Source organism: Ptychodera flava, chromosome 12, assembly GCF_041260155.1.
Source record: "Ptychodera flava strain L36383 chromosome 12, AS_Pfla_20210202, whole genome shotgun sequence".
NCBI classification, from domain to species: Eukaryota; Metazoa; Hemichordata; class Enteropneusta; family Ptychoderidae; genus Ptychodera; species Ptychodera flava.
The window spans coordinates 14,737,481-14,859,376 of NC_091939.1; the positions used below are offsets into that span (position 1 = coordinate 14,737,481).

Sequence of the window (121,896 nt, forward strand, 5' to 3'; positions counted from 1 at the left end):
GACCCTTTTCAAAATAAGTGACAATATTTCATTAAATCTATTGCATTGAACCGGAACAGGTAGTTTAACGTATTGGCGTTAATAAACTTTTCGCGAATTAGAGACATTGCTATATTCCAAGAAATGTTGAACGATACGCGAATTAGCGTCGACTGTTATGTCAACGACGTTATTTGGACACAGCTATTATTTACACAAAGAAATGCAGATTCTTAGATTTCATTTTATTTCAAAACTGAATATGTTTTTATTTTATGTCGAGAACAATATCACTGTCGCACTTAATTTTCACAGCTTTATTCTAAATATGTAAACCTGAAATTCTTCTTTTCTCTGCTTTGTCGTGATTGTGCTACTTTTAGTATAGGCTATACATGGACGGCGTTCGTTAATCAAATTGCTTCCACACACTACTTTATTAAGTGACTGTACAATTTTACGATTACTGTCACTGTGTTTCAAAATCTGTCAGGTGAAGAACTTGACACAAAAGTAACATTAGATCATTCTATTTTACAGTAGAGATATCCATTCCGAAAATTTTCCGAATACGTGTAGTTCAAACACGGCAGACAATCGACCTCCCCTTATTCTGAGACAGTTTTTTTTGTGTTAATCACGGTCAATCCATGAAGCGAAACTACTTTGAATATTTCTGTTCTTTGTAGGAACAAGAAAGTGAGTTGGATATACCTAGGTATGACGGCGAAACCATTCGAGTATGGGTGAGGGCATCCGACGTCATGGGTAACAAAGCAGTCGACAATGTCACCGTTCACGTGGACTCTTCTCCTCCCGTCATTGAAGATGTACATCTTACAAAGGATGGAGTACCTTACCTGGCTGTTCACCATTCTACAGACTTATATGACATGAGGTGAGAACTCGAAAATGGTTCAGTTTAATTAATTTGTATGATTAATATAGCCATGTTCTATTAGGAAAAGAGAACTTTGACAGTTCATAAAGATCTAGACAATGCCCCTGCGAAGTTCTTTCTATGTCGACGGAGTCTATTTCCAGCACCCATGATCTGCATTTTTGTAATATAGGTTTGAATTACGATAGCAGTTGAAATCTTTTTTATCATTCAGATTGGTGTTTGAAGCCTATGATGATCACAGTGGTCTGCACACCATTCACTGGACCCTGCATGACATGGAAGACAGCAGCCAAATCAATGGGAATGGAACAGTAGCTGTCGGAAAGCCTTCGGTATGATCTTGAGATCGGAAAGGGTAGATAATGTTAAATAGCAATGATAGTAGTTTCACTCTGAACTAACTGAGGATAGTATCATCTGTATATTTCGCGATAAGACTGGAAAATTGGATTATCTGAAGAAATCCTCCTCTGTACTGTTTTGATTGTATTAAGAAGGTATTAAGGGGTGCAGGATTTAGCATGTACGGTCATATGTATGTTTCGTTTGGTCGTAAAGTAAATGAAAGCGAAGTAAATAGCAACTTCTTACTTATGTTTCGCCACTTTAAAGGCACGGCTAAGGGTCGGTTCCATGCCCAGTTTTATAATGCATATTTACTTTTGTTTCGGAAAAGAAGCAATAATATTATAGTTTCTTTGGAAAGCTCATGGAGAAAAAAACTGCCCTATCAAGCATTGCCCACTCGATAAATTAATTTGAAAAGTGTCATGCTAAAATCACGGAACAAGGTTATGTTCATGGACACGGAAAAAAGAGTATCAAAAAAGTAATAGATATGTCATGGAACACAAGTCCGAAACTAATATCGATGTACAACCTTTAGTGTCACTCGTGCCTGAGGCCACAAGACTGGCGTAAATTGGCGTAAACGCCAAAGCTTAACAATCTCATCGAAATAATAACTTATTATCATCAAACGAAATTAGATTTATCTCGTTTTCAATGTGACAAAGTAAATGCAAAATCAGTCGGTAGGGAGTTCAACAAGATTTTCTAATTATTATTACATCTCGAAAATAAGAAACAGGTAGATGAGCGATTGAGTGAGTGACTAGTAGGCCTTGTCTTGCTACTTGACGTGTTTCTTATTTTATAGGAAAAACACCCGGAATGTGATCCGCCATTTTGTACCTGCATACCAAAGGGGACTGTTACTTCAGAAACTATGAGATTGAGCTGGACGCTAGTAAAATGAACATACCTGAGGGAAGACATGATTACGATTACGTGTTCACAATTACAGCCACCAACAACGCCATGTTACAAACAACGACTGAATTCCAGGTACAAACATGTTCATTAAGAGAATAATAGAATCTCACACCCAAAGGACCTGGGATCAGATTTCTCACGCGAGTTGGGGATATTTTGTCTCACACGAGCTGCAGGCGAGTGTGAGACAAAATATCCCCAACTCGTGTGAGAAATCTGATCCATCTCACATGACCACAAAATGTGTTAAATCATGCTGGAAACATAGAACGTTTCACTGTACATGCTGTATAAGCGCCGGACTGTCCTACTTCGTGGCCAACTACAGTATTCCGTGGCGAGTTCCGCTGCCGTTACTTCAACTTCTGCTATGGATGAGATGTCCAACAGAAAAAAAATTAGCTACATGTTCCAAGTAGCCTATGTTCACCAATTATTTGGAAAATTCGTCCGTGTTTTTTGTGAATCTGTCACCATCCCAGGGTCACAAACAACGTGCAACGTTATCCAAAATCATGACAATCCTGTCGTCTGCCCCCGAACTCTGACCTGCTTACTTCTTGGTTCTTGTCCACGTGTTACTCATCGTGCCATTGGATAATATTTTGCGAGTCAAATGAAGGCTATTTATAACCCTATCAGAGCTCGTGTATTATATACTGCAGAGTGCGGGACGGTTTTTGAGAGTGTGAGATCGATTTTCTCCACACCGTCGATCCCACACTCCCAGTGGCAAGGAATATGAGAACAGAGTTCCTCAAATGTGACATCGATTTTGCTGTACAAGTAGAATATAGATACTATGATATGGAAATGAACACCCTCCCAGCTGTCACAATGTATCTTCTTTAAACATTAACATCAAGATCATAATGAACTTTTATGTTATCTAATAAAGACAGAAGAATTGTTTTTGTGGATTAGCTATTTATCTCATGAAGAACAGGCAATTGTGATGGAGTGCTGGCCCATGATGAAGTATTTTGTCAAATAAAGTAGGCTACATTCATCGGCATTCTGTTATTCTAGGTGACAGTCGATACAAGTCCGCCACATGAGGGCCACGTTCATGATAGTCGGCCAGGCGAGATGGATGTGGACTTCCAACAAGATTTTGAGATCTTGCCTCATGGGATGGTTTCTTTGATAGGGAAAGTGGTATTTTGATGTATGTTCTCTATTTTGGGGAAACGTGTTGGGAAGTTGACGGAAATGTTACATTCCCACATATATCTCCGGTAAGTCACAGAATTTACTTTCAACTACGTTAATACCTACAAAGTTCAGTGCAAGATCAATGTATACTTAGCAAGCCGTATTTGATATATCATGATTCGTTAACCATGCAACATGTCACTGATTGCTTCAAAGCTACGGAACACCACGTCAACATATGCACAGTGGACGGCTCCAGTGCCAGGTAAATACTACTGCACTGTCATTGCCTACAACAAAGCCATGTCACCGTCAAAGCCAGTATGCTCTGACGGCGTGGTAATCGACACAACTGAACCAGTCATTCGTGAAGTCCACATAGATGATGTGTACGTCAGACCTACACTGATGAAAGACTCCAACTCGGCAGTCTGGTACATTGACAATCAAAAAAACCGGCAACCCATTGGAAATATCTCGCAAATGTGCAGGTAAGCAATGGTACTTTCATAAAATTGCATGAAAAATTGAATTTCATGGAAGTGTTAAGACAACCCTACAATTACGGAAGAGGTACGAGAGAACAACTTTAAAATGTCAATTATGGTGTCATCATCTTATCTCATTTATTTAGAGACACTGTTTCTACGGAAATGGATATTGATCTGTATCCTATCTTGGTTCTCAATACAAATGATACTAGTCTGGCTGTGACAGATGAGGAGTGCATTTCACTAAGTAACGCTCCGAGAGGCGGTTTTATCAGGAAAGAAAATCATGTAAGTATTACTTGAAGTAACCAAAGCTGCTGTTAGTAGGAGATTCGAGTTACTGCTACAACAGCCAGAGCATGTATCAAAAATGATATGACAGAACAAATAACATGCGCTAATACAAGCCATGATACACCAATGTTCACATTGTTTTCACATTGTATAAGTTTTTCGTCTCTTTCAATTAAAGTTATCGCTACGATGGATCGGAGAAGACACGGAAAGCGGCGTCTTTGATTACGAAGTTGGGTTGAGTAGCGTGTCATCTGGTCTTGACCCTGATATACTGCCCTTTACTTCGACTAAGGCTCACACAGAGTATTTAAATTATCATCCAAACCTAGGTGAAGGGTTGAATTTTATGTCGTCATCAAGGCTACAAACCGTGCCCGATCGGAAACAATCAAGGTATGTTTTGTCTAAATAAAATGTATGATTTAAACCCGTCTTTAATTCGAACTGATAGATGCAAAAGACACCGCTTCATTAAGTTGGGAAAATTTTCACTGCGTGCAGAGATTTTCGTTTATATTCTGCCAACCTTGTTTTCCGTTCACGTTATTTTCATTGTTTATTTTGCCGTAAATTAGGTAATTATCGTTATTTAAATGACTGAGCAGAAATTTGTAAAAGTTTCATGCACTTTTAAAGACAACAGAAGAGATTGTACAAAAAATATGACTACTTTTGACTATCTCTTGGTAATGCCAAATGATTAACGGGTATGATTTGATAGAGAAATAATATGGTATGTCCTTGCAGACAACGATTTTCCCGTGTTGGGCATTACTAGCTTGAAAGCATGTCATTGTTTAAAATCGTGTAAGACCCAACATTATATTCCATTTTGAGATTAATTTAGGACTGTCATAGCTCGCTGTTCATTCTGATTTTTAGCCTGTAAAGTGAAATACTTAGCCTTTTGCTCAAACTTTGCCCAATCAGATTTTCAACCATTTTCGTACAAATTGCAGAATATGAATCACGGGTCTGTACAAAGTTCGGTACCAAAGAAACAAATTACCCAACATATACCGATATTGCGATTCACAATGGCCGCCGTCCCGATGTCAGCTCTGTTGGGAAAGTAAAATTGTCGACGATTTTTCGAAAAACTAAGAAAGTAAATTTCCTGGGGGAGGTACTCCTGATATTTTAGGTGCCACCTTAGTCGAATCTACCCGTGGACGCATATTCCAAAAAATTGACCATTGTTAGAGATTTGTTTTACAAATTTGGGGAATTTCACCTTTATTTTGTTGTTTGTGCAGGTTTTCCTAAAGCATTTGACATTTGTTTTGTTATCGACCCATACTTAAGGCTTTTTGGAAGAAAATCTACCCATGCTTAAGGATGTTTTAGTGAAAAAGTGACCCATTTGGGCAGCACATACCCGTACACCTTCTATAGGAGTACCCTTTCTCCCGGGCTGATATTTGTTCTGACTCCAAGAGCTTTCTGAACCCCAACGGTACACCAGAAACGTATTGGAAAAACTATGATAGTCTGAATGTCCTTCCCCCAGGCGCATTCGTCTTGAGATGGACTGCATATTAATTATTACAGTTGAAGTGGTTTTGCAAGTTATTTGTTTCCTTTGAGTAAGGTTTACCGATATTAATTATCGTTTACATGTAGGTTATCGGACCACTTTTCGTTGATGTCACTCCTCCAGTGTTCAATGGTGATATTCTAGTCTCCTTTGAAAATAATGACGTAGGAGAGGAATTTCTCGTGGCAATGTGGAACGAGAATGCATTCTTAGACAACGATGACTCGGAACCGCTTACCAACTACGCCATTGCTGTCGGTGAGTAGTCAATTCCTACATACGTACAAATAGATATACGCTAAAGCTTGAAAAAGAGAAGTGGCATTAAATTTAATGTCTTTATCTTGTTTCAGGCGATACAGAGGGAGGATCTAATGTTATGTCTTTTGCACCGATTGACACTTTAAGCTCTGACCTGTGTCAGGCAACAACACCGCCATCTTGTGCTGCCATAGCAACAACTCTACTTAACTGGCATCTCCACGGTCAACATGTGTACTACGTTTCAGTTAAAGTAGAAAACGTAGCTGGCCTGGGCGTCATCGGAACATCACTACCCTACAGACATGATGTGCTCCCACCAGCAGCTGGAGTCGTCTATGAAATATCCCATCCAGCTGACAATGTGCAATTGGGGGTATGTGGACATTGGACGCCCGTTTTATATTCTTAATACTTATTTTCGTGTATTATAAACCTCATTATAAGATAACGTATTTGAAGCTCGTATTATATTATTATATTATTATTATTATTATTATTATTATTATTATTATTATTAATTTTTAGTATTCGTATAACATATTTTCATTTGGTGGTCAGCAGTAAAATTTCTGTTTGTCATGGTTAGATACCAGAAGATATCGATGTTCAGGCACACACGTCTGAGATCTTATGTCAGTGGTTTGGTTTCTCACATCCATACCAAGATATAGCCTACAGCATTGCACTTGGTACATCATCTGGACTAGATGACATTGTCCCATTTCAAGTTGTTGGTTCATCGCTATCAACATATATATTTAGCGGGATAACACTCCTCACCTATCAGGTATAGAACAATTTTTTATTTGTTGTCATTTGGTCTCCATGAGCAGACTGATAACTCTTTCCTTAATATAATAATTATTTTTTCGTAAAAATTGGACATCCGCTCTGTTTTGAACTGAATATACAAAAATACAGATATTATGATTATGATTACAGAAGTATTACGTGACTCTGATAGCGTCTACTGAAGTCGGCAATGTGACTGTCAGTTCTGACGGTGTTGTTGTTATTGAAGAAGAATCAATATTAACAGATGTAGATGTCTATGACGGGAGAGCGTGTGAAACGACGGATGGTAAGTATTCTTCGTAGAATATTATATATGCGCATGCCCATCCTGATCAGTCAATACAGGCTCCGTAGGGAATGTCCACTTCACCTTCAATTGACCTGGATTTTACAGTTAATAACTTTTAATTATCATATTACAAAACTGTTTCTATTCCACAACAGGTGAAAGAATAAATGCAACGCACCACGACTTTGTTCCTCCGACTGAGTGTCAATCTGACATTAGTTTCAAAGCATCCTTAAACACAGTGTCTGCTCACTGGAGGTTACCAGATCAGTTGAAAGAATTCATCACATACGGACAATGGGCTTTACAGAAGGAAAGTGAAATTAATAGGTAAGTTAGAAATATTGACGCCATTTAAGGTAATATTTTTTTGTTTCAAAGAAATTTATTCCTGATGAACTATTTAACTGTCAGTGATACAGCCGTAAAACTTCATGTTTTTTATTATTTTCCTTTTTGCAGCTCTTTTTCAGTATGGAACCAAGTCTCAGACTTCCAACCCACCAGAGTACTGAATTCTTTCCACGCTACAGATCTGTCTTTAATGCCCGGGCATCACTATCGATCAATCGTGAAGTTCTGTCACAGTGCCGGGTGTTTTAAGTCAGTCTCCAGCAATGGATTTTGGGTGATTCCGATGCCACCTGTACCCATGGGAATTAATGAAATCGTATATGACAAGTGAGTATGGATAAAAGCAACAACCATATCCGTTTAAAATTTACAATCGTGGTCACACAATGGATGTGACCATTACTTTTGAGTAAGCATTAGATAAGATATTTTCACATATCCAAAACACAGACATCATGTATTGATTAATCGATCTCGGCATGTAAGGGTTTCACACTTTGATAATTTGTTATCTTATTTTTAATAGTCAAACGGAAGAATTGACATTCGAATGGCAGGGATTTGTACAACAAGAAATGTTGGCCGAATACAGAGAATTTCAAGAACCTATCGATTATTATGAATGGACATTAAGTGTCAAGAATTCAGAGGGAACCACAAGACATGGAGACATCTTGTTTCCTTGGAAACAATTAAATTTAATGTCCGGACAAAGCAATACGGTATGACGCAGAAAATAACTTAAAGTTGTTTGCTTGAATTTTAAGAACATATTCTGTGATATGGGCAAAATCCTTGATATACGTTCAAGTAAATTTACGTTTACCGCAAAGAAACGACACGGAGACAGGGCTTGGCCGAAATCCAGGGGCGATGGAACATCCGGGCGTCGCGCGGCCTTTCCGTGAAGCCAGTCGCAGATTTGCAAGACCACAAGGGAGGGCAACGCGTTACCCAGGATGCACCTACTGCCAAAGCGGGGATGCATAGCGTCGTGGCGGCTGGGAAGATTGCACGGACCCCTTGCTGGATCATACCATGTATTGGGCAACATGGTACCATGGTCCCTCCGGGTCTGCGACAGCAGCTCAAGAAACTTTATTGAAATTTTATCATCCAAATAACATCTAAACAGAAATATGACTAACTGTAATATATGTCTGTATGTGAACTGCTAACGCCACAGCTTTATATATATATATATATATATATATATATATATATATAATATATATATATATATATATATATATATATATATATATATATAAATATATATATATATATATTGTGGGTGGGAGGGGATTTATGATGTGTACGTTAGCGTTGCAGGCATGCAGGGCTTTCATATTGATAGTGAGGGTGAACAAGAAGCAGCTGTGGTTCGAGAGGCAGGGGTTTATTGTGTGTTGAGCAAAGTGAGGGCGTGGTTGTCAGGCAAAGGTAGAATGGCCTGTGTCCCGTGCCCTTCCCCGCGTTAACCATTATTATAGCAAAGCCATAATCATCCAATATTGACGTATACGGAACACAACATTAAGTGGTATACGTAACGTTTATCTTTGTAAATGGAACATATCAATACGTTTATGTATATACTTAGCGTATATTTATGCAGAATATACATAGTGCAGATCTTTGCACACCAAGTGTACATTGTACTTGTGCATTTATTAGTATACGTAAGAGTATACTTAACGTATTTTATAAATGTAAAGAATCAGTATATGTGTATATATCGTTGTATATCAAGCAATTTGCCCATCGATCTGTTTTATTTCCTTACGTATTGAAATGTTCCATATACAAGATATACGTTACATATACCATTAATTTTGTGTTCCATATACGTCAATATTCGTAAATATACTGAACGTATACCAAGTATTTTGCCCAGCATTTCAATAAAATCGCAAAACAAATTACCTGTAAACAATGTTATTGTTACAGTACCGAACCTCTGTCAAACTACCAAGCGCACTTACATTTACTAAGTGCCTTCAGCTCGGTCTACGAGGGTACAACAAAGCGGGATTATCGTCTACTATTTACAGGAACATCATCGACTGTGAAGCGGTTAATCCCAGACTAATATTACCAAACATAGTTATTGACGCAGTTGGCGACTATGATGGTTTCAATGTAAGGTACGTACGCAGAAGGCTGATGAGACTGTATGTCAGCTTTCTGCATAAAGCGTAGGTACATTAGTCAGATTCGAAATATTCCCAGACAAGAAGGTATTGCTGCAAAAAGGAGTCGATATGTTGCATATTTTATATACTGATTACATCATTGATCAGACAAATTGTATGGCGATATACGGTGTGTTGCCGTTTGAAGTCACTTCTATAATAGCACTTCTCCTAAACACTGAAACATTGGTCTTTCACCAGTAGTAAGAAACGATTTTAATTTTGTTTTAAAGTATGTGTAACAACTTGTTCCTATTCCACCTGTATCGGACACACAGTCCTTCTATCACTGGTCTGGAAATGCGGCTGGTTTCTTTGTGATCGAGCTTGATATGAATAACCAATAATTAATACCTTAAGCAATGTTTAGCATCGTATTTACAAAGAACTGTGCATTTTCACATTTCTTATACTATTGGCATAAAATATTGCAAAACTGGTCGTTCTACTTTCAAAAGACTTCAAACTTTAATTTTGTCAAGTACGAGGGGTGACAAAATTGTTACATTTTGATCGCTACGAAGAATGTTGAATCAAACGGGAAATGAAAGTGTTCAAAGCTTCCTCAATTTAAAATTGACATTTCTGACATAGCGCATTAAAGAATGGTTCATTTCCATTCTCAAACTATGACTCATCAATTTATCCAAGCTAGGTGACAGATTCTAAGACCAATCCATATTACGTCCTCTCCTTGCTGTAGGGGTTATAAACACTTTAAAGTAGCTGCTCTTAACTAACGCACTTTTTTCAAAGCAATATTTCTTATCAAAGAAATATTATATATTTCAATTAATTTTAGTAATGGTAGATAGCTTACTCGAAGGATAAAGAGGGTACATATTTAGGGTACAAAGCTTAAATTTTTGTATTACTGATAAAAATATTTAAGTCGAAAACTTAAAAACAAGTTTTTGAAATTAAATACCTCATTTGAAACCATTGTATATTAGAATAACAGGCAACTTTGTTTTGCATGACTTATTGCCATTCTTAAAAAAAACATAGGTTGAAAGACTGACACTCAAAAATGATCAGTGTCATGATAAGGAAAATTGAAAAGACTCATTAAAATGGAAGACTTTCACTGCTAAAATAAATTTTGTCATATAATATTTAAAAACATAATGTGGGATTTCACAGCCAGAGTATAGTTACGTTTTTTTGAAGTATTGAAAAAAAAAGACAGAAAATCGGGTGATTGGCACAAAATGTGCATAAACTTACACTTCTTTCTCGTCGAACTTACGACTCAGGCTTGTCATGCTTAAAGGTGAGCTCAACCAATATTTAATCTCGCGTTGACAAATTAATGAAAATTGAATGAAGCTTTGCAAGAGGGTGACTTTTAGCAAAATACGGCATCTAATGTACACGCCATCTTTGACAAGTATGGTTTCCAGACTGGTAGTGGAGGGACAGTGTCTCACACCACAAAATGCGACCCATGGCTTCACTTAACCTTTCAGTATTAATATCAATTTTGAGACCAACCATCAACACATTTATAGACGCATATATAAGCAGATGAACCAGCAAATCCATAAAACTAACGCTTAGGAAATAATAAGTGACAAAATGTAAACATTTTGCAATAATTATTTCAGAAATGTCGAGCTAGCAGAGAATGCTCATTGGAAACACTCAGATGCTGAATACACAAGATCGGCAGACAAATTGTCAGCAGTTTGGCCAACACTGCGACATGGCCGCTATGAGTGGAAAATTGTGAAACACGACCCAATCGGACACAATCAAGAAATACAGCAGAGTCTATTGGACTACAATTACTACAATTCATATGATTGTGGAGAATCTGAGGTACTTGCTTGCGGGGAGACACAGGTAACCTTTAAAGGATAATTCATTTTTTACGATAAAACTTGATTAGATAAGGAATTAAAATTCGAAACATCCGTCATAAATAACTGATCAGGAATGTACAGTACAATCATCAAGAAAGACTGACAAAAAGCTATTGATCTTTCCTCGGTTATGAACCAGAGAAAAGGATCACTTCTTTACTTTGAATAGACAAACCGATATGTGCAAATTAGAAGAGGGCTATTCTTCATGTTAGATGTTGTAAACGAATATACTTACCATTTCAAAGGACGTGGGATGGTAGGAACCATATTTTCTATACATTTTAAGACAGATCCGACCAAGCTGCAGCCTAGCAAGAAATTTTAGAAGGTTTATATTTTGGATATCATTCTGCAAGAGTGTTCTGTATTTAATAGTTTTATTTAAACAAGGGTGAGTTGTACCTGGTGAAAAGAAGAAATTATAATTAGCAAATATATGCGTTTTCCATGCCATGGAGTCAACCTTTAAATTCATTTAGATCCAACACTTCGATACCTATGACAGGATGATTTAGTATGTCCTAATGCCCAAATAATATTACGCCATTTTTATATATATTTTCTTCTGTGCAGGCTAACTTTATCAACGTAGAAAATCTTCAACTACATCACGGTTACAGATATTACGTCTGTGTACATGCAGAGGCAACCCGAAAAGAGTACGAAAAAACAGAGCTGTTACTTCCTGAAACAAGTGCATGTTCCGATGGAATCGTAGTCGACCAAACACCACCTACACATGGGAATGTTTGGATAGGCTCAGTGAAACAAAGGTTTCAGGTAACTTCTGTAATGCCCCCTACAGTCACGTCGTGGAATTTAGCATGTCTTGAAAATCTTTGGTCAAAATTTGCAAAATTCTGTCTTCAGTCAAACTGACATGCCTTGAACATCGATTCATAAGAGTGTATTCATCTGTACATGTACATCCCATATTAGTAAAATAGGATCCAGAGGGTCACCTGGTTTTGTCTCGTTCCCTGTGCCACCCTAAAGGAGTTTTTGGCTAGCGCACAGTAAACGAAACCAGATGCCCTTATATTCTTCTTAAACTTTAAAACCTGTTACATGTACGTGTATTTCTCACTTTTGCAGATAACAACATCTGAATTAGTGCTAAACTGGGATGATTTCTACGACGTTGAAGAACACGGCAGAACTAAGCACAGTTCGGGAATTAGAAAGTATGATGTGGCAATAGGTTAGTATTTAGTATTCATGTTTGTAGCCATGGTTAAGCCTATCAAGGCAACACAACGTATATTATGTTGATAACATTTTTAATATATTTTCAATTTGAAGGAACGTCTCCAGGAGGGGTCGATGTGCTCGACTTTGACGATGTTGGCATCACCAACTGGGCGGTGGTACATGATCTCCAACTCCAAGGTGGACAAACATACTATGCGACAGTTAGAGGTAATCTTGAAAGTGACAGCCTTGTCCTGAATTCAAAGGAAATATCCTAATTACCTTGTGATGGATAAGTTCTTGTAAGAAATTCTACATGTGAGCCATCAACTACCAAACAATACGTTAAAGAATACTTCAGATAACATCCAATCGATACAAATGATTATCCTTCTTACTTTATATTACGTGACATGTAAAACCTATGTTGATTTTTGACAGCAACGGATTTTGTGGGCCTGTCTTCCGATGTTGTGTCTGATGGCGTCACTGTTGATGTCACTCCACCAATGAAAACAGACAAAACGATCGACGTTGGTGGTGCATACTTGACGTCTGTATCGGCAATATCTGCAAAATGGAATGGCGTCTTTGAAGATCAGGAAAGTGGTATGTGTACCCATAATCGTGTTTCAAAGTATAAGTCATAGATTCTATACTTGCGCTTGAGTGATAGCAAGTATATATCTCTATTTGTCATGGTACTTACATATCACATATTAACATGTATCGTTCCATTATGCTATGTCTATGCATTCTTTAGGCCTAACTGGTGCAAAGGAAGCAGAAATTAACTTTCTCACTTTCTCGGTAGTTTGGTTGCATACCTGTACATTACACGTTTTCTTCCGGTATACTTTCAGGTATTGACCACTATGAGTGGTGCATTGGCTCAAGACCCGGATTTGCTGATGTCTTTCCTTGCATTGTGACAATGGAGCCTGAAATCAACGATGCTAACTTCGATGACCTAACATTAAAACAAGGACACACATACTATGTCACTGTGACTGTAAGTAACATATAGATGAAAGCAGATCAACAAATTATCCAAATTTATGAATGAGTTCTTCTCACATACGTAACATATTTTAGTTCTGAGTGAAATGGTTATTTTTAATAAGCATTAATTCCTACGTGAACAAACCTATTCAGGAAATATTCACCATTGAAGCAAAGGAGAAAATGAATTAAACCGACTCAATCCGTCAAATCAAGTAAGATATACATATACACAAAATACGTGTGTGTGTGTGTGTATGTGTGTGTGTGTGTGAGAGAGAGAGAGAGAGAGAGAGAGAGAGAGAGAGAGAGAGAGAGAGAGGGGGGGAAAGGAGAGAGAGAGGGAGATGCTAATCAATCTATCCATTAATCCTTTCTTGCCGTAAACCTGATTATTTCAAGGCATACAATGGTGCAGGACTTTCTACAACAGCGTCGTCCGGGGGCGTTGTCGTCGACAGTAGCCCACCTGAACACGGAATGGTCTATGATGGTCAGTCGGTTGAGGATGACAAGGACCTTGATTACCAGGTACGTTATAGTCGAGCTTTATGGCATCATACCTATCTCTTTAAAGCTAGGTAATATCGATCGTATATGTACTATTGTAACCTAATGTACACTCGTTATTCATGCAGACTCGTTTGGATTCTCTCACTGCACGCTGGAAAGGATTTCATGAACCCCACACAGATATTGTGGGATATTCATGGAAAATTGGTACTTCTCCGGGATACGATGACATCTTGGAAGAGGAGTTCGTGGGTCTTGTTACAGGTATCGATTTTCATCAATCATAAGTGGTTCCTTATGTATTGATATTCAAGACGTGATACCCTGATCCGTTCGAAGTAATGTGATTAGTAATGTTATGGCAAAAAATTGAATTCTTTCAGTGTACAGATACATTATGGTATGAAACTCTACCATCTATGATTAGGCTACAATAAAAAAATGCATTGTGTATATGATTGAACATATGGCCATTTTGTATTCTCACTGATAGAGATGAGTGCCAGTGACCTGAATCTGCAGCCAGGAGTTAGATACTACACGACGGTGACAGCATGTAACGCTGCAGAGCTGTGTACAACAGTGTCATCTGATGGTATCATAGCGGACAACTCACCGCCTGTAGCAGGCATTGTTTATGATGGCATTAGTGATGGAGATCATGCATATCAGGCATCAAGGTATGTCATTTACCTTCTTAAGGTAGTATGCACCTCGAAAGTGAAAGACTTAAACTTTTGTTTAAACTTTCCTCAAAGAATAGTTCAAACATTCTCTTTCACAATCAAGAACAAAAATCGGGGGTCACCGTGCAAATTTCGGAACTAGAGAAACAAATTACTCGAGATTTACCGATATTTGAAATTCAAAATTGCCGCAATTCCTGTGTTAACTCTATGGAGTAAAAAAAAAAGAAATTTCGATTTTCAAAAAACTAAGCCGGTGAAAAGTTTTCTAACGCCAAGAGCTTTAAAACTAACCCCCACAAGTGGTAGATCAGAAAAGAATTGAAAAAGTTTGAGAGTCCGAATATCTGTCCCCAAGGCGTGTTCTACCTTAATGAGGTATTTCTATAGGTTTACAGAGAAGAAATCATTTTACACTGATAATATGGGTGCAAATATTACCTGGAGTGTCGAAGTGTTGCAGTGTTACCTCCTCGGTTACGAAGAACATTTCCAATAACGGTCTGACTTAATCTTGCAGGACAGCAATATCCGCTCACTGGTTCAACTTTCATGACCCGCATACTCAACTTTCCCACTACGAATGGCTTGCTGGAACTATCCCAGGTGGTGATAACGTCATGGCATCGACAAGACTACATCTGACGGAAAGGGCGTTCACTTCGCAGTTGCAACAGCCATTACCCCTTAATGTGCCAATTTACGTCACTGTCAGGGCGTATAACAAAGCAGGTGAGACGTAAACGTCTAATCAATTGCATGGTTTTCAATGAGAAGTGAAACTATGCTGTTTCTTAAATAAAGTTTACGCTTCCTCTCTATCTGTTAACTTTGAGCATTTTCAATTATTTTCTGCAGGCTTGTTTACTGAAGCAGCGTCTAATGGCATAATTGTTGACAACTCTCCTCCCGAGACTGTGACAGCCGCTAGGCTTGATGTGAATGAAGGCTCAATAACGCCGGAGACCCAGGTTAGATTGTGTAATGCCCTTGTATAAACTTTAACAAGAGTAAAATGGGTTCTATTTTGTCAGTCTTATGGTCAATTATGATCAACTCTTTTTGCTTTGGTATAACCGTATCTTTACGAAGTAAGCGTTTACAATCATATATTTATTGGAATGTTACTGCTGACTGAACTGCTAACTTTCAGGAAGAACTGTGCAATAACATCTTTCTTACGCCCTGACAAGTAACCTTTTTTGTATCTAGATTTGGCGATCAATGCTCCGTGTATCTTGGGCATTCAGTGATCCTGACAGTCAAATAGAGCACCACCGACTTTCAGTATTCACCCATCATCAGTCCGATATGTCTGTACTACCCGTAAAGGTAAGTTTGGTTGAATTGTGATACATGTACCCAATGAATGTTTCGCTGTAGAAATGCAAACAGCAACAGTGTCGGTCCACTGCTTAGATACTGGACTTCGAAAGGTCGTAGTCTCAGTCCAAGGAGAGACCACAAAAACACTATGGCATTCCACAAATACCAATACGACCCATTTAGCAGATAGATCTGTGTTATTCTGATAACTGAACGTCGTTTTTTTCTGACAGACTACAGGAGGTGTACATCACCATGTATTCACTAACTTGACACTACATGATGGTGATACGTATTCAGTCAAAGTCATCGCTTGCAATGGCGCCAAACTGTGTTCAATGAGTGAATCACCAGGAATACTGGTAGGTGGTGTAAAATAACTAAAAGACACAGGGATCTGTAAAAATATTTATCAAACAAAAAGAAACATCGAGAATAGATATCGAAGGTCTAGAGTTATTGTTGTATAAATGCTTCAGAATACGCACTTATCTTAGGCACGCTAGATATTATATGTCAACCTCTGAGTTAAAAGTCAGATAAAATAACTTTAAATTGTATTATTGTACACCGTGTTTACGACCGCCAACAAAAAAAGGCAGTAACTTACTTCTGAAATGTATTTAGGAAAATATGCCATAAAAAAGAAAACATTAGCTTATTCGTGATCATCCAACCATTATGGAATTGTTATTTGTTATATACTATTATAGTTACCATTAATCATCATCGAGACATATATATTATTGCGCTTACACTAATTTGTGCTTGGTATATTTCCAACAAGGTTGATTCAAGTCCGCCAAGTGTTGGGACATTTGCTGTGGCAACAGACCATGCAGCAGGCTTGAGTCGTCACAGACAGAGCTGGATGACGTACTTGCAAGGTCAAGGAAGTGAAACAGCAAAAGTCAACTTGGCCTGGCTTGGTTTTGTGGATATCCATTCGGGAATAAGACACTATTTTGTGACCCTAGGAACCAGCTTTGCAGCACGAGATCTGACAGATGTGAGTAATATCAAGTTTCTAAAGTGTCAGCACTTTCATATTGAAATGAATAAAATTCCTGTCCTCTTCTTATACTGATCTGGAACAGGCAACGTAATGGAGGATATTCTGTTTCCTTTTAGGACCAAGCTGTCAGAATCCAATATGTTCATGGAAGCTCACACTTAGATGAAGGTGTGGTGCAAACTGCTTCCATTCCAGTGACAAGAGATCTTCATCCTGGGGAACACATCTACTGTGCACTATGGGCCATCAATGGAGTAAGATTGTTTTACATTTTCACAATTAAAATGGCATTTCTTCGACAGGAACTTTTTTCATTGAGAAACTGTGGGTACCTTGCGAGCTAAAATTATTTTTGTATCTATGTCCATTATGATAAATCGTAGAGTTCTAAAGTGAGAACTCAAAATATGCTTTCCTTCTGACATATAACACAAATCATTTAAGACATAGTTACAAAAATAGAATATCTTATACAGACTTTCAACTTTAGGTTGCCCTTATTTAGCCAGGAATCACTCTTTATTTTTGTAAATGAATTATACCAGCTCTATACTTATTATCTTAGAAAGGCCATGAAACACCATGTTCGTTATTCCATAGTGTGTCCAAGAAAACTAACAATGCCTTGCAAATTTCAACGTTTTTAGGTCGGTTTGCGCAGTTACGAAGCACATGAAACATTCGTGGTAGTGAAGTCCAATAACTTAAGTGGGGTTCTATCACTTCTGCGTCGATGTGATTCACAAACATGTGAAGGAGACTGCACATGCGCACCACAAAACCAGTTATGCCACGATTCAACGGTCGAATGCAACGATGTTACCGGTCAGTGTCAACAATGCTTGACAGTAATTATATACATGAGAAAAGTGGCCTATAATTTTTTATAAAAAACACATTGCATTACAATGCCAAGAATTTGTTGTGTACAGTTTATCTCAGAAAGTAAGACAGGTTGTTTGAGGGGAGCCATGCCATGTGCTCATGGGCATGCAATATTTACATGATGGTATACTAATGAATAGCTCAAAATAAACTTGAGTGTGTTAGGCCGTGCAAAATATACAGGCATTGTTTAGCATGTGGCAGAGGTGATGATCATCACCGATATCATCATTACCATAGTCATCATTATCACCATCCTCAATATCATGAATAGCATTAGGCAAACTTCCCACAAACCTATTCATGATGGATTTTTGTATGCTCATTTGATGAAGGCGGAAATTCGGCTTGTACAACGACAAAACTGACCCTGCAGAGGGTCTGTTTAAATCCACTCAATATAGGTAGCATCATACATACGTGGGTTCCATGCAGACAATAATTTGAGCTTTGAAATCAGCTCAACTTTACGCTGTTATAAGAAGAGTTTTAACTTTTTATAGACTAAAGTCTGCAAGTGAAAATCACGTCTTTTCCCTTTTTACAGTTTAATACGCAGAAGTTTTGAATATAGGGCAAATAACTTATGTTGACAGGGCAGTTGTACAAAGACCAGTATAAAGTCGGAACTGTATGATACAGTTATTTCGATCTCGAACGGGTGTCAAAATAAACTGTCATTTAAATAATATTGGCGGTATCGGTTCTGTCTCTGTACAAGCAGAATTTGTGACTTCATCACATAGGCTCAATAATATATAGCAAGTATATAGCAATGTCTAGATTAGTTGATAGATAAATGTGATATGTACTTTTGTGACACCTTGAGAATACCTTGTGATCAAAATGTGCTAAAAATTCTTTAATACGTTCCATCTCAGGGGATGGTCAGTATGAACAGGTTGATGTGGTCGATGTCTTGGACTATCATGACAATGAGGCTGATTTGCAGGACCAGGATGTAGATTACACCCCTTCAGCGTGTACAATAGCAGCTAAATGGAAGAACACAGATAGGGGTATGTTATTGATTTCTCTATTACATAACATAGTTAGTATGCTTCATGCACATAACGAATCAGTTTCCCCTCATCTGCATTTCTTACAAGAAAAGATATGAAAATACCATTGCAGTGAGGCTGAAAGTTGTTTAAAAAATGGGGCGATAGCCACCTTTTGATAGATACATGATTGTGCCTTGATAAGATTCCATGTCTCAAACCCATGCGTGTTCAAAGAAAATGCGACATTGTCCGGCAGTCAAAAATTGACGTCTTTGTAGGATTATATACATAGAAGTTCAAATATTACGCAAAAACACAAACTTTTGAGAGTGATTGATATGCTATATGAACATAGATTTTGTTACAATGATGCATTCCAATAACTATGCCATGGTATGACTTATCTTTAGACATACCCATTCAGAGATATGAATGGACGGTCGGCAGCAAAGGAGGAATACCAGGTTCAGGTTTACTGAATCCGGCAAAAGACAGAATATGGCATGATGCCGGCATGAGAAGCTTTGCAGTCTTCTCTCTGAGATCGGGTGAGTCATTGCAAGACATATGCTTCTAATTTTTTCTTCAATGAAAGAACACACCAACTCCATTGGAACTGCTAAATGGTTAGCGCTATTTTGTTACTTATCACATGAAATAATCATTTTCTCTTATAATCTAGGAAATCTCCATCCTGACGTTGAGTACGTGTTCTACGTCAGGGCATGGTACGACGACCGAACTTTTGCTGTTTTCCAGTCAGACGGAGTAATACCCGATTTCACAGTGCCATCTATTTCAACTTCAAGAAAGGTAAAGGAAAACGTCATCAAATATCGATACGTACAATATTACCAGTCTTGTTACATTAAAACCTCTGTGTCAACACAATCCGTACTGTTCATTGTAATTCAAGTTCTACTGGCTGTGTTTATATTATGATACGAGCAGATCATTTCAGAAATATGAAAACAAATACGTTGATGCATTGGTGTTTTAATTGTTCATCCTCTGTTGTCATTTAGGTAAAGGACCTAGCCGATCTAACCAATCTAGTAGACATTGATTACTCAAATGACCTGGGTACATTGAGAGTTTCATGGAAAAATGTGTTTCCAAGTACCTCTGGTTTGAGTCATTTTATGGTTTCAATAAGCACAGTTCCCCAAGGTATGTATTGCATTGGTGGCACAAACTATTTCATTAGTCTAATTGAGCTTATAATTTATTTTGCAATATTAAATATGAATTTTTACCCCCGTAGTTCTTACTAAAAGTGATTAAAACTGTGTTTGTCAGTAGCGGTCACATACACTGAAGTTTCTTCAAAGTTTTAAAGCAAGTGTAAAGTTAAAGTTTTAAGTCAACATTAATCATAGTGAGGAACTATCACGTCCTTTCACATCCAAGTCATTTTTACACGCAACGAACAACTTAATTGTCATCTGATGTTTAGGAATTATTGAAATAGAAACACATCTTTACAATTGTCTAGATCTTAGCCAAAAGTATTGACCTTTACCATTTTTTCAGAAGTTATCTTAATTCATGATTCCGTATTTCTCTCTGAATTATAAAATTTCAGGTGAAGATATAACACCATACAACTCTACAGTGTTCAGCGTCAGTGAATACAAAGGAATGATAACAAATCTATCTCTTCGAAATAATCACAAATATTACATGAACGTGATGGCTGTCAGTCTTGCAGGACTTCATTCCATAGCCTCATCCGATGGAATTCTGGTGAGTTAACCGCTCATTTAATGATATCTGCAAGATCTGATTTTGTTGCGTTCTCTATTGTATAAGTTTGTCAGCTTATAATGTATGCTATAATCAAAAAGGGCCTTTGTTGTGAATGACTTCGTAATTGTTTCCAAAAAGGAATGAATGAACGTCTATCCTTCGCTTCAGAAGTAAACAAAGATGATGAAGAACCACATACCAGTATTAGGAAGTATGATCATATATGTTTCCTTAAAATGGCCAATGACCCTATCGCTAGGCTGATATATTATTATCACACTTCTTTCATTCATTGATAATATGTCATAAAGTATGCACCTCTTCGCAAGTATCGAAAGCAGCCCATCGCAAGAAAACTGAAAGAATATATTTTGCCATCTAAGTGCTTTATAAAAGGTTAGATTGAAAACTGCAGTGAGACTGCTAAACAAAGAGATTTATATTTGCTTTATCTAGTCCTCTCCACTTGATAAATGTAATGTATTCCTGTTTATGTTTCTAGATTGATACCACTGAACCCGCTTCCGGTAGAGTGGATGATGGACTTGGCGTTCATGACGCTGATCATCAAAATTCCAGCACATTAGTTTCGGCGTCGTGGTATGGGTTTTCTGACCTACAATCTTCTATTCATCATTATAAATGGTGTGTTGGTAGTCAGCCGGGTCTTGAAGACATTTTTCCATGCAGGGATGTTGGCTTACATCTGTCAATGTCAGTGGAACTTGATGTGCCCATGACTTCAGGTAAATATAAAAGAAACGAAACAATATCAATAATGTTACCAGAAATAGTAACTTCAGAAAAAAAAAAACAGCACAAACTTACCTTAAGTTCTTTATGTGTATAACATTAGGAAACTCTCAGACAGCACTGATAAAATATTTCTTCAGTGATAGGTTAGAAACATACATTTATGTGTGTAAAAATGATATCCATAAATAAAGTTTGTTATATACCAACATCTTATTCATGCATAGAGGATGCCAGTTTGCCGTAGAACCTAAATCGAGGTTTGCCGTAGTTTATCAATTAGGATACATTTGGGTAAATTTGTTATCTTAAATTGTTTAGAATGGTCGTTGGTATACTTATTTATTCATCCATTCATTCCCGATATTATACCTTTCCAGGTACACATTATTATTCCAAAGTATCTGCCATGGACGCAGTTGGTTTGGAATCCCAGGCTGCAGTGTCGAACGGCGTTCTTGTTGACACAACGCCACCACAGAACATTTTGAAGTTTGTTGCAGAAGGTAACCTCCTTCGAAATCCCTCGTTCGAAGAAGCTTTGGGACAAGACGAAAATACAGTCAAAAGAAACTGCACTATCAACGCTTCCAGCACTCTGTGCCTGCCAAAGGACTGGCAGGTAAATGGTACGGGTTATGTGGTCATTTCGGCCGGGTCGGAGGCGCAGTTAGAGGACTCGTACTTGATTGTCCATGGCACTGTATCACAGACAATTGAAACTACAGCGGGAGACAAATACAAGTTCTCTATTTACATCAACCATCTACGGCAGTTTACTGTGCCACTGCTATCACAAGAAGGTTTTATTCAGATCCCCGGTATTCACCGAGTCTTCAAGCTGTACCAGAGGAATGGTAACCATGGTAACAACGGACTTGAATGGTATGAGCATATCTACTATTTCACAGCCGAGTCAGATTCAACCACCGTGACAATAGGCTCTCTTGGAAGAAGAAATGGTGGGTTTATTGCTCCTAGATGTCAAGTTTACAGAAATGTGCTCAGTTTGTGCATAATGTATAGACCTCTGATTAAAACTATTACCTAAATAATACATTAACATAATGTTAAAGAAATCAAATCATATGAATGTTAGACAATGTGTAGATGTTAAGGTATATAAGAATGGAAACTGTAGCAATCACCACTTTAACAGCTAGTTTGTAAAAATTGTCCAAGTACAGTCCATATGTTATTAATTTTGTCACTGACACTTACCATTTGATATTACATCGAGATTTTGAAGTTTTAAATTTATATACCTTGCAGACTTCATCTCTTCAGGCGAAAGAGCTATATTTGATCCAGAATTGGCTTAGGAAGATATCCAATTAAAGTAACCGAATCCGGGACCGTTTACCGGGGATTTCAACAGAAACGCCCGCGTTGAACGAGCAACTTGAAATTGAACTCTTCCCTTGTTCTACGTGCTTAAAACATTGCTTATCACTCTCTCTTCATACGTTTTATGTGTAACTATTTATTTTATGTGCATGTTTCTGCTCTATTACAGGCATAGCGGTAGACAATGCACGAATCCAACACCTTGCAGTCCATGTCGATGGCGAAGTTTACGATGGAAATGAACAACCAAGTTGTATCAGTCTACATTCCAGAACAAATGGACGGACACACTCTGTGTCCGCCAGTTGGAATATCTTGGATACAGAAAGTCCCATTGTTGAATATCTGTGGGCAATAGGCACTGTCAAAGGTGACGTAATCATTAAGACATCCCTGCCACCATGTTATTCTAGCAAATGTTAAAACTAACAATTTCATTCCGAATTGTTAAAGCTGAGTTTAAGGATTCCCTAAAACTTTAGAACAGTGAACGTGACTTTGACATCTAAGACATTCCACAATCGAAAAAATAAAATATACTTTTGTTAAATAAAAATACTTTTCGATAATCATTTCAACAACATTTTTTGAAATAATCTCTTTCATTCCATCGATATCAGTGTCATTTAACAGAAGAGAAGATGATATTTGATATAATGAGCATCCGCAATTAACTTTGTAATGTGGCATCTTCTTTCTGTTCATCTTTCCTAGGCGGTACGCAAGTGCAGTCATTCAAGTCTGTCGGTCGTTCGTCCCATGCCTTCGCGGACGATTTGCTACTCAGTCATGGAATACCAATACATGTAACGGTCACAGCACGAAATGCCGCCGATCTTCGTTCAGTGTTCTATTCACAGCCGATGATAGTAGATGTGACAGCACCAAATATTTGTTGTATAAAGGTACACTTCATTTATCCTCTTGCTGTATTATAATTCATTGAAGTAACATAGGCGATCACCGGTACCATTAAATTCAATTATCTTTGTAATCGTTCAAGTGAAATAGAACCATTCTTATGTTAAACTTTAAACTGGTATGACATCGTTTAACATATTATCACGCTATGATTAATTACGTAGATGTTTTTTGTAAAACTTTTCCCTTAGGCGCGCTGTTGTGGGATATTTTACAAATTTTACACCTCGCTCTACCTGTCGGTCGAAGCAGACCAAATCACATTCCCTCTAACCACACCGTGACAAATCCTTCCTTGATGCACATTCGTTTTCACATTCTCGTTGATGTGTGACAAAGATAAAATACCTTCTACTGGAAAGTGTACATAGAGCATTTGCCATGGCGAAGTGCACCGTGTAATTGTTGCGAGATTTTGATCGACCGGGATGGACCAAAATTGCGGCATTATTTTGTTGTCAAGGTATTCAAATACGTCTACAATTTTTTCGTTTTCTTTTAGGATGGCGCACACATTGGAAAGGATTTGACTCATCAGACTTCATCAGTCATTTCTGTACAGTGGAATGTTTCAGATCCTGAAAGTAAAGTTGAATTTTGTGAATGGGCCCTGGGTAGGTAGTGGTCCGATGATTTCTATGATTTGTCTTTGTATTTGTTGAAGTTGATTGATACAACAAGGAAGGTCTGACATTTTCTGTGTAGTTACAGTGATTACAGGGAGATGTTGCACAATTGATAATTAACATCGAGCACCCTTTTTTTATTTCAGGATTTAGCCCGGGTTCGGGAACATTGAAACCGTTTACTGTGACCGATGATCTAGCGTTTGTGGAGGAAAGCTTCGCTGGATTACTCAACCACGGACAGACTATATATGCCACAGTTCGTTGTAAGAACTTTGCTGGGTTGTACAACCAAATTACATCGAACGGCGTGACAATCGTGCAAGAAGGTCCTCGATCAGAAGAGGCTACTGTCCGAGTGGTTTCAAGTTCACCGTCGATGTTTGAGACACGAGGAAACCACCAAGCATCCACTGACAACATCAACGTTATTTGGAATGGGTTCTCTGATCTATCAGGCATATCCCACTACGAGGTAAAATTTTCTTATGCTTGATGGGTTTATATCGCTTTGCAAAAGACCATCAAGTTGTCCCATGAATAAGGCTGTTTGTAACAATTTCAAGGTAAAACACCACTAAGAGACCAAATGACTGACAGTTCAGGTTGACTTAATGCGAGGTCTTTGCCAGTCTTAAAGAAAAAGGAACATTAGGCTATGAAAATTATGTTGCAAGGTAATTCGTACAACTATATCCTTGCCAATGATTCAAAGCTGGTAACGATGCTTGCTAAAATAATAAACCTCTTTATCATATACCAGTGCTCATATCTCTCCATCCTGGTGACGTTTATAGTAAAATATTATCTGCCGTAATAATGTACGGTAAACGTCGAGATATGCACGATAAAAGTCGTCAATTTTGGAGAGTTCCTGAACTACATTTGAAAGAAAAAAGAAAACAAAAATAGCTGCCCCGTAGCCTACAATATGACTTCGAAGACATAAAAATTTGAAGGGCTCTGGGAAACAAGGATATTTAGGGTAGCCAAAATTAGGGCTTTATAAGTTGCTTGTACTTTTATCCTGTGGCTATTCCATCATAGTTCTTGTAATTTTATATAACGTCTAGCAAACATTCTACCGTTCGCACGGTCTACCTCCGAACATGAAGTGAATGCGTAGCGTGGCAGCTATGTCACGCACGCGACACCTGCTGACTTGTCAACTCTCTGTATAAGCAAACGTATTGGTCACCTTACTCCGATCTATACGACTATCATGGCGACCGAAACCGTAAGAGATTTAAAGACGAGCAACGATTGTAATAACATATAGCAGCATACGTTTGAGTTATGGAACTTTTCTTATGGCGTTTGTTCATGGAGATATAGAGGAATTGTCGCTCGTTGTTGACTTATGAATGAAACATATTCACAAAAATTTTCCATATTTGCTGATAATATGTGGAAGGCACATAATACAGATTCAATATTGTTAGTGATTTGCTCATTAATTCAGATTTTACCTTTTATATCACGTAAATTTTACAAATTATTCTTAAAATTAAAGTGCAGGGTATTGGGAGATGGCAGTTCCAACATGGGCAACGATTGGAGAGGTATCGGCGAGGACGGACAGATGGCAGCAATGCTTTCCGGTATCAACCTTGAATCTTACAAGACTTACCAAGTGCAGATCCGAGCTGTCAATCATGTGGGGTTGAAGAGTGATGTTATGTCATCTAATGTTACCATAGAAACTAACGCTCCTGTGTTAACAGGTAAAGTGCAAAAATATACAAATGCAGAAGATCATTTTCACCACTGCAAAACATTTTACAATATCCTGCATGCTGTTAAGTTTGCTATAGATGTTAATAACAACACATGTCGACAGATCAGCAGTCTTAAGAGCAGAACAAAAGTATCTACAATCATGTAAAATTTAAGATTACAGTCACTATCCTATCTTATAGAATTTAAGGATTGTTTTCCGTTGCTGGTGACCGACTGATACATCATATACATACAGCCAAGTCTCGCTATATCTTGCGATATGCCTAAAGGCGTGGCCGTGGAATAATAATTAGGCAAAAATAATAACAGTGTACTGAAATGTATCTCTGGCTATATATCTTTTCTATTTACGGCAATCATGTTTCGTACAGGCGTGGTGTGAAGTCAGTGTTTTGAACGTGTATTATTGATGGAATCGCTGAAAGTGAATTTGTATTCATTCAACCTTGTGAGTAACAATAGTCATTTTGATATATTTTGTAACTTTCCATAATTTCAATGTAGGCGAGAACATACAGTATACGTGGTCAGCTTCAGATGTCGTTACCATTCGCTGGAACAACGTATTTAAAAATAACTCGACGTTGATATACCACCTCACTATCAGCACGCTTCAGGGCGGAAGTGACATCATCAAGTGGTTCGAAACACGCGTCACAAGCTACGATTTCCTTGCCGCCGACAAGTCCCGCTCATACTTCGTCAGCATTATGGCTGTGAACGAGGCTGGTCTTTATGACACTCTCAGTGGTATACTGTCCTACGTGTAAGCGCTATGAGCAGATTATAATGAATCGGAACATATTATCATCTTTTATCACATTATCGTCAAACTTTTTCATTTGAGATCGTTGATATTGAACGCGCATAAATATTTCAATAGCTTTTTGGAGATGTATTAACCGAGCGTTTTTGCACTTACTTGAGTTGTAATTATGAAAATTTAACAGTAAAATGTATGTACTAAATGCGTCATTTTTCTATAGTCCTAAATTTCAATGATAATTCTATTGCTTACCTCTATGAACAGTAAGAGAGTAGTACGCATTTCCACAGATATTATTCAGAAGGCGATTTGTCATGTTGTATTCTCTGATAATTTTAGCAACCAATTTTAATGAAACCCAGAGTCGACGTATTCGAAATAGGAAATAGATAATGAAGAAGCATCAATGATAGGATGGTGAATTCCATTATGTGAAAATATGTTTAAGATAGTAAGACCAATGTGCTGTGTATAACCAACATTAACATGGACTAAAATTTTTGTTTAAATAAATTGCATGAGATCAGCTGCTGTACCTACGCTATACTGTCTTCATTTGAGTATGACCGCTATCAATATCACAAACAATGATAACGTCGTTACCAAATATGACACTCGTAAGCCTCGCAACTATGGCCATGCTTCTGGCAACCGGAAAATTAGCAGTTTTTGAAGAAAGTGTTTGAAGAAAGTAATGATGGTGCTTATAATTTGGGTAATTAAATTGGCCGCAGAAATTACAATCGTGCCTTTGGTAACATAGAAAACGACAATTGTTTTGGCAAAAGTAAAAATGATGATGATGAATAATTTGGTCACCAACAAATAAAACAGGCTTAATCAATACGTAAACAAACATAGCAGCCACGTCCTTGACGAGAAACGAGGTAAGGGATATATGGGTAATGACTACTAGGGTTACGTAAAAAATGAAACTAAAAGATTAACTGTCAGCAGAATTGAATTTCATCATAAAAAGGAATTCAATTTGCCAGCAAGCACGACCGACATGTATCGGCCTCCCATATGTACGACCAAGATAATTGTTTGCCACTGCAATCCCCCAAATGAACAATGTTGTAAATTTTCACTTCTGAGAACCTCTGTAAATGCCAAACCCTAATAAATTCCATATGCTCAAACCATGCACGTTCGAAATATTTTATTTTTGTCTAGTAACCTACCATTCTTGAGATATCGACACAGCATCTTCGGTACGACATGCCATTCCAGTGATTGGATATGGGATGAAACGGCAAGAAGGCATTTATTTTTTATACTATCAATTGGCGGGGAAGATGATATCTCTTTTATATCAAGAGACGGAGAATTTGCTCTTTTATTTACCTTTAAGCACACTTTAATTCGAAGGACAAAATCGTGTGTTGATGTCACTGAGAGGACAGAGTGAAGCTTTTGTTATTTTGAGAGGGCACTTTTGAGTTCATGTGGTGGAGAGAGGCACTGGGGACGTTTGATAGGTGGGAGGGGAAAGAGGAGAAATTATTGTGCAGGGAGGGGAAGCTTTTCAAACCGTAATGGGACGGTAGTTTCAAACAGTTTTTGTATTTCCCTCTAACCGCGCAAATCCCGTAACTTTATTCAACAAATCCGTCGCCAGTAGGAGACATATGAATGTAAATGGAGGTAATATGGCTTAATGGGAGTGATTTAAAATATATAATTAGAAGATTTAGAACAATATGCCAGGCAAAAATTAATGCTAAAGTTCCCGCTTTAACGGCTTTAACCCGAAATTCTTCGACATGCAATTTTTTCACTAGACTGAAACATCCGTCGCTCGAAGACACTAGAGAGGGCCCTCAATTGACGGATCTTTCAGTCTATATTTTCACTTTAAAACACTGAAACTGAATTTTTTTTATTACAATTTCTTGAAATAGGTTGGTTGACTTCCCTTGTTTTATCGTGGACACGATCTCCGTCCACGATTCGGTCACTCTCCGCTAATATGACCTTCTTCTAATGCCTATCTCTTAATTGAGAGTTGAACAATGGAAAACCCTAGTGAAAAGTGTACGCTCAAGACCTTCATTATAAAAACGCCCTCCAGCGGAGATTACTGCAATGCTTCGCATTTGATAAGTTGATCTTCGTCATCCAAAGTTTGTTGAGCGTATGTTGTCGATTCGGCACTTGCTGGCTAGCTAACGCTTTCCCTGTAAGCTGTAGATTAAATTAGTCTTCCGTAAATCTCGTAAATTTGGCCTGGTTTAATCGTGTTTCCGGAGACCCTTGCGCTGACATACTAATTAGAAGAAGGTAAAAAGTTCTGACCTTTGAGACGATCAGTGTTTTGCCACTAGGGACCCGAGGTGTAACCTCTGGAACACTGATCGTGAGTATGTTCTTTAGTTATGCATTGCGAATCGACACAATTAGAGCAGGATGGGGTGTTTCTGCTCAATAAATCTAATCGGGCATTCATCTCCATGCCACACTAGAACCGCACACTTGGTTTTTAAAGGACACCCCGTCGACATTTAAACAGAGATCACGTCACATAATAGCTCTGTGTTATAGTATTTGCGTACACATTTGGACGCTACTAACAGTCACAATTTCTCACCAAAGTGAGACAAACGTCTGAACGGAAATTATAACACAAGAGATGGACCAGGATATAGACTTTTATTTGACGTTGATATAGGCGAGTCAAAGTATAAAAGAAACTTCGAGCATCGTCCTACCAACGCAGCATAATAAAAACCCTAATAAAGTGTTCTACTCCTGGTGTATGATGCACTTGTGTTAGCAGCCAAGTCACAATGCTTGGCATGGCATTCTCACAATGCAAACCGCCTTTTGTGTGTTGAAAGAGCGCCAGGTTGACTCGTGATTCCCTGTTACGGAAAATAAAGTATACAATTGGGTCAGACTCTATTGTCACGGTATTAAGGACTTTGAACCAGGAAAGGGTTTTTCTGAAAAACACATGCAGCTTCGTGATCTGTATCGCGCATTTTCTATGAGAATGGTACTTCCTTGACAATAGTGCATTCGGCGGCGCGTTTTATGTTTGCTGAAAGCTGACAAAGTTTTGCCTTCTCTATAGTCTTCATAGTAAAATGACATATATATCATGTTGGCGAGCTAAACAAACGAAAACCGCTGTGTCATGGGTAACGTTATATGTGTTCTCCTTGTCGCTGGTTATGAGTATATTCGTCTGAAATTGTAGTATCGCCACGACTACTGAAATACAACTTTTCTTAGGGATATCACATTGGGGCACTTTTATAATATCAGGTGTGACAAGACATTGTGTCATTCAGAAAATTACCATGGCGACACTCTGAAGCAGTCAGTCCGCACCTGGAATACGATAGCTCTTTGCTTATTAGGTATGGCTAACATTTGAAAACTTTGTCTGCCAAAAGCCACCAAAATTGTGTTTAAATATCTCAAATCGTTCCCGTTTCGAGATATTGCAAAATAATCAAGGAAAAGTCGGTGGCAGGTCCATGTCTTTAACCATTACCTTTCTGAAAGTTGGTCGTCCTTGTATAGTGTTCATGTAGATTCTTTCTTAAATTGATGATTTTCACCTTTTTATAATTTTTGCATTTTAAGAAATACTCTGTTTCACTTGATGACGTTATATGGAATTTAACGTCCACTTAGTACGTCGTCTGGCTGTACGTCGACATTTAACGACAGCACCGAAATCTCTATTGAACACTCAAAGTGACTGAAGATGCACGTGGAACTTAAGCAGACATAAATATTGGGCGAAAGGTATGGTTGATATGTTTGGCGTTGAGTGATGAGATGCTACCTGCTACTGTCATGTATTCGTCACAAATAAATAGGACTACGCGATGTTACAAGCTGCCCACCTGTTACAGCGAATGAAAGGTTTTACAGATTTCAAAAGCTTCAATATTAACTAATAATACTGCATTTACCTGAATATTGCAACAGAAAGTGCATTTTCAAACAAGACAATGTAGGACGCGCAGAGTTAATTCAAGTCGTTCAGACTGAGTATGAATATCGATATAGTTGCTGTAATAAGAGAGGAAATTTCAACATGAGTTTGAGCAATAGTTATGACTCAAATTTTGTAGCATTTGAAGTGCTTCAAGAGCAGGTTATGATCAAAATCAATATTGAGTCTCGTGAAACCAGACCCTGTCTCTCTATCCGTCTGTCTGTCTCCTCTCTCTCTCTCTCTCTCTCTCTCTCTCTCTCTCTCTCTCTCTCTCTCTCTCTCTCAAAATTACGTTTGGAAGATAATTAAAGATAATTAGCTTAATAGGAAGTATTGCAAAGGTCCTGTCACTTTCTCTGCATCTGCATGCCTATGCCTCGGAAGCCGTGGCTCTTTCTGACTCTATCGCCTTGATCTCCTGACAAAAGGAAAACGACTGTGTACATCGGGTGTAGACTTAAAATGTTTGTCAGATTTACAGTAGTCATTCTCTAACTGCTATTGTGCCTGCAGAGTCCGACGGCTGTTGAGACCTCTTGTGGGTGCCAAATGTACGATCTGCAGAACAATGATAAAGATATGGTGATAGCCTGAAAGTACAAAGACATAAACATTCTAGGCGTTAACTTCGATTCGCTACAACTACATCGTAAGTCTTCCGGGTACAAGACATTCATGCAAACCAAAATACCGTAATCAAAAGACCTACAGGAGTGCCGTCAATATTTTACAAACATACGCTGACACAATACAATACCTTTAAAATCGCAAGACGAGTAAATACTTGCCCAAATTGAAGAGGTACATGTAGTTTGACTTTTGCATTTTGGAGAACCACGACAACGAAAAAGAGGACGGCCTTGTAAAAGGAGCGAGCTCATTGGTCACTCGACACCTCTTCAATGAAGGAACTCTCTGTCTGTCTGTTTGTCCTTCCGCCCGTCTGTCTATCTGTATATCTGTCTGTCTCTCTGTCTATGTCTCCTCTTCTCTCTCACACACTCAGACACACATACTCAATATTATTCTATGGTAAGTTGCTCGTCGGTGGCTCTCTTCTATAGCTGACAGAACTGTACAACAGAAAATGGGATATAATGTAAAAGAAAGCACCGCTTTCACTTCACCGAGTCTGAATCTTTTTTTCAATATTTCATCGAGTCGTCATTTGATAAAGTGTTTTTCCCCTTGTCTGTGCGTTCGAAACGCTAAAATTTTCAGGTTAACTGATCGTGTTGTCATCTACAACGAAATCGAACGGCTCTTTGCACCTGAGTTGTGCCCTAAACCAAAGATAGAAGAGAGGGAAGATCCACTGTCTATACCTAAACTAATCATGACCAAATTTCAAACAGTCAAGCACGTCTAGTGCATCAGGAGTTTGTTCTTTCATTGTTAGTCCACCTGGTATAATCGCCTTTGTATTTTGTGTTTCGGGTGTGAAATGTGCAACAAACGAAATGGAGCTTAATGAAAGGGTATCGGGTCATGCATCAAGAAACAGTACACCTCAGTACGCATGATCTGATGCCCTGTAGTTTTATATACAACTAGCAATAAAAGCTTTAGTTAATTCAAAACACCTGTCAGCTATTGGTATCTAAGCTAACTTGTGTCTTTGTGTCTGGTGTCTTTGCTCTAGGCGATCAGTAACTATTTAAAGCTCAGCCACAAGGGGTGTTTATTTGTTTATGATCAGCGCTGTTGGGTCTCACGACATCATCTGATATTTTATAGACCAACATGATAACTATTTGCCTAGAGCAGCTGCCAACTCGCCCGAAATCAGAAGGCATGTTGTCTCCTGAATAAACCACATTCACGGCACTGTCGTCTCTTCTAGGCCTCATTAAAGGTGAACTCCTCCGATAGTGCTCGCACATGCAACAACAACACAGACTTCGTGAAATGGGTCAACTTTTTCACACGAAACCTCTACAACGAGATTGTAAAACAGAAAAATCTCGTATCAAACAAATAATTTGACCTAACAAAGCGTCAGCCATACCTACCGATAAAGATAAGAGGAATGACGTCACAAAAAAACTGGTCCAGGTATACACAACGACTTTGAGTCAGTTCTTTCATCCAAACCAGCTTAATCAAATAATGCTAAATAGAGGCCGATCAAACACTGGCCAAATTTTTTCCAGGAAACCTATCATAGCATATTAAAGGAATAAAACATAAAAGACGTCCTCGTTCAAGCAAATACCAACACGGGGATACAAATGAACGGTCTACCCAACAAGCAAATCATATTTCAGATCACAACATAACCATACTAGCATATCTCTTTGATTAACAATCAATACCATGAAAACAACATATCGGAAAAAAAAAAAATTCGAGCGACTGATGAAGGAACCGCACCTTGGTTCTGAAACACCTTTAAGACGGATCGCTCTAACGTATAACCAGTTTTCCCAGGGACCCAAATCACATGACCAGGGTCAAAGCACTATCGATTCATCGGTGTCTCACCATGTTTCTCCTTATCGTAAAGCCAAATTGATCGATTCAATATACCGCATCATTAGCAAATGTAGAAAAGGATGTGTGAAGTGTGATGTGTTACTATATATATATATATATTATATATATATATATATATATATATATATATATATATATATATATATATATATATACAACTGAGTTGATTAGGATAATCTAAATTACATTTCCACTACAAATTTGTTTCGTATAGACAGCAGAGCCGCCTACACTCATCGGGTGGCTGTGTTCGACTGAAACGTTTGGGCTGCTGATTGCATATGTTGTTAGGCGGGGAACAATTTCTTTTGTTTTTGTTGTTGGCACCTGTTTGTTTGGTGCGAAAAGTTGCATATATTAGTGACTGCACAGGAGAAACTCCTGTGTCTGCAGGTCGATACTAATTCGTTTCTATTGTTGAGGGAGCACATTTCTTGATATCCAAGTTTGCGCGTTCTTGTTGGTTGAAGAATAAAAAAATTGAGAAGAAAAAAGAAACCCGCGTCACCCCATCATTTTTGCAATATGTCTAGGATGAGAAACAAATGTTTTATTTTTCTTGGCCTAATAGACGGTTGACACACAGTATGGCCTGGACCAAACCTGTAGTAATTAATCACATTAGAATACTTTGAGGCAACAGTGTATTAAGGTATAGTAAAAACGTCCTTGACAAGTAACAAAAAACGACGTAAGGCGCGTATGGATAATGACCAGGGTTACGTAAAGTATTTAAACAAAATTGTACTGTCGGCAGGATTGAACTTTAGCATAAAAAGGAATTGCTTGCAAGCCCGACAGATATATCGGATTTCCTTATAATACGATGAACAACATTGTTTGCCATAGAAATCCCCCAATATTGTAAAATTTTCTCTTCTGAGAAACCCTTATTTTTGTAAGATGAAAGATCTCTAATAACTTCTAGCTGCCCTGAGCATGCATGTTCGACATATTTCGTATATGTTTAGTGCATGTTTAGAGATATCGACATACCCTCATGCACAGAGATACATTGCTACGACATGGCATTTCCGGTGAGTAGATGCAGGATGAAAAAGACAAACATTACTTTCATCGGAGGCAGGGAATGGAGCTGCTCGTGTAAACAGTTGTGGTACAATGGCGGGAGGGCATTTATTTATTCTATCACTGGACGGGGGAAGAGGACATGTCTTTTATGTCAAGAGACGGGGAATTAATGTGTTTATTTATATTTTTTAAATACTTTATTAGGAAGGACAAGCTCAACTGTTGATGAGAGGACGGGGAATATTTTTTGTTGTTGGGAGAGGGCGCTGAGGAGCAAAAGTTCATTTGGTGGAGAGAGGAGCACCTGCGTAGATTGATAGTGGGGTGAGAAGAAGGAAAAATTGGGTGAGAGGGGATACTTTTGAAACGGTGATGAGAGGGCAGTTGCAAACAGCTTTTATTTTTCCGTCAATTTTATTTTCCCCGAAATTCTTCGACATTCTAAATTTACACTTTTAAACATTGAAAACACTTTTGTTACAATCTCTTGAAATTGGCTAGTTGATTGTCCCTGCTTGATCGCGGTCATCACCTCCGCATTTTATATGTCATCATATTTTCTGCGAGGTGTAAATTCCGGAATACTCATCTGCGAGTTTTTTAATTGGTTATGCTTTGCGAGTCGATAACAATTTGCTGCAGTAGGAGGTGTTTCTGCTATACGAAATTCAATAAGACTTTCATCTTCATGGTTCAGCGGTACTGTACAGTTGGTTTTAAAAACGACATTTCCTAAATGGCGTATAATCCATTTGTGTCAGCAACCAAGTCACACTCTAAATTGTCTTGCTTACAAAGCACGCCGCCTTCTTTGTGTTCGAAAGAGCACCACATAGATTAGTGATCCCCGTAACGAAACTTAAAAATAAAGTACACAATTGGGTCAAACTCGAATGTCATGGTATAAAGACATTTGAACCAGGATACGGTTTTTCTGAAAAACACATGCAGCTTCGTGATCTATATCGTGCCTTTTCTGTGACAATTGTGGTACTTCCTTGACAATAGTGCATTCAGGGGCCGCGTATTGTTTCCCTGAAAGCTCAGCTCTCTCTCTCTCTCTCTCTCTCTCTCTCTCTCTCTCTCTCTCTCTCTCTCTCTCTCTCTGGAATATATATTAGTTAATTGTTTAATAGGTACTCTTCCCACCCTGTCTCTTCCTCTATCTACATGCCTCTGAGGCCCTATGTAGACTCCCTAGGTCTTTAAAGTATCTATGTCACCTTGTTCTCTTCACGAAAGGAAACGGCTCTATGTAAACCAAGTGTAGACTTAGAGTGTTTGCCAAATTTACAATGGTCATTCCCTATCTGCTATTGTGTCTCCTACGTCAGACGGTTGTTCATACCTCTTCCGGGGCAAAACGTAAAGTCATAACAGCTCTTGGCGTTAATTTCGAATCTCTACACCAATATTGTAAATCTCTCGGGCACAAGATATGCAAACAAACATACATACGATCAAAAGATCTAGGGGCGCAGTCAATATTTTATTAACGTTTGCTCAAAGGTACTTGTAGTAAGACTTTTGTATTTTCGAGTACCCTTAAGAAAGAAAAGAAGGACCTAGTCTCGTAAAACGAACGAGCTAAGTGAGAACTCGACAATTCTATTTGCCTGTCTGTCTCTTTCGTCCGCCCGCCCATCGACCTCTCTCTCTCTCTCTACCTCTCTCTCTCTCTCTCTCTCTCTCTCTCTCTCTCTCTCTCTCTCTCTCTCTCTCTCTCTCTCTCTCACACACACACACACACGTACACACACACACATTATATATTATCATGACTATCGTAAGTTGCTTGTTAGTACTTAACTTATACCTCACAAAAGTATACAGCAAACAAAGGGGATGTAATGTAGAAGAAAGCACTGCTTTTACTTTGCCTTTGAACGTTATTTTAATATTTCATCCAGTCGTCATTGACAAAGCCTCTCTGCTCATGTCTGTATGTCTGTGCCTTCGATGTCATGATTCTACAGATCAACTGATCGTGCTGTCATCTGAACGAAATTGATTGGCTTTTTCCACTTTGGTGAAAGCCTAGACCATTCATTTCCAAATTCTAATAGCCACGCAGTTTGCTATTGTAATGCATCAGGAGTTAGTTCTTTGTTGATTCAACCTGCCATCACAGCTTTTAAAAATGTGCTCGGGGTATGAAATGTGAGACAAAAAATCGAGACTGGCGAAAGCGTATCGGATCATGCATCAAGAAATAATACACAACACTACACACGATCGATGCCCCTCCGGTAATTACTTTTTTATACCTTTGCAATAAACATTTCGTTTATTCGTCACACTTGCCAAGTATTGGCCTGTAGGTAATGAATAACCATCTAAGAATGTGCCTTTTAGTGTGTATTGTGTCTTTGCTCTTGGCGATCGGCGGCTCCTTCAGGTTCAGCCGCATTCGGTGTTTATTTGTTTAAGCGCTGTTGGGTCTCCCTACATTAGTTGATATATCATAGACTAACAGTGGAATTATTCGCCGAGGACAGTTGCCAACTCACCCGACTTCAGGAAAGCTCGTTGTCCCCGATTGTTAATACATCCACGGCACTGTCGTCCCTGCTAACTCTCGACGACACAATCCCCATTTGTTGTTACATTACACTAAAATATTGTCCCAGTTTGCGACAGTGACAAAAAACACCAACAAATGAGACCACAGAACAAGATACAACCACACAAACGTGACAAATTAAAAGCACTTTCAAAATTTTAGCATGCGCAAATAAAAGCAAATTGGCGTAAAAATAAAATTCCCAAAAGATTGTCAAGTAAAATACTGGAAATAGTGAAGTTGCGATACATATTTGTCCTTCGTATTCCTTAAAGTTCAGAATTAAATCTTATTTATTTACAAGAAGGTGTGATTTAATATTTATTTATAAATGTACAGGGAATTGCTAATGCGGGTTATGTCGTGGGCATTTGTTGGTTTTACTACTGTACATCATCAAATATTCCTTAGGAAACAGATAAATGCTTGACGCACGATTTACGTAGCATTGCCATGAATATTCTCGCTCACAATATCTGTCGTTAGCAGTGAAGTTAAGCTGAATCTTAATTATCATGTTTAAACTTGACCACTAAATACAGCCAAGAAAATAAACATGGGTAAACCAAACTTGTTCCCTTGACAGCTTTATTTACCATTGTTGTGATACATGATGCATTACGACTCAGAAAGGGGACAAAATATGGCACTTGATACAAAATGTATGCAAAATTGTCACATTGCAAGATTGTCATTATCATCTACCTCGTGTTACTCACACTCGGAACGCTATGGAGAATGTGCTATCATCACACCTGTGCAGTAATTTTATTTATTTATCACGCGCGGCAACCCATTTTGGGTGAACGCGTCCATTTTTGGAGTCGGAACAGCACACCAATATTCAAACATTGTCGTCTGCACTTTAAAAACATGCCAACATTCGCATTGGATAACAGAAAATTGTTGGCATGAATATTTTGTTATGAATATACGACTTCATTGAAACATAGTTTACAATGTGTAAACCAATATTTGTTGTCCATGTGTACATACGTATGAAAGTTCATAGAGACGAAAGGGTGAAGAAGTGACGTGCTGATCGCTTTATGAGCCGAGCGACTTTCTCCATATTGTCCTCATCAATGAAACGGCTCCAAAACCATAAATACTCGTCTGATACGGTAAATTCGCGCTTACAATATCCTCTTTCAACCCAACAGAAATAATTATAGGGCAAGTGAAAGTTTTTCAGTTTTATTGGCTATATATTAAAACTTTTGGGGTCCTTACGGCTTTTGAGCAATCGTTACTACGTTAATCGTTACACTGTCGCTATCAGTTCTAAAATAATTGGTGTATCACAAAGAAATTTGTATTGGGTTCGGTTAGGTTGGTATTTGGACCGTATGTATTTGAGAATCGCCATTTGAATTGCCCAGTTTGAGTACAATTTTAACAAACACTGACTTGAATCGAATAGTCGTGTTTGCGCTTGTACTATGAGTTCGCTTGTATTCATTTAAAGGAAGAATGCGCCTGGAGAACAGATATTCGAACACGCAAAGTTTTACAATACGGTTTTGGTCTACTACTAATATTAAGCTCATTTTGAAGCTCATGGAGTGATTAAGTTTTCACCGGCTTAGTTTTTTGAAAATGGATAATTTAATTGTTCCCGTAGTGTGAACATAGAGATGACGCCATTTTGAATTTCTAATATTAATATTTTTAAGTGCCAAAAATTGAATGGCGACCACCTTCTTTTTAATCTTGATTTTGAAAAAAATCTGATTTCTGGAGGAAAGTTTGAGTAAAAGTTTAAGCCTTTTAAACCTTTGAGCCTTTGATTACTCTATGAAGATATTGCGTTTATATTGACATTAAGAGGAAATTTTGAAAATATATATATGTACACTTTTCAGTAACTAGAATCTCTGAATCTAAAATAGAAGAAGGCACTTCATAGTAAGTGTGACACCGGGTAGTTTCCACAGATGATCATGCAAAATAATGTGCGTATGTACAAATATGATCGTCAAGCATGGGTGCTGACAGCAAATTGACCTCTTCCATGAAAAGCGACTTTCTGCCATTAAATATAGAAAGAATTTCAATCACGATTGTATTAAATACAAACATTTCAAGTCAACAAGTCACGATCCAGGTTCGTCTTGAGAACGTTGCATTCACTTAATTTTTTAAGTGCTGCAGCCAAGCTTCTAAAGTAAACATTTCACACAATGCAAGCTTTCAAATCCCTTTATTTATTCAAGGTTCCAGACTGGACTAAGTACCGGAACGAAAATCCGCCTCTGTCAGAAACTCAACAATCGCCAAACGCAGAGCGTTACATGCGTCACAGCTATTCGTTTTGGCTATTCCTTTCACTCGCGTGATTTCTACTCAGACGACTTGTTTGGCATATTAGGGGTCAGACAACTTGTGAGTATTATGCCATGTTGGCAAGAGTAACGGGTGAGACACAGCATGGCCTGGCCCACACCTCTTATACAGTTAAAAACAAGAATACAATGAGGGAACGGTGTATTGTTTTGAAGTGTCAACAACAAGGCAGTGTCCAAAAGCTATGGACTCGGACATTTTAGGTGACACATGACGTTGATGGTAAAATTCGGCGACCGATTTTTTGCAATAATGAACTTCAGGGTAAAAAAGTTGACATATCTCTGAAACAGCATTGATTACTTTACAAGAGATACATATATTATATATTTTGTCGTCATGAAAATTCTTCTTATCGAATAAATCCCATATGAAATTGACGTAAACAAAGCATTAATCAATTCTTTAATTCAGTTTGCGAGCATCGAATCGGTGCTGCCATCTTTCTATATCTCATTGCCATGGCATATCATGGACAGGCGACGGATAATATTTTAAAAGGAAAAGTATGCGGCTCCAGCCATTCAATTGATTGTCCCACCATCTTTCGAGGCATCTGTACCATCTTACCGGCACCGGTAGGTTTAGCTTTAACCCTATATCGAACTGAGTTAAGTTTGGTGTCCACAACAAGGGATAATGAAAGAGACGACTGCTGATCATGAAGAAAAGTTTGTTTTCGAGATTTCTTTTCACTTTCTTATTGTTCTCCAGAAATGTTAGACGGAAATCTTAATGTACAAAACCAGCTAATTTGAGGTCGTTGAAAAGTCATCGTGAAAAAAGCAGCAACTAGAAACATGGTACATTTGCGATTTACTTTATACGCAAACTGTAATTTACTTTCATAGGCATGCATGTCTTTTCAACTCCGCAGGTTTATCGTATTGTGTCACGCTTGAAGCTCAGTTGGTCTAATATCGTCGTGTCCTTGTACAATTGTTTTCCCTTAAAAAAGGAATCTAAATTTTCACTTCAGACATGTTGAGCCATTGTCCCAACCCCAATAAAGTGGCAAATACTCTATTGGTTTGATATACCAGACAGGGCACCAATCAGAAAAATCATGCTCGTTTCCTTGTAAGAATTGTTTAAAAGGCAAATCCAGGTCAGGCATCGGCCTAAACCATCGCGTAGGTCCGGACATAAAGGTAAGTTACATAAATGCCATGTACTTTTATGGAGAATGCCGTTTTGATAAAAAAAGACAAACCGTGTATCCAAATGAAGGATAAACAAGCCTGTACACATACATTTGTCTGATTTGTTTAATATTAATTCCACGTTTGAGATATCGTCCAGAGCGAAATTCTGTGACCCTTTACTCAGCAATTCAACTGTTTTGCTCATATCAAAAGCAAACCTACAGTATTGTATTCTTTGTCTCACAGTGTTCTAAATTCAACTATTTTGAAACAACAGTTCAAATAATTGAATTTTGATATAAATATATTTGCTTTTGCTTTGAACGTACTGGATATTTGTCAGTTTACTGTATACAAGCTCACTTCGCTTGTCCTCGCTTGTTACTCAGTTGTTAGTATATCGTTGCTAAGCACTTGACCAGGGTGGTTGAATTTCTTTAAATGCTTAGGGAGCCTTCAGTTATTATGAGGGGGTAGGCTAAAGGAATTGAGGAAGGGTCACATTTTACAATTTTAGCAGGGGGAGGGTAACATTTTACACTGCTAAGTGTAGGGTGCATGCAAAGTCATCATTTTCGGTGAAATTTCAACATCAAGTTTCTTGTACACAGATGCACTTGTAACCACCTATTTTAATCAAAGACATTGATATCAGTTATCCAACGTCTATCAGTGTTTTCTCTGCATGTTGATTCGAAGGGGCACTTTGTACTCCATTCCTCATCATTAAGAGAAGATTTGACATTTTAGGGGCAGTTTTGATGTTGATACGGAAGCGCTTCCCAAATATCATAATACGATCGATCGTCACTGAATTGCGTCGTCTATGTCGCATGCATATGCATATGCATCGACATATAATGTTTGACAGCTTGTGATGAGCTCGGCTGCTGCCCATCTTCTTTCGATTTGTCACCCTCGGGTTTCTTCCAACTCAGAATGTGACGTATTTGTACCCTTGGACACGATTTGGTCAGAATTTGGGGGTTTAAATCCATTGAAATATGCGGTGATCAAACGATTGCGGTCAATTACGATCGAGATCGACCGTCACAATGACTGTAGCATTCCTTCAAAATGTTTTAGAATGCCGTCATTGATACAGTGTTTCACGTTCTGCTTTCGAATTTCCTGCTATGCAGGAATATAAAATTGCACTAGTATCCATGGAGACTGAACCGCAACTACTTCTTGACTGTTCTTTTCAATGTGTACACTCCACATCTTTGACATCACAAGAGGTGAATGGCTGGCAGGTGATATTTTGTCTTTTCCGAGACAATAATATGACTAGAAACAACGGCAGATTCGCAGATCTCTACACTATGCGCTTGGATCGCCATCATGTTAGACAATCATCTTTGCTTTCTGTGTTTCCTGCGCGATTTTCGCGCTGTCAGTAACCTTTTCAGGATTATTCAACATCTGTACATGCACAGATATTGCTAGTTTTATATTGGAAAAATTATGCATAGTTTTCTCATAGACCATCATGTATATATATTTAGTGAAGTAACATGGGTACTAATGGGCTACACACTAAGCTGTATGACAAAAAGGATAATTTCGATTTTGAAATCATAAATTATCCCCACTTGTCAAGTAATATTCCGTCTGCACCTGCTTATGGTCTGTATGTGTCTCAACGTCTCAGGTATTGTAGGGCTTGTGATTCCTACGCTGACTTTCAACTGAGACACAGCTCATTGGCATCAAAATTTGTGAGACAGGGATACACAACAAAAAGACTCGTTAGGACTTTCAAACGTTCTACGGTCGATATGACGACATTGTGGCCAAATATGACACCTCGGTCACTCAAATGATTAGCGACAGCATTCCCGGCTTTGACTTATTACAGTGATTCATATCCTGTATCATTTCATACAATATTTAGACAATTTTGGGACCAATCCTGACTGGTGTAGCATGCTAGCAGGGTACGCTTACCCATTCCGGACACCTGGTACCACCACTAACTATCAGTGGTTCAGGATGGTCCTACTTAAATTTGTAAATCACAAATGTCCCATGGACCTGGTAATGTATTACCTTGAATGGAAATGATTATTGGACCAGTTTAATGTCATATTACTTCCCATTTCAAGCAAAGAACATTTACATAAATTATAAACTGTGTCAAATTTTACATAATTGACAACCCTCATTTTTTCCGGCACACCCCTTAGTAATAACTGAAGGCTCCCTTAGAAGCATTTGTTTTATCCATCTGAATCTCACTACCATGTATGCACAGTTCAGTATTTAATCGAACTTAACAGACGTCTCTATCATGATACTGGTGCTCAGCAAATGAGAATAATGTTCATGTTCAGCAAGAGACTACTATTTTAGCACGACACTGTTTTCGATCAGTACGAAGCTCCGCCTGAAATCATATTTCAAAATTTCATGATCACATTCTACAATGCTGGCCTTACAACTCGATTTGGTGAGGAAAAAATACAAAAAAGCAACTATATGTTTCCTACGTGAGAAAACAATATACAATGTTTATACTGCTCTTGAAAAAGAAATGTATTCGCTACGAGTGGACAGAACACTGAAATAAATAATCAAGACTTACATGCTCATGCTACTCGGTAACAGGGGTATGTTTCATGCAGCAGTTATCTATAATTATGTATAGCGTATACATATCTAATCCAGACTACAGAGGAGGGGTACTAATGGTTTTAGTTATGTCTGTGTCACCGTCAGATCGCACGTCCCTCCATCTGCAAACTTTTCAAGGGAAAGCCTGGACTGAGTTGTTTCAAAGGTGGTACATGGACATAACTTACATGTTTGTCACACATACACACATCGAGTTTTTACTATCCAATATTGACGCCAGTTCTGGGACAACTGCCCCTGGACAACTGCTTCTGAGAACAATTGTCCCCCGGACAATTGCCCCGTATCTTGTCGATCATGAAAAAGACATTTGAAACAAGTTCAATGTTTAGAAAACAAATATTGTTCCCCAGAACAGTATGATTATACATATAAAATGAAAAGGTAAAGGTATACGAGTTAGATTAAAAGAGAGAAAGAAAAGTAGCTGCCTATGTCATGAGGCACACTCGAAAATATTGATGAGAATAACCTCATAATCATTGGCTTCTTCTAGAACTGCACTTTCGTCGGCAGGGTTCCGAATAAACTTGACCTGATACTGCCACATTTACATTTTATTCTTCCCTGACATCTACTTCATGAAGTAAGAAAGACGTATGCCAGTATACTTTTCTATTAATAAAATATCTTTTTATCAAAGAGTAAAATTGTCGATGTTCTTCTTTCTTAAGGCAATAATGAAGACAATAATATGTAAACAATAGCTTTATCTAATCTTGTAACCTCTATTATATTTTATTGGAAGCTAGGATCATTAACGATCAACGATATTTTCGACATCACCAACACCTACAGAACTGGCACTCGTAACTTAAAGAAAATAATAGTACAATTCGATTCGTTCGGAAAATTCAGAACAGAATATATAATAACGATTGTCGGCGGCAGTTGTTTTGGAGGAAATTGTCCTACAGGGGAGGAGGCAGTTTCTCGGGATGCATTTGTCCAGGGCAGGTGTCCTGAAACGGACTGCCAGGCGGCCATTTCAGTTCAGATTTATTCAAAATTGACACAAGGACATCGACCTACGTTGTACATATGCAAATTGATTTGTTTTACGGTATGATCCAATATGACTGCCAGGGGCAATATGCTATGATTTTTTCACTTCAAGAGCAATAACCAAGATATGCCTTAAGTCGTTGCATTCAGGCTCGCTGAAAGGACAGTGAATAGGAAAAACATATGCACATCAATTGCGGCGTGGTATCATCAAGTATGACTACCAGATAGGTCTTTTCTGCGTCCAGAGCAATTCCCTAGATATACCTTATCCGATTACATTTCAAACTTGGTACAAGAACAATGTGCTATGGCACAGATATGCACCTCATTGTTTCTGTAATGCAATCCGATGAGGATGCCATGTGGCCATTTTGCTACATTTTTGTCACATCGATAGCAATGACTTAGACTTGTCGGAATTTATTCCATTCAACTTTAATTCAAGGTCATTGTACTATGATTTTTATATGTACGTCAATTTGCGCCCCTTCAAAAATTGCACTAAAATACCAAAAATAATTGTTGCCATAAAAACAGATTAACAACTCCCAAAACAGTTGATCCAGTGGGGACTATGTCATCAACGGTGATTTGTTTTGTGTATTTTATATCAGGCACAACGAAAGACTCTGTTTTCCATTGAATTCAAAATTCATCGAAGCATAGACTCTCTAGTAAATGAGAGTTGTTTTCCATTGAATTTAAAACGCGTCGAAGCATGCACAGCCTCGAGGCAAAAGTGGGGGTCTTTGGTCAAAGCAATTTTGCCCGCAGTGTATGGGAGCTCTTCAGGAGTAATCTCTTCATAATTGCCATCTATAATATAACTCGTCGTAAGGTATGGCATTTCATGAGAATAAGATCAAATTTTATCTTTCATTTTTAAGTAATTAGCTGACCATGATATTTTCAACGTGTCGTGTATTTTGGTTGAGCTATTAAACTCCTTTTTGAGTGTTCGATTGAAGTTCTCTGAGGGCCTCAGTCTAAGTTTTTTTCTCGACATTTTAATTTAACCAGACATGAACTGAAAATACTCCCGTGTGTCAGTATATGTTACACTTGTTTGTAATTGACACTTTATAATCACGCTAATATTATTGCCACGATTTGCATGGCTAGCATTTCTCGAATGGTCAAAGCCTAGAAATCTCTTGCAAAATATCCTATACAAACTTGCAAATGTTATATATTCTATATTATAACACGCAAAATGCTCATTCCGTGTCGCGATTAGCCAAAATACGTCACGTGACTATAATATAGATACGTCTAGTCCTATGGGATCGACAACAGTGACGTCAGAGGGTATTTTTTTGAAAAGCTATTTCCCTAGGGAAATAGTTTTGACCAAATTTGGAAAAGTGGCCGATTACGTGACCGTACTGTTGTCTCTAGCTTTGCAACAAGGGCGGGTGACTAGAACGTGATGTGCGTCCAGGATAAAACAGATTTTTCAACATTTTCCAACATTCCAACATTGTAGGAACTTGAACAGCTCATCGACAGAAAAGATTAAAGTGCAACTAAGGATGTTGCTAGGTATGCTTAGAATATATTTTTGAAAGAAAGTTGTACCACGTACAACTGAAACCGCTGTGGAAGCATCGCCTAGTAAACTTGTCACAATGGATTGTTGCGGTGCAAAATATCAAAACACATTAAAAACTATATCACATAATACAACATGAGCGTGTGATGTGTTATGAAACACCTATAACCTAGTCTTTATTTATTTACCCGGAACAAATCGCTATACAACTCGGCCTACGGCCTCGGGGAATAGCAATGTTTCTGGTAACACATGGCCCCTCAGGGTAATAGACGGGCGCTATAGCCCTCATGACCAGGTAATAGGTGTTTACAAGTGAATCAAGTTGTAACACTTGATAACTGCAGACGCGACATTTCATTAGACATTGTGAGAACGCTGAATAATGTATCGTCTTAATAACCACTAACGTAAGCAGCACAGCTCTGCCTTTTTTAGAACAGCTAATTGCTGTCTTGACAATCTTTTTGTTTCGGCATAGTCCCTATGACTTTTGACACCTTTTACAATCTTCCAGTACTTATATATTAAAGTAGCAAGTCTTAAGCATTCATTACAATATGTAGATTTGGAAACGATTTAAGTTGTAGACTTACTGGAAAAAGAGAAGAACAGAGCTGGTACAGACATTGTAGAGTTTACTTTGGAGTCGTCTCCGTGTCTGTTCAGCAATAAAGATTTAAAGTGGTGCATATAACACCACAACTTTGTGTCAGCTTCAGTAACTAAATGCGTTACGATTATCAGTGAATCAGCAATCGTGACACATCTATGAAAGTACATTTTAGTATCCCTCTTCAAGTTTATAAACACTACACAAACACACAAACGGCTGACTTTCATTCATCTGCAGTTGATCATGGTAAACATACACTGCATACAGCGTAGCAGTGAACAAGATATTGGCAATTACATTTATTTCATTGCGCGTTACTAGCTTCATAGAAATCTTAAAATATTTAAACGAGAAAAATTCAGAAAGTATTTTGTCTACAGCACTGCACAGATAAATAACAGAACGTATGTATCGTACGCAAGTACACTGACATAAAGCGTACTGAGTGTTGGGCCTTCGTGTTCAATCGAAAAAAGTCACATAAAAATATTCGCACGCATTCCCTTCGTCGATCAGAGTCAATAATAGCATCAACAACAAAATTTACCTGAGGAGATCTGTTCAGATAAACGAGTAGGATGCAGAAGGTACCACCTAAGTGCAGAACTTCATCGTCAGCAGAATAGCAACAAAGTGGCTTATCGAGTAAAAGTCACACGCACCAAACTTTTGCCTCGTTTTCAGCACACTCTTCGTGCCATTAGGCCTACTACGGACATCTGACCATTTCCTCAGCACCAAAAGCATGTCTGCTGGTGACAGTGAAGTCACCTGTACTCTGAGTTACCAATATCGGCGCGGCCTCTCTAGATCATACTTTATCAATCGATTGAAGTGTCCACTCTTTCTGATTGGCATTGAGTACTGCAGCTTCAAACATAAAAACTATTTTACAGGTCTTATCGTGTGAGGGCGATGGAACATTTTACAAAATTCTTGCTTGTTTCCGCTACCAACGCAGATACCGTTGGGAGTCGTGCACAACAATGTATTGACTGATACCTACGTTTTTGCTAAGAAGTACACAATTTTAGCATCACCATAATTGACCGCCAAATATACTCATGAAAGGACGGAAAAATCACGATGTACAGGTGAAATACCACTTTCACAGTAAAATTTATTCTGCTTGTCGCTATTTCTGAAACCGATATTTATAATAACAGGAAAATATAAAATATAGATGCAGTGTAGCTCCTGTGTGCGTGTGTGTATGTGTGTGTGTACAGTCATAACATGTATGTACGTACACATGTATGTATGTATGTATGTATGTATGTATGTATGTATGTATGTATGTATGTATATAATGTATGTATGTATGTATGTATGTATGTATGTATGTATGTGTGTATGTATGTGTGTATGTATGTATGTATGTATGTATGTATGTATGTATGTATGTATGTATGTATGTATATAATACATGATTATAGCTCTGCTGTATAATGGTTAACGCAGGAAAAGGCATGGAGATTCAGGCCAAGTCGAATAGTTCGAGCACACCATTTCACTGTACAGTCATATCATCACCCTGTCTATCACATGGTTGCGGAACATGATGTCAATCATGGTCACACCACCCTCTTACTCTTTGTCCCATATGCATCAAGAACACGTGCCACGCCTGCGAGGCATGACACAAATTTAATAACACTGTTACGTAACTTCCTATTACACTATCACATATTCTTCAAGTAAAATATAAGCCATATCTCAGCCATTCCAGCCCTCAATTGCCACACTGATGGTCAGTTCACAAAATTCACGCATGGCTAAGACAAAGTGAAGGACGAGGAAGGCGAGAATGATCCGCAGATCTACTTCGAATTTGATCAACGCCAATACCGAAACATCTTAACCCGCACCCTTCAGTCAGCCCATCGGCACACTATAGCCATCAGAGCAATAGCCAAAACCGGCGACATGCGGTTCAAAATTGGACCGCACACGAAAAATACTTTTCTGCATACTTTGGCCGAAATCAACTCGATTCCGACCTATGCCTACCCGAATCACTCAATCGCTCACAGACTGCCAAAAATTGCTCTCGTGACGTCCCAAACCATAAGTTTGGAGGCGATGCACGGTCAAGGGCTCAATAGCCGGCCATATCTCGCATGAACTTACATATAATGTCTATGGACCTTATCAGGGCTGTGGTGGTTTAGTGGCTATGGGAGGTACGGAGGAATACTGGGCATCGATTATTGCCGAAATACGGCAGTAGGTAATTTATTGCAGAGATCAGAGTAACGGATTGACATTTTGAAGGGATTTCCGACCGATTGATGTAATTTGTTTGAGGATACGTAGTATTCTTTTAGTTTTGTTCTTTTAATCGACTTTTCATGTCATGCCTTCTTCTGTCTCCTTACCACTTGTATGCATGACCATGGGAGGAGCTCTTACTTTGCAATACTGACAATACTGGCAATACTCGACACAATCAGCACAAGATCACTAATTCATTTTTTATACGCAACACTGGTAGCATTTGGCAAACTTTCCTACTCAAGAACATTCATCGACCCAAATCCCATTGCCTGGTCTACAGGGCTAGCTTGTGCACAATCAAAATTTGGTGTTGCATGGTGGCAAGTCCTCGAAAATCTTGAGCTCGGGCGCCTTCAGTGGTGATCTTACAAAATTGTTGTTGAAATTCGACAAATAATATTTGTTTTGTGGCTACACGTTGAAACAAAGTCAGAGCGTTTGTTTGACAGTGTAGATTTGCAGTATTGATAATGTGTTGCTTAGAGACAATGTAAGACAATATTTACATTGCTTGTGCTAGAGTAACTCGATGCTCTAGCAATAATGGACCATATGATACGTCAATGACCAGCCCTATCGAACGGCAAGCGACATTTGATAACGCATAACGTATAGATAATCTAGACGTTTTCTCTTTCTTTCAAACACGCTGCTTAAGTGTCATGTAAAAAGGAAGTTGCCAGCATCTTTGAAATGTACATTAGCTATTTCATGTTAATAAACACGTACTGCAAATTCCTAGTTTAAACTTTTGGTTAGTGTTGAATCATTCTGCGAATTATTGTTTTTGCGTTATTTTGAATATTGAAGCCTCACCAGCGATATCTTGGATACGATGAAATATGTATCACGACGTTTTATTTATTTCAAGGCCAAACACCTGTCCGTATCGTGAAGTAAAAACAAGGGCGACAACTTATTCCGTTTCACGCAGATCAACGACCAGATATTTGAAATCCTGCTTTATCGCATTTCAATGCTCGGAATACAGGTAAGAATTTGAAAAGGGCATTCATTTATAGTGATTAAGAAAAATCTTGAATTCTTCCACATTGATAAACCATACGATCGGAAGGCCCATTCATATGGAATCTATGAAACTGAAATCGTTAAAAAAACAGGTGGACGTAATGAAACAGGCAGACAGAGAATTTCCGATTAGTTTCAGTTTTACTGCTATATCAATTCAACCTTTTGTATTATGTCATCAAATAATTATGACAAAGAAATCAATATATCAGCCGAAATTTTGTTTTAGCTAAAGTTTTGTTCTATTGCATTGGATTGGCAAAAAAGCAATCAACATTCGTCAACTTATTTAGTATTTCTAGCTAGTATTAAAAGTATTTCAAAGCTAGTTTACAGGGTTTAAATGTCACTCTGCAAGACTATATCTGTGTAATTAATGTCAAAATGTTCTACCAGGATAATACACAAGTTCAACCTTACCTTATAAAATTTCGTGAAAACGTTAAATGCTTCGAAAAAATGTTAAGACTGATCTTTTTTTTCATCCTTCTGCAGGAGAGTAACAGTCTACTCAACACAATACCAACCGACATATTATTACATGTATTCTAGCATATCATGCGAGGGATACTGTCAGAGTTACCAATGTCAAGGTAATAAAAAGACATAAAAGGGAAACAGAAGAAATGCACAAAGTAATAAAATTATCCATTCCAACGTGATCCATATCAAGCTATAAGTGTGTACACATTTTCTCACTTTTCACGCACATGAAGCAGCTACTAGGGTTCACAAGTACATGACGTTTGTGAACTAATCAAAAGAAAGGGATGTGCTAATTTTACCTAAACGCTTTAAACAAGAACACTATTCGTACAAGTCTCTGTTTCTTGACCATCATCATTGCAGAAAAGACTGTGGTAGAGCTCTCATACCAACTTAGACTTGATTTACCTAAGTACATTTCTCTTACAACTTGACGTACCACCGAAGAAACTACGGTCAGAAGACTTTGTTTTCATAGGCTTTTTATCGTACATCTCAACCTCACTTTCTTTTTAAGTCCCTTAAAGCATCTTGAGACCCCAAGTAATTTATTCTTAAATACTTAAGCATGGGCTTTGTTAAATTTACCTGCAAACCATTACGGTACACGCTACTGATATTCATGAAACATCAAGTAGAGACTGGACATTTTCATGTTTTTGACAGTCACCAACAAATCTATAAATAGAATAATAAGAAAGCTACACATATCATGTAAGGCTATTTTGGATTATTACCCTTTGCTATAACAGTTTCTGTGAAGAAATCATAAAAAGTACAAGGGAATAGCCAGCTTTCTGTTCTATCGTAATTGCAGACACAGGACCTTTATTACATGCACATTTTGACTTCCTACCTAGTTGTATAACATATCCTCCACAGCATGCAATACAATTGCCAACTGCAAATCCGGCAGAGTTCGTTGTACCACATCGTCAAATCAGTATTGCGACGAATGTCAAACAGGATACGCACCTGTGTTTCGAGGCAGCATCGCAAATGGGAAATGTCAGCGTAAGTACCAAAAGAAACGTTGTAATATCATTACTAATTGAAGACCACATACTAGTCATCAGATTTTTATGGAACTAGCACAGTCCAAATGTTTTGTCATTGTTGATTAACCGTGTGTGCTCAATATTTCAAAATGCAAAATAAAGCCGAAGGTTCACGGTAACGAAACTTTTATTTTCGTTATAGTTGGCTCTCTGTCATGATCAGCTAAGTAATTGCAACACAGAGAACATTAATTTGAGAAATTACTTCAACGTTATCCTTTCAGCGCTCTTATGATTATACATATCCGAGTCTAACCGGAACTGCCAAAGCCTCGCCAAATTATTCCAGTACATTAAACGTAGTCAACATTATACCGACATGAAGAAAGTGGATCTATATCCTATCTTATGTAATTGAAGGCTCTTGGTCAAAGCTTTACAAGAATGTGAGTTGGAAAATGTTCAGGACATTATTATTTTAAAACCCTTCTTATCTCGTCCTTCCATTACAGAACAATGTTCCTGGCAATATGACAGTAAATTCTGCTATCCTGGAAGCTGTTCCCCAAATGGACCACCAAGCTCATGTTCCTGCACCAGCGGCTATTCTGGTCCTAACTGCCTTACGAGTAAGTAGCTATTGTTTTCAGTCCCTAAGCTTTCTCAGGCTTTCATTTTATTTGCACTACATCTGAAAAAAGTATCTTGATAGCGTTTTTTAATTTTAAAATATCCCCGTTACTCTGTTAGGCTGCTGTTAGGTACTGCACAAATATTCAGACAGTTCAACACCACGTGTTCATTAATAATTTGGATATAAAATTATGTTTCATAGTGAGACCATGGTTTACTGTTCATTTATAATCAGAATTGATGGGGTATATTCAGTTAAAGCTATCATAGTTCTAACTAATTTTCAAATTTTCAAATTACAAGTTTTCCTTAATAGTGTTAAGAATATCCAAATATATATATATATGACGGTATAATCCCTAGATTGCACTTTTGTGCTGAAAGGAAATGAATGAATGATTGTACAATAGTATATTTTGATTGTCATGCGAACCTTTGCCTTGTTCGTATTTATGCAGTCGATACATATAATACGGTGGCATTAAGTGGAACGGTGACATTGAGTCGTGATCGTGACGCTACTGCCTCGTTGACCCCAGTGACCAGCAAGGCTTACATCAAAGAAGAGGGAAATGTCTTTCTCAACATGACGTGGACAGCGGCATTCAAAGCATCGTCTAGTTTGCCACAAGCACCTTCATATGTCAATCAATTTGTAGTAGGCGTTATCGAGTCTGTTGCTAAATATACGATCAACTCTGGCCGTAAGTTAGCATGGTTTCTTTATATTTCCTAGAAACCTACTTCATGCCTACATTTTTTCAAATTTTCACAATTGGTTCTGCAGGGTAAGAAAAGGAGAGTACTATACCCTTCAGCATTTTCTGGACACTTTTTTGTCGACGGCGCTCTGTCACAAATATTTAAGGCATTAAGGTAGCAGTAAAGGCTATTTTTGCACCAATTCTTTTCTCAGAGTTAATGTCAAGTTTCAAGTGTTAGAATCAAGATATTTAGTTCAAATTTTCAGGATAACTCCCTTAGTTAATACTTTCTCCAAAGAATATAATAATTGTATATTTGTAGCCATGATTTTGAAATATGACACCAATCAATATTAAAATTTAATTTTTCATATTTTTTTACATCTTTGAATTTAATAATAAATTAATATTACCAAATTAGTTATAAATATGTTGACACTATTAATTGTAAGATTTGTACGGCAGGATTTGTAAATAAAATTTGTTTTTATGATTTTACATGGGTTTACATATCAAAAAATTATTAAAAATTCTTTCAACTATCAAAATGTGATTTTTCAAAAAGTACTTCAAATACAGGAAAAATGTGCCGTACAAATCTTATCTGTAACCTTGTTAATAGGCTGTAAAAATTCCATGTCCATATCTCATTTCAAAGGTTGGATTAAATTGGTATAAAATTATGTAGGAAAACTGTTATTCTCTCAAAAATGTTGAAAACAAGCCATATTTGCACCCCTCTTTTGAAGTCACAGAGCAGTCTTTTTGGTTAATCTCAGTTTTGACACCTCTTTGACACTCAAAGAATCAAAAAATGCTTCTATAATAGCAGTCACGCATTCTGAATGCAATCACTGCCTTGTCAAACTTTCCTAAAAACAGTAAAAAATGACTTTCCCTTTTCAAACATTTTTTAAAAGCTAGGGGACCTCTACCATAGTTAATACACTAAGTACTCCCCAACTTCCTCTTATTTGGTCAGTTTTTCAGAAGTTTCAACGGGCTATAACTCTGCAATGCCTTTGTGCCCAAATGTGTAGTTTTTTTTATTCCACAGAGAATGTTGACTACTTTTATGTTTTAATAGTTTTATTGAAGTTTATAACTGACGCTCTAGCCTTTACCGCTACCTTAAAGTATACATTTGACGAAGAATTCGTCTGTGGTTCACCAAACCAATAGTAAATTGGCATTGAAGGACGTCATAACTTTCTCTTTCCGCGCAATAGCTTCCCCGTTTGAACTTCTATGCAAGTGAATATTTAACTAAAAACAGTTCTTCGATTGAAGTGAATGCAAAGGTTTTTCAGGTGCTTAAATCTGTACCTTTTTCAAATTATACATAATGCAGGTTCTATAGTTGAAAATAGAAACATAGAGAGTCCAACATTGACACGTTACCCGCCATTGAGTGAAGACAATCCCTCGGAACAGGAAACATTTGTTGTGACAATGTATATTGACATTGGCAACAATCGCATACATGGGGACAGGTATGTAAACACATTACAAAACTATCAAGTGTACTCCAAGTAACATGTAAGAACAAAAGGAACCCTGAATAAACAATGTCATATTATAAAGTGGTAGAAACATTGCTTCTTGCCGAATGGAGGGCTGTCGTCGTGGTGTTTTTGATTATCAAAACCGTTTCCCTCGGTTTTTGTTTATCAACCCTTTATTCTAGTTCTCGTTAAGTCACGTTTTAGGGTTCATTGTAAGATTCAAGTCCTAGGTAATAAAATTTACATGTAATATGACATTAAACTGGTCCAATAATCATTTCCATTCAAGGTAATATATTACCAGGTCCATGGGACAATTGTGATTTACAAATTTAAGTAGGACCATCCTGAACCACTGATAATTAGTGGTGGTACCAGGTGTCCGGAATGGGTAAGCGTACCCTGCTAGCATGCTACACCCGTCAGGATTGGTCCCAAAATTGTTTAAATATTGTATGAAAAGATACAGGATATGAATCACTGTAATAAGTCAAAGCCGGGAATACTGTCGTTAATCATTTGAGTGACCGAGGTGTCATATTTGGCCACAATGTCGTCATATCGACCGTAGAACTTTTTGAAAGTCCTAACGAGTCTTTTTGTTGTGTATCCTTGTCTCAGTAATTTTGATGCCAATGAGCTGTGTCTCAGTTGAAAATCAGTGTAGGAATCACAAGCCCTACAATACCTGAGAAGTTGAGACACGTACACACCATAAGCAGGTGCAGATGGAATATTACTTGACAAGTGAGGATAATTTATGATTTCAAAATCGAAATCATCCCTTTTGTCATACAGCTTAGTGTGTAGCCCATTAGTACCCACTTGTAGAACAGATCAAGATATTAAGCAGAGTTCCTACCCTCTGTTGTTTCTTTGATATCCAACTCATCAGGGTAAATATGATGTAAGTACTTTGATATGTCTGGATTGTCTAGACTAATCAGATCATCGATATATCTGTGCGTGTTGTTAAAACGCCTTGCAAGTTTTTTAGATCCTGCTTTGTAGAGAGACTGTAGGAACTCTGCTTCATATGAATACAGAAATAAGTCTGCAAGAAGGGGTGCACAATTTGTACCCATTGGTATGCCGATAGATTGTTGAAATGTCATACCGCCAAACTTAACAAATATGTTGTCGATTAAGAAATTAAGCATTTCAATAATTTCTTCATCTGTGTATTTGTGCTGGGCATCCATGTTGTTACTGAAATAACCTGTCCTATGTTTGATGATAATGTATTGGTACCTTCTACTGCCATTTTTATGCAGGAAAGCTTGTTTAACAAGAGATGACAGCCTTGTTTTAAGTTTATCGTGGGGAATTGTGGTGTATAATGTGGAAAAGTCAAATGTTCGGATTGAGCTGAACTTGTTTTTCTTGACTTTTAAATCAAGCAACAATTCCTTTGAATTTTTTAGTATCCACATTTGATTCAACCCACTTGTTTCATACACTTTGTCACAATATCGAAAAAGACCATTTTTGATGGTTGTTAAAATTATAGTTAATAATTGTGACAGATGTTTGGTAGTGCAATTGCTTGATCCTGCAATAAAACGTTGTTTGTAAGGGTTCTTGTGCAGTTTAGGTATCCAATACAACATAGGCAGTTTTTTGTCCTTCTCTTTCAAAGGAATGCCAAATTCATTGAGCACAGATGAATGGTTTGAAAAAATGTCTTCATCAGTGAGGGAGGAAAGAGTGTAGGTTGTATTACTCTTATCTGAATGAAGGTTTAATTCATCTATTATACACTGGATATAATAATTCCTACAGACAAAGATAATGTTGTTTGAAGCTTTGTCTGCAGGAACTGCAACATATTCGTTGTGTAAAGCATCGAGGCATGCTTTGACCGATGGGTCATCTAATACTGAGGAAGTATTTACATCTTTACTGTGAGAACGGAAATGTGAAATACGTGATTTTAATTTATCTCTGACTTTGCTCAGCCAGTCAGAGAGGCATTCCACATCAACTTCCTCAACTGCAGCCCACTGTCTTGCATATTTTTCGGCGGCATCCATGATAATTCTGAAATTAAATTTCCAATTAATATTTTGTGGCTCTCGATATTTTGGGCCATATCGAAAGAGTTGCCGAAGATTACTGTTGGTAATGGTCAGGTCACCAGTTATTATGTGACTAAGTGGTTTATAGCAAAAGGGGGGATGACAAGCAATTGCAAGTTCTGCAGTTGTTTAATGGAAAGTTGAAATTTTCAAGATCTTGTTATAGTTAAAAAGTTTCCTACCAATGGTTTTTGTGTATGAGTAGGAAACTATAGGTGGTTCTTGAAATTTAAAATATGGAGGTATTTTTTCCACAACTTTCTTATCATGCAAAATATTGCTGATGTTTATTTGGTCAATCCCCTTGTTTGCAAATGGTACATGAAAAATAAACGCTTGTTACTGTTCAAGAGTTCTGTCCTTACTGGCTTAAACAGCCGGTAATTGCTGATATCGATAATAATTTGGACTAAACGATAATCAGGGCTGTTTTGGTTGATATTCATCGTTTGAACTCTTGACAGTAGCAATCTCAATTTCTGCAAGGAGCAAGCAAACAAAGCAGTTCTTATTTTGTGAACTCCTAACGGCTGATTAAGAATAGACAATAGTTCACTGAACTTGGGGGGACTGCTGGTATTACAATGGCTACGTCGTCTTCTAGTGTGAGAGTTAAATAAACCCATCACATTTACACGACTCCCCCTAGGGCTGGATAAATTACCCATCCCTAGAATGTTATCGTTACATCCATAGGGCATAGCTGTACCAAGTTCAGTGATCCAATAGTGTTCACGTTGCTTGCGGTAGCTCCTGCTTAGTTTAGAACTATTGGAAGGATGATAGATTTTTTCCAATATTCGGACTTTCATGTTCAGTATGGAATGTCGAGGACCGTTAAAATGAGTGTATAGGCATGTCGGCAAGTTATTATTTATACCTGACCTATGGCCACACATTCTCTTAGATAGTTTTTCTCCAGTCTCTCCGACATATATCAACCCACACAAAGTACAGTCAATGCCATAAATGACATTTTTGGTTTGGCAAGAAAGGTCTTCAAAAGCCTTAGTGTGGTATGTCTTTTTAGATAAGTTGCTCTGTATTATAGTGTCAGTTATTATAATTGACATGTTTTACAATTCCTAAAATATGGTGTCATTACACCACGTTCCAGTTTTTCTAGTGACATATGTTCAAGTCCCAACAAATGACCAATTACAATAACGTGCCGGATAGAAACAGGTGACTTTTATGAAGTTAAACAATCATATCAAACTTTCAACTTTCTATCCCGATATATAAGGTAGCGGGTAAAGATAGCGTGCATAAGTACAGGTTCTTTAAATTCGAATTTCAAATTTACTCATTATAAGTTAAGCAGTTATAATTTATCGTTCTCAATTTAATAGAATGCATGTATAACAGAAATACACATCGTAAATATTTTCATTTAGAACCCCAGAGTCTCGTTATCGTTTTTTTTAAATCAAACATTGACCACTAGTACAGTTTGCATTTATGAATATTTTGAAAAACAATAATTGGAAAATAAAAGTGAACAAATATTTTGATTTCTCATATAATGTCTCAATATTAATGATTTTCAGAGCAGTTCATGTTTCTCAAACAAACTTGTAAACGAAATAATTGATGAGCATTGAATATAATTTTTGTTTTTATCACCCTTCTTTCATAGGATTACTGTCACTGCCGAGGGAAAGAATGGTGGTTTCATTAGTATGATGGGTCCAAGAAAGGAATACTACAGTGGTAATACTGCCTCAGTATCTGCAACTTTCCAAGTCGATCTTTTAGATCCCTATCACTGTTCTACGACAACGTTTTGTCCAAGGAGTAATATGCTAATGGTACCATCGTTTACAAAGGAGGTAAAATTGCATTTATAATAACATCACCTAGCCAAGTGCAAGTTAAAATCAACCTGATAGCACATGAACTACCTTGGCTGTATTTTGAGGGTAAAGAAGATATCTGATATAAGATACACTCTATGTTGTAAAATAGTTGATAAAGTTTAGTATTATTCTCTGGAAACATATCTCGAATTCCATCAGGCAACAATGAGGATACACAAAACTGTCAGTTGTGACGAGTGAAATTTATTCCACTTTAATGCAGCCCAGACTTCAGTTTATGTGGTCTGGATGGTTGGATGATGATTCTGGGGTTCAGAGATATGAGGTATTAGTGATGCCTTCCAAGTCTGAAGGTGGTGTCATCAGATGCGTGCAAGGTGACGATGTTACCAAGAAGTGTAGTGGACCATCAGGTTGTTCCGTTATCGTCTCAGATTCCGGTAAGTAGTGATCCAATGTGATAAAATGTACATGTAAAATGTGGTATAATTACAACTCGTTCTTGCTTTTCTAGTAACTTATAACTCAACTCCCCACAAACGACCGGCTACCACAAAGTGCGAGGTTAGGTAGCATTCCAATCTAGTACTTGGAAGCGGCCTACGTGTATAAAGATGTATTATTTTATAGTACAGCCGTCCTTGAGGAATCAAAGAGAAAGACCAAAGAATCGACACTTTAAATAGTAAACTGTTTGCCACATATCTTTTCCTGCGCAACTAGTATAATCATCGAAACAGATTCAGAACTGAGAGGTTAGCACGTACCATGATTGCCAGAACTAAATCATATGATGAAAACAACAAACATTGTGACGTACATGTAGACAGTGGAGACACTTTGGTAAAGCATTTAGAAAACTATAGTCTCCAACTAATTATAGGGAAAACGAGGGATTGTCGTTACTCGCAAATAACATTGAGCAAAGTCGACCATTTGTAGATTACGAAAACAATTACATTAATCAAACGCTGACCGCAGCACAAAGCATCCTGCCAAAATATTTCTTCATAAACTATCACCAACAACAGACAACGTTTGAAATTAATGAGATAGAAAATCTATTAGGTAAATATCTTTTCTATGCCAAATACAAAATGTCTATTTCCTACCTTGCTCATTACTATGAAGTTACTTTTGTACCAAATAAGTAAAGAGACAGTCTACTCTTCATACCGACGCTGTGACTATTTAAAGGTTTGAGGCACTGCTGGCTATACTGGCTAATGTGTGAGATGTAAACAAAACTGCATATAGTAGTTACTCTGTTGGGATGGTGTCATCTTAACATGACATATATCTTATTACGTGTGTCATCGGAACATCTTAATATTATTCATGTTGATAAGGGTCAAAACAAGAAATACGTATTTTTAGTGACTCTTTAATTAAAAACTAAGGACTGACAAAGAAGAAAAATGTGTGTTACCAATGTTTCGATAAGTACACCTCAGTGGATACTTGGAATACTAAACGTACAATAAGGTTACAATTTGCACAGCTAATGTTTCATCTCCTCCCCTTTCAATGATCGATACTACGCAGAGGGCCGTGTGTTTAGCATGTTTTGGCCTTTTCTTAACCTCTTGAACGCGAGATACATATATCAGACAGCTCATCATCAGGATTTAACTCTATCAAAATGGCGACATTCAATTAACGAGGTACGAACTGCACGTTGATTTTAAACCATCCACGCTATGGTCCTTTCAACAGGAAACTATTGTGTACAGCTTGTTGTGTACGATGTAACAACAAACCACAACAGTTCCATGCGGTATGTCTTGTTTGACAACTCCAGTTTCGTCGACGTTGATCATACAGGACATAACCCTCTGTGGATAGATTCGGCGGAGTCGAACACTGGTTTCGAGTGGCTAACAAATATAGGAGATGCGTACAATCATCAAAGGGTACGTTTTAATGAACATGGTTATAGGTAATTCACTTATGAAACACCAAATTTACACCTTTTCCATTACTGTATAATCGGCATAAAATATTGTTAAATAACCAATTTGCACGTCTTTTTCCCGAATCATTTGACCAACTTTAGTGCTCATAAGAAGGTCTGTAAATGACTGCCTTTTATGGCCTTCATAGGACCACTGTAGCTCTATTCATCGACAGTCTTAAAGCTGTTTTCTAAAGGATATTTCTAAAGGATATTTCAAAATTGATAACAATGACTACATAGCACGACAATGTATCTTCTTCATCACGCATGATTATAAGATGTAACAATTTTTTATGGATTAGACCATAGTATTGGAAGATTGAATTGAACCTTTAAAATATATGTCTTTGAGTCATTAACAAAATTATAGAGGATGTAAAGTCCATTTCATCAAATACTAATACTATTTTGACCTTTGTGCTTGTTGTTTCATCAAAAATACATATTCATTTTACACATTAAATCTTTGGGGGTTTCATTTAATAGGTACTTGTCAAATGGCCAGGACACTTCAGAAACGAGTTCCATTATCACAATGGTCTTCTAGATCGTATTGACGTAAGCGAGTTTGGTATTTTTGAGGACTATGACCACTTTACAGGACAGCCACCGCTCCTTAGATCTCGTGAGAGTATACCAAATATTAATGGAATCGTAGGTTTTAAGATCGCATTCGGTGTAGACCATGAGGGTGGAAGAACATTGACTCCCGAATCCTTGGTGTGGTCTGATGTACAGAATTTCATGGTAAGAAGCATAAAACTCACAATTTGCAGACGATCCAGATTAGGATCCCTGATATACTATTCTGGTGTCAACATCGTATCAATATTGTATAAATGTCGAATGACATTTCAACACATTTCACTACACTGTGACACAATTGAATGAAATCTATTGAATGTATGTGCTATTTGTCCCGGGAGAATTTTTCGAGTTATCAAACATTTAAATAGCTCTATGAATTAACAATACCTGTATTCGGTAAAAATTAACTTTGTATAGGCGTTTGCATTAGCACATGGAAACAGTTGGAGTAAGTTGCTTGAGCAATTGCTGATTGCAATTTCACTGACGTTGCGGTTGATCCAAAACCCCCAGGATTCTTTAAGTTAACCTAATATACACAAAGAAAAATGGATTCATACCATTTACCTTCTGCTGGAGTTCATGTGATGTTTATCTTTTTTTCGTTGAGAAGAATGGTGACGTTTTCCCATTTTGTCCCTTTTATGCCATAAGTGAAATTGTGGTTTATTCTGTCGTATCGTAAACATGCATTAAGCATGGACTACATATGAACAGTGCTCCTTTAATGATAGTTTTATCACTACATTTACACATCGATATCGTACTTTTTACGAATCATTCGTCCTTCGGAATATTCCGTCATAACAACCAATTATAATATGGAAAAATAACTATATTATTCAGCATAGATACATATTTAAAAGGCATCCTATTCACATCTTGATTCAGCAGAGGGTAAACTCTCGCGTATTTTCCGAAAACAAATCTTGTGTCAATCACACCCGATGTGAAAGTTCCAAGTTTCAAATGCTTTTCTTCTGTATAGACGCAAGAAAGCGAGTTGGATATACCTATGACCGACGGCGATACCGTTACAGTATGGGTGAGAGCGTTAGACGTCATGGGTAACGAAGCAAACGACAACGTCACCTTTCATGTCGACTCGTCTCCCCCTATTATTGAAGATATACACCTCACAAAGAATGGAGTATCTTACTTAGCAGTTCACCATTCTGCGGACTTGTTTGAAATGAGGTAGCAAGCGTTTCTCACTCAAATAGAATGAGATGAGTAATAAGTGCATCAAGTATAATTAATTATCAGAGAATTAGAAGATAGTTTTTGATATCTTATAAAAATGCATACAAAATGAGAATAGGTATCAAAGCGTATTTGTATTTGGTATATTTTGATTTTGGATATAATTGACATTCTCGAGTACGTTAAGGCGAGGCTCGAGAAATTTCTTATGAATATGCAAAATTTGCACTAATAAATATTCATGTTTCCCTGAGCGCGCGCGCTCAGCTTGATTCAACCGGGTCGCGGACTTGTATGGTGTGCAAGTACTCGCGAGTGTAGCCTTCGAGGCTTCAGCTCATGTGGGCAAAAGACCCAAACGGGAGATTTGGAACGGCTATTTATGTCAGCCAACTTCAATGTTTCGGTCTTTAGCATATCAAAAGCATATCGAAATGAACGCAGTTTGACGAAGGATATTGTAGCTACGCCATCATGGTTGCCGCCCGGGATTGCCGCCATCAGCACATGTCGATCCCTGATGTGGCCCACCACTTGTTTTCACCATCATTCATCAAGGACAGACAGGGTGTTTTGCAACAACTGGTTGTCACTACTCACAACATGTACCAAAAAAAACGTCAGAAACAAAAGCGAAGTTGAGTATTTTATCGATCGCCAGAACTGCTCTCGCACAGACGCGATCGCTGAATGCGTGCTGAAATGGACGCGACCGCCTCGTTACTAGGATACAGTCAGCTGTCTCTACCCATAAAGCATTGTATGTGGTCCCTGGATGGGCTTCCCCAGGGGCCTGCATAGGGATTCCCCGGGCCGGCTAGAGTCCCAAATTACGACAAGAAAATTGCCAAAATCCAGCCGCTAAACTTGTTATTTTTTTTAAATCGCTGATTTGAATATTATATTGACATGTTTGTCAATATCATGCTGGCAATTCTTTATCCCAGAAAGCAAGTGCAGGCACAGTTTGACCCCAATTACGCTCGTACTGGAGGTCGTCCGTCAAGGGTCAGCTGATATTTTGTGGCGAGTCATTAATACGGGGGCAAAATTTCTTACAGTATAGGTCGCACTAGTGATGGAAAGTGGGGTCAACGCGGACAGTGTGGTTATTTACAGGATATGGGGGAGTCTACCGGCTGGATTCTGTGCTCGAACAGACAATACCATTTTCGAACCAAAAATACCGTCATTTAGTGAATTAAATTATTATTTCTGGGATTTTATCAACATAATACTATTTTGCGGAGTCGTTTTTTTATAAAATACATATACAAAGTTTGACTAATACGGAAGGATGTGCCGATTTAGCCAGTAAAACCGAAACGCAATCGTCGATAGAGGGCGCCCTTGAGGGAGCAGTGCCTTAACATACTCGAGTTACTCTATGCTGTTTTTAGTGTATGTTTCAAAATATACAATATCAGTGATACAATTCATTTTTTTCTAACGGACAAAGTTTGGCATGTTGTTTCTTAAATATGATATCCCTCTGTCATGTAGAGCGATGTTTGAGGCCTATGATGATCACAGTGGTCTGCATACCATACACTGGACCCTGCATGATATGGCAGACAGTAACCAAGTTCATGGAAATGGAACAGTAGCTGTCGGAAAACCTTCGGTGTGTGTTCCGCAAGTCTTGATAAATTAAATGCTTTTATTTTATATGCAACCATAGAGTACTTTAGATTCTACCTCAAACTGTGGATCCTATACCCTTTTCTGCCCCCGTATGAGTGAAACATCAAGGTAGAATGCGCCCCGGAGACTTGTGTTTATACTCTCAAACTTTTCCAACTATTTTCTGATCTACTACTTGTGGAAGCTTATTTTTAAGCCCTTGGAGAAAGAAAATTTTCACCGTCTTATATTTCAAATATCTTATTTGTCTCCAAAGAGTTAACACAGGGAGGGAGGCTATTTTGAATTTTAAATATCGGTAGATCTCGGGCACTTTGTTTCTAGAGTGCCAAACGTGCACGATGACCCCTATATTTATTATTGATGTTTAAAGAGAATGGTTTTCTTGAGGAAAGTGTGAGCAAAAGTTTAAGTATTACACTGTCGAGGCGCATACTACCTTGAAGGGGTTTAGGATGTAATAACCCCGGAATCGGGGCGGGGTGTTTGAATGACGACGTGGATGCTAAGGCAAGCAACCTCATTTGTAATCCAATCATCAATGATATTTACATTTCATAATATACTGAGGAAGTACTTATGCGCTGTCAACAGTAGTAAGCGTGACGGTATTCCATGAGAATAACTTCCGAGTGACCTGAAAAAAGTATCGTTGTGTCCATCGTCCGATTGTTACTGTAGAAGAGTTGGCAAATACACTGTAGACATATTATTTCCACTGCACTATTCCAAACACAGGCATTACGTCTTCCGGAAAATATACCGCCATGTCTTTTCCGTTGGATTGATTTGCTTGGTCTTGATCAATATAAATGTCGAGAGAATGATATTCTTATTAGTGTCCAAGAACGAATAAAAGTTTCGTTGAGCTATAAAACGTTAAAAGAATATGAACGCATGCGACACCTGGCAGTGGATCAAACGATAACAATAAACGGACCTTGTCATTTGCACCTATGCTGGGTTGATTCAAAACACGTGCGGACTGTGAGCCTACATTATCAATGAACTGTGAAAAAATTTAGTCACTTCAGAGAACAAATTGAGGTGATTCTAATTTCCTTGAAAATATCAAACTGACAATGGTGTAGTAATATCATTCAGTTAGATTTAATGTCAGTATTTGCCATATCCCAAAAAATGACAATCTTTACGTCTACATTTTATATCTACGGCACTTTTTGCTTCATTTGAACGTATGACGTTTTCCTTATCTCTCACCAAAACATAAGCTCTTGAGAACAATCACAGTAAAGTGTTAATGTATCATTGCTATCTTAAAATGAATATAACCACATTTTCAACATGATTAAAGTGAAACAGTAATCACTACATGCAATAGTTTTCGTAATTAGCATTCAACTCAAAAAGCAAGTGTTTGATTAAGCGGGTAGGCCAACCCAGTTTCCTTACCACTCTTCCTTTTTGCAGGCAAAACACCCGGAATGTGATCCACCATTTTGTACCTGCATACCAAAGGGAGATTGTTACTTCAGAACCTATGAAATTTTGCTCGACTACAGTAAAATGAACATACCTGAGGGAAGACATGATTACGATTACCTGTTCACAATCACAGCTACCAACAACGCCATGTTACAAACAACGAGTGAATTCCAGGTACAATTTATAGGTGTCAAAAGCAAAACTTGTAAAAATATGGCATCTATTTTGCCATGGAAATAGAAAATAGACATTAAACACTTCATAAAAACCCTATAATACTTACTGTATTAACATGGATTATTGCCTGTATTTTAGCTGAAGAGTGCATATACGGATGAATACAGTCAAGAATCCATTTTTGTATTCAGCAAGCCTATATTCATGTAGATTCATGTGAATTCACGTGTATTATACTATAATACAGGCAACTCATTAATGTGAATTTATCTGAATTATCGGGTTTTCATGCAGTGGAAGGTTTTCAAAGTTGTAACACGATCAAAATTTTTCCACTAGCATTTGCTTTGTTTAGCTTTTCTGTGAATGAAAGGCAAAACACGCTTTAACCAAATTAGAAAAGTGTAATACGCGGAACAGTCAATGCAAAAGAGAGCCTGGTCCTATACTGATATAAGTCAAATAGAGTAGACTATATCTATTAATATACCATTGTGTCATTCTAGGTTACAGTCGATACAAGTCCGCCGCATGAGGGCCATGTTCACGACAGTAGACCGGGCGACCCGGACGTCGATTTTCAGCAAGATTTCGTGATTTTTGCGTCGTGGGATGGTTTCTTTGATAGGGAAAGTGGTATATTGATGTACATTTACTATTTTGGGGAAACATGTCTTGAAGACGGAAATGTAACGTTTCCTCTCATATCTCCGGTAAGTCTCAATATTTACTCACAACTCTGCTTATACTTACTATATTCATAGCAAGTTTAGCTCACCATTTTTTTAAATAACATGACACATTCAGGTGGTTTTGTAATAACATGTAAATGCTTTCCTCAAAGCTACGGAACACAACGTCAACGCATGCTCAGTGGGTGGCGCCTTCATCAGGTAAATACTACTGCACTGTAATCACCTACAACAAAGCCATGTCACCGTCCAAGCCAGTATGCTCAGACGGCGTGGTAATCGACACAACTGAACCAGTCATACGTGAAGTTCACATAGATGATGTGTACGTCAGACCTAGACTGATCGAAGACTCAAACTCGACCATCTGGTATGTCGATAAGAAAAGAAAGCGGCAACGCATTGAAAATATCTCGCGAATGTGTAGGTAAGTACTTGCAGTTGAGTGCTTATAATTTCTTAAAGACTTCATGTCAGAAAATGGCAGAGAAACTTAATAGGAGTGTTTAGACAACCCTACAATCAGACGGGTTAGAGAGAATTTAAAATTGTTAGTTATGCTCTCATCATTTTCTTATTTATTTAGAGATGCTGTTTCTACGGAAATGGATATCGATCTGTATCCTATCTTGGTTCTCGATGTCAATGACACTAGTCTGGCTGTGACAGATGAGGAGTGCATTTCACTGAGTAACGCTCCGAGAGGCGGTTTTATCAGGAAAGAAAATCATGTAAGTATTTAGTGTTAGTCAACAAAACTACGGCCAGTAGAAAATTCGTGTTGTCGCTACATCAGTTTGAAAGAGGATCTATTACTGCTGCTGGACAAAACTACAAATGATATGATAGAGCATACATGAAGTCCTGATACAAATCAAGATACCCTTGGCATTTACTCATAAGTTGGATTGTGGTATGTAATATACAGTTTTGCCTGTTTTCAATAACAGTTATCACTACGCTGGATCGGAGAAGACGCGGAGAGCGGCATCTTCGATTACGAAGTTGGGTTGAGTAGCGCGTCATCTGGTCTTGACCCTGATATACTTCCCTTTACTTCAACTAACGCTCACGCAGATTATTTAAATTACCACCCAAACCTCGGTGAAGGAGATGAATTTTATGTCATCATCAAGGCAACGAACCGGGCGCGCTTTGAAACAACGAAGGTATAATTAGTCTTAAAGTGTATGAATGTATGCTATGTATGTATGCCTGAAAATGTATGCCTATCGACAATTCAAAAACATTGCCCAATTCAGCAATGTAAACATTGCTTTAAATTGATAAAGTTTGTGTGCGCTGTATGATAGCCAGTATGTATATGAGAGTGCTTCATGAACTCTACAGCCTGTGGAGTTTGTCGCGGTAAGGAAATTGTAATAAATGAATTGTTTCATGTACTTTTGTGCATAGCAAAAGAGAATTGTGCTCATTGTCAAATGATAAATGCGCTTGAACCACTTTTCGTAGTACTAAGGGATAAGGAGTATGATAAGATGCACATTGTAATATATGGTGCTTCCTTGCAGTGAATGACATCCACGTGTCGGCTATTATTAGTTTAAACACATGTCATTTATTCGAAGTATGTGTAAAATCCTGACCTAACAGTCCAGAACTTAATTTCATTTTACATAACCTTGTAATCATTTAAGATTAATTTAGAACTGTTAACTCGTTGCTCATTCTGGTTTTAAGATCGATCGCAAATGACCGTATCCCTGTGAGTAAAGTGGGCCTATGCTGACCGGGGGGATTAATTATAGTTTATTGTTTACCTTTAGTTTATCGGACCACTGCTCGTTGATGTCACTCCTCCTGTGTTCAATGGTGATATTGTGGTTTCGATTGAAAGAGTTAACGAAGGAGAGGAATTTCTCGTGGCACGCTGGAACCAGGATGCATTCTTCGACAACGATGACTCGGAACCGCTCACCAACTACGCCATTGCCGTCGGTGAGTAGTCAATGCCTGGCTGTGTACGTGTTAGCATATGTGAACGCTTGATTAAGAACAATAACAGAAATTTAAACGTTAATATCTGTTTTCAGGTGATACAGAGGAAGGATCTTCTGTTATGTCATTTGCACCGATTGACAGTTTAAGCTCTGATCTGTGTCGGGAAACAATGCCGCCATCTTGTGCTGAGATAGCAACATCTTTACTTAATTGGCACCTTCACGATCAAAATGTGTACTACGTGTCTGTTAAAGTGGAGAACGTAGCTGGTTTAAGCGTCATTGGGACATCGCTTGCCTACAGACATGTTGTCCTTCCGCCTGCAGCTGGTGTCGTTTATGAAATATCAAACCAAGCTGAGAATATGCTACTTGGGGTATGCGTACATTTTGCTTCAATACCATTATTTTATGTAATTTTTCATAATAATATTGTAAATGCATTATTCATTTAGTATTCCACATAACATTATTTTGTTATATCCACAATAGAACATCAAAGGTCTTTTGTCATTTTAGATACCAGAAGATATCGATTTTCAAACAAGCTCAACTGAGCTTTTTTGTCAATGGTTTGGTTTCTCACACCCGTACCAAGATGTAACCTGTAGTGTTGCACTTGGTACATCACCTGGACTAGATGACACTGTCCAATTTCAAGTGATCGGGTCATCGCTATCAGCACATCTCTTCAGTAGCCTTGCACTCGAAAACTATCAGGTATGAAGGAAATTTTAATTTGTTGTATCATTTGTTCTTCTCAAATAGACGGCTCATTCAAGAACAATTAGCCGGAATAAAATGTTTAATTCCGCCGAAGATATTAACTCTCCGGAATCAGATATCCTTTTAAAGAGTGAAGCGTATAAACATTTAGCTACTATTATCATTATAGAAGTATTATGTGTCTCTGAGAGCTTCAACAGAAGTTGGAAATTTGACTGTTAGTTCTGACGGCATTGTCGTTGTTAAGGAAGATTCAATATTAACAGATGTGGACGTATATGACGGGACAGCATGTGAAGCGACGGATGGTAAGTATTCTTTGTAGGATACTCTATGCCTGTCTCTTGAAGTTAACACACGCAAAGTAAGGCGTTTCCGCGTCACCTTCAAATGATCTGGACTCGTTTTTAAAGTTAAACTTTTTAATTGTCGTAATATAATACTTTATATTCTACACCAGGTCAAAGACAAAATGCAACGCACCACGACTTTGTTCCACGGACTGAGTGTGAAGCCGACATTAGTTTCCAAGCATCTTTAAACACAGTGTCCTCTCACTGGAGCGTACCCGATCAATTGAGAGAATTCATCACCCACGGACAATGGGCTTTACAGAAGGAAAGTGAAATTAATAGGTAAGTTTGGAAATGTGGGCATATTCTTAAGGGTATAATGGGCAATTTTTCATGCCCGAATCGAAAAAACCGTATTCCCGATGAATTGTTTTCCTGTCAGAGTTACAACCATAAGACTTCATCTATTTTATTATTTCCCTTGATGTAGCTCTTATTCAATATGGAACCAAGTCTCAGACTTCCAACCTACCAGAATACGGAACTCTTTCAAGGCTACTGATCTGTCTTTATTGCCTGGACATCACTACCGATCAATTGTCAAGTTCTGTCACAGTGCCGGATGTTTTCTGCCTGTCTCTAGCAATGGATTCTGGGTGATTCCGAAGCCACCCGTCCCTATGGGAATTAACGAAATTGTCTATGAAAAGTGAGTATGGATATCATTAAAAACAACGATAATACCTGTTTGAAATTTACAATCGCCGTCACACTTTTGTATTTAAGAAACATTACAGTACATATGAATGTGACATCTAATATTTGCCGACAATATCAGACCAGCCGTTTTCCTATTTCCAAAACACACACAGCATACGTTAAACTTTATTGATGAGAAATTTTAAATCGATTGAAGGAATTTCTTACTTTTTGAGAACTTTGTTATCTTACATCTAATAGTGGAACGAAAGAATTGACTTTCGAATGGCAGAGATTTTTACAGCAAGAAATGTTGGCCAAACAGAGAGATTTACAAGACCCTATCGATTATTATGAATGGACACTGAGCTTGAAGACTTCAGAGGGGTATGAAAGGCATGAAGACATCTTATTTCCTTGGAAACAATTGAACTTAACCTCGGGACCAAGCAACGCGGTAAGATCAGTCAATAACTATATCCATTCAATTTTGCTTCAGTTTATATTCTTTGATATGCATGAACATTATTCATCTTGCAAAAAAGATCGAGTCTTTTGTAATAAACACGTTTAAATGATCACCATATTCACAGTTGTACCGAACAACTGTTCATCTACCAAGCGTATTGACATTTACGGAGTGTGTTCGGCTCGGTCTGCGAGGGTACAACAAAGTAGGATTATCCTCCACTATTTACAAGAACATCATCGACTGTGAAGCGGTTAATCCCAGACTAATCCTGCCGAACATAGTAATTGATGCTGTCGGTGATTATGACGGTGTCAATGTTAGGTACGTACGAAGCTGAGAGTCAATGGTGTCAATGTTCTGAAAAAAAGTGTAGCTACATAATCACAATCAAGTCAAGCATGCGTCGCTGCACAAAAATTGCGCTACACTGTGCAAAAAAACGGTGTAGTGTACTGATGGCATTATCCATCAAACGTAAAGTGAATGGCGATATATGGGTGATTTTGCCATTTGAAATCACTCATCAAAAAACTACCTCTCCCAGGCACAAGCACTGGTCTGTTATGGTAGTAAGAATTCTGCTTACAATTTTCTGTTGACGTTTGTGCAACAAATTGTGCTAAAGCTATGTTTATACTGCAACGAATGATGCACGGTTTCATTTATCCTTTCAGTATATGTATCAGTTCGACATCCACTCACAAGGTCATGAATGTTATTTGACCAAGAGACATATACTATATATAAAAACCGAAACAAAGGACTACATATACGCGCCCGAGGGCAGGTGACCATTTGCCCGACGTCAGGAAGGTGAATGATCTCCTGCCTGCAGAGTATATACATAGTCCCTAATTCGGACTGTAAAAGTTTATTTACAGGCCTCTATCACAAAATTTTCAATTCAATTCTGGGGTTTATTTTCAAATGGCAGTCATATGCATTTTCATGCTAGACTATCATGTGTTAAAAACAGAAAGCCTACCAGAAAGGCGAATGATACTTTTATACGGTCCATTGTTTTGTTAGTGCACGTTTTGTAATGTTATCAAATATAAAAGAAGTTTATAGTGTTTCAGTCAAATGATACCTAAGCGACCCGCGATGTTATCAACAAATTACCACTGAATCTTATGGGTTGCACGGCATTCGATAAATATGGCACTAACGAAATATAAATCTGTGACAAGACTAGGTGATAAGTCTACACATTTCACACTTTTAGGAATGTCGAGCTAGCTGATAATGCTCATTGGAGACACTCAGATGCTGAATATACAAGATCGGCGGACAAATTGTCAGCAGTATGGCCAACACTGCGAAATGGCCGCTATGAGTGGAAAATTGTGAAGGACGACTGGCATGGCCACGGAAATCATGGAATGCAGCAGAGAACATTGGAATATAGTTCGTATGATTGTGGAAAATCTGAGGTACTTGCTTGCGGAGAGACAAAGGTAAGCTGGCTTTCGATGAGACTATATTTTCTATAGAATTCAACGTAATAAGAAATTCCAGTTTTCAAACTTATCATTGATAAATCGCAAATTAAGAATGTAAGTTAGTACAGTCATCAGCAATAACGGCTTCACACTTTTGATCTTCCTTTCCTAAGGAACGCTAGAATAGCTTTTTCAAATCAATCAAAAATTTTAATGAGTGCAATTCATATTTGGTACTTTAAAAGAAACAAACTATCCATTTTTAAGGACGTGAGATAAAAAGCGATCCAAGTTTTTAGTGTATTTAAGACCAACCCGCACAAACAAAAGTGTCAAAGAATTTTTAGAATGTCCATGTTTCTTATGAAATCTGCCTGCTAGAAGGAATCTTTATTTGAAATTTTTGTTTAGACAAAGATGAGTATCCTGAAACATTTTCAAATTGACGCCGGCTATATCTCATGAAATCAAACATCAAATGTATTTTCCATCCAATGCATTGATGCCATTGACAAAATGATCTACGAAAATTCTAATATCCATTACACAAAGCGCACTGTCACATTTTTTTCTTCTATGCAGGCTAACTTTATCAATGCAGCAAATCTTCCACTACATCATGGCTACAGATATTATGTCTGTGTACATGCTAATGCGACCGTAAAAGTCTACGAAAAATCAGAGGTGCTACTTCCTGAAACAAGTGCATGTTCTGATGGAATTGAAGTTGACCAAACGCCACCTACTCATGGGAATGTTTGGATTGGCTCAATGAAACAAAGATTTCAGGTAACTTCTATAATGCCCTCCCTACATTCACGTCGTAGAATTTAGCATGTCTCAGACATGTTCGCTAAAGTCAGTTTTTAGTCAAAATGACATGCCTTGAACGTCTATTTATATGAATATGTCTATCTGTGAATACCCTTACTAGGGCAGAGACGATTGCTTGGTTTTGTCTCTTTCCCTGTGCCACCAAAAAGCGGTTTGAAAATCATGGCACACAGTGAACTAAGCCAGAAGTCCAATTGTAAGCTTCCAAATATGTTACATAAGCGAATGTTTGTACCTTTACAGATATCGACGTCGGAATTAGTGCTAAACTGGGATGGTTTCTCCGACGTTGAAGAACACGGCAGAACAACGCACAGTTCAGGAATAAGAAAATACGACGTAGCAATAGGTTAGTATGTAATAATTCTACTTTTTGCCACCAGGAAGCCATACCAAGGCAAAATAACATAAATTATGTTGATAACACTTCCCTTGTTTTTCAATTTTAAGGAACATCTCCAGGAGGGGTTGATGTGCTCGACTTTGACGATGTTGGCATCACCAATTTGGCGGTGGTACACGATCTTCAACTCCAAGGAGGACGCACATACTATGCGACTGTTAGAGGTAATCTTGCAGATTGAATTTTTGTGCTGAATCTCAAAACATTATATAGTCATTCTTTGTTTTAAATGCTGACTTTATTTTCACAATGCCAAACTCTTCGTACAGGATCACTTCTCGTGAAAACTTCTGAATGTTAGCGAACAACATCAAGCAATGATGTTTAAGAATAGTTAAGATAAAAACCAATCGCTACAAATGATTCTTCTTCTACTTACTTCCATTAAGTGACACGTAAAACTTCTGTTTGTGTTTGACAGCGTCTGATTTTGTTGGCCTATCTTCCGATGTTGTGTCCGAGGGCGTCACTGTTGATGTCACTCCACCAGTGAAAACAGACAAATCGATCGACGTTGGTGGTGCATATTTGACGTCTGTGTCGGTAATATCTGCAAAATGGAATGGCGTCTTTGAAGATCAGGAAAGTGGTATGTGTACTGATAAACCTGTTACAAAGTTTATGTCACCAGTTCTATACTTGCAGTTGAGTGAATATCATGTATGTATCTCTACTTCTCATGGCACTTATATAATATATCACAAACATATATAATTGCATAATTCTATGTCAGGGCCATGATAATCTCTAATATCTGCATAATGACTGCTTTAGGTGTAACTAGTGAAAAGGAAGAAGAAATAAAATAACGTTCTCTGTAGTTGGGTTGCATGAATCTATTACAGTGCATTACACCTTTTCTTCCGGTGTACTCTCAGGTATTGACCACTATGATTGGTGCATTGGCGCAAGACCCGGATTTGCTGACGTCGTTCCTTGCATTGTGACAATGGAGCCTGAAATCAACGATGCTAACCTCAATGACCTAACATTAAAAGAAGGATACGTATACTATATCACTGTGACCGTAAGTAACATACAGATGGACGCAGATCAACTGTATCACCAAAACGTATGAATGAATACTTTCTTTGTGATGTGTTTATTTTTAATAAGCATTAATCCGTACGTAAACAAACCTATCATTGAACATCATTGAACAAAGAAAAAAAAATAATAAAACGAATCAATCTGACGAATCAAGTACGTAATACGTGTACACAAAATACATTTATTCGCATGAGAGAGAGAGAAAAAGAAAGAGAGAGAGAGAGAGAGAGAGAGAAGAGAAAGAGAGAGAGAGAGAGAGAGAGGGAGAGAGAGAGAAAAAGAAAGAGAGAGAGAGAGAGAGAGAGAGAGGAGGGAGTTGTTACGTAAGGTACAATCATTTCTTGCCGTCAACCTGATTATTTGAAGGCATACAATGGTGCAGGACTTTCCACAACAGCGTCGTCCTGGGGCGTCATCGTCGATAGCAGTCCACCTGAACACGGTATGGTCTATGATGGTCAGTCGGTTGAGGATGACAAGGACCTTGATTATCAGGTACGTTATTGTCTAGCTTTGTTGCATCATACAGATCTATTCAAAGCTAGGTAATATCGATCGTATTTGTACTAACACAACCGAATGTGCATTCCTCGTTTATGCAGACTCATTTGGATTCTCTCACTGCACGCTGGAAAGGATTCCATGAACCCCATACAGATATTGTGGGATATTCATGGAAAATTGGAACCTCCCCGGGATATGATGACATCTTGGAAGAGGAATTCGTTGGTCTCGGTACAGGTATGGGATTTTCTCAAACATAAGTGGTTCTTTGGATGTTGATATTCAAGAGGTGATATCTTGACCCGTTGTGCGAAACAATGTGATAGATGATGTAATAGTAATAAAATGCAAGCTCTTATTGTACAGATACATTTTGGTGAAATACCACATGTGATTGAAATATATAAATGCAATGTGTATATTTTTGGAAATATGACCATTTTATTATCTTGATAGAGATGAGTGCCGATGACCTGAATCTAAGGCCGGGAGTTATATACTATGCGACGGTGACAGCATGTAATGCTGCAGAGCTGTGTACAACAGTGTCATCTGATGGTATCATAGCGGACAACTCACCGCCTGTAGCAGGTATTGTTTATGATGGTAGCAGTGATGGAGATCATGCATATCAGGCATCAAGGTATGGATTTCCCTGTTAGTTACGTATTTGCATTGGTTTGTAGTGAAGAAATAATTTTATACTAATAATATGGGTGCAAAAATTACGCAGAGTGTTGATGTGTATTTGCTCCTTGGTTACTAGGAATATAAAATGATAACATTGTCAAAAATGGTCTGACCAAATCTTTCAGGACAACAATCTCCGCTCACTGGTTCAACTTTCACGACCAGCACACTCAACTTTCTCACTACGAATGGCTTGCTGGAACTATCCCAGGTGGTGATGACATCATGGCATCAACAAGACTTCATCTGACTGAAATGACGTCCTCTTCGCAGTTGCAACGGCCATTACCCCTGAATGTGCCAATTTACGTCACTGTCAGAGCCTATAACAAAGCAGGTGAGATGTTTTATTGTCAAACGGGTAATCAATTCATATTTTTACATAAGAGGTGAAACGGTTTTGTTTCTTTAATAAAGTCTACATTTGCTCTATGTATGTTAACTTTGAACTTTTCAACTCTCTTATGCAGGCTTGTTTACTGAAGCAGCATCGAATGGCATAATTGTTGACAACTCTCCACCTGCGATTGTGAAACCTGCCAGGCTTGACACGACTGAAGGCTCAATAATGCCGAATACCCAGGTTAGATTGTGTAATGCCCTTGCATAAAGTTTAACGAGAAAAGTAGGTCTAGTTTTTCCGTCTTATCATCAATTATGATCAACTCCTTTTTCTGTAATATCCTCACACCTTTACGAAGTAGACATTACAATCATGTATTTATATTTATAGGAATGTTACTGCTGATTGTACTGCTAACTTTCAGGAAGAACTGTGAAATAACATCTTTCTTACGCCCTTTGGAATAAACTTTCTTATTTACAGATTTGGCGATCAACGCTTCGTGTATCTTGGGCATTCAGTGATCCTGACAGTCAAATAGAACACCACCGACTTTCCATATCTACCCATCATCAGTCCGATATGTCTGTACAACCCGTAAAGGTAAGTTTGGTTGACTAGTGATACATGGGACTGACTGAATTTTTCGCCGCAGAAATGCAAATAGCAAATCCATGTCGATCTACTGCATAGATAGTGGTCTTACAAAGGATGTAGTCTCAGTCCAATGAGAGACGGCAAAAGCACTGTGACGTTCTACAAATATGCGATCTATTTAACAAATAGATTCATATTATTTTGATAATTATACATGCTCTTTTTCTGGCAGACTACAGGAGGTGTACATCATCATGTATTCACTAACGTGTCAGTACATGATGGTGATGAGTACTCAGTCAAAGTCATCGCTTGCAATGGCGCCAAACTATGTACAATTAGTGAGTCGCCTGGAATACTGGTAGGTGGTATAAATAACTCGGTGGAATAGGGATCAGAAGAAATATTAATCAAACAAAAAGAAACATCGAGAGTTGATATCGAAGGCCTGGGGTTATTTTTGTATAAATGCTTCAGAATATACAGTTATCTTAGGCACGCTGGATATTAAAGTCTTGAGAGTTTAAAGTCAGATAAAGTAACTGATTTAATTGTATTTCTTATACCTTATTTACGACCGCTAACAAAAAAGCCGAACTCTCCTGGTCACTACGATAGCTGACTTTTTAAATCTATCCGGAAAAAACATGCCACTGAGAAGGGACATTATCTTATCTACGATCAACCAACCATTCTGAAATTGTGATCTGTAATGTTATATGCTATTGATGACCATAAATTATTATTTAGACAATATTATAAAGCTTAATTTTTGTATGGCATATTTTCGATCAGGTCGATTCAAGTCCGCCAAGTGTTGGGACATTCGCTGTGGCAACAGACCATGCAGCAGGCTTGAGTCGTCACAGACAGAGCTCGATGACGTACGTGCAAGGTCAAGGAAGTGAAACGGCAAAGGTCAATTTGGCCTGGCTTGGTTTTGCAGATATGCATTCAGGAATTAGTCACTATTTTGTGACCCTAGGAACCAGTTTTGCAGCAAGAGATCTGATAGATGTGAGTAATATCGAGTTTCAAAAGAGTCAGCACTTTTCTGTATCGAGTTGAATTAAATTGCTGTGCTCTTCTTATGTTGATCTGAAACTGGTAACGTAAGGTGCCGTCGATAATAAAAGCTGACGCACGACAAACGTAATTCTTTCGTTTAGGGGGGGGGGGTAAAAGCTCATTTCGTTTTGTGTGCGTCAAAATCGCATAAGGATTTTCCTCTATTGTTTTCTGAGCCTTGACCACTTGCGCTTGTAAGCTGAATTTACTGCAGTATTATGCAGTTAAAAAAAGAGTTCAAAGATGAATTACAATAGAAACACTCGCAATTTTTTTTGAATTGAAATTGATACACTTTTTTGTATAGAGCTGCGCAGTGCTGTGACACGTGCAGTAAGCGTTGCGGTCAACCGATATTTTGAGCGTGCATCACACACGCGTGATAACAAAACCATGCTTCATAGCATATCTATGAGTTCAAAGAAAAAAATGTACAACTGCGGGGACAAAACTACCCTGTTTGGAACTCAAGTTCCAAGTACAAGTCGCCAGATCTACTCGAAACATCCAGGTGACTATGAACGATTTGTTGATGCATACTGGTACAACCATAGTTAAGGGAGAACAAAGGCAGCAGTTTTGAGGGAAGCCCAGGATGCGTGGAAAATGACATACAAAAATGACACATAAAGTGGAGGTTTATTAATTAATGTGCACTTCTGGTATTTTTTCATGCGGATCAGAGAGAAGTGTGTGGGGTGGGTTTGTCAGAAACGGCATCATAATACGAAATTGATTTCGCATAAGAACTTTCGTTTGGGGGGAGGGAGGGAGGAGGTTTCAAGTAAAACGAAGGAATTACGTTTCTTGTGCGTCAGTTTTTATAATCGACGGCCCCTAATGGAGGATATTCTATTTTCTTTTAGAACCAAGCTGTCAGAATCCAATATGTTAGTGGAAACTCACACTTAGATGAAGGTGTGGTGCAAACTGCTTCAATTTCAGTAACAAGAGATCTTCATCCTGGAGAACACATCTACTGTGCACTGTGGGCCATCAATGGAGTAAGATTATTTTACATTAAAACTTTTCACAATTAAAATGGCACTCCTCCGACAGAAACTGTTTTCATAGAGAAAATTTGGGTCCCAGAGAGCTAAAGTTATTTTTGTGTCTATGTCCATTATGACAAAGCATAGAGTTCTAAAGTGCGAAATCAAATGTGCGTTCTTGCTGATATATAACCAGATATGAACTGAAAATGCTCACGTGTTTCATTATATATTGCATTATATGTAAATTTGAACCTTTTGCCACATGTTTGCAACTTCATTGAAAGTAATATGATCAGTGTAATGAATAATATTTACCGTCGATTAATTCTAAAAGGTCATGAAGTATACAAATATGTAATTAGCTGAAATAAAAATATTAAAGTTCTTTGACTTCTGTCATTGTATCACCACTTTATATAGCAAGTGTAATTACCTTTGGCCAAGTCCTTCAAGCCATATATGCCGAACTGTGAAAGCTCATTAGATATGCAAATTATAAATTAGCTGACATGAAAATGTGAAATGACTTTCGATATTGTTTTAACCTGGTATAATCATCAATGTACATAGCATGTTTTGCCAACTTTGATCAAGTAAATCCCAGTATATATCCGTAATTAGAAAAGATCATTGAATATGCAAATTAGGAATTGGCTGAAGAAAAAATGCTCAATGACTTTCAATAATGTTGTATCATAGTATCTTTAATGTATATAGCAAGGTTCATCAACTTTGGTCCGGTCAATTCAGATATATATCCCTAATTAGCAAAGTTCATTTAATATTGGTTGAAATTGGTTGAATTAAATTTGCTGAATAAATTTCATTGATGTTAAATCATAGTATCTTTAATATACATACCAAGTTTGGTCAATTTTGATCGAGTCAATTCAGATATATATCCCTAATTAGGAAAGTTCATTAAATATGCAAATTACGAATTGGCTGAAGAGAAAATGCTTAATGACTTTCAATAATATTTATTATAGTGTCATTAATGTACATAGCAAGTTTCATCAATTTTGATCAAGTCAGTTCAGATATATATCCCTAATTATGAAAATTCATTTAATATGCAAATTAGGAATTGGCTGAAGTAAAAATGTCTTTTGACTTTCAATAATGTTATATGAAAGTATCTTTGATGTATATAGCAAGTTTCAACAACTACAATCAAGTTAATTCAGATATATATCCCTAATTAGGAAAGTTCATTAAATATGCAAATTCGGAATTGGCTGCAGTAAAAATGCTTATTGACTTTCAAGAATGTTGTATCATAGTAGCTTCAATACAGGTAGCAAGTTTCATCAACTTTAGTCCAGTCAATTCAAATATATCTCCCTTATCAGCAAAGTTAATTAAATATGCAAATTAGGAATTTGGTGAAGCTAAAATGCTTGATGACTTTCAAGAATGTTAAATTATAGTATCTTCAATATACATACCAAGTTTGGTCAATTTTGATCGAGTCAAATCAGATATATATCCCTAATTAGGAAAATTCATTAAATATGCAAAACTAGCAACTATCTTTCATGTCACCCCTTAATGGTTCCCACTACTGATATATTTTGGTGTGATCAACATTTGTAGCAAATCTCGTCAAATTGTGTGCAGTCGTTTTTAATGTATATCCGTTTTTTCTAAAATCATTAATTATGCAAATTAGCAAAAAGTATGCAAGCCACACCCACCAAAAACTAATCAGTTCTTGCCATTTGCTAACTGAATCTATTTACCAGATTTGATTCTGATCTGATCAGCCGTTTTTGAGATATCGGACCAACAGACAGACAGACAGACAGACAGACACACGGACACACAGACAGACAGACAGACAGACATCGCTGCGACATATGCTCACGTGTGTGAACACGTGAGCAAAAAAGGGACAAATCGTTTAACTTACATTGTGACAAATGTAGAAAATCTTATACAGGACCAACCTGACGCTTCCTTTATTTACATAGGACTTACTGTTTATATTTGTAGTTGTATTATATACTTATACTTATTATCTTAGAAAGGCCAGGAAAGAACATGTACGATATTCCATAGTGTGTCCAAGAAAACTAATAATTCCTTGCAAATGTCAATGTTTTCAGGTCGGTTTGCGCAGTTACGAGGCACATGAAACATTCGTGGTAGTGAAGTCAAATAACGTTAGTGGGGTACTATCACTTCTGCGTCGATGTGATTCACAAACATGTGAAGGAGACTGCACATGCGCACCACAAAACCAGTTATGTCACGATTCCACGGTCGAATGCAACGATGTTACCGGTCAGTGTCAACAATTTTTGACAGGAATTATATGTATGAGAAAAATAGCCTTAAGATATTTTATAAAAACAAACGGCACCGCGATGCCAAGTATTTGTTATGTACAGATTTTCTCAAGAGGCATGACAGGTTGTTTGAGGAACCTATGCCAAGGTGTTCATTGGTAATCAATATTTGCGTGATACTTATGAACCGTTCAAAACAAACTCGAGTGTATTAGGCCGTGCAAAATATATCGGCATGTTTAGTATGTTACAGCTGTAATGATGATGATGATGATGATAATGATCAACATCATCATCGTCACCATTATCACCGTGGTAAATATCATGAAGAGCATTAAAGCAAACTTATTCGGACAAATACGTTCATGATGGGTGTTTTGTATGCTCATATGATGGAGCCAAAAATTCTGCTTGTAAAAAGACAAAATTTACCCTGCAAAGGGTATGTAAATGAGTGTTTAAACCCACTCAATACAAGTATCATCATACAAACGTGTGTTGCTCGCAGACAATGATTTGGGCTTTGAAATCAGGTCCAATGTTAATTTTTTACAATTTTTAACAATTTAGTCTGTAAGTGAAAATCACTGTCTTTTAAATACGCAGACGTTTTGGATATAGGACAAATAAGTTATGTTGGTAGAACAGTTGTACAAAGACCAGCATAAAGTATGCGCTGTATGTTACAGTTATCTGGATCTCGAACACAAAGTGGCATTCGTAAACTTAAATAACATCAGCCGTATCGGTCCTGACTTTGTACAAGCAGAATGTTTGACTGCATCACATGGGCTTAATCGTATATAGCAAATAACAATGGATTGATTGATGGCTAGATGGATGTCATACGTACATTTGTGACATTTGTGAGAATATTTGGTGATTAAAATGTGCAAAATATCTTCTAATACCTTCCATCTCAGGGAATGAACAATATGAACAGGTTGATGTGGTCGATATTTAAGACTATCATGAGAGTGAAGCTGATTTACAGGACCAGGATGTAGATTATACCCCTTCAGCATGTACAATAGCAGCTAAATGGAATAACGCCGGAGGGGGTATGTTATTGATTTCTCTGCTACATATCATTGATGGTATGTCCCATACACATGACAAGTCAGTTTCGCTCATCTGCATTTCTTACAAGAGAAGATAGGGCAATGTTATTGCATTCTAGTTGAAAGTGTTAACAATATAACGGGGTGATAGCAACCTTTTGATAGATAAGTGATTGTGTGCCTTGATGAGATTACGCGTCTCTTTGCCAGTTAATTTGGTGCAATAGAGCGCTGTTTCAAATCTATGAATATTCCAAGAAAATGCGACATTGTCCGGTAGCCAAGTTTGATATCTTTTTGGGATGAAATAAAAGTTCAAATACTCAAAACACAAAATTCTTACATTTTTGAGGATGATTGATATGCTGTGTGGACATACGTTTCATAATGATGCACTGCAATAATTATGCCATGTAATTACTTATCTTTTAGACGTAGCCATTCAGAGATATGAATGGACGGTCGGCAGCAAAGGAGGAAGTCCAGGTTCAGGTTTACTGAATCCAGCAAAAGACAGAATATGGCATGATGCCGGCATGGAAAGCTTTGCAGTATTTTCTTTGAGATCAGGTGAGTCATTGCAAGATATTCGCTTGTGGTTTTGTCTTCACTGAATGAACACGCGAACTCCATTGGAACGGCTAAATGGTTAGTGCTATTTTCATAACTTGTCACATGGAATAATTGTTTTCTCTCATAATCTAGGAATTCTCCATCCTGATGTTGAGTACGTATTCTACGTCAGGGCTTGGTACGACGACCGAACTTTTGCTGTCTTTCAGTCAGACGGAGTAACACCCGATTTCACAGCGCCATCTATTTCAACTTCAAGAAAGGTAAAGGAATATCATTGATGTATCGATGTAACTTTCTTATATAACGTAAAATATCACCAGTCTTGTTAACTTTAAGTCTCTACTTAGACACAATCCATATTGATCATCGCCATGCAAGATCTACTGGCTGTGTTTTTGTAATAATAAAGGCACATCATTTAATAAAAATACAAACAAGTGAATGCACTAATTTTGCCTTAATGTTTTCGTCATTTGTTCTCATTTAGGTGAAGGATGTAACTCATCTAACCAATCTAGTTGACATTGATTACTCAAGTGACCTGAGTACATTGGGAATTTCATGGAAAAATGTGTTTCCAAGTACCTCCGGTTTAAGTCATTTTATGGTTTCAATAAGCACAGTTCCCCAAGGTATGTATTGCACCTGTGGTACAAACTATTTCATTAGTCCAAATGAGTTTATAATATCTTCTGCAACATTAAATAAGAACGACTCTTTTGCGTAGCTCCTACCAAAGATGATGTCAACCAAGTTATTAGTAGTCACGCGTTTTTAACACTAAAGTTTCTTCAAAGATTAAAATCAATGTCAAAACTAGTCAAACAAGCTATCAAGACTTTTCAATCTAAATAATATTTCTACACGCGACAAAAAACTTAATTTATATTTGGTATTTAGGAATAACTTCAATAGAAATATTTGTTCAGAATTGTTTACATCTTATATAGACCCAACAGTAATCGTCATTACCATCTAAAGAGAAAAAAAATACCTTCATTCATAATTCTGTGTTTCTCTGTTAATGATTCAGGTGACGATATCAGACCCTACAATGCTTCACTTATCAGCGCCAGTGAATACAAAGTGATGATAACTGGCCTAACTCTTCAAAATAACCAAAAATATTACACCAACGTGATGGCTGTTAATCTGGCAGGACTGCATTCCATAGCGTCATCTGATGGAATTTTGGTGTGTTTTGTGGTGTTCTCTCTTCTATACGTTTATCAGTTTTCCAAGAATTCTGCTGTCAAATGTGGCCTTTTTAATGAATGGCTGCGTAATTGTATCAAAAAAGGAATGAAGGCAAATTTTCTTCGCTCCAGGATTAGTATTGTAAATACATTATGAAGAACAACATAAAAGTAGAAGGAGATGTGATCATAAAAGTAACGATAAAGTGGCCAATGTTTATGATAAGTCATAAACGTATTCCTTCTTAGAAAGTATGGAAAACAGTTCATTGTATGTGCAGATTATGTAATGATAGAATATATCTCGCCATCTTCGATTGAACACTGCAGTGAGACTGATAAACGATGAGAATTATACTTGGTTTGTCTATTCCCCTCCACGTGATAAATGTAACGCCTTCCTACTTTTGTTTCTAGATTGATACCACTGAACCCACATCCGGTAGAGTGGACGACGGACTTGGCGTTCGTGATGCCGATTATCAAAATTCCAGCGCATTAGTTTCGGCATCGTGGTATGGGTTTTCTGATCTACAATCTTCTGTTCATCATTATCAGTGGTGTGTTGGTAGTCAGCCAGGTCTTGAAGACATTCTGTCCTGTAGGAATGTTGGTTTACATCTGTCAATGTCAGCTGAACTTAATGTGCCAATAACGTCAGGTAAGTACAAAGAAAAACAAAATGAAAAAATATCACTTTTGTTTTCAGAAATAGTAAGTTTAGAAGATAAAACAAACCACCACAAACGTGAAATTTTTACGTGTATGAATGTTCGGCATAATCCTAGAGAGCTGTGATAAAAACAATTCTTCGGCGACATTTTAAAAACATACATATACATCTGTAAAAATAATATCCATAGCTATTAAAGGCTTGTCATTTACCAAAACCTAGCACAGACATGCCAGTTTGCCTAAATCGAGGTTTGCCAGAGTTTATCAATGAAAATGACTTTGGGTAGGGTTGCAGTCTTTTTTATGATGATCGTTCGTTTATTCATATATTTATTCATTCCCAATGTTCTACCTTTCCAGGTACACATTATTATTCTAAAGTATCTGCCACTGACGCTGTTGGTTTGGAATCCCAAGCTGCAGTGTCGAACGGCGTTCTTGTTGACACAACGCCACCACAGAACATTTTGAAGTTTGTTGCAGAAGGTAACCTCCTTCGAAACCCCTCGTTCGAAGATGCCTTGGGACAAGATGAAAATACAGTCAAAAGAAACTGCACTATCAATGCTTCCAGCAATCTGTGCCTGCCAAGGGACTGGCAAGTAAATGGTACTGGTTATGTGGTTATGTCGGCTGGGTTGGAGGCGCAGTTAGAGGACGCGTACTTGATTGTCCATGGCACTGTATCACAGACAATTGAAACTATAACAGGAGACAAGTACAAGTTCTCTATTTACATCAGCCATCTACGGCAGTTTACCGTGCCACTGCTGTCACAGGAAGGTTTTATTCGGATTCCCGGTATGCACCGAGTCTTCAAGCTGTACCAGAGGACTGGTAACCATGGTAACAGCGGACTTGAATGGTACGAGCATGTCTACTACTTCACAGCTGAGTCAGATTCAACCACTGTGACAATAGGCTCTCTTGGAAGAAGAAATGGTGGGTGCACTTCTCATAGATGTCAAGTTCACAGGAATGCGGACGTTCTATTGCACGACTTTCAGAAGTCCTCAAGATTTACGATTAGATATGCATAATGTATAGATAACGTATTAACACTATTACTACTTAATACATTTACATACCATAAACAAAAGCCAATCAGTTTAATGCTTGACATGTTGTAGTTGTTTAGGTATATATAAATGGAAACTTAAAGTAAAGTCATCACCTTCAACAATTGACACACAAGAAACGCTAGTTTGTAAAAAGACTGCCCGTGGTCCATGTGTTTTTATTTTTGTCACTGATACTACCACTTGATATTACATTAAGATTTTGAATTTGTAAATTTATTTACCGTGCAGGCGTCACCTCCTCAGGTAAAAGGAAAGAACTATATTTAATCCAGGAGACAGAATTCGGGAAGAGTTCCATTTCAAGTTGCCGGTTGCCCGACCGGTTTAAAAACACCCACCTAACTGGATGCATAACTGCCCGCGTGGAACCGACAAGTTGGAATAGAACTCTTCCCTTGTTCTACATGTTTAAGTTTTTACTTACCACTTTTTCTTTTTTTATATTTTACGGATTACTATTTATCCTTTAGCATGTTTATACTCCTTTACAGGCATAGCGGTAGACAATGCACGAATCCAACACCTCAGCGTCCACGTCGATCGCGACGTTTACGATGAAAATCACAAATCAAGTTGTATCAGTCTACACTCAAGAACAAATGGACGGAAACACTCTATATCCGCTAGTTGGAATATCTTGGATACAGACAGTCCCATTGTTGAATATCTGTGGGCAATAGGCACTGTCAAAGGTGACGTAATCATTAAGACTTCGCTGCCATTCTGTTTTATACTAGCAAGGAGAAGAATCCCACTACAGCTACAACTAACAATTTCATTCTGAATTACTAAAGCTGAGTTTAACGACTTTCTACAACTTTATATCAGTAGAGTATGAACTAGGGATCTTAGTAATTCCGCAATCGAAAAAAAAAAGTTTTATTTATGTACCAAGCAATGCATCATTTCTACAACACTTAATACAATAGTCTCTTTCATATCATTGATATAAGTGCCATCTAACACAAAAGAAGATGATGTTTGAGAACAGCAAACTTTGCAAAACGTATGCATAATGATTTTCTGACATACACTTTGTAATTTAATTTGTCTTTTGTGCTGTCTTCATCCAAATTCCTAGGCGGTACGCAAGTGCAGTCATTCAAGTCTGTCTGTCGTTCGTCCCATGCCTTCGCGGACGATTTGCCACTCAGCCATGGAATACCTATACATGTGACGGTCACTGCACGTAATGCCGCCGATCTCCATTCAGTGTTCTATTCACAGCCGATGATAGTAGATGTGACACCACCAAATATCTGTTGTATAAAGGTACACTTGGAATATCCTCTTTCCAAATTACACTGTAAGGTGCTAACATTGACGGTCACAATAAAAGTTTATTATATTTTATAGTCCGATAAGTGAAGCAATATCTTTCTCATGTGTATCTTTAAACTGATACTATATCATTTTCATTGTAATGATATCACGCTATGTTTTTGTATTAATTATTCTCTTAGGCTGTTGTTTGATAGTTTGCAAATTTTATACCTCACTCTGCCTGTCGGTCGAAGAAGACCAACTCACATTCACTTAAACCAAACTGTCACAAACCTTTCCTTGATGCATATTTGTTTCCACATTCTCGTGGATATATGTGACAGAGGTGGTACAGCTTCGACGGGAAAACTTACACAGTGCATTTTCCGCGGCGAAGTGCACCATGTAATTGTTATTTGATTCACTGGGGTGGAACATAATTGGATATTGCGTTATCTTGTTGTCGAGGTATTCAAATAATTCTACATTCTTCTTCGTTTTCTTTTAGGATGGTGCACAGCTAGGAAAGGATTTGACTTATCAGACTTTATCAGTCATTTCTGTTCAGTGGAATGTTTCAGATCCCGAAAGTGAAGTAGAATTTTGTGAATGGGCCCTTGGTAGGTAGTTATCCAATGATTTCTATGATTTTCTATTTGTATTTGTTTTAAGTTGATTGATTTGACCAAGGAGGTACGACATTTTCTGTGTAGGTACAAAGATCACACGGAGATAGTACACAATTGACAATTAACATCGCATCCCCCTTGTTTTTATTTCAGGATTTAGTCCGGGTTCTGGAACACTGAGACCGTTTACTGTGACAAATGACCTAGCCTACGCAGAGAAAAGCTTCTCGGGAACACTCGACCATGGACAGAAAATTTATTCCACCATTCGTTGTAAGAATTTTGCTGGGTTGTACAACCAAATTATATCGAACGGCGTGACAATCGTGCAAGAAGGACCTCGAACAGAAGAAGCTACTGTCCGAGTGGTTTCAAGTTCACCGTCGATGTTTGAGACACGAGGAAACCACCAAACATCCACTGACAACATCAATGTTATTTGGAATGGGTTCTCTGATCTATCAGGCATATCACATTATGAGGTAAACAGGCCTGGTAATATCTCTGAGAAGAAATATGTAATGTGTCCATTCATGAATATCGAACCAAAGTCATTTGAAAACTGTACATCTTTAATACAGCAAATGACTGGCACAGTTCAGGTTAACTGAGCACAACTGTTTCATTATGGTTAGTTTAACGAAGACATATGTAAGCCCAAAGCTATTTATTAAAATGTGATATTATTCGGAATTCAAAGCACCCCGTACCCCTCGTATGTACGAGGTCTATGTGAACAGAAATACACACGAAATTTCTCTCGTCCGAGTCTTTTTCAGAAGATTCGTGACTGAAAAGTTTGAGTTGTGACATATTAAACGAGGACCAAACGATATGTGCATTTCTTCCAACAAATGGATGTCCACCATTTTGTCAATCTAGCATGTTATACATTCTTTCCTTAATAGCTATTTGATGTCTTAACCCCTGTAATTACGCGAGACAAAGGAGACGGGGGCAAAAAACCATGCGATCTTGCGAAAGGGTCTGCACTTTATTACTGTACCCTGACCATGTTGCTGCCGGGCTCAACCACAAGTCAGTTCCTATCCCTGACGTAGTTTCATTATATTTTGCTTGTCATTAATTGAACCATATTTTAATATATATTACACTGTTCTAAGATAACTACCTGCCTGTAAGTAGAATATAAGAAGATTTGAGTGAACTGACAAGAAATAGCTGGCAGACGATTAGAGATTTACAGTGAAAACCAGTTTAGAATGGAAGATGAAATTGATCTAAATGTTATCACACTTGTGTAATTGGTTTGAGAACGTTTTCATGAATTTGCCACACTAGTGGCACTGATCACCTGTATACTGACCAGTAACAAAACACACACCTTGAAGTATACTGTCTGGTACACTTTAGAAGCAGGCAATTATGTAACATTGCCGTACTGCCCCATGCCGCATTATACAGCAGCTGAGTAAGAGTCTAGCTGTACTGCTTTCTTTGCTTTCGCATTTCTTAAAGTTGTTCGCCCGAAATGGTTAAAGCTGAAAAGAGACCTAAATAGTTTCCCAAAGGTAGAATGTTTTGAACCATTTAATGTCTTTTCCCGCAAGAAAACAACACACATAACACACTAAACATTTCCTACCGCTGACTCGCTTTACTGCTATATCTAGAAATATCTAGACGATTACTGTTGAAGCCTACTGTGAACTGTCATCAGTCTGTTGTTTGCCACAATTTGGTGACTGCAGGTAAAATTTGCTACCATTTTACAAACCAATTACACAAGTTTGATAACATTTAGATCCATTTCATAGTCCATTATCAACTGGTTTTCACTGTAAACAGATTGAAAATTCCGTTTCCAACCTAATATATAATGTCAAATACATTTTTGCAATTGTAAACACAGTGCAGGATACTTAGAGATACAAGTCCCAGCATTGGTAGCGATTGGAGAGGTATCGGTCAAACCGGACAGATGTCAGCAATGCTTTCCGGGTTTAACTTGGAATCTTACAAGACGTACCAAGTCCAAGTGCGAGCTGTCAATCATGTGGGGTTGAAGAGTGAAGTGATTTCATCAAACATTACCATAGAAACAACGCCACCTGTACCAACAGGTAAAAGAGCAAACGTAATATACTATACATAGACTAGTTTCAGTTTTTGCAAAACAATGTTAGACCTTACATGACTGTTGAGTCTGGGGTTAATTGTGAGACAGGACAAAAGAGCACGTCATTAACACCATTGATGGTAGCACAAAAGTTACAAGAGTCAGTTCAACGTAACAGATACCTAACTCTCCTAAAATACTTGTTTCAAAAGATTAGTATGCAAATGGTTCATCGTAACCTAGGCTATGCGATAAGCGGAAACTATCTTCCTGGCAGTGTTTTGTGTAATGGCCGACTGTATGTTCTACGGAGGATCTAACATGAGTATACTGACTAAAATTCTCCGTTCTTTTTTCTCCTCTCGTGTTGAAGTCATCCCTACCTCCTTTTGGCATAAGGTCACTGTGTACAAGGGAGGAGGCCGTAGTGGAACATGCTAGTTTTGGTCATTAAATCTTGTTGTATTTTTATTTACTTTTGTGGTCTTAATGTAGGCGAGCATTTACAATACACTTGGTCAGCTTCAGACATCGTCACTATTCGATGGGATGACATATTTACAAGCAACTCGACATTGATATACCAGCTCACCATAAGCACTGTAGTAGGCGGAAGTGACATCATCAAGTGGTACGAAACACGCGGCACAAGCTACGAATTCCTTGCAGCTGACAAGTCGCGTTCGTATTTCCTCACCATTATGGCTGTGAACGAGGCTGGGCTTTATGATACATACAATGATATTTTGTCATATGTGTAAAAGCACTTTATAATATACACTATTGTGCTGTTATGAGAATTGCAAAATAATTGTTTTATTGTGTAAGAATTATTTCCAGTAAACGCATGAAACTGCAAATTTTATAATTTTTCAGATTGTAAATTAGCATTTCCTGAAAAGTCGTCAAACGCAATGACGTGATCTTGTGAGTATATAACAAGGGTATTGTACTGCATTATCTGTTTAATAAGAAAATTACTAAGATGGTGAATCCCTCCAAGTTTAGCTTGTATAATAAGGCAGTGGCGTATTGACAATGGAAAAATCGTTACGAGTGACTAAATTGATGTGTTTATTTTCGAAGAAAACAACAATGCTTGTGTGTGTGTGTATTTGGTTTGCAGAAAATAATTTGCTTGTTATAAGATTGTCCAGGCATCCCTTTAAAGTGTGACATCTTTTGAAAAATATTAAAGCAAAGCGAGTTATTTTAATAATGTTTACATATCTGGTTTGCTATATATCGGAAACGTACCAGAGACAAGAGTTGTGTTTTCATTTACTCATTACTCTAGAGACAAATTTCTAAGATATATAAATTTACACCGAGGACTCGAATTAGTATAATGACCCAGCCAAGTAAACCAGTGCTGGTAATTTACTGTATAGGCACAGTGCAGTGGTTGCGAGTTTCAATTCGCTAGCGGTAACTCTAGGTTCAATTGTATCACAGTAATGTGTATAAAAAGAAAGATTACGTTGTTGACAACAGTGTGTGTACTGATTTACAAGATGATTGTAAATTATCATGATCTAGGGGAATAAATTCACATCATATCATGCATTCGTTCTGACTGACAAACTATGAATTCATACATCAACCGTTGTGGCAGGTGTTTATGATTGATTATATCATTCCATGTCTAAAGTATCGAACAGAAAGGTCAAAAAGTGTAACAAGACATGGAAACTTATGATGAAAACTTATATTGAAAACTAATCAATTATAAATTTTCGCAGCAATAACTAAGAACTCTATTTGTTAAAATATACCAAATTCATACCAAATGGTGTCGAAAATCAAATTCATTATTTTCTAATCGAACTCAGACTTAAAGCTATTACAGTCATATATTTACTGTCATCATGTAGCTTTTACAACGGAGTATAAGACTTATTCTATTTGAGAAATATCCTACAATGTTAATTAAATACCACAGTGCTATAAAAACAAATGTCACTTTTGGTGAATCTTCAAGGCAAATGATCGAAGTTATTAAATATACATGCGCTTCTTAATTTGTTATAAACACTTGTGTAGATTTGAAACAAAAAAGTTTGGTTGATGTTGCTTATCTTTACATTTTTACTTTAGTTCTGTCGGTGTGTATGTCAGCCAAGCTCTCAAGTATGGAAATCGCCGGCATAAAAAGGTGAAACACGCCTTGTCAAGGGCAAATAGCCTTGCTATATGTATTTCAGTAGCATTTGGAAACTGATTAGTCGTATCATAGAGTTATATCGCAAAATCTGCCAAATGATGATGCATTTTAATTAATGACAACTTTAGTCTTCAAACGACGTGATTTTGCAGCTTAGAATAGCCTCCACTGAAGCATTTTAGCAGAGTAACCAGAGCTCGCTTTAACAAACATACTTTTGCGTGTTTTCTCAAATTTTTATCGAGGGCGTGCTCGAGTTCTTTCCAGAATTTCTCTTCTTCCTTGATTGAACCATTTTCCGGCCACTGGATGTATGTGATAAATTTGACGATGCGCTTGATCACTTGGGAATGGTTTGCCTGTTGAATGTTCCCTTTGAGGATCGGAATGAGTTTCTGTCTTCTGTTGATCCAGTTGTCAAGGGCGATTCTGGCTTCATGCTCACACATGCCACTCTCCAGGAAATTTGGAGAAATCACTAACATGGAGGTACGGCTGACATCAAAGGAGTCTTCTATGTTGTCAAGAATAGCTATTATGTGATAGAGAAAACAATAAGAATAACGAATCAAAACCGTTTGACAAATTCAAAAGCAAAATTACTCGGAACTTAACCCTGGTTTTTCACCACCTGAAAAATATTCCTGTCTAATAATTCAATACCGTCTACATAATTGTTTTCCTTTTATCATGGTTGAGGTAAAGGTTACATAAAATTATTTTGATGCAAATATGCATTTCTCTACTTCAACATGAAAATTCAGTAAAATCCCGATCGGATTCGAACTCACGAAGTTGCCAGCTATTAACCCATTCAATACATCATCAGTCAAAACCGCTTAGCTTAATCCCAGACTCTGAAAAAGGTGATTCGATAACTGGGCTTAATTGCTGCAATTTTCTGACCACCACCGCGCCTCACATCGTATAACTCATAAGGCATCTGCTCATGCGTATTCGCTAATCGTACATCGCACAAACTTAAACAACACAATTAATACATCGCTAGATTGGGCTTCAGATAACCTCAGGGACAAGCCTGCCTGGCGCCAACCAGCAGAACTATTAACGCATGCGCAGGGTATAAAATTTAGCACAATTCCTGATCGAATTTGCACATGCCATTGCCAATGTACGGCACACTATTCACCAAGTAATGACATCGGCAGTCAAATGCACTTGGCTAAATCCCCACAAATCATCATCGTTAGTGATGCAATGAATTTACATATCTCAAATAGTCATCTTCCGTACTTTTTCCAGCTGTAAAATTTCGATGATGCAACAAAAGTCTGTAGTTCCCAGTCTTTTCAAGATGCTGTATAATGGCTTCGGCGAAGTCTTCATCCCTGCTGCTGTACACAACAAAGGCGTCGTATTCCCTGTCATCTGTAAAAAATTAGCCTTGACAATAAGTTTCCTCGGATACTGTACGTTCTCATGACTTTGTCGTCAGTGTGTCGTTAGTCAACATGAGGGAGTTTTCAGTAATCATAGTTCATCGATCAATTGATTGACTGCTCGATTGATCGATCGATCGATAGTTTGATCTATTGATTTTTTTTATTTTAACAAGGTTTTAACACGAGAAAATGTGGTAATCCTTATCCATTCAAAACAAAAAGAGAAAATTGTCTTTCTCAAGGGCATGTCGCTAAAGTCCCTATTCTCTGATAGAGACACAACTACCCATGCGATACACTTGTTTCAAATTTACCATCCTTCGAAGGTGAATCCAAACCCTACCCACTATGCATTTGTACTTCAGCTCGGTAGGGGTAGGCTGGCAGTTTTATCACCCTACTAGCAAAGAGGTTATCCACTCATCCATCCAACGGTTTTACTGACTTCTTTTACAGTCTGAGAGTAACTAAACCGAACAGACGGTGAAAAAGAAAGCCCGCAGACCACACAAGCATGATATCCTGCCCCCTCATTGGATATGCAATTATACAATGCAACCTGATCTGTATTGACTTTACACCATCAACAGTAAAGAAACCTGAAACTATTGGTCCACGAACATTGTAGGTTACATAGCTTACTCTATTGACAGATCATAGGAGATTCATCTCACCGACAGAAACTGTGACACTTTCCTTCTTTAAGAAGATGTGCTCAAGATACAGACCAAAAGACGCCTATAATAATGTAACATGTAATTACCAATAATTAAGCTGTCTTCTGCCAAATAGAAACGTAATGCAATTCCAAATTGCATCCAGTATCTGCCATTACTGTAACTTCATTATTCTTAATCGTTGGTGCAGTGCAGTGTAGGTGCGTGGCTTTCAATGCGCTGCTACAAATATTAATATTAATCATATCTTACCATCATAATAATCAATATCCATATCAGCCGACAATAATAAGTACAATTGTAGCCTGTAGCGGTATCCAAGATAGAAAAATAAAGGAAGGAGAAGAAGCAAACACGCAGTAGTTACCCCAATAATGAGACCTACGGGCAACTTATTTGGATCTGTACGATGAGGAAAATGAGAGAAAATGTAACAGTTAACGATTATAAAAGTCATTCATAAGTATACTTTTACCCAGACGGGTATACAAGCATGGTTGAAGGAAGGCAGGTACGCATACTGATAGATACATTGATATATAGTTTAACATATAAACACCACATGCTCATTTCATGTCACCATTCACCAGAACACGTCACTTGACGAGAAAACAGCTACGTCTCGTCCCTATATGTTCGAAATAGTGACGTCATATGGTGTTTTTCATATTGTGTTTACCAAAAGGGAAATATTCTTTGATAAAGTGACTACAGCTTAGAATCGTCTGCAGCTTGAAACAATAGCGGGTGGTTGGAGGATAATGAGCGCCCAGGATGAGAGACAAGCCTCTAACTAAAACCGAAACATATTTCATTCCAACAGCATAGCAAATAAAAGCAATTTTGCAGCACGCTGTAGGGAGACGGCAAGAAACTGTATTTGATACATTACTTAGAAATATTGAAAAAAATTATCAACAGTTGCAGCTTCTGTCCTGTTACAAGGTCTGCTTGTTGTTGTTTTTTTATGGAAATTCAAATTTATTCATACATTTTTAATTTTTTTCAAAGTTAAGGTCATGAAATGAAACAAAATGATTCTAGAGTTTGTTCAATTATTATCATTAACGTTAGAACCATTAGATGACATAAAATATTGTTCAGTTATCATTGAATTACCTACCCAACTATGGAATCTGAAAATGTAAAAAATAAGAACCAAAACATTTTCAGGTCCCCCGTAGACTGAGCAAAACTTTCAAGTCCCCCCTCTACCACCCGCAGAATTTTTAAGTCCCCCTGAATTTCTCTAGCCCTCTCCCCAGTGTTTGTGAATGCAGCTTTATTACAAAAAAAACAAGGACAATACACGGTATACTAGGAACTGTTTTGCTTATGTTTGTGAAGAAGTTTGCACTATTGTTGCTGCTGTTGAAAATCGCTTAGTACGAACCGGCATAATGTATTGTTGCAGTGCCTATACATCAAAGCGCATTAAAGACAATTACATAGAACAGCATGAGCTTGTGGTGTCTTAAACAAACAACAAAAATCTAGTCTTTATTCACCCGCTGTAGCACCCGTTTATCACCCCTCATGTCCCTGTGTTACCTAAACTGCTGTGGCATAACAGCAATAAACTGCTTCAGCATCGTTATACAACTCTGTTTTGACCGTTAACTCATACAAAAACTCTCTGTCACTCGTGCACGTATGTGTAAACTGGTATAAATCTCATTGAATACCATAACTAAGCGGCATTTAATGACTAAACATATTGACACATGCAAAGATACATAGAACCGTACATAGAACCGTACATAGATACATACATAGATACATACATAGATACATACATACATAGATACATAGATACATAGATACATACATACATACATACATACATACATACATACATACATACATACATACATACATACATACATACATACATACATACATACATACATACATACATACATACATACATACATACATACATGCATCATACATACATACATTCATTCATACATACATACATACATACATACATACATACATACATACATACATACATACATACATACATACATACATACATACATACATACATACATACATACATACATACATACATACATACATACATACATACATACATACATACATACATACATACATACATACATACATACATACATACATACATACATACATACATACATACATACATACATACATACATACATACATACATACTACATACATGCAGGCAGGAAGGCAGGCAGTCACAAAGAGAGACAGACAGACTTACATACGTTCATACATGCGTACGTGTACACATATATATATACAATAAAAAAGTTACATACTCATGACTCTTATTCTAAACCTGCAATGGGCAGTATTGTTGGCCAATCCGTGGCTGTATATCGGACAACTGTTGTCCCTATGTAGAAGTGGTACCTGGCGCATGATTGCTGTATAAAGTGACGTTTCTGAGTTGTCCTTCACCATGGGTTCTAGCCATGTCACATTGGTTTTTGTCTCTCCATTCATTACAACTTTTGTTATTTCATCAGGACATCCTTTTAACGTGGGCGGAATTGTGTCTACGAATCCGAAAATCGAGGCGAAGGATTTATATTTCTGTTAGTAATACTTTAATATCCTTGAGACGAATAGATTACCAAATATTTATTTGTAAGTCAACAAACCTAGATGAATTCTTCCCTTAAATAAGGGGTTCCATTCTAAGCAAAACGGTTAAGCGACTCATTGCGAAACTCAAGTAGCAGCTATGTAGACTCCCTCTCACTAAAAAGTTCTCAGCTTGCATGAAAAATCAGTTTCGAAAAACGATTCCAAAAGGGAACAAACGTCAAGCGTTGGGAGGAGGGAGGGAGTGGTTCTTCTCAAAGATAAGTATGTGTTGCTTCTGATTTTCTAAAAGATAAGTATTACCAACATAAATTAAAAGTCTTTTAGAGCATTTTCCATTTCTATCGCACAACACTGATCTTTAAGTAAGACGGATAGCCAAATCAGAGTCCAAATTAATGTCAATAGAGCTGGAAATGACAACAACAATTGGGATCTGTGTTGACATAGATCAATTTTGTACGTACACAAAGCTTGCCTCCATTCTACCATGACATAGCAGTTTCTCATAGCAGTTTCAAGAGGTTCAAGACTGAACCTAAGTTATTGGGAGTTAGAGTCTCAAAACCGGTTTAAAGCCATGTCTGGTGGCATTATAATGTAGCAACCTAAAGACAATGAGACAATAGGCTGACACCCGTTGCAAAAAATCAATCACCATCCATTACAAGAAAAACTGCTCGAAATCCGCACTGAAGAACACAAAAGAACAGTGACATACAAAAGAAAAGTAACGAGGACTTTTCTGTACAAGAAAGCTTAGTAGCAATATTCCTTGAGTTCATTCACAACCAGAAACCTCTCAGAAGAATGGCTACATACAACAGAAACGGTTCTGCAGAGCGACACACAGAGTCAGCTGTTTTTAAAAGGAGTCCCCACGCACTTGTTCACGGAATTGTTACCCTTATTTCAAGGAAAGGTTCAAGCTAGGTTCATTAATTTACATATGTATATCTGGCAATCAGTGTTTGTCAAACGTCAGTATTACAGCGCTTGTCTTTTTTGTGTGGAGTTTCAGGGTTTGGCACACACGGGTTTCTTGACTGTAACGTACAAGTTGTTGTACTCCGACACACAAACATCAAAGGATGTGTGGATTGCCGAACGTTCTCTTATCATGCAGACTGTTACGGAGCTATAACACTGTAGCAGAACTTTTACCTAAGAGTGACAGTAATCTTTCCCGATACAGGCGTATGATTGGTTCAAACCTTCGGAGTCTCGGTCAACACACCGGAAGACTATTCCATTTAACATCAAGGGATGTGATTTGCACTAAAGGGCGTGATTTTTACCGGGAATATTAAAATAAATGCAAAAATTGAAGCTATTTGTTATGAAATTGACTAAACATTTATTTGTATTTTACCCTGAAGGGTAACACTCACTCAGTGTAGCCAGGTTTGACTTCCATAACGGAAACCGCCTGTGTATTTAGTGTTCATCAAAACTTGCACATGAAAACTTGTTCCCGCCAACTTTGCTCTCTGAGAGCAGCGGCGCAGATAGGCAGGCACAGATTGAACTCATTGCAATAAACAAGCATGAGTCTAGTACCAAGTCCAAGTCCAATACTGTCAGGGGAAAACGCAGACAATTTTACACAACCCTTTTGGACTCGTACCACGAGTCCTAATTAACAGACGTTTGCATGGATGTGGCTAAGAAGTTTGTGCACTGGCATCTCTGCTACACGAATAAAGTGCGCCGCGTACCGGAGTTCAAATCCAAACCGTGCGGGTAAATTTGACATATGTGTTTTGGTTATTTTTCATCCGGGGGGGGGGGTTCATCAATTTTTTTCGTCTGACAAAGGGGGGGGGTCATCTTTTTTCACGAAAATGCAGGGTGTCTATATTGTTTGAACACGGGCGACAAGATTTTGCCGGCCCCCAAGGCCGTAAAAACTGAACGGTCCCTAACGGAGGGCTTCTCAGATTTGATGGCTTCTATGAACTCAACTTCAACGTCCAAGGAACACTCTCTGTCGACCACGGCGATAGTTTCTAGGGGGATTTACTGAACCGGTCTTGCAAAAATGTACCCAAATCTTCTTTTAATACGGTCGTTGCTGCCAATCGCAATTTCTTCGCTGTTTGTACATATGATCCACGAGGTACAAAACCAGTCGCCTTATCACCACCTATCTCCTCTATTTCGTGAACTACTTATTGCCGGAGATCACTGCTGGTTGCCTTTCCACGGGTGTAGGTTCTCCCCCGTGTATTTTGCATTATTTCGATAGAATACTCCGAGGCGATAGCTATACGAAGATACGACGATCAAACGTGGGTCTTTTTCTGTTCAGACCGACAGTTGTGACCGTTTAAAACAACTCGCTTAAATTTGCATGCAACAACACTGCACTGTGCGGCATTCTCAGACGAAGACAGAAATGAAAACGTGTCGTCTGTCTTGGATAAAATGTTGCATTTCCGTCTGGTATTTCTTTGTGTCGAACTGTAAACCTTGGCTGTGCCAAACAAAAAATCCGTGTGTGCCAAACCCTGAAACTCCACACTAAAATGACAAGCCGCTGTACGTATTAGAAACATAAGTGCACTTCTGTTCGTAATGTTAACAGTTTTCGTGAACTTAGATTTCCTGACGAAAATAAGAATTAACGAAAGGATTGGCAAATGTAAAAAGTCGCTAGCTAACATTTTATAATGTCGATCAAAGGCATATTCCAAGATAAAAAAACAAAATTGACTATTGTTTGAAACTGTACCTATATGACAGTGTCTCCCAGTCCAGCCAGAAGTGCACACACAACCATAGAACCGGTCACAGGAAGTCGATGAACCAGTTTCACAGTCACATGACATATTACAGTTTTTTCATAAAGATTTTCAGAACACTCTGTTACACAAAAAGAGGTAGGCAAATTTAATCATTCACAGATTCTCATTACCAGAGTTTCATAATTTTGTAAACCTAGCATAAATAAATCATACTCTCTTTATCCGTCATCCTTTAAGAAAACAAAATAGCACAACTAAAAGCGCTGTAGTTTTCTTGTAATTTGAGATTCGTTGCAAATACCGATAGGAGAATATTCCTTGAGTAATGTACTGCTTTGAAAACACGAGCGCTATTTTGCACGAATCGAATGTGCATGTTTGTCTGAAGAGTTTTATCATAAGACTACATGCATAACGTATTTTCAAAATCATTAACTTAAGCTACACTTATGTACAAATGAATTCAACATTAACGAGAACGGCGGAACAAGGTTCTACTTAAATAACAACAACAGACGAAAAAGTAGAATGATTGGCTAGATTCAAGATGTGCGGAGAAAATCTACCAAAATAATTGTTTGCTTTTGCATTCCCACTATAGAATGTACAGTGTAGTGCTTTTTTACTGTTCGTAATTTACATTTTTTTAGGATTGTCAATTTAGTAGTCCTCAGGGAGAAGACAAAACCTTGCTTTTGACGTGGCAAGGCCCTGTGACTGCAGATTTTAAGATGCAGACTGTCATAACAGTAAGAAAAAAGGTCGTGGTCAGAATGCTTGCAGTTCCAAGTAAAGAAAGGGAGAAAGCAAAATAGGAAATTCCAGAAAAGTCGAAGCAAGAAATTCCTTGTCTCAGAAAAAGTGGAGAAGGAATTGGACTGAAGAGTGGGGTGTTTTGACCTGAGTAAGACATAGTTAAATGGGTAACACCGATTGTACTAGATGCAAAGCATTCAGGTGCAGTCCGCGTATATGGAGATTTGAAGACTACAGTCAACCAGTACTGGAGGTAGATCGTACCAACTACCACTACCAAGTATTGAAGATACCTTTGCAGACCAAGCAGGTGCAAAAAATTGATATGCACCATTATGCATCATGCCTATCATCCGATGGAGATGGATTAATTTTCAAAAAGGTATCTCACCATCAATACAGAAAAAGGTTATACTGATACTATTGATCGACGTTAGGCATTACCTCCGCACTTGTTATAAAGACAGTGGTCCATGAATCGGGTACCGCAAGGAGCTATCGCGCTAAGTGCATCATAGATGACATGATCATCAAATGCGGAACTGACGACATTTATATCAGTCAATATTCAAGAAGTATTTAAACCTGGAGAACTCTGAATTATTCAAAGATGAAACCACATTCTGTTCTCATTTTATTGACATACACGAGCTCCACATAGCAAAAGAGAAATGAAAGCCGTGACTGATGCACCAAAACAAAACGATGTCCGCCAAATTTGCTCTTTTCTGGGGCGGGATTGATAAATTACAATAGTGATCGAATTTCTCCCAGACCAAGCTACTATCTGCATCCACTCAACGACAACGGATTTGAAGAGAAATCTGTAAAATCTTTAAAACCCCAAATCCGTCATGAAGGGAGAAAATAGAATAGTACAGAAGAAAGTAGTAGACACTTGATGTCTATATATAGAACCACATAATATTCTACCATTGGAGAAACCCCATCAACGTTATTCTTTGGCAGACGAATGCGCACACGACAAGATCTCCTGAAATCAGATCTAATCAAAATAGATCAAGCAGCAACGAGACAGACTGCACATATAGTCTACTTTGACATAAAGGGAAAGAGTTTTATGTCATGCAGAAAACAACCGCGAAAATGTCAAGCGGATACATGATCGACCACAGGTTCCCATCACATGGACTAGAACAAGGATATTCTTGGTCAAATCCTCCTGCTGCAGTCACCATCCCCATTGTATCAGGGGAAATGAAATAACTGAATGCATCGAAAACACTGAATGGCACGGCATCAGCAGAATGACACCGGGAAGAGCTACAGTGAAGATGGATCCAGCAGCGATTGTTCCATCACCATCCAAAACGATGAAAGGGGAATATCCCTTAAGGTATAGAAAAATTCAAAAAATCCTATTCTGGTACATTACCTTTCACTGTATCTTAAAAATGACGTATAGGTTATTCTTATAATAATGATAATGAAGGTAAGTTCTTAGTTTAACCAGTTGCGTGTCTCTTGGTCTTGTCGAAAAGTACACAAACATAAAAGAGAATCATGTAATACATACTTGTTATGATGTTTACCGAAGCATTGTATATGTTACCATCTTGATCTTTTGCTTCACATGTATAGATCCCTGCCATATCATCAGTAATTCCTCTGATGCTTTGAAGGGCTGAGATTCTAAGGAAAACATAAGATAAATGCGGCACAAAGGAAACTCAACTGATGTATCATAGAATGAATGTTATTGATATACAGAACAGGCAATAATACATTAAATAAATTGATTAGACAAAGCACGAACGGTTAAAGAAAATAACTTAAAGGTATCAAATACTTAGTAAAAAAGCCCCCAATCAATATGGATTTGTAGTATAACCGATGTTTTTGAATTTGCAACAAAACTTCAAAATAAAAACCCAAATAAGGGCATATTACAGACAGATAATATATTTTTAAAGTGAAGTTGGGAAATGGTGCAAGTTTTTGTAATGACTGGTATTTGTAAAGAAATATATGATAATTATAAAAAGCCGAATTTCTATGTGTGATTGTAGTTTTTGTCAGAAGGATTGAATAAACAGTAGGGTATGAGGTAAACAGTGAAATTAACGATTTGATTAAACAAATTTTGAAGTTTTTGAATTCGTAAATGTTAATTATCAAAATAGTGACTTGAAACCTTTGGAACAGGAAAGTTTTCTAAATGAGGGACATTTGTAACAATGCGTCAGCAGAACAATCTCCGTTATACAATGGCATTCGGACAGATCCACAAGGATTGAGAATCGGCGATGGTTATAATACACATAGTGAAAAGAATGCCAGCCGTAACATTTAGGTAAAGTGAATATATCTGCCACAGATTTTTTAATTGCTCCATATATATATATATATATATATATATATATATATATATATATATATATATATATATATATATATATATATATATATATATATATATATATATCTTGCACAAGCATACATACCCAACGGTCTGATACCTTATGAAGTATCCCATCTTGGTAACTTTCGAGTAACTTTGATTTAAATATTCGCCTTTGAAAGACCATAAAATCATTTCCTTCCACTGATCATTCTTCTCTGGCAATTTAATATTCTTAGTCGTACACTTTAAAAACAGCATCACACCATATTCAATTTCTTCTTTTTCTTTTGAAGAAATTTCAACTATCGGTTTGGCTAAATTAGAATATCAACAACAATAATGACACCTGATTACTAATAATAAAACGATTATACGAATATATATACGGATAGTTTTCAATCGGATTCGAACCCACAACACAACGGCATATATATTATATATATATATATATATATATATATATATATATATATATATATATATATATATATATTATATAATATATATCGAAGTATACAGATGTCGTCGTGGGAAATTACATTGCTCGACGCGGAGAGCAGTGCGTTATAAATAGTAAAACAGCTTTTCGGAGATACAAAGATTGCATCGCTTGCTTTTGTTAAAGTAGCTCGATGCTTTGTCGATAATAAACCACGAATGTCAAAGACTTGGTCCTTGCTTTTTAAGTTTCATACAAAACTTTGACAATTCTGTACTATTTTTGTATTTCTCCTTACGGAACGATTGCATGTGGTTAGTGAAGCGCGTCTCGAAGGTTTTATCAGTGAGACCGATGCAAACCTTCTCCGATCTGTCCTCCATTGATGCTTTGGCCTCGTAAACCACACCTTTTGCTTGACAGTTACTCTTCCAGGGGTATGTAGATTTGTCCCAGCAATTACAATCAGCTGGTTGACCCTTACGCTGATCTCCGGTTATTACCCTTTTATCATGCGATTTGATTATACTTGCCATATTCTTTATACAGCTGTAACTCACTTTAATTGATTGTGTTCCATTTGAAGATCTTGTGAAGTTTAGACCACTTTGGACAGTGTTTGTCATCGAATTTGAATACATTTCTTGCCGATATTACTTTCCATATTCTTGCTTAAAAGGTGGTTGGTGTGACGTTTCCTGTTATTGGTTCTCCTCGCTGATTGGTTGGTCTAGACATATATACATTTTGTTCTGTGTATCCGCTCGTCTTCAGCGCCGTATTGTAGTGGCTTTTGTATTTACCAAAGTTTCCCTTATATCTGGATATTGTTGAGAGACGTTTGCTTATTGCGTCATGTATGTGTTTACTGCTTGTGGACATACATTGTTTGTGCGTTTGGTTTGCGATACGGATATAACTTGCCGTCATTCACATTAAATGTCACATCCAAGAAGTTTGTTTCTTCAGGCCAATGTCACGAAATACCTTTGTGATTTCCTTTTTGATCTTCTCTCCCTTGCTGGCCGTGGTATTCTTGAGTACACCAAGCCCGTCATCCCGGTATAAGCCGATTTGATCTTTATCATACTTCTTGGCGAGTGTGCTGAGGGTATAGAGACCCACCAGCTCGCATATTTCAGCACCGTCGAAACTCAAAGCATCAAATAAATCCTTATTCTCTCGTTTAATCGAGGGTGTTATGTCGTCAAAGAGAATTGTCATTCTCGAGTGCATTATGATGTCAACAACTTCATCAGAAATCGAAGTATATTCCCTCGCAAAGTCAAGCGATTAACGTAAGATATATATATATATATATATATATATATATATATATATATATATATATATATATATATATATATATATATATATATATCCCGTATTCCTCCAATCCTAAGACCCGGGTTCAGCAACATGCAACGGCTGTAATTATCAGGGAGGTCTTATAATCATGTTTCACCAGATTGGCATCATGCAGGTAACAGGGTGTATCTCAATTGTGATCTTATGTCACGAGACACCTTCATGATTTCCTTTTTGATCTTCTCTCCCTTGCTGGCCGTGGTATTCTTGAGTAAACCAAGCCCGTCATCCCGGTATAAGCCGATTTGATCTTTATTATATTTCTTGGCGAGTGTGCTGAGTATATACAGACCCACCAGCTCGCATATTTCAGCACCGTCGAAACTCAAAGCATCAAATAAATCCTTATTCTCTCGTTTAATCGGGGGTGTTATGTCGTCAAAGAGAATTGTCATTCTCGAGTGCATTATGATGTCAACAACTTCATCAGAAATCGAAGTATATTCCCTCGCAAAGTCAAGCGATTAACGTAAGATATATATATATATATATAATATATATATATATATATATATATATATATATATATATATATATATATATATATATATATATATATATATATATATATATATATATATATATATATATATATATATCCCGTATTCCTCCGATTCTAAGACCCGGGTTCAGCAACATGAAATGGCTGTAATCATCAGGGGGGTCTTATAATCATGTATTCACCGGATTGGCATCATGCACTTAACAGGGTGTATACAATACATGTATTTGCTGCACATAAAACAACAACCCTTTCTTTGAATCTAAGGTCTGTATTGAGTAAAATAATGATATGGCAATGAAATTCATGGTAGTTTAACGGTAAGAATTCATGATACAACGTAAAAAACTGTTAGCTACAAACAATAATCCCGTGCATGAAATGGTTAGCACACACATCGTGGATCAGCTTGAAGCATGCAGCAAAGCAATATGGCGGTCATTTTGGACTATTTTATTATAATGAGCAGGGCCCACATAGGGTTAACAACGGAATGTTACAGAAATAAAAGTACAAGTACAAAATTCAGTTTTGCCTGCCGTTCCAGTAACCGAATGTCGATGTCACATCATTTTAGCATCTTTAATGATTTTTTGCTCTTCAAGGAAATTGTAAACGCTACATAATTTACAACACTATGCTTATGCTTACACACCAAGCCTAATAAATAGTATCTCCATTACAGCTCTTCATTGGCTCAAACTATAGGAAAGTGCACTAAAGTCCGCCCCCAGGTGTCTTTTCTCAGGACAAGATTCTTCTTGCTATGGTTTATTTTATTTTAATACGTTTAACTATGATATATATTGCCAATAACGATTTATACTACCAACCTTTCTTTGCAGCTTTGGTGTCTTTGTCTTATGTTAGCGCTGGTTTTTATAACGAGTTCTTTTTTCGTATTTGACAATCTTTAGCGAAGTTTTGTTGCATCTATTATCTGACCAGTTTGATTGCCAAATTCGCCAAGCAAGCGAGGGTAGTAATTTAGTCTATTATCTGATGAGTTTGTGTGCCTGATTTGCCAAAATAAGCAAGGGTAAATTACTAATATGTGGACGCTATTACCAGATTATCACCGGATTAACTCTGACAAAGTCAACAACGAGTGCACCAGCAAGTTATAACAGGAGGAAGGGCCGACATTCTCAAAAGCCGTGTCCAAAGAAACCTATTTTATAATAATCACTCCCCAATTTTACGAACGCCAACAGTTTTCTGACATGTTCAAATGGGAACAGACCAATTTATGACTTCGCCGGTTGCTTCTTTGAGCTGTAGAACACTAATCGAAGCAGTGGAGCCGGAACTAGAAACCTTTGACCTTGAGAGAGTTGAATTAAAGCCCACATGATCGACAAGGGTAAACAAAATCCCCAAGATGCTTTGGGATGTGCGATTCGAGGGTCAAGCTCATTGGTGTTTATAAACACGGACATGACAATCTATGTGCTTTTGACTACAGCCGGTCATCGTTGGAGGGAAGAAACTCGCCGCTTGTCGCATAAAAACTAATGCCTAATATGCTTATTCGTTTCAAGACGAGATGAAAGCTGCGAAGACACTTTGAAAGCACAGTAATACTCAACCAGATTGATCTATACGTTGTTGAGATATTGATGTCACAGTCTTGTCGAGCGAAAACGGGGATGTTTAGGCCAAAGCAAAGACGATAAATCTGTCAGCTGAATAAAACGAATGTTTTAGACATCATATCTTTTTTATGTCAGTTTTTGAACATGCGTGAAACCCTGCGTAACAATGTTATAACTATCTATAAACAAAACCTTCTGGACATATCTTTTTTGTCAATGTTAGGACACGCTTTAAAAATGCATGATATAGCATACTGTATGTCTGACTGTCGGAGGAAACACTTCTTGCGCCGCTGTCGGACTCAGTCGCGCGATCGCGGTGTCTTTCCCTCACACATTCGCTTTCCCAAAAATGTTGGGTTTTTTTCGTATTAAAACGACAGCTTTACAGTGAAGGATGTTAGACTTCGAAGTTTATGCAATCCATCATCATCTGGCCACTGGCTCGCCTTTACATGTTTATGCGGGACTTTGCTCGGAGTTCACTACAATTAGACGTAAGTTCGTCGATTGATAAACTGGAATTATCACAGAGATGTGTACATCGGACACAAATGCGAATGCACTGTTTTTTTCGCCAAGTCGCTGTGTCTTTCCCTTGCACGTCTGCTTTCCTGAAAATGTGTTTTTGTATAAAAACAACTTTAGAGTGAAGGATGTGAACCCTCGAAGTTTCTAATACACTTGTCGATTTGATATGCGAAGACACACTGATGACCAGTTATTTATTAGTGCTCCAACCTGGTGAAAATCCTTCCGCGACACTTATCGATTATGTCATCTGGAGAACGTCCAAAGGACCTGACTGTGACCCTTGTTTGATGCGTTAGGTAGCTGAGTATAAGCATTGATAAATTAATGTATCAAAATATACACAGATTCATGTGACTGAACTATCATGTTCTTGGCAGCTCACTGACGTTTATGGCCGAGAGGGCGAAAGTCTCAGACCCAAGGGAGCATAAGCAGTATCAGTACATTGCATGCTTTCTGAGAAAGGAAAGCCAGTTTCCTTAGCTGCCATGCAAACTCCGGCTTTTACTACTGTTTCCGTCCTGTTTCCGAGAATAACTTTCGAGCTGCGTAGCTAGTAATGTTGAGGTAAAGATATCCGAATCGTTTGTGTTCGAAATGCTCCTTGATTTGCAGAGAGAATTCTCGACTCTTCTTGTTGTGGTTTTAACTTAGCACAAGGGGTCAATAGAAAATTCCATGCAAAATACCGCGGTATATAAAATCTGCAGGCACGGTCGCATTCACCAACCGACAACCCTGCTTGTATTGTACAGCACACAATCGGTCGTATGTAAAACATGTCTTTTGTTATTTGAAAAAGAAAGACTAATGCGAAAGTGTACGTATTGCAAGAACGCAGTTGATAAACTGGACAAGTTGAAGGCCAGCACGAACGTCGCGTCAACAAAGCCTTTTCCGTTCTTGTTCCTGACTTACACGGAATTGTTCAGTATACCCAAGAAGTCTGATTCAGTTCGATGCGGCGTTAGGTACGTCGACCAACGTTGTTTTTGAAGGAAGATTATAAACACACCTCCGATACGTTACCAAGGTGTGTTGAACACATACCACGCATTCCTGGGAGGTCCTCTCTTCCGGCCTATTCGTTTACAAATGAAATTTATGTTTGTTTTCCCTTCTGTTTGTTTATTAATACATGAATATAAAGTGTCAACGTTTTACGGATCACCTCTGGACACGGCTTTTGATAGTTTCTCCCCTTTCTTCAGTTATAGCTTGCTGGTGCGCTCGTTGTTGACTTTGTGAAAGTTAATCCTGTGATAATCTGGTGACAGCGTCCACAGATTAGTAATTTACCTTGCTGAATTTGGCGAATTAGGCACTCAAACTCATCAGATAATAGACTAAATTACTACCCTTGCTTGCCTTGGCGAATTAGGCATTCAAACTGGTCAGATAATAGACAGTGACACAGTGACAAAACTTCGCTAAAGATTGTCAAAGGACAAATACGAAAAAGAACTCGTTACAAAACCAGCACTAAAATATGACAAAGACACCAAAGCTGCAAAGAAAGGTTGGTAGTATAAATCTTTATTGGCAATATATATCATAGTCAAACTTATTAAAATAAATAAACCTTAGCAAGAAGAACCTTGTCCTGAGAAAAGACACCCTCACCCCTGGGGACGGACTTTGGTGCAATTACCTAATAGATGCTCAAACATAGACCAAACGACCTTAAAAGTGTCAATGTGTGGTCAGCAACATCAGCCGTTTTTCGTAAATGTGCAGGTCAAGGTTTTTCTAAATCTTCGGTTCGTCAGTCCGCAACAACTTCGTATTAGTGATCGTTGAAGTCATGAGATGAGACTTGTTGGCGTGGTGAAGTTAAAGGCGCCCTTCTCAATCCCAGGTTCTCGCATTAGCGAATGTGTCAATAGCCCATTAACAGCCTGTCATTTTTTTGTTTTCCATTGAATATTTCATCAAGTAACTAATATTTATATTAGATAAATCTGATAATTGAGTGGGGGCTTTAACTACGGAGGGTCTTATACGAGGATGTATAGCACTTTCGGTAATCCTCTAAAAATGGAGGATCTTATACTCGAGCAGGGTCTTAGAATCGAACGAATACGGTATATACATACATACAGACATGTATATATATATATGTATATATATATATATATATATATATATATAATATATATATATATATATATATAATCTCCCAGTATTTCGAACGAGTGTGACGTCATCGAAAACGAGGGTTCCCCCCCAACATAGCGGCAGTATCCCTCCGAGAACCCGAGTCTTCGATGACGTCAAATGAGTGAGAAATACTGGGAGATTATATATTTATCACATGCATAGACCCACTTTTTCATTTTCACTTTCCCGCGCGATGTAATTTTGACCTTTTATTATGTCGGCGTGGCGGATGAAGTGGTAGGGCTCCAGCTGATTCCGTTCACATTCGGACGCACGTTCCTCTCGATGCGTCAGAGTAGTTAAGTCTATTGCTGTCGGATTTTTCCGCGCAAAACTTGAATGGATATAGCCATTATCAGCGAGGAAAAGGGAAAGGAGGATGATATAGTATCTTCAGATGTATTATTTTGTTTGAAGGTAAAGAAATAATGTAAATATGCATCGAATTTAACCTTGTCTTGCTGTTCATAGCGGTGCTTACACGTTGTTTACACTGTACGATTCGAACGACACGCTGTGCAATGCTGCAGTCGTAATTTGTACTGCTGTCAGTTCCTGACTTCGGTCATAATATACGAATAAAACCACAATTGAACTGTATCACATCGTTCTTGTTGGTCCTTTATGCAACCACACTGTACCTAGGAAAGTTATATGGCTCGAAACTGGCGAGGACTGGAGGAGTACGATGCCGTATGAAGATCGTACGTTTGTACGGCGCTTATCTGACAAAACGTGCTTATCTAACAAAAATAACTAATCACTGCTTGTAGCCTTACTCATTTGTTGAAAGTAATCCTCACAATACTTCGTATGTTAAAACACACAAACGAAATCTTAATTAGAGCACTCTAAAATCACAAACATCACAAAATAGCCATAAAATAGTTAAAAGATACAGTAAATTTCATTGATTGCGTAAAATCGCCGAGCGCCTCAATTAATCACTGTGTATACATCGATCAACACATAGAGGCTGTCTACCCTAGAGGAGAGGGCACGAGGTGACATGAGGTCGTGCGCTCTCACGGTGGCGAGAGTATCAAAATCACCACAATGGCAAGCAGAGTACTTGTGTTTTTGTTTTTCATCACCTTCCTCTATCGCTAATTTTGCCATTTAAGTACATAAATTATACTCAATAAACATGTAAGTGGATGATAAGAAAAGCACCTACATGTTGCAATACGGAATTATCTCCATGGTCTCGACTCGACTTCAGTACAGCGAGCAAGCGCGAGCCCGGCTGATGGAAGAACAACCACAATACAAAAGAATTAATTATATGTCAACAATTTGAGAGTAGTTTACAGAAACAAAATCCTTCGATTCGTATAGAAGACTTCGTATTTACGTTAAATTGGCACACTCCGTGTACACAACATCGTACGAAGCGCGAAGCGTGATGTACCGCGCGCATGAAGTGTGCTGGCTAAAGTGACTCCCCAGGGTATTGCTAAAAAGATTTTTGTCAGATAAGCACGTTTTGTCATGCGCCGTACATACGTTCGCATATATTCTCAACGCCTTGAACGTTGTTTGAAATTGAGAGGAAAAGTGTATCATTGTTCGTCTTAATTATGAATGAAACTAAAATCATAAACAATCACAGTAAACAAAGCGCAAAAAGAAACTTTTAACATTTGGCATGTAATGTTCATTCGATCTCGATTTTACTGGTGTCGTATGAAAACACTTCATTGTGGCCGCGGCTCCTATCGAGCTGTCGACGAAGTGGCACAAGCTTCTGAAAACCGCGTTTGCCGTACGTTACTACAGTAAACATTCTCGCTTTATTACAGCCTACCGCAGAAGTTCAACAGCAATACAACACTTTGCCGATGCTAAAAATTTAACCCGTCACCTGACAGGATGAGGTGTTGATTTTGATACATCATATTCTTAATATATATGTTGGATTCTTGTTCGGTGATAAATTTGTCGATTTTGAGCGATGACTCTGCTGTTTACGGCTACCGAACACAACGCCATCCTTTAAACAACATACTTGTAATTAAGATATTAAATACTTGCTATATGGATATACTTATAATGCAGATACCTAACACTTATACTGCATATTTCAAAAGTTTAAAAGAGACCTACTTTTAAATAGCTACCTAACAAATGGACAGAAGTAGAAAGAGCTTACGGATGTCACAGGCAGGTCCCAACCATCCACGTTTACACTTACATGCTCCGTTAAAAACATGACAAACTGCATCATTTTCGCAAATGCAGTGCTTTTCACATTTCACGCCATACGTTCCCTTTGGACAACCTTTGAAATAAAACATTTAAAAACTATTTAACTGGTGGCAATATTAAGTTTTATTTAGTTATGGTCCATACGTTAGTAATACCCACTTCTTCGTGTAAAGTCAATGTCAAGATTAAACTACAACTGGTATTAGCCAATATTATTTCTTTGACACTTTTATGGCGACCTAAGTTTACCAACTATATTAATCGCGTCTTTCGTTTGTTGTAAACGCGTTCTTTTGGAGTAGCGAATGTCACTTATAGCGAACAACACATACCAGAGTAACACGAGGTATTCAATACTGAATTAAGTGGACATCACATGAGGTCGACGATATTTTTTAGATTATACATTACCTACGTAGTCTATCAAGAAGTCGGCAGACTTCTCGGGTTGATTTCCAACACGTAATGTCACATGAAAATTTGAATTCGAAGGTAATCTGGTGTCGATGTTTTTGACCACCATTTTGAGCAACGCCAGCGGGCCTTCATAGCCATCATAGTCGACGCCATTGAACCACGCCTCTTCAAACAAAGAATCTGCCGGAAACTCTTCCTGTTCCATTCATTTAATGTCACAGTATACATACAAAGGAAAGGAGTGTGATTCAATTAAAGTATGAAATTATAACGTATAAATTTTAGGAGAAGAATTATGTAAATATTTTAGTGCTGCCTATCTCCGGTATTGACATATCTTTGCGCTCAATCAGGCACTATTCTGGGTTTAATGTAAAATTGCAGCAAATAATCAAAAGCTCACATTCTAACAGCCCCCCCCCCCCTTCATTGTACTTGCGTAACCTACTGAATATGTACAATACTAGTTGTTCTATCAAGGTAAACAGATGAAACGATATGACACAGTTTACTTACTAGTGAAAGGTTATTTGTCTACATCAACATGACCAAATGATGATTTACGTAAGATGGAAATACCTAAAAATGGTGTATAGGAGGGCAACCCCATAAGTTCCGCCAAACGTTGCCTGTATTACGTGTCTTTAAGAGGTCTTTAAGGGCAGGATGATTAGGTGCCTTCGACTTAAGGTGTCGATTGCGATAGGGACAAGTGTGGATTAGAAATTTGTACACTCATGAGGCTTTTGTTGGATAGATAAGCTTACATGACTGATCAAGTTCAACGAAGCTTGCAATGATTATTGAATCACTCGTTTTTAAGGATGTGGATGCCGTACGTTGTGAGTTCGAATCAGGTCGAGAATTTACTGAATTTTCTGCAATGGTTGGATTGTACTGAAGGTGGACAGAATCGTCCCGAAGGCTGTCTGACGCTAAGATTAGAGTATAAAAATGAACGTCATTAATTGCCATCTGTATATAATTTGGAAGATTTTAGAATTTAGTTCCGTAAATTGAGTTTCCGTGATATTTTGAATACATTTCTCCATGCATGAAAATCGTATAAGTAGGTAAACCGTTGATCAATTCTCGCTCAGACCACAAGGTGACTCTGTCACATATCATATCTACCATATGATATGTGGACAATGGATTCATCGTCATATACCAAAGCTTGCACACCAAACAATGGAAACTGGTCTACAAGTGCGATATAATAGTCATATATTATCCACAAATATTTGTTCTGCTACTGGATGCCGGTACTTCTTGCGGAGCCATATAATTGTAAACCCATAGGATACGTAACTTTTATGATCCTATCAACCATGCAATGATATGTATACTCAGATATATGAGTAATCCAATCTCGACGAAAAAACGTACCGTTTCTAGGTAGAAGCTGTTGTAATTTCCATGCTACCTGAGGTGTCCACTGTTACCTTGAAATTAGACCTCTTTAGATCAAGTGTTTATGAGCTATAAGACTCCCGAATAGGTAAAAAAAATGTCGCCATACCTGCAAAATTAAGGTAATAATGTAATAAATGTGGATTGTGGTTTAGGGATCTGATGTGTTGACATTTAAAATTTTCCACTGGTATCAAAAGCACGATTCCGAAATGTGTACTTAAGTAATGGTGCAACTTCCTTTAATAGTTGCATCTTTCCTTTTATTCATTGGTTGACATGTTCGGTTTACGATAAGGGCTAAGAACTATATTTTACTTAAACTTGTGGCGCAACGTTATTGAATTAGTATTTCCTTGTGAGTGACTATGAAAGCAGTGAACGATTACTAGAATTTAATAGTAGTCCATGCTGCGCTCTCCTAACAACTGAAAATCGGTATCATGAACAAGGATGTTGGCTATAATCTTAACAACCTTATGTGTGCTAATGGCCATTGTGAGGGATGAATTTATTTTTAACGTGCTGAAAGTGGCATGAATGGAGCTTATCGGACATAGACGTCTCTTTGTATTGAATGCTTGTAACAGCGGGAATCAGTAGTGTTAGGGTTAGGGATAGATTTCATAGCTGAAGACTCCAAAGAATGTCCTTCTGGTTCGTTTAGAAACGTCTGTGTCACATATTAATCCTCACTCATACCTTGAAACTAAAGTCTCACAGATTTTTGAAATAGCAATTTATTTTAAATATGCAAATATGTAGTGTTAGATAAACACAACAACGAGTTTGAATGAGATGAACTCAATTTGTTTTTTTTCTGATAAATTTACTCTTCACACTCACTAAATATGAAGAGATTGTACGTTCAATCAAGTGTTGTTCACATTTAAACCATGCTTTCATTGCTTACATTTCTCATTGTCGATGTCCCCTTCAAAACTTTTACCGGTATGCTCTGATGCCATATCGTTCATTGACAATTTCGAAGGCCCAAAGGAGACTACGAACGGTGTGTTCTATGGAATAATAATAATTATTATTGTTATATAAAAGAATAACATGATAATCATAACCCGAATAATATTATAAAGGGCTCGGCCCTTGGTGTCGCGCCAGGGGTTTTAAGATTAGAAATTTTATTTCCGCCTGAAGATGCGCAGTCGACACTTACATTGTCAATAACACTATTGATTCCAGTTAAGTGTAAGAAAGAATAAAATAATTAATTGTTACTTGCTTTATCCATTAGTAGGACCATCACACATTGCGTAAACAGTAACTTGAAACACCAAAACTACTTGGTCATTCACTGATGTGTACAGTTCGCTTTGTCAGACCCAGACCAGGGCAGATATAGATTTTCTGTTTAATTTGTCAAAAAGCTAGACATAAATGGCAATTTTTGTACATAACATTTGCATTTATCATGATAACAATCCACTGTGTTCAAAAAGGGACGTATTATGCCGTCATTATCTTTGCCGTAGAATTGTACTACCCAACGTTCAGTTTAGCAAGCTGAAAAACCTTTCGGCATGAAAACTGTCTAATTATTGACACAGAGGGCGCTTTTCTAAATATGAGTTTCATCCAAGCCTTCTTAGCGTGAGTCCTCGTTCATATGCAGGACAGATTTTTCTCTCTTTCTTTTTTTTAATCGTGATGGTAACGATATTTTGTATCAATAACAAGGTGGAAAATAATATTTACTGGGTAACTGCAGCGATATGTTTCATTGATGGCAAGTGAAAAACTCATACTTTGCACGTTTGTCTCTTTAGGACCCGTGGATGCGGTTTGCAATAGACTCTGCCTAGTGAACGTGTCTAACCAAAAGTGTTATGGTCAATATTGGAAAGGTCCTTATTCATTCAGCTGATTGAAGTTTATCCAACACACGTGTTTTCATGGCATTGAGCCACAGTACAAAAAATTTCCGCTGACTTCTAACACAGAAATGATAACTATGTAGAAAACAAACATTAAAAACATATTAACATTTCTTCCTGCCAACACTTGCTCATGGTTGCAATTAAGCTGGATTTTGTTGTCCTTATCCTATGCCCAAAGGATCATCCTACTCAAAGCCATGTCGAAACCCTACTGAATCAATAGACCATACTGAAACATAGTGCCGCTGGTAAGAAGGAAGTAACGTACACATTGAAACATGGATGCATTTGACAAGCTAAATTACAACCTGAACAATCTCTACTAAGAATAGGAAGCGCTGACAAACCAACATACGTGTTTGAACGAATCAAAATATGGTCTAGAACTCATGATATAATGCACATAACTAAGTAAGTGAAAAATAGCCATGTAGCATTTGAGCTTGAAGTAAAAAACCAAACGTCGCAAGAGGCATACACTCAGAAGAGGTACGATCTTACAGATAAGGTAGTCCTCAAGTCTGCAGAAACCTAATGGTGTCGAAGTATCTTTCTGAATTTAGACATGACATGGCTGTCAACGGAACCACTATAATATTCTTTTCTTCATGAGATTGCGTACCACAAGTCATCGCCAGATTTCAACCTGGAAGAACCGCTCCAGGAGAACCTTGTGCAGTCTTATTAGGGAGCTTCCACATATTATGAAGGGGTGGGTCGCATGACTTGGGAAGGGGTCATATTCTGAAAATCTGTCCTGAGGGAGGGTCGAATTTGCAAATTTATAGTGAACACTGAAGGCAGATTTCAATTTTTAATACAGCTCAGGACTTTATTTTCACTAATTTCACTTGAATTTGTCAGCACTTTGCGTTAAGAACCAAATGCATTAAAGAAGTGCTGTAAGATATAGTTCAGTTGAAAAGGTATTATGCGTTCTGCTCCTTGTGTCAACTTTAACGCAAAATTCCCCTTCTGGACAGACCTGCAATGTGTAAACCATATATATATATATATATATATATATAATATATATATATATATATATATATATATATATATATATATATATATATATATATATATATATGTGATGGTGTGTGTGTGGTGTGTGTGTGTACAGTTGTGTAATTTACTTTAAAGAAGGGAGAATACATACATATCCTGTTTGTGGCTCACTTGTTCGCATCTCACAAGTTTCATTATAAAAGGGTGGCCATCTATCAACATCTTCAAGTGTTATGTTGACAATGCACGTCAAGTAACTTGTGCTCTTCATTCATAGTATGCACGCAGAGAAACAATCCCGTAACAAGAAAGAGAATAGTATATGTTACTCGTTCAGTTATTTGGAAAATTTAATCTTCCACCTTCCAGTACGAAATCGCTGTCATGAAATGTTGTTGAGAAGTTAGTTAACAACTTAGCCGGCTATTGAACCACTCTTTTTTGGGAGTGGAGATTTAGCCGAGTGGTTCTGTCTGTGGCCTCTCAGCTAGGCGACTGATGCCGTATGTTGTGGGTTCGAATCCGATTGAAAACTATCCGAATTATATAAGGTATGCTTTATACAGAATATGTCTTCTTTGCGTCCTTCCTTCCTTTATCACTACGCTTCAAGTAGATTATATACGCCATGCTATTACACTCCAAAATTGCAACGTAACATTTAGAAAAGCATAGATCATTATACTTCCACAGTGAAAATGCAAAGTGTCAGTGTAGAGTATTTAGTATTCATTCGATTGATGATATTAGCAAAACCATAATCTTTGTTTGCCTGATGAACATCACAGTATTCACACAATGTCTATTGTATGGCCTCATGCAGGATGTAGCCTCTCTCTGTGGTGAAAACTGCCGAGAACGTTTACCGAGCTGACTCAAAAGTATTCCAAATCTATGAAACATCCTTCATAAGAAGTATCACACTTCGCAATTTTTGACAACACTTACCAGGTTGTTTTGGAGTAAAACTGTTAGGGTGTATTGTGGGTCAATACTTCCATCAAGTAATCCCTTAATGGAAATATCACCAGTTTGCGAGTCTAGTTTGAATCGATCATCCTGTTGCGATACAAAAAAATGTTGCCATTCGTTACTAGTTGAAGTAATCAGCGAGGATAAAAAATGCCTATATCAATCCATCTTTCCACCGACCAACCCATCCTTTCGTCTACCTAAACGCCATCATTGCATGCAAGTATGCATGCATCATTCTTATCTCAGTTATCCAATCATTTACCCGATATTGGGCTTGATTTGTTATGCAAAAAATATTTTGACGTAGCAACAGGCAGCAGAGTGGTAAAACACTTTTACTACCTTTCGGTTCAATTGTCTGCTACCTTCTACTTCCCTTGCTACCTTACTTTAACATGATGCTTACAGTTCACATACGGAACCGATACAAGAAAGAAGCATATAATTAGTGACATATTATACAAAACTACATATACACTGTGGGTGGGTGTGTTGGTGGGTTGGTAGGTAGGTAGGTAGGTAGGTAGGTAGGTAGGTAGGTAGGTAGGTAGGTAGGTAGGTAGGTAGGTAGGTAGGTAGGTAGGTAGGTAGGTAGGTAGGTAGGTAGGTAGGTAGGTAGGTAGGTAGGTAGAATTGGTAGAATTGGTAGAATTGGTTGAATACAAAGTGATTATATCTGTTACTGAAGTTTCATGCATCTAGGAACTATTGACGAGGAAACCAGGAAGCTTAATTCCCATCTTATATTGTATTTATATTTCATATTTGTCTCTTGGGTTCACCCTGTTTTCGAAAGTTGGAATAAAGGGATCAGCCTGATTTTGAATTTTCCAGGGGGTGTCAGCCACTTTTTGATGTACGCAAAAAATAAATCAACAAGCCACGCCCCAGGCAGAAGAAACTGACCAGTTCCTGAGTGTGTGTGTGTGTGTGTGTAGGTGTGTGTGTGTGTGTGTGTGTGTGTGTGTGCTCATAAATTGTTGAATTATTACAGGACATGATTAAGTTCTCTCACCTTATTTCCGTCTACTATGCTCAAATATTTATACTCAGAAAAGGTAGAAGAATTTTCCATAGGAATGGGAGTTCCGGAGGTCGCATGACTTGTTATGTTTATAGTCTGCAAATTTTTCAAAAACAAATCATAAACGGTTTCAGAAATTGATGTCACATTACATCACTTATTTAAAACATGTTAGAGCTGCTTAAGTTCCTGTGATACAGAGAATAGAAGTTGCTATTAGCTTGAGTTATCAAGTTTGACAGTTCTCTTAAGTAACTTCCTCATTACATGATAAATCTGCATGTTTTTGTCCGAGCACCAGAACCTTGGGTAACCGCTTTAATCAAGCATTCAAAAGATTTGGGTTTTCTCATTGTTTCCTTCCTTCGATCAACATTTTGCATATATTGTTTATCAAACTTGTAATAATAAAGCGGCGTTTTCAAAATTGAGACAACACTCTAAATCAGACACAAGCGCCTTCAGAACAATGATTGCATTAATAGTCCCTCGCAACATTTTCATTATATTTAACACTTCACTGAGGCTGTGACTCATACTTGCGTTTGCAATAATTGACGAGGAAACAAGGAAGCTGAATTTTCTTCTTTTCCTCAGCGCCCATGTGACTTATTCTCAATTGGATTCACCTTAGAGTGTTACGCAGCCAGTGCCATTTCGGAACAATTTAATCAAATTTAGGAAAATTTTGATAAGTTAAAATTCGTGCTTGTTGCACTGTCTGTCCATTTTGCTTGCTTCTCATTTGCGTTTCAAAGTCTAATTTCATATTCGCTTCCTTTACCAGTATAAATCCATTTAAACCTCCACATGAATTTTTCACATTTATCTTGCGCATTATATTTGCTAGAATAATAATGGATATTATGCTGTATAGAGGGACTTCAATTTGATATAAATGACACTTAACTTTATTACCTGATTATGAGGAAAGGTAAAGACAACTTCGTCGACAGGAATGTTCTAAAACGATATAATGCAATGATTAAATAATACAAACATAGATAAACAGAAACGGGACGCATTCACAGACAGAGACACACAGTCACAAGTCACTGACGATTAGATTTGATTTGACTGATTAGATTGCAATAGATCGCACACGATGTTATGCATCACACTTCTTGTCCAGTGCCTGCCACCAAACAAAACTTTGTTCTGTTTTATCTAATTGTTTCCTAAATTTGAATAAATATCATGTTTTGTAGACACAGAGCCAAGAATCAATGGGTATGAGTACGTTTACCTTGCACCAACGGTAAAAAACTGATTCAGACAGTTTACTATGCGTTCAAGACGATACATTTGTCTTAAATGCAACACTAGTTTGAAAGGTTCTGCTCAAGCTCTATAGAACAGTACACAAACAACACATCTTCCCAATCTTTCCCGTGATTAAGAGTGTATCGTAAGCACACGGATTAAGAGCCAAGGGTTATGGTAAACTGGTTCATCTTACCTCCGGCACAAGGATGTCAAATGAACATGGCAATGTCGAAAAACGATCGCCATAAGAACCCCTGAAGTCTGAACCTGGAATAGCACGGATAGATTTATGAAAATGCATCTAATATTGATATTTTTAAACATCAAATGGCGGTTAGTAGAGTTCTGGAGATGGTCAGGTGAAGACCGTTACATGATACTCATAACACGGATACGTGCAACATGTATTCATAACATAAACGTACTAAAAACACTGACATTTCTGTCACACCAAACGATAATTATCGATAAATCCATAAGGTACAGTATAATGGATAACATATATTCTTAAAGAACGTACCTGTTTTTAGAAGAAGGAACAGTATTACATTTTGTGTAACATAAGTACTTCTTAACACCATGATGGCGAGCAGTGTCAATGAGGATACTGTGCAAAGATACGCGCATGCGTACGCTTTTTGGCAACATCACACAACTAGGATGGAGAATGCCCAATACAGAATGCATGAATATTCTCCACTGATATGAGTCATCGTCATTACATTTGCAGGATTAAACGTACTTATTTTACAATTTGCATCCATAACATTATTATGTCAAAGTTGAGCATTATATGAAGTGGGGCTAGTTATCTCATGTAAAGCATTGTGTGAGTCTTGTTTAAATCGCATTTTTTCGGGATCGCACGAAAGTACAATTGGCTTCATGTCGACAGCACCGAAGCCGAAATAGCTAACGGAAATTCCAATACGTAATGTGAGCACAATTTATGATGTATATGTCATTCTCGGTAAATCTTGACCACGCCAAACCAATACAGGAAATACTATGTCAATATCGCATGATTGCCGATGGCGTATACTTTTGTTGGGACGTATTTACATAATTTTTTGATCAAACATATCATGTGCAAACACCGTTGCTCCGGTGAGGAAAACTTTGGGTCGCTAGACTCGTTGCAGTAACTAAGGGGGTTTACTTGCCAAACTTTGACAGCTGTCGTCGAGGGAAGTGCACTCGTGATCGTGAATAATCAAGAAAATATGCAGTTCCGAATGAAATTATAATCGTTACTATAAGCAGGCAACAGAACGAAGGCAATGCCTGTGATGTCTCTGTCATGCAAAATAACACAATATTGATATGAGTTTCGCTACGTGACATTTGGGAGCATATAAAGCCATTCCCATGCTTTCAGTACACATATTTAACAAGTACCATTTTAACACCTCGGTTGCTCATATCAATTAGGTGCCCTACTGTGCCGATGCTAACGCCCCTGTGTGTATGTAAGTTCATGTGCAGACATTCATGAGATGTTTAGTTCATAAAGTATTATGCCTTAATGTCTAAATATCCATACACGAATCCCTTTCAGATCACAGGGTTTGAAATTCTCGCACTACGATGCAAGAACGGATAATACCTTTTCTATGAAAGCATATATACTCTGCATCGTAACTGACATGATACCAATAACATAGACATTCTGTAGTCACGCAGGCATTCCATCGATCCTTTCCAATCATTTTGTTGAACTTTTTGAGTAAACAGGAATAAGTACCGTAAGCAGGCAATCATTATAAGAAAGTGAATTCTAATTCCTGACCACCCTGTCATCACACCTGATATCATGACACTTGACTGTTAGATAAGTGAATGTTAATGTGTTTAAATTTGACCTTTGCACACCATTTACGAATTTCTTCACTAAAATATCCGAAGCATACCTAGCAACATCCTTGGTTGCGCTTGAATCTTTGTCGTCGATGAGCTGTTCAAGTCCTAAGCTGTTGACTTGAAAAATCTCAATGTTTTAGAGAGAGGCTCGTCACTCATCCCGGACGTTCATCACGTTCTAGTCATCTGCCATTGTTTCAAAGCCGCAGACAACGCTACACTTATGGCCACGTGAGCGGACACTTTTCGAAATTTGGCCAAAAACAATGACCGGTTGCGCGACCGGCTTCTGGGAATTCCAAAACAACCCATCTAACTCATTGCATAACTGCCCGCGCGGAACCGACAAGTTGGAATAGAACTCTTCCCTTGTTCTATATGTTTAAGATTGTACTTACCACTCTTTCGTTTTATGTCTTACGGATAACTATTTATCTTTTAGCATGTTTTTACTCAATTACAGTCATAGCGGTAGACAATGCAAGAATCCAAATCTTCAGCGTCCACGTCGATCGCGACGTTAACGATGAAAATCACAAATCAAGTTGTATCAGTCTACATTCCAGAACAAATGGACGGAAACACTCTGTATCCGCTAGTTGGAATATCTTGGATACAGAAAGTCCAATCGTTGAATATCTGTGGGCAATTGGAACTGTCAAAGGTGACATAATCATTAAGACTTCACTGCCATCCTGTTTATTCTAGAAAGGAGAAGAATCCCATTACAGTTAAACTAACAATTTCATTCTGAATAACTGAAGCTGAGTTGAACGACTGCCTATGGCTTTATAAAGTAGAGTATGACCTAGACATCTTAGTAATTTCACAATCGAAAAAATAAAAATAAACTTTTATTTATGTATCAATCAATCCATCATTTCTATAACGCTTTTTATAATAGTCTCTTTCATATCATTGATCTAAGTGTCATCTAACAGAAAAGAAGATGATGTTTGAGAACAGCAAACTTTGCGTAACATATACATAGTGATATTCTGAGGTACATTTTTTTAATTTAATTGGTCGCTTGTGCTGTCAGCTTCCAAATTCCTATAGGTGGTACGCAAGTGCAGTCATTCAAGTCTGTCGGTCGTTTGTCCCATGCCTTCGCAGCCGATTTTCCACTCAGCCATGGAATACCTATACATGTTACGGTCACCGCACGAAATGCCGCTGATCTCCGTTCAGTGTTCTATTCCCAGCCGCGCGATGATAGTAGATGTGACACCACCAAATATCTGTTGTATAAAGGTACACTTGGAATAGCCTATTTCAGAATAACACTTTATCTTGGTAACATTGACGGTCACAATAAAACTTTATTATTTTTTATAATCCGATAAGTGAAACAATAACGTTGTCATGTGTACCTTAAAACTGATATTACATCATTTTCATTGTAATGTGATGGCGCTATGTTTTTGTATTAATTATTCCCTCGGGCTATTTGGGATATTTTCAAATTTTACACCTCACTCTGCCTGTCGGCCGAAGAAGACCAAATCCCATTCCCTCAAACCATTCTTGACGTATATTCGTTTCCAAACGTTTGTTGGTATAAGTGACAAATGTGGTATAGCTTCTACGGAAAAGCATACGCAGTGCACTTTCCGCCGCGAAGTGCATCATGTAATTGTTGTGAGATCTTGATCGACTGGGGTGAACAGAATGAATATTGCATTTTTTTGTTGTGGATGTATTCAAATACTTCTACAATTCCTTCGTTTTCTTTTAGGATGGCGCACAGCTAGAAAGAATTTGACTTATCAGACTTCATCAGTCATTGTTGTTCAGTGGAATGTTTCAGATCCTGAAAGTGGTGTTGAATTTTGTGAATTGGCCCTGGGTAGGTAGTCCAATGACTTCGATGATTTGAATTTATTATTGGTTTACGTTGATTTATTTGATCAGGGGTATTATCCCCGTGTTTTTATTTCAGGATTTAGTCCGGGTTTCGGAACATTGACACCGTTTACTGTGACAAATGACCCATCGTTCACGGAGGAAAGCTTCGCGGGAGTGCTCAACCACGGACAGAAAATACACACGGTTCGTTGTAAGAACTTTGCTGG

The 121,896-nt window shown here is 37.8% G+C and overlaps 4 protein-coding genes across 5 annotated transcripts; 3 read left to right on the top strand and 1 right to left on the bottom strand.

The window, feature by feature from the left end:
* Positions 1-6,947: 6,947 nt before the first annotated feature.
* LOC139146063 (uncharacterized) lies at positions 6,948-27,457 on the top strand. The gene is made up of 31 exons (XM_070717511.1): positions 6,948-6,983; positions 9,291-9,487; positions 11,143-11,380; positions 11,977-12,183; positions 12,499-12,604; positions 12,706-12,822; positions 13,036-13,203; positions 13,458-13,606; positions 13,999-14,127; positions 14,235-14,373; positions 14,603-14,789; positions 15,316-15,527; positions 15,654-15,766; positions 16,008-16,127; positions 16,355-16,483; positions 16,909-17,130; positions 17,253-17,390; positions 17,784-17,961; positions 18,903-19,040; positions 19,436-19,573; positions 19,708-19,838; positions 20,051-20,195; positions 20,611-20,771; positions 21,277-21,520; positions 21,908-22,489; positions 23,044-23,244; positions 23,589-23,779; positions 24,298-24,409; positions 24,568-24,896; positions 25,935-26,145; positions 26,666-27,457. Exons 1-31 carry the CDS (start codon positions 6,948-6,950, stop codon positions 26,929-26,931), a joined length of 5,634 nt encoding a protein of 1,877 aa, XP_070573612.1. The 3' UTR covers positions 26,932-27,457.
* Positions 27,458-49,425: 21,968 nt separating this feature from the next.
* LOC139145100 (uncharacterized) lies at positions 49,426-80,919 on the top strand. Its single transcript, XM_070716050.1, has 42 exons — positions 49,426-49,545; positions 50,079-50,176; positions 50,952-51,083; positions 51,580-51,696; positions 52,159-52,404; positions 53,756-53,897; positions 57,627-57,819; positions 58,070-58,247; positions 59,524-59,720; positions 60,251-60,511; positions 61,341-61,549; positions 63,059-63,179; positions 64,631-64,819; positions 65,329-65,535; positions 65,667-65,941; positions 66,101-66,245; positions 66,465-66,683; positions 67,302-67,473; positions 67,569-67,852; positions 67,995-68,195; positions 68,371-68,509; positions 68,662-68,836; positions 68,985-69,203; positions 69,455-69,650; positions 69,787-69,986; positions 70,891-71,122; positions 71,690-71,896; positions 72,185-72,290; positions 72,392-72,508; positions 72,766-72,933; positions 73,223-73,371; positions 73,761-73,889; positions 73,997-74,135; positions 74,355-74,541; positions 74,714-74,925; positions 75,059-75,171; positions 75,415-75,534; positions 75,761-75,889; positions 76,324-76,545; positions 77,463-77,600; positions 79,700-79,877; positions 80,806-80,919. Exons 2-42 carry the CDS (start codon positions 50,125-50,127, stop codon positions 80,844-80,846), a joined length of 7,056 nt encoding a protein of 2,351 aa, XP_070572151.1. The 5' UTR covers positions 49,426-49,545; positions 50,079-50,124; the 3' UTR covers positions 80,847-80,919.
* On the top strand, positions 80,846-89,394 carry LOC139145101 (uncharacterized). Its single transcript, XM_070716051.1, has 13 exons — positions 80,846-80,943; positions 81,376-81,513; positions 81,649-81,779; positions 82,007-82,151; positions 82,553-82,713; positions 83,133-83,376; positions 83,751-84,332; positions 84,964-85,164; positions 85,554-85,744; positions 86,244-86,355; positions 86,518-86,846; positions 88,238-88,448; positions 88,940-89,394. Exons 2-13 carry the CDS (start codon positions 81,480-81,482, stop codon positions 89,203-89,205), a joined length of 2,607 nt encoding a protein of 868 aa, XP_070572152.1. The 5' UTR covers positions 80,846-80,943; positions 81,376-81,479; the 3' UTR covers positions 89,206-89,394.
* Positions 89,395-89,494: 100 nt separating this feature from the next.
* Positions 89,495-118,562, bottom strand: LOC139145104 (toll-like receptor Tollo). Of its 2 annotated transcripts, XM_070716055.1 has the most exons (17): positions 118,482-118,562; positions 118,155-118,228; positions 117,614-117,658; positions 116,687-116,791; positions 115,645-115,755; positions 114,848-114,961; positions 112,707-112,812; positions 111,770-111,902; positions 110,375-110,576; positions 109,908-110,036; positions 101,258-101,471; positions 100,330-100,445; positions 98,024-98,154; positions 95,001-95,240; positions 92,941-93,090; positions 91,863-91,997; positions 89,495-91,140 (listed from the first exon to the last, which is right to left on the bottom strand). In XM_070716055.1, exons 1-8 carry the CDS (start codon positions 118,540-118,542, stop codon positions 111,856-111,858), a joined length of 663 nt encoding a protein of 220 aa, XP_070572156.1. In that variant the 5' UTR covers positions 118,543-118,562; the 3' UTR covers positions 89,495-91,140; positions 91,863-91,997; positions 92,941-93,090; positions 95,001-95,240; positions 98,024-98,154; positions 100,330-100,445; positions 101,258-101,471; positions 109,908-110,036; positions 110,375-110,576; positions 111,770-111,855. The 2 variants fall into 2 exon arrangements, with proteins under 2 accessions (XP_070572156.1, XP_070572155.1); XM_070716054.1 differs by lacking the exons at positions 98,024-98,154; positions 100,330-100,445; positions 101,258-101,471; ... (8 more) ...; positions 118,155-118,228; positions 118,482-118,562 and having other exon boundaries at positions 95,001-95,237.
* Between the last annotated feature and the right edge of the window lie 3,334 nt (positions 118,563-121,896).

Excerpts from the sequence above, each read along its gene's own strand:
- LOC139145101 (XM_070716051.1), top strand. The coding sequence starts at position 81,480 with ATGGAAAGCTTTGCAGTATTTTCTTTGAGATCAG. Across the intron at positions 82,714-83,132 it reads CGTCATCTGATGGAATTTTG|ATTGATACCACTGAACCCAC; the intron begins GTGTGTTTTGTG and ends TTTTGTTTCTAG. Across the intron at positions 86,847-88,237 it reads CAGGCATATCACATTATGAG|TGCAGGATACTTAGAGATAC; the intron begins GTAAACAGGCCT and ends TTGTAAACACAG.
- LOC139145104 (XM_070716054.1), bottom strand. The coding sequence starts at position 95,187 with ATGAATGGAGAGACAAAAACCAATGTGACATGGCTAGAACCCATGGTG. Across the intron at positions 91,998-92,940 it reads GGATATTGATTATTATGATG|ATGACAGGGAATACGACGCC; the intron begins GTAAGATATGAT and ends AATTTTTTACAG. Across the intron at positions 91,141-91,862 it reads AAATTTTACAGCTGGAAAAA|CTATTCTTGACAACATAGAA; the intron begins GTACGGAAGATG and ends ATCACATAATAG.
- LOC139145100 (XM_070716050.1), top strand. The coding sequence starts at position 50,125 with ATGTATTCTAGCATATCATGCGAGGGATACTGTCAGAGTTACCAATGT. Across the intron at positions 64,820-65,328 it reads AAACAACGAGTGAATTCCAG|GTTACAGTCGATACAAGTCC; the intron begins GTACAATTTATA and ends GTGTCATTCTAG. Across the intron at positions 65,942-66,100 it reads AATATCTCGCGAATGTGTAG|AGATGCTGTTTCTACGGAAA; the intron begins GTAAGTACTTGC and ends TTATTTATTTAG.
- LOC139146063 (XM_070717511.1), top strand. The coding sequence starts at position 6,948 with ATGTCTATGACGGGAGAGCGTGTGAAACGACGGATG. Across the intron at positions 19,041-19,435 it reads ATGGAAGAACACAGATAGGG|ACATACCCATTCAGAGATAT; the intron begins GTATGTTATTGA and ends ACTTATCTTTAG. Across the intron at positions 24,410-24,567 it reads ATTTTGTGAATGGGCCCTGG|GATTTAGCCCGGGTTCGGGA; the intron begins GTAGGTAGTGGT and ends TTTTTATTTCAG.